Source organism: Gobius niger (assembly GCF_951799975.1).
Source record: "Gobius niger genome assembly, chromosome: 16".
Classification (NCBI taxonomy): Eukaryota; Metazoa; Chordata; class Actinopteri; order Gobiiformes; family Gobiidae; genus Gobius; species Gobius niger.
In genome coordinates, this window is record NC_136867.1 from 23828334 (window position 1) to 23971863 (window position 143530).

Genomic DNA, 143530 nt, shown 5'->3' on the forward strand with positions numbered 1-143530 from the left:
GATTTTTTTTCCATCATTTTTTTGTTGGGCATTCAACTCATTTTTGTAACTTTTTTGTCATTTTTTGTCACATTTTTGTCATTTTTTTTGTCACATTTTGTCACATTTTTCGTCAATTTTTTTTTTCTTTTTTTTGCTACATTTTGGTAATTTTTTTTGTCACATTTTTCTAATTTTTTGTCAATTTTTTATCACATTTTTGTCAATTTTCCGTCACTTTTTTGTCAATGTTTTCTCACTTTTTTGTCACATTTCCGTCCTTGTTTTCGTCTCAGTTTTGTTGCTATTTTCACAGCTTTTTTCCAGAAGCTTTTGGATTGGGGTAAAGCCAAACTGGAGAAAATGTGCTCGGTTCAGGTGGGAGTTAAGGGGTTAACCTCTGAAGAACGTTTGTGAGCCAAAGCATTAGAGCGTCCAGTAGAGGGCAGTAAGTAATGAACGCTCTCTCGCTGGCTGCCAGAAACATCCCAGAAGAAAAGAAGCTTTGTTTACAGTTAGCCAAAGGTGAAACTTTATGCTACACGCTGGCCCGCGATCTCTTTTTATCACCTATTTGAACTTTCTTCAGGTTAGTGCTCTGTAAAACAGGTTTAGTTTCGTCCAGACCACTGTTTGTTCCGCTTTTGTCGTTTTACTTATAATTGCTAGCTAGCACATACGCTAAGTTTTGAAATAGAACATAGCGGCATTCTTTAGCAGAGGTGGGTAGAGTAGCTAAAATATTTACTCCAGTAAGAGTCAAAAAAATACTTGGAGAAATGTTACCTGAGTAGAAAATACAAATATTACTTCGACTTGAAGCTTTTGTAACTTTAAAATGTACTTACAGTGGCACAAGTAGCATTAGCACAGTTTTTACTCAAGTAAAAAAGTTCGGGAAATTTCACAGTTACCATGGAGATCCGCCATCTTTGCAGCTGTTAGCATACATTTCCATTGACTAACATTAGCTGAAAACAGTATACAAAGTGGAGAAAATAGCCGCGGAACAACTCTGTTAGCTGCTGAGTTACTGCTGGTTAATACATCTGTGGTGTTCAAGTGTTTTAATATGAACAATAACCAATGATCTCCATTAGTTTGCAATTGCTGCTAATCCCATAATGCTTAGCGATATGACATCACATTCCCGAACTCTTACTCAAGTAGAAGTACAAGTTGCTGAATGATAAATCTACTCTTAAGTACAGTTTTTTCCGAACGTTGCTCAATTTCTTGTACTCGAGTAAATGTAACTGAGTCTTTGCTCTTTAAAAATGACCTGTTTCCACTGTTGGTTGTACCTACGTCTGACCACAAGATGAGACACGTGTGTTGCCCAAAGACGCAACCACAGATGTGGCTCTTTGCACTGTTTTAGTTTCAGCTTAGGTATTCAAATTAAAAATGAAGTCTTCACAATATTATTATGAAAAAGAAACCACAGAAGCAGTCCTGCAACTTTAAAGATGGGGGGCTTTTCAGAACTGGGATCCAACAAACATCTTTTTGGTTTGCGGGTGAATGCTTTACCACTGAACCAATGCCAACCAAATCTGCTTTAGTCACTCATCAACACATCACCTTTCATGTGTGTCTTTGGGCAAGATCCCCCTGGCCTTTGTGTGACTGTGCATACAATTGTTTCATTTTTATTTACTTGTTGTCTTTATCACACAGGTTTATTATGGAAAAGAAGGGGACTCAAGGTTTCATCAGAAAAACACTCAGCTGTTTTTGTGGCGAGAAATTTCACGATAGATTTCAACTACAAGTTCATCAGCGTGTTCACAGAGGATGTAAATATTACAAATGTAAATACTGTGGCAAGGGCTTTGCCAACTTGAGCAATTTCAGAGCTCACGAGAACAGACACACCGGAGTGAGACAGTTCAAGTGTGACCGATGTGAGAGAAGTTTTACAACGAATGCAGACCTGACAAAACATGAACGAAGTCACACTGGAGAAAAACCGTACGGTTGTCCCGAATGCGGGATGAGGTTCAGCAGATCAAGCAACTTTTGTCGTCACACAAAAAGAATGCATGGACTGGAGAAAGTGAAACCTTTTAAGTGTGACAAATGTGGCAAAGGTTTTACAACAAATTCAATTCTTTCGGGTCATAAATGCATTCAAACCAGTGGAAATGTTTGTGAGTCCTGTGGAAAAGATTTTGTTTGTCCTGCAACCCTCAAAATACACATGAGGATCCACACTGGAGAAAAACCATACAGCTGTGATATATGCGGGAGGAAGTTTATTTCTTCAAATACCTTAAATCGTCATGTAAGAGGCACGCACGAACTTGAGAAACTGAGACCGTTCAAATGTGACCAATGTGGGAAAAGGTTTGAAACAAATGCACTCCATTCGGTCCATAAATGCAAGAAAAAGCCGCATGTTTGTGAGTCCTGTGGAAAAGGTTTTCTTCGTCCAGCAGCCCTCAAATATCACACAAGGATCCACACTGGAGAAAAACCATACAGCTGTGACGTGTGTGGAAAAAAGTTTAATCATATAAGCTGCTTAAAGGTCCATGTAAGAAGAATGCACAAGGCAGCGAAACCAAATGACGTCGAGGAGAAACAATTCATCTGTAAAGACTGTGGGACGGTGATGAAATTCGGCTGCACAACTTTAAATAATGTTTTCAGTGTTACAAACCTCTCGGATGTGAAATGCTTCATGAAAAATCACACTGTAACATTGCAATGACCATCATTTACATGTATCTGATAGACAACATCAACAGCTTTTTTTGTATTTTTGTAAAAAATAAAAATATAATTTCAATATCAAGCAGATCTGTGGTTTGTTTTCAAAGCAAAAATTTCACTTTGACCATGATTTTCTTTAGATTGTACATAATTGTGCGGGTCCAGCATGCTCCTCTACAAATCAACGGTGCTGCAGTGGAGAAGAGGGTGACCAGCACTAAGTTCCTGGGTGTGATATCACAGAGAAGCTCTCCTGGACCATACACACTACATCACTGGTCAAGAAAAGTAATCAGCGTCTCTACTTTCTCTGCCAGTTGAGAAGAGCCAGAGACCCAGCTTCCGTTATGTGCAACTTCTACAGAGGAACTATAGAGAGCATCCTGACCATCTCCATCACTGTGTGGCACAGTCCAGCACTGCCTCCTGCCGAAGGAGGCTCCAGCGCATCGTGAGAGCAGCGGAGAAGATCTGCGGAGCCCCTCTCCCCTCTATTAAGGACATGTACTCCACCCGTCTCACCCGCAAAGTTCAGGGAGGAGACTGCGGAGTCCACGGGCCAGTTCCAGTCGACTGAAGAAGTTTCATACACGAGGCCATCAGGAAGCTGAACTCCCTGCCTTCCCTGCCTTTTTTAAGCAGCAAAACATAATTTCTAATGTGAAACCTCCTTCTTTCCATCCTTTTTTGGATCCCCCCTTGTCTCTTTCGAGGCCTTCATCTAGACCCCTCCTTCAACTTCAACCTTGCTCCACCTCTGAGTCCATAATTAGGGGAGCAACAAACCATTGTTCTGCTACCTCTCTACTACCATGCATAATAGTAGAACCTCCCAACCTTCCAAGTGAAGCAATATTGAAGCATGTATTCTTCCCATTAACCATTGGCCCTGGTCTTCAATTGTCATTTTATCCTTAACCATCTTTTGTTGTTGTTGTATTTTCCTCCTTGTTTTTGTTGCTATTTTCTCACTTTCTTCAAGAAGCTTTTAGATTTGGGTAAAAAATGTGCTCGGCTAAGGTGGGTTTTAAGAGGTTTTAATTTGGGTGGGGAAAAGGGGTTTCCTCCTCCCAGTCCTGAAGGGGGCAGTATCTTTTGGCCCCCCACTTTAGCAAAGGTGAACCAGATCTTCTCCCCTCCTGACCGTCGCTGTCCGTGCCTTTGTCCTCGGACGGTAAGTTTTCGAAAAGTTTGTCAAAGTTTCAAATTAATCGCTATTTACATCAGCTGCTATATCGTGCATGACGTAAAAGACGTAACATACGCGGCCAAACCGAAGCCAACGTGATGCACGTGCCGGGTTAATGGTTATACTGGCTTTTTGAATGGTTGGCCCCTCGCAAGTTACAACCAAACACTTCTTTCTTTTGGTCCCTGGCAAAGTACTTCGTTAATGCTTCATATCTTCCAAAGTTATGATTTACTTATTTGAAAGCGTAAATAGACAAATAGACATTAAAAAGGATTAGATTTATGCTTCTTTCTTGCATAATCCGGGCTAAGCTAGCAGCACTAGCTAGCACTTGTTGACATTCCTCTCCCTGATGGTTCAGACCATTTTCCAGATGATTTGACCTTTTGACGACATTTTCCAAAAGTAATAATTATTATTGTTAATTAAAAGCTAATTTATTTAAGGTTGTTTAATTAGAGTGTTGGACTCAGTGCAATGTAAATAAATAAAGAATAAATATAGTACGATAAGATAATCCTTTATTGATCTCACAACGGAGAGATCAATAAAGGAGATATTCACTCAGGGTAGGCAAAATAGACAGGAAATGTGCAGCTAAAGCAGTTAAATAAATAGTAAAAAAAAAAAAAAAGGGGGTATCGTGTGTACATAAATATAGTACATAAAAATGTGCTCTAAATGTGGAAAATATACTGATTTACACCAGTGTTGGGGCAACGCTTTACAAAAGTAGTGAGTCACAAAAATATATCACTTTTTAAAACTAACTAAGGAATATAACATATCACTTTCTCAAAATACGGGACTATTTTAGTCATTAAATTTCATGTAACTTGAGTTACAAGTGCAAAACTCCAGCCAAATATAATGCAGCATCCCAGATGAAGTTGGTGTATAAGATCAGCCATTGTTTGTTGTTAATGTCGTCAAAACAAAACAGAGAATGGGAAAAGTGAAGGAAAAAGGAAATCTGACTGCACTTTTGCTTGGTGGCATTATTACTATATTCAGTGGATATTTTGCCAAAAGTAACTCAAAAGTAACTCAAAGTAGTGTAACTCATATTTTCGAAACAGTACAAACATATTACATTTTTAGAGCTGTAATCACTGATATAGAATATGTAAAATGTTTTAGTAACTTGCCCAACACTGATTGACACAAAGTGACGTGAGTTGGTGGATTTACAAATGTACAATAAAACAGCAGAAGTTAGGGATGCACAATATATTGTATATATATATATTGTATATGTTTGCACATATCCTGTCTGTTTTGCACAACCTGAGTGACCTTTTTGAATGCCGATTGTAGCAAGTGAATTTCTCCGTTGTGAGATCAATAAAGGATTATCTTATCTTAATGTATTGCGATATTAGTGATGCAATATCCGTATCGCAAAAAGCCACAATATATCGCAAAAGTCTTCTGTCTGACTGAGATTCACTTTTTTTTTGTAAACTCAGCTTTAAAAAAAGAAAGAAAAAAGAATGGAACTTATGAATGTGCAAAAATTCTGTTGTATCGTAATGATGTGCAGCCCTGATAGAAGATATAGAAGACACAGATATGTCCAGGCAGGGTGAATACAGTCAGTGCCAGTGACTCTTGCAGAAAAGAAGAATGGCCGTGAAGTTATACTAGCCTATATCTCAATTTAAAGACGATGAATAATATGGATACAATTTTGTTTCTTTACCTTCTTCCTGCCAGTGCTACAAACGTTGAATGGTTAAAATGATCTGAAAACACTGTTAGGCCAAGAGAAAATTATATATATTCCCATTGGCGCTTGTCTGTTTTATGAAAATTAACTCTTGATTCATTTTATACAGAGATTACCCATCATTTTGGGACTATGGAGGAGGACGATGCTGCCCACACTCCCACATCTACACAACCAAACCGCCTGCGCAAAGGAAAAGAAGCCTACCCGTGCAAAGTCTGCGGGGAAACTTTCACTCGCGCCTGGTCGTTGGTGCAGCACCTTTGGAAACACACTGGAGAAAGGCCGTTCAAATGTCGCTATTGTGGCTCTGGCTTCAACGCTTTGACAAGTTTGCGACATCACCAGCGCGTGAAACACAAAGTCAAAGCTGTAAAACTAGAAGAACAAAAACTGATCCCTAACACGGATGATGAGAACCGATTTAAGTGCGACATTTGTGGCAGTAGTTACAAAACGAGACACATTTTGCTGAGACATCGACGCCGTCAACACAAAGGAATACTTATCGCTAATGTTGAGGAGGAACCATTGAAAAGTGACCAGTGTGGGAAAAGTGACAAGGCTGACGAAGATCAACTCATGAAACACAAAGAGGAAGAAGAGGAGATTGCTGTTGTGATGAAAGAAACTCCCCAAGAGCTTCTCGCTAACACTGAGGAGCAACCATTCCAATGCGACCAAAGTGATGACAGTTTATCAACTAATTCGAGTTTTCAAAAACAAAAGAGCTGGGCAATAACAGGGATCGGCCTTAACATAGAATGTAAAGTGTGTGGGGAGAGGTTCCCTAATAACACTAGGCTGTTAGTTCACCAGCGCCTCCATGAAGGAAAAACAATCCAGAAGTGCACACAGTGTGATGCCGAGTTCATATGGGAAAGTCAATTAAGAATACACAAGAGGATGCACACGGGAGAGCGGCCTTTCAAATGTGACGACTGCGGGAAGGGGTTCGCAACGATAGGGAGAGCGAATGTACACAAGCGAACATGTCAGGAAAACTCTGTTCTTTTTATGTGTGCCCATTGTGGATGTACGTTTACAACTCGGAGGGAGCTCACAATTCATCAAGTTCAGAGCCTGCATATCGGAAAGGACAATCCTCTAAAAAAGCGTGAAAGAACGAGGGACACAGGAAGGGATTATGATGATCAAGTTGTAGAGGCACCTTCAGGAACTGTCAGGAAGAGGATAAAGCAAGAGCATGAAGGAAAAATTATACACAAGTGTAGATACTGTGGAAAAGAAGAACTCAGTCATAGTAGTCTCTTAGTGCACGAGCGAGTACACACCGGAGAAAGGCCGTTCCGCTGTGCTTACTGTGACTTAGCTTCTGCCAGTCTGTCAAATTTGCGTCATCATCAGATCAAACAACACCCAGGTAAAAAACTAGCTTCCTTAAAACGAGATCATTATTCTGTTGCTTTCCAGACCCCTGATTTAAAACCCCCCACAAAAAAACCCCAAACTCTTCACAAAGTTGTTAATAAATTGTTCAAATGCGAGTATTGTGAAAAGGCTTTTAGGAGTAGGAGTCATCTCCAAGAGCACACGTATGTCCACACAGGAAAGCCGTTTTACTGTGATATTTGTGGACAAGGCTTTGTCAGAGCGAGCCAACTTGAGCGACACCAGGATGTCTGTGGAGTCTCCGTGTTCAGATGTCGCCCCTGCCGCAGGACACTGGACAGTCTGGACGACCTACTGGAACACAAGCTGCGGCACCACGGTCATGACCAGGCACTGAACGAATCTGATGGCGGCAAGAGTGCAGACAGACATCGCAAACATGGCTGTGAGCAGTGTGGGCGGAGCTTTTCGGATGCAAGCGGCTTAGCTATCCACAAGTGCGACGATCAGAGCACAGGAAAGACCTTGACCTGTAAAGACTGTGGGACTGTAGTACAAGTCGGCGGTACAACTTTGTCGAACGTTTTCACAGTGACCGACCTCTCCAATGTGAAATGCTTCAGGAAAAATCACACACTGTTTTGACTTGGGGAAAAATTGTTGTTTTTTTGCAAATTAGAATGAGATTTGTGATTAGTTTTAAAATCAATATCCAGTTCATGGTGCTCATTTTACACTTGTCCAAGAGCATATTTACATTTGTGTGAAGACTGAAAAGTTAACTGCTGACGTATTGTAAGACACTTCACAGGATTGTAGAGGGTTAGCAGGTGTGGCACATAATAAGATCCTATACTAGACAGTTTGTTTGTTTTATACTATGTGCTACTACTGACAGTTACTCCTATGCAAATACCGTTGCCAAGGATAACAAATTGTACTATGTTCTGATGGTATTCTTGTTCTTGAATGGTGTTTTTCCACATCCACACCTCAAAATGTTGGACCTGATCAGCTTTGTTAAAGGTGCACTCTGCAACTTTTTATGTGGAAAAAAAAGTTGATATTTATGCATATTTGACCTTGTAGTGGCCAAGTGGCTGTATGCGTGGTCAGCATTGCGCCTTTACTTTCGCTCATAATGGTCTCTATGATGCTCCAGGATCAGTTGTTTTGTAGGTTTTCACCGCTGATAACAAAACAATGAATCCTGGAGTGTCCTGGAGACCACTGTGATGGAAAGTAAAGGCGCCACGCTGACCACTCATTCAGCCACTCGGTCACTACAAGGGCAAATACGCACAAATATAAACTTTTTTTCTCTTGCATAAAAAGTTGCATAATGCACCTTTAAGTTGAAGCCATGTGAACTGCCCTATGATATCCCTATGACATGTTTGTTGTAGATTGCTGAAAAATGTTAAGTTTTTGTTATGGACATATGGTATTTTGTGGTTAAAAAATAGTTTTATTTTGCTGAAACTAAATTCTGTCAAGAACTAGGTTAAATTTATGTATTTATTCTGTTTACATATTTGAAACGAATCGTATTACATAAAGGATTTTGGAATATCAAATATCAACGAAACCTGTGAGACCTGTAGTCTTAGACCTGTAGTTGTGTAGATAATGTATAGATTGAATTTGTGTTTCTATTTCCCTGGTGAAAGCCTTTTATGTTTATAGACCCATTTGGCCAAAATGTTACCTCTTAACTTCCGCCTGAACCGAGAGGATCTTTTTCCTCACGTCATCAGATTTTTTTTTCCATCATTTTTTTGTTGGGCATTCAACTCATTTTTGTAACTTTTTTTGTCATTATTTTGCCATTTTTTTGTCACATTTCCATCATCGTTTTCGTCTCAGTTTTGTTGCTATTTTCACAGCTTTTTTTCCTGAAGCTTTTGGACTGGGGTCGAGCCAAACTGGAGAAAATGTGCTCAGTTCAGGTGGGAGTTAAGGGGTTAATTATGCAATGTTCGATATTGTTTGCATAACGGCTCATCTAGTTTCTATATTAAATATGTAATAAAACTTCTGTGAAAGTGTCCGCTATCATTGTATAAAGATGCCTAAAAACGATAATTTCTTCATCCCTTTTCTAGACATGCTTCAAATTCATATTGGAGCTTTTAAAGGTGGATTATAAAAAGTAGAAGGACGCCCTCTATTGGACATAATGAAAGGTTCTTGCCTGATGCTTACACATACAGCACTGCAATTTATTGGAAAGAAAGAAAACAATTTATATAATAGACAAATACAAATGGCTTATGCAGAGAGTAATGTGTTTAGAAAATGTACTGTCACCGTTACATAAAAGTACTTTCTGGGCTTTTGGAAAAGACTACAAAAATACTTCTCAGTTTCACCACAAGAGGACGTCATTGCAACATTGTAGAGAACTATTTCTTCTTTTACTTTTGGAGAAGTTAAGATTATGGATAATGTAGATTTTAATGTAAATCTAACCTTTTTACCCACCATACATTTCACTTTTCACATTGTCTTTGTTCTACATTTAAGGTGTTTTTATTGTGATTTAGAAATAGTTTAGTCCAGTTTAGGTGTGTTTTAGATTAGTTTTAGGATTCGATCCTCATAAATACCTGGTGCTACTTGTGAAGGCAGCAAATTTATAAGGGAAGGACATTTTTTTCTGAGATTGCAATGATGAATTGGGGTGAAAATGCCACACCAAAAAAAAAAAAAAAAAAGGAAAGGAAAAAAGTTAAGAACCAATGATTCCGACATGTGGGAAAGGGGACAAAATCATATATACAAAACAGAGACAGTTCACAGTTCAACTTTGTCCGATAAAACTGACAAAACAAGAGATAAGAAAATCCCTTATGTGACCACACAATGTAGATCAACAAAGAATAATATGACCCTGTAATCTCCAAAAAGTAAAATAAATGTATAATAATGTTAAAAACACTATAAAAACCTCCCAGTCCGAGGGGACGAAACTACAGAAGGGGGTTGTGTCCCGTCAGTGCCTCTGTTGTTTACGCCCATGCGCCTGACAGACAGCGCAGAGGGAGACACCGAGTGGAACATCTCTCCGACTTTACCCCAAAAACACCGCTGCTGCTGCCCCTCTTTTCCTGACCCCCGGACCTGTCTCTCTTTGGGATTTACGGGATCTACCTAAGCATCCGATCGCCTTGGTGAAAATGACTAAATGTGAAGCTAACGGCGCCAGAGAAAGTGTGCCTTGTTTGGATCTAAACGGGTCGTGTGCCACAACATAAAACTCACCAAGGCCAGAGCGAGCCTGGGGTTAGCATTAGCTCGTTAGTTAGCTCGTTAGCTAGCCTCACAGTCTGGGGATCTTACAGGTGTTTGGCAGAAAATAGCCAAACTTAGCTTATACGTGTGGGTGTTTGTTAAGAGTCTGACTCAAATGCCGTGACTTTACCTTGAAGTTAATGTGCCTGTTACACGCGTTTGCCAAGAATCTTGTATAAACGTAGCAACATTGTTATTAGCCATTAGCGCTGCTCCTAGCATCAAATTAGCCTGTTTACAGCAGGCTAGCCGCATTAGCCGAGGAGCTAGCGCAGTAACTTTAACGCTACATGTGCTTATTTACCAATGTAGCTTGGATTTGCGGGGACTGACACAACATAAAAATAGCCACCGGGCTTTAGGATCATTATAATTGCCGCAAAGTGTCTGGATTTTCCGCGGCGCTTGTCCTGGACTGACCCACCCACAGGACTCTCAACCCGGGGCCGATGCTGACAGTTCAGCCTGGAGCACGGCAACGCCAGGAGCCGCTACAGCGATGCAGCCCCAGCAGATCTACGACTTTTCCAGTGACGAGAACAGTCACAAATGGAGAGGCCTCTTCGTGCAAGCCTTACGAAAGGTAATGCAAGGTTTTGAGACGTTGTACAAAATGTTTTTTCACCTCATGCATTCCCACGCTACAGCCAGCAGAGGCGTCTGGCGACACTGAGGGGCCCGGCTAATGAACTTGGGCTAAACTACATGTTTTATCCCAATCTACTGTCTTATAGTAAATACAGGAGCACTATATTTTACTCCCACGTTCAGTGTGCAAGCGTGGAGATGCAGAGTGCAGGTGACGGCCCCATATCTACAATGGATCTCCTGTACGACTGAGAGCTTTCACAAACATGTGTAGATGCTTGTCTGTTAACATTAGTCACATATCAACAGTGTGGGCTTTAACCTAAAAATAACGTATTAGTCATTGGTGGGATTTTCCAATCAAGCTGAGAAGTTTGACAACATCCCACAGTCTTGTCCAAAAATAAGAATCATTTGCATAATGTGACAGTGACACCTCAATTACCATCACCAGCAGCAGCAGAACTACAGGCTGGAGCATCCGCAGATAGTAGTTGCTTTATTATGATTTATCAATTTAAGTAGACAACCTTATTGAGCTTCGATATTGTGGAGTATATCACCCAGAGAACTTAATTTAGCAAATCTGTAAGGAAAAGGAGCACTTTTTTCTACTAACTTGCCTGAGTGAAAGCGTATACACTTCAACATAAGGACTTTAAAGGGGGGAAAAAATGCATTTCAACAATAACTATAACTGTCACTACTGGTCATTGTGTTATGAAATGTTTTCTGCATAACTTGACAGTGCTTGTTAAGTATTGCATTTGCACAGAAATGCGCATAATTAACTTCTGCTTTTCTCTGGTGTGAGGTGAAACTAACCACTCTGTCATTCTGTTTTCCCCCATCAGCCTGCGCGTCTAAATCTCTCATCTGCAACAACTAACTTCAGTTCCTTAAAGCTCCTGTTTGGTCTTCCTTTAGCCTCATGTAACCTGGCAGCCCTAATCTCAGCATCCTTCTACCCATTAGGGCTGCGTGATATGGCCTAAAATCTGTCACGACATAAAAAAGAATGATCACAATAACGATATAATTGACAATGGAAAAAGGACTTCAAAATTCCAGCCTTACGCCTATTTGGAAGATTAATGCAAAGATATGTCATTCTTTTTATTAGCGCTATACTAATTTCCTTGCAAATATGAACTACTCAAGCAATTTATATCCTTCATTTCATTTTACTTTTTAAACACCTTAAAAAATTATATAATGATATATGATTCGATACGGCCCACCTCTACTACCCATATCCCTCCTCTGTACATTTTTGTGTCTTACTTAGAAACGGCCCTTTCCTTTCGTGAGAACAAATGGACTCATCACTTCTTTTGAAACGCTGCTAATTCTGTCATAATATTCCAAGAAATTCTTATGCAGATTTTACCAGAAAGATCACTTTCGACTTGTCCGGACACGCTGAAGTAGTGGCAGATTTTGACTAATGAAAATAATGCAAGTGAGTGAGAGAGAGAGTGGTCTCTTTTTCACACTGCCGTGAGCAAAACCGAGCTCTGCTCCAGTACTGCAGACTCAGCATGTTTTTAACATTTGACATTTTGTCATAGTTTTTATGTAGAAGTAAACAGGTGGTGATGTGGTTCTATTAATATGTAGTTTAAATACTATTTACATTGCCCAAATAAACTATATGTTTTTGGAGCAAGCAAGACATGTACTAGTATCACCAAAAGTATTACTTGCAGTAGTAGTGATCAGGGCTGAACAATATTGAAAAAAAACTGCAAAACTGCGAAATGCAATACAGGTGTGCAATATTGCGCATTAAACATAAGTATCCATTCAGTTTAAACACTGATTGTTGTAATTTATCAGTAATTTGTTTTTCAGCAAGAAAGTCAAAATAAAGCTACAGAATCAGGGCCCAAACATGGAAAAAAATGGAACTGAACATTTGCACATTTATGAATTCCATGCCTTTTTTTGTTTGTCGCCCTCAGGCAGATGGAAGACTGTAGTAATTTTGCGGCTTCTTTCGATATTATGGATGTTATTATTTCACTGAATGCCATATATTCTATTCATATTCTTCAGCCCTACTAGTAATGTGGTTAAGCATGATTTTCTTCCCCGATTTTGCTCTCATTTTTAATTGCGGTGCCGTTGAATCTTTCCGTGCTGTGACGAGTTGAAGACAGTCACAGCAACTCTTGTCTCATAGTGTGAAGGAGTGTGAACTAGACTCGCGTATTGAATCGTGTGATGTGGACGACAGAAAGACACGAGTAAACTCAGTTGCAGTGAATCCAAAAATGTATCATTTTTAAAGGAACTATACAGAGTTTAAAAATGTTTAAGTATTTTCCTCCCCCTACATGTTCCAGTCATGTCCTAATGTGTAGAATGAGCTCAGACCTGTTCACCACAACTGCCTCTAAAATCCTGCACTGTCTCTCAAAAGGTTGTCACTTAGGGTCTGAAGTGTCGTCATGCACAAGTTTAATATAGAAAGTGCAGTTACACGTATGACCTGAGGTGGCAGTAGTGAGTATAAAATGGCCAACTTTCATCTAGCCCCTTTAAAGCCGATTTTGGTGAAACAGTGACAGCAAATGGCAGCAGCCAATAACAGAGCAGAATACACCCAGAAAATAGCTTGCTTTTCATTTTGCCATTATAACAGCTTCACAAACAACAAAGTAGGGGCCACAGTGAGCCTGATCACGGCTAGAAGCAGGTCCAGCTAGTTTTCAACTGCAAACAGACTTTAGCGGCACTCGCTGTGTTCGAACCTCTCTGTGTCTGACCATCTCCTTTTCTTATTAACCCCCTGGAAATGCGTCCTGGTTCTTCGCTTCGAGAGGACAAGATCAGGAAGACTTGTACCTGCGCTACTGTGTTGGGCTGTGATCACATGACACATTTCATTAATGTTGACAATGTTGACCCCCGCCCCAGTTTTTGCAAAATCTCTTTAAGGGATATTTCAGGATTTTTGACACAGGGCCTTATTTCCTAGTTATCCAGAGTGTGGTTGATTTCTGGAGATTTATTTATTTATTTATTCATGCAGTCCTTATGTTTGAGGAGTTTAGTGGCGCTAGGCTAGTGCTAGGCTAGCGCATGTCTATGGTATCTACTAGCCTGCATGAAAAACCTCTTCAAAATCATGGGGTCGTCCTCCAAACGTTGCCATATCTGATCTGAGGAAAGCTCCTTTATGAATTCCACGTGTAGTAATGCCGTAAACGAACTACTGTAGATCCGGTAACCGAGCAGATCACTCCGCTGCTGCGTAGCTACAACCAGGAAGCTGATGCTGCTCAAATATAAGTTATTTTAAATACAAAATAGTTATAGGTAAAAAATTATTCAGTCAACACAGACATTTATATGGGTAGTCTGGTGTTATAAGTGATTTGCCTCAGGTGCACTGTGCTTGGGTCAGACTGTTTTTAATGCAGGCTACTAGTTACCATAGACATGCACTAGCCTAGCACCATTAAACTCTTTTAAAATAAGGACTGCATTAATACAAAAAATGTATATATCTCCAGAAATCAACAATATTCTAGACACCTAGGAAATGAGGCCCTATGTCCACAACCCTGAAATATCCCTTTAAGCCTGAATCAATGTGGACATTTAGCTTCTTCAGTTCATCCACTCAACCTTACGGGTGAATCAGGTGAAACTTGTGGCAGGTGTCGCTCTGTGCTTGGAGTCCCATCATCTCGGCTTGTTAACGCTGAGAAACATATGACGCAGTCCGGTTTGTTTTGGTCGCACAGCTGTTCACGCGGCTCGTCATCAGAAAGTCATCGTTTCAGAGGCCGAGCCGTGAAAGAGCGCGCCTCCTCCAAAACCGTTTAGCTTTTATAGTGGATGATTAAGCCTCCTGAAGTGGGTATTCTCCTGCTACAGCTCTGTGGAAGCGCTGATCTTCTCAAGCACAGCATTTAAACTCTACTTTTCGAGGCGCACGGAGCATTTTAATATCATGAAATTGGGATAAGTTTGACTCGCATGCAATGAAAACTCGATTTCGGGAAAACTTAATTACGCCGTCACAATTTGCACGCTCATGTGGCTTGTTGAGATTTGTTAAAAATAACTTATAGGGAATCCCCGCAGACCACAGGATTTACCCAGAGAGGTCATGACTTCTGTTTTAGTGCTTCTTTAGACTCATTTGGTTTGAATTTTGAAATAGGGGCTGCAACAATTACTGATTTAACATAAAATATTGAAATAAGGCAGCAAATTATGGGATGATGTTTGCCTTTTTTTATAGAGCTGTTGAAACTGTTATTGTGAAACAGAAAACGGAAATAAGAAATATATGAAAACAAAGTTGCTGTGATGCTTTTGGGAAACCGTATTAAAACTAAACAATTGAATTTGAATGAGCTCATGATTTGTGATTAAATCTAGGGCTGATTGCATTTATCTGTGGGTGCTTTTTAATTGAAATTTATAGCCTATAGCTTTTATAGCCTCTTGCAGCAAATGGTGCTTCTTGTTTGGAGTTTGGACGTTGGAGGAATAAAATCTACAGTATCTACTATAGGGCCTCATTTCCTAGTTATCCAGAGTGTTGCTGATTTCTGAAGATATTTTTTTTTGTAATTCATGCAGTTCTTATATTTGAAGAGTTTCGTGGTGCTAGGCTAGTGCAAGGCTAGCGCATTTCTACGGTATCAGCTAGCCTGCATTAAAAAACAGTCTGACATGCTCCACAGTGCACCTGAGGCAAATCCATAGACTGTATATATAATGGACAGCTTCTGCTCACTCCGCCCTGTTTACCATAATGACTACGTTCGAGGGGGAAATCATGGCGGATGAAGCATGTTCCTAAAAAGGACATAAGGGCGAGATCTTCACTGTAGACTCGGCCCTTGCGTGACGTGTAGCTCGCGCTGCTCCAATGCTAACAGTCCGAGCCTCATTAAGTACAAGATTTCTAAAATTCTTTTTACGAAAACCAGCCTGGTCTCTTTAATTATAACTAACCCAGCATTATCACAGGAGGAATATCTAGCTCTACATAGTTCCAAAAAAATTGGGACCAGGCTTTAAAGTTGTTTAGAACGTGTCTAAAGTCCAGTGCTTTTTAATGGGGGACTAGCGGCCATTTGGAGGTACAACAGCAATGACGGAGCAATGGCGGCCCCTAGTGTTGTGGCCAAAAAGCGTGTCAGTAGAATAATTTTAACCATTTTGCATTTAAAAGAACTTGTATTTGAGCAGCATCAGCTTCGTGGTTGTATAAGCTACGCAGCGGCGGAGTGATCTGCTAGAAAATAGTCCCTCAAAATGCGATCATTCATGTGAAGCAAGGTCAGTTTTATTCCAAAAATTATTCTATCGACACAGACATTTATATGGTTAGTCTGGTGTTATAAGTGATTTGCCTCAGGTGCTCTGTGGAGCGGGTCAGACTGTTTTTAATGCAGGCTAGCTGATACCATAGAAATGCACTAGCCTTGCACTAGCCTAGCGCCACAAAACTCTTCAAATATAAGAACTGCATGAATTACAAATAAATATCTCCAGAAATCAGCAACACTCTGGATAACTAGGAAATGAGGCCTTATCTCAAAAACCCTGAAATATCCCTTTAAGAGGAATTGCAGATTGTAGTAGCTGTTGTGCTTAAGTTTCAACATATCACTATAGAAACACATCATGTATTTCTTCCTTCCTTCTTGCTTCGAGAGCTGCCTCGTCGCCCTGTTCCAGTCGGAGTTCACCGGGTTTCTGATCCACACGCCGTGGCCAAAATGTAAAGCTTAGGGACACGTCTCGAGTTACTGTCTGTGTCTGCTGACCTTTTTATACCGAGGACCAGGCGCCGCACGATTTGAGCAGAAAATGTTTATTGCAAATTTACTGAAGTGTAAATGTCTGACCTCAGTGGATAAAACCAGTACAAAGAATCGCATTGGGGTTTTGTTTTCATTGAGATCTAAACTACAGGGTCAGACGGTTTTACTTAATGAGAATTCAAAACCGGGATGTTCTTTGCTAGGGATGGGTTCTGTTAAGTTTGGTATTGGAAAAAAAAAGGTTTAGGTACTACTGGTATTGAAAAAATAAAAGTATCGAAAGCTGGTACTGAAAGAAACTGTACAATCTTCATATTTAAGTTTTGATGCTGTTGGTCCTCAAAATTTTAGAGAAAATCATTGGAAAATTGGGAAAATTGGGAAAATGTTATGAAAAAAACAACAAACAAACAAACACATAGACAAAGCAGAGAAAAACCGGGAACATTTTGTAGTTAAAGGAAGTTTCTTGGTTGTTTCTAACAAATGCTACAAATGCAAAAGAAATGGAAGAATAAATTAACATTATTTATCTGTTTCATGGTTCTATATGACACATATTTTAGTATAGGTATTGGTATCAATACTTTTTCTGATACCTATACTGAAATGTTTGTTATTTAGAACCAGAAAAAAGAACAATAATGTGTGGAAATTTACAATATCGGGTTTATCTTCAATGTCGAGATTTGGGTGAAAAATGGGGAATAATTTGGGGGAAAATTGTGCAAAAAAAAATGAGCAAAAATGGGGGGAATAATTGGGAATAAATTGGAGGAATAACTGTGAATAAAATGGGGGAAAATAGGGGGAATAATTGGAAATAAATTGGGAAAAATAGTGGGAATAATTGGGAAGAATTTGGGGGGAAAATAGGGGGAATAATCAGGAACAAATTTGGGGAAAATGGGAGGAAATAGAGAAAATATAAATAATAAAAAAATAAGGAAGATATTGGGAAAAGGAGTGAAAATTGGGACAAAAATAAGAAAACATTGTGTATAACAATTGGGGAAACATTGGGCGGGAAAAAAATGGCAAAAATAGGGTGAAAAAAAAACATTTATTTGAGCTGAAACGATAAAGTCAGTTCCTTTTAATTCTGTCCCTGGACCAACAGCATCAAAACTTGAATCTAAAGATATTCGATTTACTTTTTTTGGTACCTGATTTCTATGTAGTACTTTAATTTTTTCGATACAGGTAATACCTAAACTTTTATTTCCAAAAACCTTACTGGTATCGTTGAACAGTACCCAGCTCTATTGTTTACTGAGGAGGAATTGCCACCTATAGCTCCATGATTAATCGCAAACTGGTTCCGAAAACAGGAAAAAGTAGTTCATTTTCCACAATCGTGCAGCCTTGAAAGATTCGATTACACTTCATCTCGCAGCCCTCAGGTCCGAGTACCCCCGGTTGGGAAGCAGTGGAGACATCATGCCCCCCTCGGCCTCTCTTTGTTGCGTCTGTATTGTCTGCTGCTGCTGCTGTGGATCCCCAGACTGTTGCTCTAATGGGATGATGTCATGGCATGAATCATTACAGTGACACAGGGGTTCGATGACGAGAGCCGCCCCCCTCCCCTTCCCCCAAACCACAATCACGATGTAAATACACACGTAACACCCAGACGCACCTGTAATATGAGAGACGAGCCGCCGCCAAAAGGACTGGACTGTCTGTGTTTTGTGGCGAATATGAGGGACTGGTTTAATCATAATTTAATCAATTAGAGGGAAAATCTGATATGAAATTAGGACTGGGCAGCTAATTGAGCATCTTATCAAAATCTCAACTCTGGTCAATCTCAGTTATTGTTATGGGGCTTTGTAATTGTCAGTTTTACGGCCAGTTCTGCCGCACTTTTTGTTTGGAGTCTGGAGGATTACACGCAGGCAGATTTATGTGAGTTAAGTGATACTAAAGTGGAAAGCATTCGGGTTTTTGTTTAATGTTAAGGTCTGCCTTTTTGTTAGTGTTAGCAAACTATTAGAGAAAGCTTTATTGTTGTTAGTACAAAAAATAAAAAAAGATCTATATTAGAGCTGGGAAATATCGACAAAAATGAATATCTCAATGTTTTTGGGGACTTTCTCGATAACGATGTTGAAGCGATGTTTTGGAAAACCATCAGAAATGTACAAAAATGTGCTGCAAATATTGTTTACATCGCTTGGTCTTAAAAAAGATAGTTGTCCAGATCAGACGAGAAAAGGGCAGAAAAAAACATTCTGTAACCCCATATTTTATTTTTTTCCCCTGTTTGTTTCCCCAATCTTTTCCCCATTACTGCCCAGATTGTGTCCTTTCCCCGTCCCCCCTCCCTACAACAACAAATTTACAAACCTTCCAAACAGCAATTTCGATATTATCTTGTAGACTTGTTGTTGGGGAAATGTATTATTCTGTGTTAATATTTTTATGACTTTGTCTGTTGACATCAGTCCGCCCAGGGACTACAGGTGGAAATTATCACCAGTGCTACAGCCTGGTACAATGCATCTCTCCCTTTTGAGGTTAATGTATATTGTACACCCTCCCTGTTCAAATAAATAAATAAAATAAAATAAACTAACTAAACCAGCCATTCTGCGACATGGCGGCTCGGTAGCACAGTGGATAGCGCTCTTGCTTCCCAACTCGAAGGTCCTGGGTTCAATTCCCACCTAGACGGGGCCTTTCTGTGTGGTTTGCATGTTCAGTCTCCCCCAGGGGAAACTGAAGCTATAAACGTAGCTCACCACCACACTGAGCATGGAGTGAATGTACAATTCTCTCATGTTAAAGCACTTTGTGAAAATGTCTGTAAAAGGCGTCGTGGCCCCACCTTATATAACGTTATTGTATCGATATCGAGATATGAACATTCAAGATATTGATATCGAAAAAGAAAAGATATCAACGATATAGATTTTCATCAATGAAACCGCACTCTTTTGCATTTTGTTGTTTTTTTTTTTTCAGAAAAAGTCGTATTCGCATTGTATCGATATCGAGATATCTGGCATATCGAGATATGAAATTTTGTCCATATCATTCAGCCCTAATGACTGTGCTAAATGACGATTTTAAGTGGTAAAATTGACCAAATAATATATGATGCATGTTTTTAGATGTTTTCAGGTTACTTTTTTTTGCAGACTAGCATTAGGGCTTCCCTGTCGTCCCTCTGATCCATTCACTGTTGTAGACGATATATTGCCCACCTCTAATCTGTATCAGAAATGACTATATATGCAAAGCCCTACAATCCTCTCAATGAAAAAGGTTAAATGAGGGAAAAATGTCTGCATGACCAAAAAAAAAGTTGCCACAAAATAAAGATCACACGCTCCAATATCTGATTTGTTGCGCCTTTGGCTTTGATTATCACAGCACGCAATGTCAAAAGATCCAGTGTTTTCCTGTCCATTCTTCATGATCTTGTATTGCTGATGGGAGAGTGTGACCACTGTGCACAGCCTTCTCCATCACACCCCTAAGATTCTCAACGGGGTTCAGATCTGGACTCTGGCGACAAATCCATCTCCTGCTCCCTGAACCGCTCTTTCACAATGTGAGCCCGAAGAAACCTTTTATCGGCAGAGACGTTGTTGATCACATCTTTTGCACCGAACGAAGCAAACTGTGAGTTTCCACTGCTGTCAGTTTAATGACGCTGCAGATCTGAGTTAATAACATCTTATTTTGGTTTGAGCCGTGTTCACTTTTCCACTCCAGTGAGCACATTTTTCTCAGCGCGAGAATGAGCAGAGTGGAGGATTTCTGTCATACCACTTAGATATGTTAGCCCGTCCTAAACATCCCTCTGCGTTATTTTTGTTTTGCGACATTATCAACATGCGTGTTTCGGTCGGCGTCTGTGTTTGATGTGTCGTCCATCACACGTCGGGGTCGGGTTACACTTGTTCAGTAAATACTCTGAGTCATACAGGACACATCAGGAACATGCTACAAACATATCCTTCTGCTGTCAGGGCTTCAGTGGACGGGGCTTTGCATGTTTACTTAGTATGTGACCCAACAGAGTTAAAAATGAGAAATGGAGCACGTTTTAAACAATTAGGAGGAAACGTGGCGCAGTCTTTTGCCATTGCCATGAGATTGAACCCACATGTTGTATAGCAGAGCAGGAACATGCCACAAAAGCTGCTGTTTTAGGCGCCGTTTACACTGCGATATTCTCCACAAAAGCAAAGCAGAAGCGTCTTCTCTCAATCTGCTTTTATATGAAAACGAGGTGTCAACAAAACCTATGAAACTGCAGTGCACGCCTTTGTCGAGGCATATAAGGAGTACCCAGAGGAAGATGGGTTATCTGGATGTTGTGGCTTTTTAAGGAAACACTGTAAATAATTTGTAATGACTTATTTTACTTAGAAATCTCCAGACTAAATATACACTACTGCTCAAAAGTTTGGGGTTACTGTCCTTGTTTTTTAAAGTAAAGCACATTTTCTTTCTAATGAGGATAACATTAAATTAATCAAAAATACAGTCTAGACATTGTTAATGTTGTTGCTGGAAACGGGTGATTTTTAATGGAATACCTACTAGGGATGCACTGATACCGATACCACATGCTTGTACTGATACTCGTACTCATTCATGAGGTCCCGATACCACTTGACGTGCGGCCGGAGCTCCACCTCTGCGCTGAGGAGAGAAAATAGCAACAAACTGGAGAATTCTTTAGTGGAAATACAATTTTCCACATAGAGCTGACTTTATTACAGACTACACCCCCTAAATCAGAGTCTGTGCTGGATTTAACCAGAGCTAAATGCTGCAGCGTGGAGTCTGCAGTGTTTACAAGATACAGGCTAATGTTGCTATTGTTGCTATCTAGCCGCTAACTCGCGGCTAGTTAGCAACTGTTAGCGACTGCCACCTCAGGTCTTTTGCGTAGCTGCAGCTTCTATTTTAAACTTGTGCATGACGGCACTTCGGACCCAAAGTAACAACATTTTTAGTGACAGTGCAGGATTTTATAGGCAGTTGTGGTGAATAGATCTGAGCTCATTTGCGGCACGGTAGCACAGCGGTTAGCGCTTGTGCTTCACAGCTAGAAGGTCCGGGTTCGATTCCCACCTGGACGGGGCCTTTCTGTGTAGAGTTTGCATGTTCTCCCCGTGTCTGCGTAGGTTTTCTCCGGGTACTCCGGTTTCCCTTACCACTAAAAACATGTACAATAGGCCAGGATGAATGTGAGTGTGTTTGTGAGTGCGCATGGAGGACGACGGATGGAAATAAGCCCAAGGCTACAATCCGGTGTGGCTTGTTTACATGCATGAGTATGTTCATTAACATGCACTGTCCCGGCCAAATAAACCAATAAACCATTCTATACATTAGGACATGGCTGGAACATGTAGGGGGTGAACATACTTAGTTTTAACATTTTTAAACTCTGTATAGTCCCTTTAACTATGCATGACCAAAATTAGGCTGAAGTTTAAATTTACAATGCCTAATCTGTATATAACACTGTAGAGATGGCACATAAAAGACACTGTTGTTTTAGCGCCAATTATGTTAATGCATGAATGAACACAATTACGAGCTGCAACCCAAATAAAATTCAACTAATAATCAAAACAATTAGGAATTTGACCAATTTTAGAATACTGGTCTACAGAATAGTCATCATGAAATACTTTTACCATAATGATTTTTGCACAAAATCTCCGACCATTCTTTTCATGCTTGGTAAATGGTTAATGGACTCAACTTACATAGCGCTTTTCTACCTTCATCAGGCCTAAAGCACTTTATAGTAAGAACCAGTCACTCATTCACTCTCTCATTCATATACACCAATGTACGCAGACACTGGAGGCAAGGAGGGTGAAGTGTCTTGCCCAAGGATACAGCGACAGTGTGCATAGGCGGGAGCTTGGATTCGAACCCACGACCTTGTTCTTACTTCTGCTCATTCTTCGAACTTTGCATTGTTATATTTTTAGCTTCTCACTCGCATTTCATTCCCAGACGTACAAGTTTTTTGTCACTTGATCAAATTCACGTAAAGGGCGGGATCTGCTGTTCACGCCGCTCACGCTGCTCCCGCCACAGCCTGACGCTCCTTCGACTTCTCATAAAGGGAGTTTTCTCAGCTGGAGGAGTTTCTTCTCTCAGTTACATAATCACAGCTCTCACCTCCTCTGTCAGCTCAGCGGTGTGAGTTTCAGCCTGGAGTTTCTAAGTACTGCTAGTGGTGCGTATTACTCGAGATGAAATAACAATAACCAGCCAGGAAAAAGTAGTTTTGCTGCCTGTTTGCAGCTAAAACAAACCTGGAGTCACATTTTGTTTCATTCCTGCATATTCAGTCTCTTCACACACTGATGTCATGAGTAGGTGCTCCTTGGTCTTAACGACGGCTTTGCCAGGCTTGTTTCGATTGTTTCACAACTCAAATTGCCTCCTAGCCTGGCTAACACCAGACTAAAATCACAAGTGATATTTAGTCTGGGGACCACCAATGCATTTTCTCGTAGGAGAGGTGTGGTTTACGATCGTCCATACTCGTTTATTGGGCGATACGAAAAAAAAAAAAAAGTCTATCTTTCTGGCGTCTGCACGTAGCCATAGCCAATCGTATCATCGCATGAGATGACGTATGACGTACCCGCTGTAAACTTTTGAGATAAACTCTTTAGAACACGGCCTAAAGCTTGATCGAAAAATACCATCGTGTCTGCTGCTGTCATGTTGGATCCGTAAATAAACTTTTTTTTTTTTTATCCGTAAATAAACTACAAGCTTCCGTGCGTCATCGTCTTGCCGTCCCTCCTCGCTCTGTGATTGGTTCCCAAATCCACCGGAAAATTTGGGCCATGGTCCCCAGGCTGTTGTGCAGTTAGAAATAATTCGAGCGCACACAGCAGCCTGGTGTTAGCCAGGTTAATTGCCTCCACTATATGAACGATTTCTCACCAATACTTGATATATCTGGTTTTTTTCTGTTTTTCATTCTTTTATCAGTTTTAACAGTTTTAAAAATGGGTACAATTCAGATGTGCCATCATGAGCACACTGTTGTATTCACATTTCAAAGACCAATTTTCCCATCAATTTAAAAATATTCTATCTAGATCTATCTTAGAACTTTTAAAACAGGCGACAGAATCCCTTTTTAGCCTGGGTTTCCATTGTCTATGATTATTGTATTGTATATTTCTCATATGTGCGAGAATATTTCTCAAAATCATCTCATCAAAATATTGCCTACTTCTGCTTTTCCAAATAAGGATACGTCTGTGTTGAAAGCTCCTGACCTAATGGAGGCCTTCACTGAGTGGCACTAATGGGTGGCACTAATTAGGACTTGATTAAGGACTGGTGCAGGGATTTAAGTTGCAAGCGTTTGTTTAGGAGAGAGTCCTGATAGGTTTACCAGTACTGGTTTTAGCCGTAGAATCTGGCATCTGTAAGTGTGAATAAATGTATTAGCTAGGGCTGAAACGACTAATCGATTAATCGACGACTAATCGATTATTGAAAGAGTCGACAACTATTTTAGTAATTGATTAATCGTTTTCTGGCTCACACAGACTAAAATGGAGCAAAAATGACAACAACAAAAAAGTATTTTTGATGAAAACCTACTTTGATTTCATATTTAGGGTCTGTAGTGGTTTGTACAATGTAAATTTCATGAATAGAACCTGCATAAAACATTTCCCTTTAGTTTACTCCATCAACACTTCCTTAAACAGCGCGACTTAAAGCCACACCGCGTAGAATTTTACCCCAAAAAATAAAATTGAAATACAAGCTTTTATTTTATGACAGATCTTTCCAGCGTTGAAAAATACCTCAAACAAACATGTAATTTTGCTGGAAGCGGCTCAGCTCTCCTAAGACAGGACATAACTTTACTGGGAGTGGGTACGTCTCCAGCTCGTTTCCATGGAGATTTCAACTAAAGGCAGCAGAATTTGAGATTTAAACAGGTTAGGTTGCCATCCAAACCCAGTCATTGATTTCTCACTGCAGTAATAGCATCCTGTGTCGAGCTGCTCATTAGGAACATGTTTTGTACTGATGGCAACAATATAGTCCAAAATGTTACGCAGTGTACCTTTAAGCTATAATGTGATAAAAAATGGAAAAAATAAAATTTTACTACACGATTCACAGCCAAGCGATTAATCAATTAATCGTAAAAATAATCAATAGATTAATCGGTTACAAAATAATCGTTAGTTGCAGCCCTAGTATTAGCATCACAACTGTTCACGGTACAATCAGTACTTGATTTGTAAATGCTTACATCTTATCTAGAGGCTTATAAGAAAAGTGTATAATATTTAGAAAGATTCTGGCATACTAGGACGGCACGGTATTGGAACAAAAAACTAGTAATTAATATCATTATTGCAATATTGCACAAACTGTAAGGATTTTTTTTCAGCTACCAACACAAAATCAGGACAAAAACAAAGCTAAAATTGAACTTATCAGGAAAAAATGATCACTTAAACAGATTTTTTGCACATTTATAAGTTACAAGCACTTTTTTTGTTTCAGGCTGAGTTTCTAAAAATGTGTCAGTCAGACTGTAGTGGTTTTGTGATCTATTGTGGCTTCTTGCTAAACAGATATTCCATCACCTAATATTGCCATATATTGTTTTGAAATATTGCGCAGACCTATGACATACACTAGCTTTTTTAAGTTAAGATAATCTTGTATCTTTTCCCTACTACATTTAGTCTCCCCCATAGTCTAAAAATAAAATGCAGAATTAATAGGTATGCCAAAATTATCATAGACATTGGGGGTGGGCGATATAGCAAAAATAGTATACTGTAATAAATAAAATGACTATTTCGATTTTATCACAATTCTTTTTTTAGAATGACAAAAACAACTTAAATTAGATGCTGAAGAAGGATTAGATAAATATTATGAAATGCTAAAAATAGAAGGACCCAACATAGACCCTTGAGGCACGCCACAACGAAGAGGTGACTAAGATAAGAAGCAGGGCCAACGTTAACTAACAAAGTCTTTTTAAATATGAATCCCCATTAGCAGTGCCTTTTAGTCCCATAAAAGTGTGCGGCTTAGGTTTCCTTCACTGACAGTCGCAGGTAAAGAGCCGACTGTGCAGAAGTGCTTTAGATCGTGATAAAATGACCTCACGAGAAAAACAGATCGTCAGCCCCAGATATTGTAAGATGGTCTATTATTGTCATATCGCCCAGTCCTAATAAACATAAAAAATTATACCCCTTATTGGCATTTGTCATGATGGGTCTGATCTATAGCAGCAGTTTAAAGGGGCTAAATGCAAGTTGGCCATTGTATGCTCACTACTGCCACTTCAGGTCATACGTGTAACTGCAGGTAATATTTTAAGCTCGTGCATGACGGCACTTCGGACCCGAATTAACACCTTTTTGAGTGACAGTGCAGGATTTTAGAGGCAGTTGTGGTGAACAGGTCTGAGCTCATTCTACATTAGGACATGGCTGGAACATGTAGGGGGAGGAAAATACTTAGTTTTAACATTCATTTTTAAACTCCGTATAGTCCCTTTTTAATAATGAAATTAAGGGCAATAATTACGATAATTATCAATCAGGATCACTGGGGCAATAGTTTAACCTCTTACCACCCGCCAAAACCAAATGCATTCTCTCCTCTTTACCATTGTCTTCCCTTATGTGTTTTTGTCACTTTTTTATGGCACTTTTGTCATTTTTTTGCTGGATTTTTGTCTTTTTTTTGCTGGATTTTTGTCATTTTTTGGCTGGATTATTGTCTTTTTTTGCTGGATTTTTGTCTTTTTTTGCTGGATTATTGTCTTTTTTTGCTGGATTTTTGTCTTTTTTTTGCTGAATTTTTGTCCTTTTTTTGCTGGTCATTTTTGTCAATTTACATCCTCATTTTCTTCTCGTTTTTCGTCGCTATTTTGAAGAAGCTTTTAGATTGGGAGAATTTGGAGGAGAAAACATGTTCAGGTGGGAGTTAAGAGTTTAACATGGGTTTTATGAGACACATTGCTATGACTATTACCACTTATGCTGCAGCTAGTACCACTATCCGGTCACGGGCCCTAAAATACACGGAGAGTGCAGTAACTCCTAAGAAATAGTTGTAGGTGACATTATTAAACAGGTCCAGTATTTGTGAATGGGAAAGCCCCGTGGTTTCAGTGAGCAGTGACTCACGACTCCGCGTCCTGTGGAATCTCGTTGAAGTTTTTTCTTTCTTTTTGCGGTCCACAGGATGTTTCTCTAATCCACTTCTGCTTTGATATTTTTTTATATCTTTATTTCCGAGTACAGTTGAAGTTCGGTAAAGTCTTGTGAGTGTGAGGCATCCTGCAGCGGTGACGTGTGACACCGCAAAAAAAAAAAAAAAATCCAGATACTTTGCACTTAGTTGATTGGTTTAGTTGGATGGAAAAGGTGGTTCTGCACACTGACGGTTTGTCCTTGGGCAAGACACTTCACCCACTTTTTTCCCCCCAAGAATGCGGTGTGTGTGAGCGAGTGGTTGGAGACGCCGCTAGCGCAGATTGGCACCGCATCTAAATGCCAGAGTTGTGTTGCTGTTCAGTCAGAGCTAAAGAATGCATGACACTTTCACTGCATTCTCTCTCCACATTCCTGCATCCTGCCACTGTTTGGTCTCTCTCTCTTTCTTCAGATCACCGCCCACCAGCTCGTTTTCTGCTTTTATTGTAGCTTAGTCAGAATTTGCCGCCTCAAATCTAAATCCTGGGTGAGGTAGCACTTACAGAGATGTCGGATATCAGCCCAAATTTGGAAAAATGATCAGTATCTCTCCTGGACACACCACATTGTTGAGGATTCTTCCCAAATCAGTGGTTTTAGGTCGATGGATGTCAAACTGCGGTACATGAGCTTCTTCAGATGTTACTCGGGGTCATTAAATGAGACGTTCTAGACATGGGTTACCCTCAGTTTTAAAGGAACAGGCCACCGTTTTAACATGCTGAGATATGTTCTTACCTGACGAGTTGAGACGTACCTGTAGGGCCGCGCAATTAATCGAAATTCAATTACGATTTCGATTATTACACTAGACCAGTGGTTCCCAAAGTGGGGTCCGGGGCTCCCTGGTGGGCCTCAGAGCCACTACGAGGGGCCCCCAAAGCTTGTCTGCAAAATAAGCACAATGAAAAAAGTTCATTTTGAAAGGAAAAAATACATTTATCTGGACTAATGCACCAGTTTAAACCAGTATTTAGCCTACTGCCATAGCTAGATGTTTCTTTTAATGTTATTTTTAGCTGTAAAATTAGAACAAATTCCTTTGAATGGAGTAAATTATTATGATTTGGGGGCGGCCCGAGAGATTTTTTGATCAGCATGGGGGCAGCGATGTCCCGGACTTTGGGAATGGCTGCACTAGACGATCACAAAATTAGCATAATTGAGAAAAAAACTATTATTAAGGGTGCCCTGCTGCTTGTCCATCCAAAGAGCAAAAAGTCCATCAGCTGAAATACCAGCACAGCGTGATAGAACTGTTATAATAATATCGTACTAATATTTTTTATTCCTAACTCTTGAGATAATGCCACTGTTAAGTGTGATGAAAGGAGAGCAGCTGTTAAGAAGCCTCGATATCCTTTGCCCGGGCATTGGTTTTGTTTTGTAGAAGAGTCTAAAACTCTTCTTCAGGAGCCGATCTCAACGGAGCTCGAAGCAAACTCTAATTATTTCATGCCGCTGTGATGATTGTTTCTGTTCCCTTCGCATTTCACGTGCTAAAGGCTCATGCTTTGGTCACACAGCGCTAATGTTTGGAGCCTGTTTGGAGCTATAGGAATACATTGGAGGAGGCCAAATGCTAACAATATCTTTGGTCGTTTTGCGTAGCTGAGGGCAAGATCACGGTGGTGAACAAGAACATATCTCAGTATGTAAAAATGGTGGCCTGTTCCTTAAACACAAGATAGCCTGGGTTTGTCTTGATCTTGATCTTGGTCTGGTGGTACTTGTAGGGTCAAATACACTACCTGACAAAGAAGTCACCACTGAAGCAAAGGTCACATGCTCTAATATTTGGTCGAACTGCCTTTAGCTTTGATTGCAGAACATTTGCTGTAGTTTTGTTTCAAAAAGCTTCTGCAATGTCCAAAGATCCAGCCTTGTATTAGTTTCTTCCACCAAGACCTTGTATTGATGATGGGAGAGAGTGACCACAGCACAAAGCCTTCTCCAGCACATCCTAGGATTCTCAATGGGGTTAAGATCTGGACTCTGTGGAGGCCAATCCATGTGTGAAAATGATGTAGATAGACTAAACCTGGTCATTCAGGATGTTTAGGTGTTGATTACCCTAGACCTGACGCACTGCAGCAGCCCCAGATCAGAACAGTTGGTTAAATCCAGGTGGTGTGACTTTTTTTTTTTTGGTCAGGCAGTGTATTAAATGGGGTCACAGGTCTTTTTACAGATAGGGTAGGTGATATAGCAAAAAAAAGGTTAAAAAAATTATTTCATCCAATCACCCAGCTTTAGTTCCTCACCAAACAGCAGCAGGACAATGATGAAAAATCTCTATCTTGTCTAAAATAGGATGTGAACATAATTAGAGCTGTAAATGATGCTTGAACTTGAACTTTGAAATCACTTATCATATCGGTTCATATACAGTGTCTGTTATTCTGGGCTCTACTCTAATACAGCTCATCAGTTTCCAGGGTCACGTCGACATATTCGACTAAATCCCTCGCCCAGACGGTGCTTTGTTACCTTGTTGTTTTGCAAAATTAATGTGAATGGATTTTTCCAGGTCAGACACGGTTGTTTGGGTTGGTTTATTGCCTCTCTGTTACAGCGTCGAGCCCCTTGACATGTTCCAGGTGTTGCATTGTGGGTCGTTGTAATCTTTTCCTTCCATTAGTGACGTCCGACCCAAATCAGGGGATTCCACTGTGATGTCACTCTCTCCTGTTTCCTGTTTCCCGCTCTCTCTTTCAGACGCGCTCACACCACATGCCATTGTAATACTGTGGTGATTAACACAAATGGGGGCAGGTGAAACGCTCTGCCGTCGCCCACTGCTCCTGACGGGTCGACCCAGCGGCATTATGGGATGTGCAGAAGACAATAATGTTTCCTACTCCCTAAAGCTGGCTCCTGCCTTTATCTGATTTGAAAACTAGTAGTATTGTTTTGTTTAGAGATGCACCGACCCAACTTTTTTGCTTCTGATTCTGATTCCCGGGGGTTTGAGTATCTGCCGATATCCGATATTAACCGATACCAAGAGACTTTCTTAAAATTAGTTACTGTGAATGAAAAAATAGTCCTCTTCTCTCCAGTGTGAGATCAATAAAGTCTCATTTTCTCTTGCAAACAAATGTTGATCAATTATAGGCTATCTGTTAATAAACTATGATGGAAAAAATATTTACCAAAAATAACTCGACTACATTAAAGGGACGATACGGAGTTTAAAATTTTTAAAATAATGTATTTTCCTCTCCCTACATGTTCCAGCCATGTCCTAATGTGTAGAATGAGCTCAGACCTGTTCACCACAACTGCCTCTTAAACCCAGCACTCAAATAGTTGTTATTTCGGGTCTGAAGTGCCGTCATGCACGAGCTTAATATAGAACCTACAGTTACACGTATGACCTGAGGTGGCAGAAGTGAGTGTAAAATGACCAACTTGCATCTAGTCCCTTTAAACATAAGAACGGCTAATTAAGTTGCATTAATATGAACAGCATTTCATAAACTAAAATACAAACACTGATTTTATTTAGGCTGCTTAGGCAATCAAATCATAGTTTCTGTCCCAGTCTTGATTAGTTTACGTTAGCTTTAGCATGTTGCTCTAGCTTTAGCATGTTGCTCTAGCTTTAACGTGCTGTTGCTGACCACGGCATTTTGAGTGTCGATCAAAAATACGTTTGCAGAGGATAAAACTAACTCAGCGATTGAATTCTCCAGGTTCTGACATACAACATGCCCATATTCACTTAGATTTAGTCGGTGAAAGTTGTGTTTTTAAAGCGGTGAGAGCCAAAACTGGTATCGGTTCAATATTGGAGATCTGCTATCTTTGCAGCATACATTTCCATTGGCTAACATTAGCTAAAAACAGTTTAAAACGTGGAGAAAATAACAACTCCGTTAGCTGCTGAGTTACAGCTGGTAAATACATATAACTCACTGTGGTGTCCATGTGTTTTAATGTGAACAATAACTCCAGTATTTCAACTTTTAAAATCTCCATTAGTTTACAATTGCTGCTAATCCCATTATGCTTAGCGATATGACATCACATTCCCGAACTCTATTGTAACGGTGCATTCCTAGTTTAGTTTCACTGATAATCTGTGTTGCCTGGTATGGTGTAATAATGTCTAGTGTCTTGTTTTGAGTCTAATCTGTCCGTTTTGTGTTTGTGTGTCGCAGGTGCAGAAGCAGGTGCACCCGAACCTCCAGGCGAAGGAGGACGCGCTGCAGCACATCGAGGAGCTGATCCTGCAGCTGCTCAACATGCTGTGTGTGGCCCAGCCGCGCTCCGTACAGGACGTGGAGGTGAGACGGGACGGGAGCTGTGGTTTTTTAAATGTGTGTCTGTGTAGGCCTGTCATGATCATTACCATATCGACTTCCAATAAATTACAGAAAGATTTGATATTTTTAGGCTCAATAATGATCGTTCCTTACTCTTTATCCTATATTTGTAAATGAATAAATCAGTGTTTCAATTAGTTTTCATGTTAATTGCAACTTGTGTGTCGTAAATTACTTTTGAAATGAGGTATTACTGAGATTTCCATCTTTTAAGTTGGTTTCAGTGGCATCATGTGGTCTTCAATATTATCGTTTATCACAATATTTTCCTGCCTCAGTATATCAAACTTCACATTTTGTAATCGTGACAGGCTTAGGCCATGGATTGAAAGTTACCTTGAGATTTGAATACTCTTAAAGTCCTAAAAATTCTTTGGTTTAAGTCATGTGTCATTATTGCCTTGTAGAACTTTTACTTGTTAACACCAGAATGATGCGGGGAAAACTGAGATATGCTGAACACAAAAACATAAATATACAATACATTTTAGTAATGATTATTCAGTTGCTTATTTTTATTTTTTGTTTATTAAGCTTATTATTGTTGAGAAGGTTTTCACTGCTGACGGACCCTCCCGCCAGAAAACCAACAAAACAAGTGATCCTGGAGCAGTGTTCATTTCGTCAACTATAATATTTAGTCTTAATTTTAGTCAGTGATTTTTCTGCTGACTAAAATTGGAGTAAAACTGAATTAAAAGTTTATGAGACTAAAACTGTGTCTAAAATGTCCAGATATTTTAGTCGACTAAAATACAACTAGATAAAAATGAAAAGAAGAGACTAAAATCATCCAAACTTCTAATGACCGTCTGGAAGAGGCTCATATCATGTAAATTCACTGCCAAATTAACAGGTCTGTGCTTTGTTCATGTGGGATCAGCTCCATGAAGCAGAGGACCTTGATTTAAAAATGATTGTAATGAATATTATAAATGCAAAGTCGACTAAATTTGTCCTAAAGGGACTCTACAGAGTTTAAAAATGTTCCAGCCATGTCCTGATGTGTAGAATGAGCCCAGACCTGTTCACCACAACTGCCTCTAAAATCCTGCACTGTCAAAAAGTTGTTACTTCGGGTCTGAAGTGCCGTCATGCACGAGCTTAATATAGAAGCTGCAGTTACACGTATGACCTGAGATGGCGTAGTGAGTAAAAAATGGCAAACTTGCATCTAGCCCTAATTTTATGGATGGATGGATCACTACATGGTCAAATACGCACAAATATCAACTTTTTCACATAAAAAATTGCATAATGCACCTTTAAATTTTTTTTTTTCTTTGTAAAATAAATTCATAATCATTCTGTGTCTAATTATAAATTTTCTTATGATCTTATCAGGAACGGGTGCAGAAAACCTTCCCTCACCCGATCGATAAGTGGGCGATCGCAGACGCTCAGTCGGCCATCGAGAAACGCAAACGGAGGAACCCACTGCTGCTGCCCGTCGACAAGATACACCCGCTGCTAAAGGTAAAGATCTGCTGTACTCTTTCTCTGGGTTTGGTTAGGGAATACATGGTTTTAGATTTACCGGTAGCTACATTAGAGTAAGATAATGTGTGCTTCAATCCACTTAAATTCTTTGAAACCGTGTCATTTTGGTGAAGTTGTCGGGGAGTGTCTGTAATTCTATACAGTTGTGCTTAGCTTGGTCTCCCTCCCCAGTAATTGAATTGGCTTGAGATAATCTGGGGATAGTTTGGACAAGAAATTACCTTCAACTCTAGACTCCAATTTATGACCTCCTGCTGTCACGCACAAGTGAATGCAGTGGAAACCCTGATCTCTACATTTTTGGCTTTATACATTCAGAACAGGTATGAAGAATTGTACTTCCTTTCGTGTTTTCTGCAGGAGGTGCTGGGCTACAGAGTGGATTACCATGTCTCTCTGTACATCGTGGCGGTACTCGAGTACATATCTGCAGACATCCTGAAGCTCGCCGGGAACTACGTGGGAAACATCCGGCACTACGAGATCAGCCAGCAGGACATCAAGGTGTCCATGTGCGCCGACAAGGTGAGGCGAGGCTCCTGCGATGGTCATACTACAATCATACAAAAGAACACATCTCTAAAGCTCTCTTTCAATGAGAGCATAACGGAAATGCCCACTTGTGAGTAGCTGGATTAGGTGGTGGCGCCCCCTGGTAGTTTCATCATGTCATTTTTAAAGCAGAACTAAGTCACTTTTGCCCCTAGAGGCCATAAGCGCTACTGCAGGTGTCGTAGCGTTTTTTATACTCATTAATTGCCCGTGAGAGTAAATATTATGCTGACAGAAAAGACAAAAGGAGTGACAGATATTTTTTCCCTCAAACTTGGCTGTAAATACTGCTAAAGTGGTGCTAGCCCACAGTTAGCGTTGCCCGTTAGCCTGTTAGCTTTATCTTTGTGATACTATTAGTGTGTATTGGGGCTGCCGGGTCAGAGCAGGGAAAGCTGCAAGTGTGGTTTTCTGGCCAGAGACACCAGAGGAGATGAAAGACCCCCCCCAATCATCTCATTAACACTTGTATTACCCCCAGAGCGACTACGAAAAGGATTTATTAAGGTAAACAAGTTACTTAGTTCTGCTTTAAAGCCAATCCAGGCCGCTATGAAACTGACCAACGTGAGGTGCTGTGGGGGTATGCTCATGGCGGTCAATGCAGAGCAAGAAACTACATCCTAATAAATAATTTCAGCCCTCTGCACCATTTTACTGCTTATGTTCCGAGACTGTACACGGTTGTTGCTGATAAGCTAGCTTTTAGCTCACATTTAGCTCAACATTAAAGCCCCTATTCACCTTATTCCGGAAGTTCCCGTGGGCACCGCCAGGAACTGTGCCCGCCCCTTTTCTCCTATCTGTTAGCATGGGGCTGGAGAAGTCCACATAAAATCAGTTAATACACGTAAACAAAGCCGTTTTTCGGCCGCGCTGAGAAACGGTGCAGTGTTGACTTGGCCATTTTACACAAATCAATCTACTAAACATCAGATTTGAGCGGAGAATATTTTCCCTCGTCCTCCGTTAAAATGAACGGGCTTCGCGCTCGATCGGAAGTGTCTGTACAACGGAAGAGCCGAGACAACGCAAAAAGGTGCAAAAGTGGGCGGGGCGGAATAAGATGAATACCGAGCAATGAAAGAGGAAGCCACGGAATGAAATTGTTTATTGTGGTCCAACTTATTTGTAGCATATTAATTCTTCAAAAGGACAAGTTTACAGGCATGTTTCACAACGTACAGGGTCACTTTTTATGGTCACTTAAAGGGGCTAGATGCAAGTCATTTTATACTCACTACTGCCACCTCAGGTCTTACGCGTAACTGCAGCATCTATATTAAGCACTTCGGACCTGAATTAACACCTTTTTGACTGACAGTGCAGGATTTTAGAGGCAGTTGTGGTGAACAGGTCTGAGCTAATTCTACAACTTAGGGCATGGCTGGAACATGTAGGGGGAGGAAAATACATAATTTTAACATTTTTAAACTCTGTAGTCCCTTTAAACAGAAAATCTAGCCTGAAAGTTCCTGAAATGCAAATGCAATAATTAGATGCACAATGTTTTTTCACCACTAATGCCTGAGTTTACAATATACTTAAGGAGGACAAAACTAATTTCACTCCATTACTAGCACAAAGAAAAATTAGATATAGCCCCTTTAACTTTGACATTCTCACAGAACATTGCCAACACCGGTTAGCACTTGGTTTAATATGGTATTTGCTTGAGTTAAACCTCCCTCATTTGATCATCTCTCTGCCCCAAACTGCCCCAGTAAACAAACCGCTCCAGACGCCAGGACAAAAGGGGGCCGGGGTTTGGATGTGGAAACACCGGAAAAATGCTCCTGTGGAAACAAACCTATTCTCAACTAAGTGCGTCCCTTCTTCTCCGTAGGTGCTGATGGACATGTTTGACCAGGAGGAGGACATAGGGCTGATGTCCCAGTGCCCGGAGGAGCCCTCGTCGTCGGGGGAGCTAACGTACGACGACCTGGTGCGGCTGGAGATCGCAGAGGAGCGCCAGTACCTCCGAGAACTGGACCTCATCATCAAAGTGTTCAGGCACCACTTCCTGTCCAACCCCAAGATCTTCTCGCCTCAGGTAGCAGTTCATTTTCTCCATTTACTGACTTTCTCTTGTGACTTAGCAATGTAGGAACGGAGTGGAAAGCTGACTTGACATGGCTGGCTGTAGTTTTTTTTTTTTGTTGCATTTTTCGCGGTTGGGTAATTTGTGGTGCGATCCGGGTGAGGAGGATAAACCTTCACGAGCCTCGGAGGAATGACAAACGTGTAATTATGTTGAGACACAAGGCATCCTCGGCCAAAATAACTGCGATTATGTCTGTCGAAACGCCGCTCAAATTACCGCCAAGAAACCTATATTGCCAAATAATGACAGAAAGTTGCACTTAAGCTATTGACACTCGACTATTTTGGGTCGCACGTCCTTTTGCCTGAGTCTGACTAATGATTTCCTCTGGGCTATTTTCGGCTCGTTGCTATTTCTGGGACGCTTTATCTAAATGGGACATTGGGGGGTTGGTTGCAAAAGCTTATTGTAAACATGTTATTGTGACCTGTGTTCATAGCTATCATTTTAAGTTTCATGCCTTTCATTTACATCGCTGAATGACAAAGATGGCGGAAGAAAATATATGGAACAGTTGGGATTGTTTTCTTGCTTAACAAAATAAGTTCTCCAGTGATTTCTAATTGTATTCCAACTATAACTCTTGCAACAGACTGTGGCAGCACTGGTCCCTCTTATTTGATACATCTATTGATTATACATATTTCCGTTATTAAAGAGCAACTAAAGCCCACACCACCTTTTCTGCTGATAAACTGTATATCTGATGAGTATTATCTGCTAATTTTGTGTCATTCTAGTGTAAACGAGTATATAAAACCGTGTGTGTACTGCCCTCACATGGTTAGAAAGTAAATGGAATTTTCTTTTGGTTGAAAGTCTCTGTAAAAGAACTCCACGTCATCAAATATCTTCCATTGTTTCATCCAATCTCCAAAACTTGGTGCCGTTTCTGCCAAAGAAATGTCTGTAAACCTGACGATTTATAAAGATTTATAAAGATTGACTGAAGTAGAGATTGTGATTTCGATTGCATTTGGATTAATTGCCCAGCCCTAGTTTGCAGCCTCAGTTTTAGTGGCATCACAGTATGCAATATTTCAATGGAAAGAATCTCTATTTGCGCCCTATTGAAACTCTAATGGCGCTGCAGGAGGCACTAGTTTAAAGGTGTTAGAGGAAAACCAATAGTGTATGAAAGGATAGGTGAAAAATAGGCAGGTGTCTGGATGTTTCATGCATGAAGTTTATTTGACATCAGTGTGGGACGAAGACGGGATCGATCCATCAATCATTTATTTTTATTTTTATAAAGCACGTTTCATACAACATGTAATACAAAGTGCTTTACAAATTAAAATCACCCCAAATATATAGTAAATGACAATGAACACACACACGAAAAGGGATAAATGTTGTATAATAGTGTATATATATATATACAGTATAATAACATTTTTCCAATAAATGAATAATGATAAGCTGTGATTTGGTCAAAGCCCCAACTTGGCTTCATTAATAACACTTGTATTGCACTTTACAAGCCTGTGTCACAAGTTCCTCAAAGTACTACATAGTACTCATTAATCATTCACTCCAAACTCGGGGGTGGTTAGCTGTTATTGAAGCCACAGCCGCCCCGGGGCAGACTGTCCATTTACCACATGGCTATATAATGCATTGTTCATATCCTGAGCTCTTATTATGTCAGTGCCCTCTGCTGGACACGTGTGGAACTCTTTCCTTTTTTCAAATTTAATGCCCCCTAGTGGCTAGAATGAGCATTCTAGAAATGGGCTAGAGGCTTCCTTTTTTCTTCTTCTTATTTTTTTTAATACATACTCTGAAATTTATGGTCTACGGAGCAGGGGCCGGATTAAATCATCTCGCGGGCCGGATCAGTATAGTGCCTGAGAGCCAAAGTGATGGCAATAGGACAAAGATGGTCCGAGCATGACCGAATATGAGAAATAGCTTATTTTATTCTCTAACAGTAAAACTACAAAAAACATTTTGAAGCAGTAATGTGTAGTACAGCTCAGTATCAGAAACAACACGGCCCCGTCTCTGCCGGTGTTGACTATGCGCTCCTATGTTGTCCCAGGACGTGGAGGTGATCTTCAGTAACATCCTGGACATCCACGAGCTTACGGTGAAGCTGCTGGGTCTGATCGAGGACGCGGTGGAGATGACGGCAGACGGCAGCCCTCATCCTCTGGTCGGGAGCTGCTTCGAAGATCTCGCAGAGGTACGGCAAAATGTACACACTAGACACTGGAAAGAAGAAAGGCCGTTTTTGAAAACAATCTCCTCCACAGTTTTACGGATTTATCAGTGTTTTGTGAATAAAGTCATGTATTTTATATCTGAGACAAGATGGGATTGCTCATATAACTTGTCCCACTCTTTGTTCCAGGAGCAGGCATTTGACCCGTACGAGACCCTCTCCCAGGACATCCTCAACAAAGATTTCCACGAGCACTTCAACAACCTCATGTCCCGTCCCACCGTCGGACTCTACTTCCAGGTAACGTGATCAAAAGCGGCGATTTCAACTCTAAAATAGTTAATTTCCTTTGAGAATGAGCCGTTCGCGAATGCCAATGTTGAGTCGTTTGTGCGTTGAACAAACAAACAGCGTTGTTCCTGTGAGCTTTTGAAGAAACGGCCGGGTTCCTCCTGATTTGGCGCGGCCCCGCTCCTCAGTCCGTCCCGTGTCCAGTTTATTCATTGCCGAAGCATTGTTTTATTTGGACATTCCTCATAAGAATAGTATTGAAGTAGCTCGACGGGGAGCAGCCTTTTGAAGAGCGAATATTTGCTGGTGTTTTCTCAGGCTCCAGATCAAGTTGTTGGGAGGCTGTTGGGAGCAAGGCGGGACGTTTCACATCGCCGTGAACGATTCATAGATCAATATGAAGTTATGTCGGTGGATTAAGTCTAGTGTTAATAGATGTATGGAAATGAAGCTCAACAATTCAATGCACTAGGTTAGTCCAGGAAGTAAAAATTCTGTTCATTTTTCTGGATTTTTGACATAGGGTCTCATTTCCTAGTTAGAGTGTTGTTTATATCTGGAGATTTTTTTGTTTTGATTCATGCAGTTCTTATATTTGAAGAGTTCAGTGGTGCTAGGCTAGTGCTAGGCTAGCGCATGTCTATGGTAACTAGTAGCCTGCATTAAAAACCTTTTCAATATCATGGGGTTGTCCTCCAAATGTTGCCATATCTGATTTGTAGAAAGCTTCTTTGTGAATTCCACATGTAGTAATGCCGGCTGCAGGTAAACAAGCTACTGTAGATCCGGTAACCAAGCAGATCACTCCGCTGCTGCGTAGCTTGCAACCAGGAAGCTGATGCTGCTCAAATATAAGTTCTTTTAAATGCAAAATGGTTATATTTAAAAAATTACTCAGTCAACACAGACACTTATATGGATAGTCAGGTGTTATAAATTATTTGCCTCAGTTGCACTGTGGGTCAGACTGTTTTTAATGCAGGCTACTAGTTACCATAGACATGCACTAGCCTAGCACCACTAAACTCTTCAAATATAAGAACTGCATGAATTAAAACGACAAAAAATCTCCAGAAATCAACAACACTCTGGATAACTAGGAAATGAGTCCCTATGTCAAAAATCCTGAAATATCCCTTTAAGATATTTGTTATCCTAAATAGTTAGTTGTGTTGAGTTTACATGCTCTGTCTGTGTCTGAATGGGTTTCCTACGTCAATCTAGCGCAGCTAAATGCACCTTATCAAAGTTCAGACCTGCTCTTAATAGATTTTACCGAGAGAATAAATAATGTAAATAATATGAGGCTGCACAATTCTACTTCTTCTTGTCAGTTGTCGCTTTGCGGTGCCGCGGTCTCCACGACCTGGCGCCAAATGTCTCGCTCTTGTGCTGCTCCAACTGCTTCAGTGAGGCTCATTTTGGTGAACACCTTTATGCCCTTTTTAGCCTCGATGTTCGGGGCTTTATTCATCCTTATTCCCATTTCCAAGAAAGATGGTTTTCCCAAGCACTTGGACTTTGACCGAAGAAGAACCTTAATTTTTTTCCCCTCATTAATCTTTCTGCTGACTCAAAATCCACATTGAGGAGATGCTAAAATGTAGACTTTTAATTGGTTTATACTTACTAATTGATATTCACATGGGCCACATCATCTACAACTGGGACAGAGACTGAGTAAAAACTGGGGCAATGGTTTTGGAGAAATCTAGCAGGACATGGGACAAAGGACTCAAAACTGGGACTGTCCCGGGTAAACTGGGACATCTGGTCACCCTACTGTATGTTGCAATAGGAAAGACAGTGGTGCGCTGCCATCCTGTCTCCACTGCACAATCAAGTGTAAATTAAAAACAAATCATCTTTTGTATCGCCCCGTCCCTGGGTGGATGCTGTAACACCCAAACACACATTAGCCGGAGTAATCACCGCTCGGCTCTCAGCTTTGTTTATGTGCCACAGTAATCTAATGAACTCCTCCTCACACAGACTCCTCACGGCTCCTCTGTCCGGAGCGCACGAGGACGTCTACACACCGCACGGTTTAAGAGGAGACACTACAGACAAAACTATTTTTTAAAATGTTCAGATTCTGGGCCAATTTGTTCTGTTAACATTAAAACTTTCACCTGGAAAAACACAAAATACCTCATCTTCACAATAACATGTATAATTATTGGACTGGCTCAATTTTTCTCCATAGATTTATATGGAAAAATTTTATATCATATCATATAGAGATTTTTTCAGATCTAAATCCTAGCCTAGTTTTAGATAAAAAACAAACAAGCAACAAAACAAGGCGACGTTTAGATTTTTATTTTCACAAATTAAAACCTGGCACCATTCATTATTGAGCTTTTTCCGCTGAATATATGTGGGATAAAAGGCCTTATTTTTAAATGAAAACAACAGGGGTGAAACAAGCTATTGATTAATTGTCAACTAATCGATCATTGAAGTAGCTGACAACTATTTTCGATTGATTGTTTTTGTATTTCTGGTAACACAGACTAAAATAGACCAAAAATGACATGAACATTTGGTATTTTTGGTGAAGAACAACAGTTTTTAAAAGGGTATGTATGTAGTGTTTGTAAATTTTATTAATATGTGTCTCATCCAACAGAGCAGAATTAGCATGAAGAGCCTCCTACAAACATTCACTTTAAAGGAACAGGCCACAGTTCTTCCATGCTGTGATATGTTCTTACCTGAGCTTAGACGAGTTGATGTGCACCTGTCTGGTCTTTGTTTGGAGCTATAGGAATATACTGGGAGAGGCCAAAGACCAGACAGGTACACATCAACTCGTCTAAGCTCAGGTAAGAACATATCTCAGTATGGAAGAACTGTGGCCTGTTCCTTTAAGTTTACTCCATCAAAAACTCTCAAGTGGCATCTGTTCAGCTAAAAAGTTTGGAAGCCTCTGTAGATTAATCAAACTGCAACTATGGCCAAAATAATCCATAGTTGCCACCATAGGAAACATAAAATTACCCAAATCTTGCAATACATTTTGTTCTTATATTCATGTCAGTAACTTTCAGCAAAAGTTTCAAATTGACATCTCTAAATAAAAAAATAACCCCAGGGACCCAGAGCATTGGTCCATTCCAAAACCCTGTGTTATTGCATTATCTACAATAAACACGCCAATATTGCAATAAAAGGCACATTTGTACAGGACCCTCAAAATTTCAGTGTCTCCGTCCCAGACTGTCGCCCAAAGTATAATCCAATAAACGGCTGAAAAGGTCATTCGTTTGTTTTGACCCCCATAACCACCATCTCGCCATTTTTCTGTTTTTGTGCTGTGCCCCCCAGGACGCTGACGCAACAACAAAACATGATCTAAACTTAGGTCATCGTTCAGCCTTTGTCCATCACTTCCCCCCCCCCTCTCTGTGGTCTCCCTCTGTCCCACAAGACCCTCTCGCCTACTTCGATAGGTCTGGCTGTGATTAGGGCTGCGAAATATATCGTTTCTGCACTTTCCCATAAAGCAAGATCATTGAGGTCTCCATCTGACTGAGATTTATTTGCGAAAGCTCCGTTTTACCCGTGGTTTTCCTAATTTTGTTCCATTTGAGCCTCATTCTGATATTGTATCTCTCCAAGTCCTTTTCACACAGTTTGATTAAAAATGTCCTTCTCTTTCATTCTGTGCAGCCGTAGCTCTGATCTCGCTCTGATCTCTCTTTAGTCCAGGTTTAGTCTTGATGTTGTTTTGTTTAGTCCTGTTTTTGAGTCCGTAATGAGCGGCTGAAGCCTGAGCGCTCTCCGTATCGATTCAGCCTCGTGCATCCAGGGAATAGAAGATTTAAACCATGACTGGGCCCTATCCGGTTTCCCCCTCCGCACAGTGGTCTAGCCTTTGTCTGCCCACATTTAGACCTGCAACCTCTAAAAATGGGTTTCCTTTTGGCTCACAAGGTTAAAGCTATACTCGGTAACATTTCACCCGATCGATTTGAATAAAATACAAGCAGTTTTTTTCATTGCAAGTGCTTCGAAAACGTGCCTTTTCTGTGTGTGTGACTGTGCTGAAACCTGACTCGTAAACTTCGCCGTCTGCTCTCGTGACGATGTGACACATAAACGGGAATGCTCGGCAGCGTGGCGTTATGTATCCTGTCCACTCAGTAATTTGTCTGTCTGTTTTTTGTGTTGCAGTCTGTGGCTGAAGGATTCAAAGAGGCGGTTCAGTACGTCCTCCCTCAGCTCATGATGGTCCCCGTTTACCACTGCATGCACTACTTCGAACTTCTGCAGGTACGGCTGCGTCGTTTATCTCCACAAGGGAAGTGAGTGATGCTTGATCACATGGGAAATGGCATTGGAAGACAATAAAGTAGCAATAAAGTCAATATGAGAAAGATATTTGTGATTTAAAGGGACTAGATGCAAGTTGATCATTTTATTCTCACTACTGCCACCTCAGGTCTTAGGTGTAACTGCACCTTCTATATTAAGCTTGTGCATGATGGCACTTTGGACCCGAATTAAACACTTTTTGAGTGAGGGATTTTAGAGGCAGTTGTGGTGAACAGGTCCTTCTACACATTAGGATATGGCTGGAACATGTAGGGGGAGGAAAATACTAAATACTAAATACAAGCATTTATTTTATGACACATTGAAAAATACCTCATAAAAAAAAAAAATAGCATTTTCTGTGTCGAGCTGATCATTGGGAGCATGTTTTGTGTTGATGGCAACAGTGTAGTCCAAAATGTTACGCAGTGTGCCTTTAATGAAAGTGCATCAACATAAACAAAATGGCAAAGGCAAACCCTTTCTCTAACTGTATAGTCACTGTGCAACAAAGATTGTTAAACATTATACTATATTTGGATTGAGCAAATAAAAAAACAAAAAATCCCGATGTGAGCTCTGTTCTTCTTAGCACATTTGTACAGCAGGACCTTCTTCCTCTGGGCAGAGCTAAATAATATATATAAAAATGAAAATAAAACAAAAAAAAAATTGCTTTTAAAATATATATATATTAATTGATTTGACCTACCAACTAGATTTTTAAATCAAATCGATTTTTTTTCTCAGTACTAATTTAAGGGCTTGAAGTCTAGTAAAAAGACTAGCAAAAAAAAGTCATTGTTTTCCTTTCTTTGTTCGAAAAGCCAGCCTTTGTAGTATAATTGTTTAGTTTGTCATTTGGAAGTCGGCACTTTTTGGGGGTAATTTAAATACATTCTTGAAGATATCTTAATAAATCTTTTTGAAGATATTTAACCCCTTAACCTTCGCATTTTCTCCAGTTCGGCTTTAGCTGAATCTTTAAAGCTTAATGACCGTAGAATTTACAGTGAGACACGTCATTTGAAAGCTAAGGCCTCCAAAACTGATGTTTAACTCTTTTGTCGCATGGCTTTTTCAATTGTTTTTATTTTCCTTTTTTTTTAATCCTGTTTTGGTCATTTTTGTGTCGCTTTTTTTACTGTGTTGTTGTTACTTTTCCAGCACGTTTTTGTGGCTCTTTTGTTGCGTTTTTGACTTTTCTTTTTTTTTTTAAGAAGCTTTTAGATTTGGGTGCTCGGTTCAGGTGGGGGTGAAGAGGTTTAACACATCACCTTTTGATATGTGCAATACAACACAGACTCAAATATAAAGTGGAGTATATTATAATAACATGTTTCAACGACCGTTTTCCCGCAGCAACTCCAGGAGCGCAGTGAGGACGAGGACGACCGCGAGTGTCTAAAGCAGGCGATCACGGCTCTGATTAACCTTCAGTGCAGCGTGGACCGGATCTACGCCAAACACCAGCCACGGCGCAAACCGGGGTCTGTATATAAACAAAAAACCTCTGTGGCACTGACTCCTACAGTATGTGACCACAGCAGAGCAGAAGTGGCATGAGGGGGTAAAAGTAAAACTGGTTTGAACCACATCCTGGGCAAAAACACACCACTATTCCCCCAAAATTCCAAAACAACTAGATAGATCTAGTTCTTCCTGATCTTTCTCCATCTTTAATCTATTCCATGCTACTTGGTGATGCTGCAGGGTTTCTTAGCTTAAGAATTTCTTTCAATATTAAATAACAAAAGCGGTGGGCACTGGGCAGACTAAAGCTCAGGGCAAAATGCTTTTCTGACATTTCAGGCTGGATGTAAGGCTTAACATTTTTGCTTGAAAGTAAAACAGCCAAAACGAGAAGTGCAGTTTACGCCATTGACAAACAAACTCATCTGAAATAAGCTGCAGTGCATTGAAGCAAGTCAGACACCCTGAACCAAGTCAAAAGTCAAACCTGACTTAATCTTATCTCGTCAAAAAAGTTAAAGTGCATATGAGTCGTTTTAGTGCTTTTGAAAAACGACTTATTCAGCTGAATAACATCTGCTTTAAGTTAGTTATCTTTTTTATTTCAGTGAAGAAGCAATGTTAATGAGGACATTTTGGGCAGAAAAGTTATTTATATTTGAATGTTTAAGCTGCTGACAGGCAGTGACATAGAGGTAAATTTCCATAGATGCAGACGAGGGGGAAAATAGAATCTTTAGAGAAACACAATTTTCCACTCTTTTTAGCCATTTTCTGGTGGAATATGAACTTATTGATCACACATAAATAAATTCAAGTGTAAATCTGTCCCATATGGATATTTTCTCACAGCAGGTTGTTCAGTGGATGTGAAAAAATGGCAGCGCTAGCTTGCCATTAGCATTAGCCCGATGCTAACATGAAGAATTATAAGAATATTGTGTTAGCATTCTTAGTAGTTTATGTATTTTGGGGCTGTTGAACCACTTTGCTCCTCTACATGTCTTTGTATCTTCATTTAGTAGAAAACTATATGCATAATTCAGCATTTGTTAAAGTAGTTTTTAAATGAATAGAGAAAGTTTAGATTTTTCTCAATTGTTTTCCCCCTTAATTGTTCAAACATGACCATATATGGGCGATTCCAGTGATGCCGTCTGTCTAACAGTTTGACTCATTTCCCATTGACATAACATTGTCGGCACAGCAACAATTTAAAATTGTTTGCCCCCATCTATGATATATATATCTATCTATCTATGTCACATCCTGTCAGTCTCCAATAAGGAAGGCAATCTATAAATACTAAAGAAAACTGGGTACATGTGTCGAATGTGTCATACCGCATGCACTTTAAGATTAATATGTTGAATTTGAGTTGGAACTTTATTTTCTGATATATATATTTTTTTTATGGTAATGCATCAAATATTCTGTCCATACCTCTATAAACATACTGGTTTTGTCTAGTCATTTGAATTATCTCCAAAGTAAAGCTGACGTTATCCTCTCTCCTCTGTCAGGGAGCCCATGTATCGCCTGTACAGTCGGCAGGTGCGCAGCAAACAACTGGCCATCAAACGCATGAATGAGATCCAGAAGAGCATCGACGGCTGGGAGGGCAAAGACATCGGGCAGTGCTGCAGCGAGTTCATCCTGGAGGGGGCGCTGATCCGCGCCGGCGCCAAGCACGACCGCCACAACTTCCTGTTCGACGGACTAATGATCAGCTGCAAGGCCAATCAGAGCTCGAGGCTGCCCGGCTCAGGCAGCGGCGCCGAATACCGACTTAAGGAGAAGTTTGTGTTACGAAAAATCCGTATCGTGGACCGCGAGGACACGTCGGAGCTAAAACACGCCTTTGAACTGGTGGGCAAAGACGAGAACTGTTGCGTTTTCTGCGCGCGGACGGCGGAGGAGAAAGCGGCGTGGATGGCGGCGCTGGTGACGTTGCAGTATCGCTCGACTCTGGACCGGATGCTGGACACGGTTCTGCAGCACGAGGAGCAGGCGCACCCGCTCCGGCTGCCCTCTCCGGAGGTCTACATGTTCGCCGTGCAGGACAGTGAGGAGAACATTGTGTTTGAGGATAAAGTCCAGAGTAAAACGGGGATTCCCATCATCAAAGCAGGGACTGTGGTCAAACTAATCGAGAGGCTCACCTACCACATGTACGCAGGTAAGGACAACGACTCAGAGCCGCATCTGAAGGGTCTGGGCTCTACAGGTCACTGTTGTTTTAATCGTTCTTTTATTGATCAGTCTTTTAACCTGTGAGTTTATTTTCTCCAGTTCAGCATTACCCAAATCGAAAACCTTGACTGGAGCTTATAGCCTCAAGGCCAGTGTAACACATCATTTTAAAGCTACAAAACTTATCTAAATGGATCTTTTTCCCCGTTTTTTTCTCGCATTGTTGCCACGTTTTTCCTTTTTCTAATCATCGCTCTTCTGTCATTTTATTGTTGCATTTTTGTTACTTTTGTGTAGGGTTGGGCGATAAATCGAATTAATTCAGTTCATTCATACTTTTAAAAACAGGCGATGTGGAAAATGGCTAAATCGTAAAATCGCGTCCGCCGCTCCATGTCCGCCTGACGAGAGCCGTGCCGTCGATTTAGCAGCATTTCAGATGCTCCGTAGGGACCGTTCTCGAAAATGACACCGGTGGAACCAGCCAGCGACTTTCTAGTGATCTCTGCAGCCTTACAAAGGCCACGCATTGTGTTTTCGCTGTGCTCGATGGAGTTTTTATCTGCTAAAGCAAAGTTTGCCCGGTCTGCTTCTCATGCTCTGAGCTGCTGCTGCTGCAGCATTAACTCCGCCCCTTTCCCCTTAAGTCTCCATGGAGACGGCTGTCAATCACAGTTGAGCTCGAGGATGATAAAACTAAAGGCTTAAGAAGTTTCACTTCAAAGTAAAAGAATATTAAAAACAGAAATAACATTTTTATGGGCCTTATTGTTGGCTATATTATGAATCTTAACATTAATGAGCAGAACTCTGAGCAGTTTCCTTCATATGAAAGATCAGAAGACGTTTTTAAGTTTATTTCCAATAAAATCGATTAAAATTGTAGTCGTCCAAACTGAGTTTTTTGTGGCTTTTTTGTTGTGTTTCCATCACATTTACGTTGCTCTTTTGTTGCATTTTTGGCACTTCATCGTTTTCGGCTTGTTTTTGTCAGTGTTTTGACACTTTTTTCAAGAAGCTTTTAGATTTGGGTAAAGCTGAACTGGACAAATGTGGTCGGTTCAGGTGTGGGTTAAGACGTTGATGAATGCTTGAATCAACGTAACCCAGAAAAGAAATACTGTACTTAGATATTATAACCTCAGATCCTCTTTTCTGTTTTTTTTTTTTTTTTTACCAAATCCTTGAAGGTAGAAACTCCTTCCACACTCGGCCTCACATTACAGCACCCATCGATCGCCTTTCCTGACCTTGCAAAACATCTTTATCACATAAACGATAACTTCATACCTTTATTTTGATTGTCTGTTATGATTGGCTGAAGGTAGGTCCCAATACCATAGTCATTGAAAACCACTGATGTAGTCTTTTATGCTTATAATTGTATCATTATCAGCTTAACATGCAGTGCTTTGTCTCAATTATTTCTTCTGTTTTAGACCCAAACTTCGTCAGGACGTTCCTCACCACGTACCGGTCGTTCTGTAAACCACAGGAGCTGCTCGCACTTCTAATAGACAGGTACAGTGCTCCTACTTGGGTCTTAATGTCAGTTTTTTATTATTAAGTAGCTGATGAACTCTTTAAAGCTTTACGTTTGCACATATAGCTAAAAACTTCAGGAGCTCTTTTCTCTCTCTGTGTGTGTTTTCATCAAGTTCATCTGTTCTCTCGGCAGGATTGAGATCCCGGAGCCGGAGCCCACGGAAGAGGACCGGCAGGCGCTGTGGAACGGGGACCAGCCCATGGCCGCCGAGCTGCAGCGGTTCAGGAAGGAGTACGTCCAGCCGGTCCAGCTCAGGTACAGAATAAACACAAGGATATTATTTTATTGAATCATTTGGTGCTGCAATTTGAAAGGTCCTTATTGGCAAAATCGCAAAGGCTCTCCATTTTATTAGTTAAGCTGTTTGTATTTTATGTTTTTCCTCATATATTTACACTTCTGGACTTCTGTTTGTGTGCGAAGTTTGGCTTTTAGAACCAGTTTCAAATCTATTTGCAATAACAGTCAGATAATAGGGGTGGGAACTTCTGGATACCTCACGATACGATACATGGCTCACGATAGGGCTGCTCGATTATTGAAAAAATAATAATCACGATTATTTTTGTCATAATTGAAATCACGATTATTCAAACGATTATTTGTTGCCTTTAAAAAAATCCATCAAAAAAGTGACAAAAATCCAGCAAAAAAATTGCAAAAATCCATCAAAAAAGTGACAAAAATCCATCAAAAAAGTGACAAAAATCCATCAAAAAAGTGACAAAAATCCAGCAAAAAAAATGACAAAAATCCATCAAAAAAGTGACAAAAATCCAGCAAAAAAGTGACAAAAATCCATCAAAAAAATAACAAAAATCCAGCAAAAAAATTACAAAAATCCAGCAAAAAAATTAAAAAAATCCAGCAAAAAAAGACAAAAATCCAGCAAAAAAATGACAAAAATCCAGCAAAAAAATTACAAAAATCCAGCAAAAAAATGGCAAAAATCCAGCAAAAAAGTGTCAAAAATCCAGCAAAAAAAATTACAAAAATCCAGCAAAAAAGTGACAAAAATCCATCAAAAAAATGACAAAAATCCAGCAAAAAAAGGGCAAAAAAACATCCAAAAAAGGACAAAAATCCAGCAAAAAAAGACAAAAATCCAGCAGAAAAAAAGACAAAAATCCATCAAAAAAAAGGCAAAAATCCAAAAATTAAAAATTAGGAAAAAAAAATTGGAAAAAAAAAAATTATAATCGATTTTTTGCGATTATGCTAATTTTGTAATCGTTTACTGTTGTAATCGAAATCGTAATCGAATTTCGATTAATTGCACAGCCCTAGCTCACGATAACGATAATCTTACAATACACCGATACTGCAATAATTGATATATTGCACAAACCTAACCTATGATACATCACCTAACCTAACACATAACCTTCTTTTTTTTAAACATTCTACATATTATTCATCGTTTACATTTGTTTTCATGTGATTCTACCCTTTTGTCTCAAATAAGTGAGTTACTGAAAATGGGTCTATTGATCTTTCAGTGACTTAATTTAAATAAACAATATCACCGTCCTATTTCAAAAGGAATAAATCAACCCCAAATTATTCTTATTTATAATTATAACAAATATAAGTAATTTGTGTGACAATTGTAGTGCTGCCCCCTGCAGTTCTGACTGAATCCTTGATCAGTTTTTGGCCTCTATTGCCTGTGAAAACATGTGGAGCACTTTTACCTCATTGATATGCATGACATCATCAAAAGTATATCTATATGCATGAAAGTAGATTTCAGATTTAAAAAGTATCGGTATCGTCCTGCAAAATATCGTGATATATCACAAAATCGATATATTGTCACACCTGTATCTGAAAATGCATGTATAAAAAATAGTTATTATTCGTGCCTCTCCCTAAATCGATGGAAAGTCTTGTGTGGTCTCTCTTTGAAGTCTTTGTTTATTTTCAAATCAAAGCGGAGCCTTTTTAGTCGAGTGTCCTCTTAAACGTCGCGACAGAATAAAACGTTGAAGCATTATCATTTAGTTTCAATCAAATCCTGGCACGTATCGCCGTTAAACAAGCTATTTTTAAATCTGCAGCCCCTTGTTTCCGAGAACGACTTGGTCTTTAGAGCTGCGTCTCCTCGTTTGTATTGAGTTGAGTTGTGTCTTGCTTTTGGCAGAGTCCTGAATGTTTTCCGACAGTGGGTAGAACATCACTTTTACGATTTCGAGAACGATCCGGAGCTGAGGAGCCGACTGGAGGAGTACATCACCAGCAAAATACAACTCAGAGGTCAGTGGCACGCAGACACTTCAGAGCCATTTTAAAGAAGAGCTAAGTAACTTGTTTACCTTAATAAATCCTTTTCGTAGTCCCTCTGGGGGTAATACAAGTGTTAATGGGATGATTGGGGGGTCTTTCATCTCCCTGCACCGGGTTGTAGGCGCAATACACACTGATAGAATCACAAAAAAGAAGCTAACAGGCTAACGGGCAAAGCTAACTGCGGGCTAGCGCCACTTAATCAGTATTTACAGCCAAGTTTGAGTGAAGAAAATGATCTCCATTGTGTAATAGGATGTACAATATCCCTGTCCCTTTGTCTTTTCTGTCAGCGTAGTATTTACTCTCACAGACAATTAATGAGTAAAAAACGCAACATGCTACGACACCTGCAGTGGCGCTTATGGCCTCTAGGGGCATGAGTTACTTAGTTTAGTTACTTACTTTAGTTTTATGTCCTGGTTTTTAAACCGGCTTTGTCCTGAACGAGACCTTTTGGTGTCTGAGTAATTCAGGTTCAGCCCCGACTTTAGCCTTTAAGAATAGTTTTATAGATTTTGAGATTGTTTTCTTCACGCTCTTCCATTGAGTAATAAGATCCCAACTCACTGGAAGTTCTTACACAAAGAGTCAACAAAAGTGAACAGGGCTGAGGTGAACACCATAATGTTTCCTTGTCAATAACATGCTAGTAGTGTTTCTCTTCATTCAACAGTTTTGAGTGATCTTGTTTGCTTTGGTCGTTTCTTCTTCTGCTGCTGAAGTGCATGATCTTCCTGGGTTATATTGCATCAGGAAGACGAGAAGACATTTTATTCATATCGAACCTATCGCAAATATAATCACACCGAGCTTTACAGTCAACAAGTGAATCAAAAACAACTAAATCTTATATTAATAGAAGCGATTGCAAGCCTTGTCAACAAAATGCTCGTCTGAAGTGCAGCTGTTTTTTTTAGAAGAATCATCTAAGTCGACTTTAAAGCTACTCTACTTTCTGGACCGCCATGGTTGCATTCCCACATTGCATCGCTAGATGCGCCATCGTCGCAAACGATGAGCGAACTTTATACGGCAGAAGGAGACTCGCGCCGCATCTCCCTCAGCTCGCAGCACACCTGCCCCTCACCATGTAAACACATGGAGAGATCGCACTTGTTTGTTTGAAGCAGCAGAAGCCGCAACAGTTACCGGCGAACACAGTCAGAGTTTCATTATGAGAGAAGTTTACAAAAGATTGTGAACTGATAAACATCTGACCGACCTGCTCTGACGCAGCTGAAATCCTCAGGAAATGTCTGTTTGTTTGATATTTCAACATCTACAGGGAGCCGTCAGGTATTTTTTCTCCACATGATGACAGCCGCAACGGGAGGTGATTTTTTTTTTTTTTCACTGTACTTGGGGCAGTGAGTCGTTCAAGGATTGGGGGAAAGAAAGTTCTGCACTGTAAACTTAATTCTAAATAGAAGTATTGTGTTCTAAATGCCATGGGGGATCAGGGGTCACTACTGACACCTACTGACAAAACAAATTCACAAAGACACAAAGCTTTTAAAGGAAATGTTTCTTCTGGTCGAATCTGTCTTTTTGAACGAAAGAATAAAGATATTCCCATTGCTACCTGCAGAGGGCGCTCCAGGCAAACTCCTCACCACCCTGCCCGCTGCGTCTTTAGAGTTACTTTCTTATCCTTAGATAGACGTTATTTCCTATTATATAACAGGAATTTAAAGCTATAATATCCAAAAGAATGTATTGAAAGAGACTAGTTGCAAGTTGGTCATTTTATGCACACTACTGCCACCTCAGGTCTGATGCGTAACTGCAGCTTCTATATTAAGCTTGTGCGACTCAACACCTCTGCCTTAGTCTTGATTTAGTTTTGGATTAGAGCTGCTTCAGACTTGCCAAAAGTTGATTCTATATCTTTTTTTAATCCTCCTTTTGTCCCAGTTTCGACCTGGGCCACACGTCTATGTAATCTTCCCTCAGCACCTGATTTTGTAAAGATACAAACCCATTCTTCTAACGTGTTGCCTTTCTGTTTGTTCACAGGGAAGTCGATGAGGAAGTGGGTGGAGTCCATCAATAAGATCATAAAGAGGAAGCTCCAGACGCAGACGAACGGAGTCAGTCACAACATCACGTTCGAGAGTCCGCCCCCTCCCATCGAGTGGCACCTCTGCAGAGCGGGACAAACCGAGACCTTCGACCTGCTCACCCTGCACCCCATCGAGATCGCGCGGCAGCTCACCCTGCTCGAGTCTGAGCTCTACAGGTGAGGGGAGGAACTGCAGCCTTTCACATTACTGTAGAACTACTGTATGTGACATCTTACGAAAATCCAGCTGTTTGGGCTGCACAATATATTGCCACAAGGAGCCACAATGAGAGTTACAAATGTATTTAAATCTTATGAATGCAATATGCCAAGATTCTTTCCCTTTGTGGCATTCAATTATAGAGGTAAAATGGCATTAAAAAGCATTACATTTGACTTGCTGTAGAAACCCTGACTAAAGGAATCTATTTGGTTGTTTCAGCTCAAATAAATGATCCAAATTTAATAGAAATATATTGTATGGAATCAATATTACCAGCATTATTGTTCTGTTTCATGGTTCTTCTAGATGATGAATATTTTACGATATAGTAAGTTACACAATTTTGTTAAGTTGCACAATTTCATCAATTGTACAATGACAAATAAAGCACCTACTTATTATATTAAACTATATATTTACCTTAAAATGTGTAAAAAGAAAACCGTCATGTGTAGAGATGCACCGATCCAGCTTTTTTGCTACCGATACTCTGGTTTGAGCATCTGCCGATATATTTACCGATACCAAGAGACTTTCTTAAGTGTCTTTCTCTGAGTGAAAACATTTATTGTCTCTTCTCCATTGTAAGATCAATAAGTCATATTTTTTTGGAAAGTTAAAGATCAATTATCAGTTATATCTATTGATAAACTCTTGGATATACATTTAACAAGGATGATTTTTCTGCTCTAAATATCCTTGGGTATATGACAGGCTTTTGTTTACATTAATATAAACAACTCACATGAAGTGATCTGATCATTACACATATGTCAGATCAGTTATTTCTTTAACTAAAATACAAACACTTGGCTTCAGCAGTGGTTACTTTATTTTATTAGGCTATTTTAGGTATTTCTATGTTAGGTCCTGTCCCAGCCTTGACCAGTTTTCGTTGGCATTAGCGTTAGCTCCTGCTACCTTTAGCTATGCTATTGCTAGCCGCAGAATTTTGCGAAGGTTCATAGTAGCTCAGCGATTTAATTCTCCAGGTTCTTTACAAAGACATACATCATGCCCATATTCACGAAGATTTAGTCGGTAAAAGTTGTGTTTTTAGAGCGCTGAGAGCCAAAACTGGTATCGGTTCAGTATCGGATATTTGTAGCTGATACCCGATATCATATTTTTTCCAGTGTCGGCTCCGATATCCAATACCAGTATCGGATCGGTGCATCCCTAGTCATGCGTCCAAAGTTTATAAGCCAAATGCCATCTGACATTTGTTGAAGTGTTGAGATTGAAAGGTGCGTTAACACAAAATGTAACAAAGTTTTGTGTAACTGTTACTGGAAAACAAAGGAGTGTGATTTAAAAAATGCCTCCAAACGCAAGAATTGAATAATAGATGATGGATAATAGATAGAATAAGTATTACTTGGTGTTGCAGCACAAAGTATTGCGATCTGATATTTTGTCCCAGCCCTAATTTTAGTACAAGTATCGATAAATCGTTCTAGTATCGGTATCGTAAACCAAGATATAACTGTACAACTACATATGAGAAGCTGAATATCTGAATGAAAAAAGGGCTGGTTGTGGTTGTTAAATCCTCTGCGGTCTCCTCAGAGCGGTGCGTCCCTCGGAGCTCGTCGGCAGCGTCTGGACCAAAGAGGACAAAGAGAAGAACTCGCCGAACCTGCTGCGAATGATCCGCCACACCACCAACCTCACGCTCTGGTTCGAAAAGTGAGTCCCCCTCTCTTTCCTTCTCTCGGCTTTAAACACGCCGTTTTTCTGACCCGCCGCTGCTCTGACGCAGGTGCATCGTGGAGATGATGAACCTGGAGGAGCGCGTGGCCGTGATGATCCGCATCATCGAGATTCTGCAGGTTTTCCAGGAGCTCAACAACTTCAACGGAGTCCTGGAGGTCGTCAGCGCCATCAACTCCGTGCCCGTCTACAGGCTCGACCACACTTTCGAGGTGAGAGACTCGAGGCACAGAGAGTCAGTCCCTCCAGGGTTTTGAAGTAGGGCTGAACGATATGGACAAAAATTTTAAATCTCGATATTCATGCCAGATATCTCCATATCGATGCGATATAACTATGAGTTAGTGGAAAACCAAGCATTTTTCAGAAAAATAGACTTAATAATAAAGAGAGTTTTATTGATGAAAATCTATATCGTTTATGTCTTGCTTTTTTCGATTTTAATGTTTTGAATGTTCATATCTTGATATCAATATAATGATATATCATTCCTTGTTAGATATTAATATCGTGAATGTTCATATCTCGTTATCGATACGATAACGATATATCTTTCAGCCCTATTTTGAAGGACGTTTGTGATTGTTTCAGGCGAAAACGTGCAAATTTGATGGAAAAGGGGCTAGATGCAAGTTGGTCATTTTATACTCACTACTGCCACCTCAGGTCTTACGCGTAACTGCAGCTTCTATTTTAAGCTCGTGCATGACGGCACTTCAGACCTGAATTAACACCTTTTTGAGTGACAGTGCAGGATTTTAGAGGCAGTTGTGGTGAACAGGTCTGGGCTCATTCTACACATTAGGACATGGCTGGAACATGTAGGGGGAGGAAAATACTTACTTTTAACATTTTAAATTTCATATCGTCCCTTTAACATACCAGACACCTATGTAGTTCGTTTATGCTTCATGTCGCTAACCATCAATGTGTTACGTTAGCAAACCGTACACCTATTCAGCCTGTTGTTTTTTCCCCCAAAATATGGTATTTGTCGCTAGTAAATTGGAGAGATCCCGGAAATAGCCACTACGTCGCTTCACAAAGCCGGCTTTCCCTGGCACATTCATCCACAAATATTATATACTTATTAGCTTTTTCGAAAACTAAACAAGATCCAAAATCCCCTCTGAAACAATCTTTGTTACGGATACGTCACCAAAAATCAGGGTCTATACATTATTTAGATTTCGTCCCTGAAAGTATCTGCAATTGCAATGTTATATGAAAAGATAAGATGACAGAGAACTTGCAATGCATTTTTTTCATCAGTAATATTCAGCAAAGGTTTCAAATTGATATCTCTAAATTGGAGTTTTTTCCCCTATTCACCTACAGTATCTCGGTCCAGTGAACTTTTATACCATTATTATATACATACTTGTGGCTGTAATCATTCTAAATGTTAAAACTGTATTTCATTTGAACAGGCGATCCCTGAGAGGAAGAAGAAAGTGCTGGAGGAGGCCGTGGAGCTGAGCCAGGACCATTTTAAGAAATATTTGGCGAAACTCAAGTCAATAAACCCGCCCTGTGTGCCTTTCTTTGGTAAGATCTGCTCCCTAAAGTATTTCACTCAAGGCAGCATCAGTACTTTAATCGAAAACGCTTTCACTTTTGTCTTGTTCAAATTACTTAGAAGCCTGTTCAGTTTTCTGTCATCACTGCTCGTGTTTTCGTCATGTTGTGCCTGTATTTACAAGCCGCGTTTCAAAGGAGTTTTATGAGTGTTGCCCAAAACATACCTGATCTTTACTCAACAGTGTCAGAGCCGGAGTCGCTTTGTTTGTGTGTATTCTAAAGTTTCCATAGAGGAGACTCGAGGACAGCATGTTCTCGTTTCTAGGAGCCATTTTCCACTCACAAAATAAACTTCTGCTCATAATTAGTCAAAAATCTTGAATAAACTTGCATATTAAATCATGTATGCATCAGTGTTTTGTAGGGAGTCGACAACGCTGCCATTATTCTGACTTGTATGTGTGTGTTTTTTCAGGTATCTATTTAACGAACATCCTAAAGACGGAGGAGGGGAACCCGGACCATCTCAAACGCCACGGAAAAGAGCTCATCAACTTCAGCAAGCGGCGGAAAGTGGCCGAGATCACGGGGGAGATCCAGCAGTACCAGAACCAGCCCTACTGCCTCAAGGGGGAGCAGGACATCAGGGTGAGCAGGCCTCTATCCAGTTATTATAACACCTGTCTTGTTTTTCTTGTGAATAACATCTTTAAATGCAATATTGTGGTGATTTTGTTTCTTCCAGAGGTTCTTTGAAAACTTGAATCCGATGGGGAACAGGAGCGAGAAGGAGTTTGCGGATTATCTCTTCAACATGTCGCTGGAGATCGAGCCGCGAAACTGCAGGCAGCCTCCGCGATTCGTAAGTGCCTCTGCCAAGACCAAAGACCAATGACTTTATTGTCATGTAAATAACAGCAAAATTGCATCACAACACTACTTAGTATATTGGAGCAAAAAGTGCATAAATGGGGCAGAATGTCCTGCCATAAATACCCACTGTGTGAACATCAGCACAATAATAAGTATAGTATCCAGTAGTCCTGGGACGATCCACTTTTGTCACAATCCGATAATATCACGATAATCACAAGCTGATCTGATTTATGATAAGTAATAAGTTTACCTTAAAATGTGTTAAAACTCATGTCTAAAGTAATGAACCAAATGGCATTTTACAGTTACTAAAGTGTTAAGATTGAAAAATACAGTAACACAAAAAGTAACAAAGTGCTGTGTAACTGTTACTGGAAAACAGTGCGAGTGTGTGATAAAAATGCCTGAAAACACAAGTATTTAAAGTATTGCGATACTTGATAACGTATCGATACTTGGTATTGCAGCACAAAGTATTGCGATCCAAGTCTGATCCGATATTTTGTCCCAGCCCCGAGTATCCAGTGCAGGCTCAAAGAGTGAGAAATACACATTCACCAGACTTCATTCTTTATTAGGATCCCCATCAGCTTCCACAAAGTGGTTTCTAGTCTTCTTGGAATCCTGGTCTAATATAAAATTACATTTACAAAACGGATAAAATTATAATTTGGAAAATGGTAAAAACTTGCTTTCGGCTTAAAATGTAGTGTATTTTTAGTGCTTCTAATATTTAAGCCAAGCAAGTTCCAAGCTTTTGCTCCTCTGAACAGAACAGTTCTGTTCATTGAGTTACTATTGAGTTTGAAAACAACCAAAGAATTTGTCGTGTCTTTTCTAGTCACATAATTGTGACAAAACCCTCTGATTTAGACTTTTTTTAAACAAAGAACTGGGCTCCATCAGAACTTTGTGCATGAACATGAGTAATTTTGCCTCAACCGTTCACCAGGACAATTTTTTGTGCATCCCATGGACATTTGTTTGAAAAGGAGGCAAAGCAACTTTATTTATACCGCGGATTTCGTACACAAATCAACTCAATGTGAATGAAAAAGGACCGTGGTGCACAACTCCAGCTACTCTGTTCTGAGCAATTTGAAGTTTCTGAAGATGCTCTTTTGTAGCGTTGGACATTGGATAGACTTGCTCTGATCATTTTGTTGCCTCTAGTCTTTTTCACTTGGTCCTTCTAGGAGATTAACAAGTTTACTAACCCGACTTCATGCAGCTAATTGATTGATTGCTACAGTGAAAGTGACAAGTGTCTCAGAAAAGGTTGTTTTCATATATTATGTGGCATAAAAAAACATTGTGTTAAAGCTTTAAAAAGGCAACCAAAAACATGCAGTTTGACCTGCTGCTTTATATATATGTAAATCTTTATACAACAATATAAGTACAAGTAAAATAAAAGATTAATAAGTAAGTAACTAAAAAACATTTACAAAGCTTATAATTGAATAGTAATTTATTTGTTGTCACCTTTCAAGACAATTATACCTTGTATCAAAGCAACTTAATTTGATGAATTTGATCTTTTCCCTTTTCAACTCAAACTGCTCAAATAAATGTTGTAGCTTTATTTTCATATTTCTTTAATGTGTCGACTCCAGCCCAGAAAGACGGTGTACTCCCTGAAGTCCCCGGGGATCAGGCCCGTGCGCACCTCCACCTCGGGCACTCTCAAAGGCCACCCCGTCCCGCTGGAGAGGGAGCCCCCGCACAAGATCACCTTCCGGAGCATCGCGGAGACGGAGACGGAACCCTCCACCTCGGCCTCGGTGCCCACCAGCCCCAACACGCCCACGCCGCCCCAGTCCGCCTCCTCCGACCTCAGCAACGTCTTCATGGAGCACGACCTCAGCAGCTCGTACGGAGGTGAGGAGGCGAAAACAGAAGACCTTAACAAGCATCCTGGGACGAGTTCTTTGTATAATCGTGATATAATGATATAAAGTGGCTGTAGGGCTGATTGAAAGAGTTAGGAAATTAACCTCTTAACCGCTGGAGTGCATTTCCTCCACTTCGGTTTTACCCAAATCTAAAAGCTTCTTGACTGGTGCTCATTTAAAAGCTAAGACCTATAAAACGGTTACTTTTTTATGTGTGTGTTTTGGGCACTTTTTTTAGTCAAATTTTTGTCATTTTTTTTGTGTGTGCATTTTCTCCAGTCCAGCTTTACCCAAATCTAAAAGGTTACAGCCTATAGGCCACATTCAAAAGCTATGACCTATAAATCTCATCTAAATGGATCTTTTCCCCCGTGTTTGACATTTTTTCCCCCACATTTTCATCACATTTTGGACAGTTTTTCATCACTTTTTTGTCACTTTTTTGTTACTCTTTTGTGGCTTTTTTGTCACTTTTTGAATCTCATTTTCATCTTCATTTTCGTCTTCTTTTTGTGGCATTTTCATCACTTTTTTGTAATTTTTTTTCACTTTTTTTACATTTATTTGTCAATTTTTTACAATTTTTCCGTCACTTTTTCATAATTTTTTGTCACTTTTTCGTCTTTTTTTATTTTTTTATTTACATTTTTTGTCACTTTTTTGCCAATTTTTTGTCACTGTTGTGAGATTTTTGTCCTATTTTTGTCACATTTTCAACACTTTCATTTTCTTATCACTTTTCTCATTTTCTCATCACTTTTTTGTCACTTTTTTGTCACATTTCTGTTACTCTTCTGTTGCGTTTTGTCCCTTTTCTATTCCTCTTTTTGTGGCTTTTTCATCACATTTTTGTCGCTCTTGTTACTGTTTTGACACTTTTTTTCAAGGAGCTTTTAGATTTGGGTAAAGCCAAACTGGAGAAAATGTGCTGGGTTCAGGTGGAGATTAAGAGGTTTAATATATTTTTAGTTTTCTAATAATTGGCTTGTTATGTTTCTTGTTTATGTTTTGTATTCATGTTTAATGGTTTAGTTTTTGGATGTTAATGTTTCCCGTCTCTCTCTCCTCCAGCCGGCAGTAACTCTATTTTCGCTCCGGTTCTTCTGCCGCCATCCAGTAAGTCCCAAGGTCTGCGGACGCTCTCCCTTCTTCCTCTGTGTCAGTGATGTGTTGATTGTGTCGATCGCTGACCGGTTTTGTTTCTGTTCGATTCAGAGTTTCAGTCGGTGTCGTGTGGCAGCCTGCATCAGCTCGGGGAGGAGCCGCTGAAGCCGCCGCCTCTGCCGCCGAGGAGGAAGGACGCGCTGTCAGAAGCCAAGGTCAGAGAGAGGCTTCACTGGGGTTTATGGGGAAATACTGCGCCCTCTGCAATACTGGCGCTTTTTGAAGATATCATGAGAAAGAGAGTCTGCCATTTTGGATCTTAAGTGGAATATGCACTGCCTGACAAAAAAACAAGTGGCCTCCGTGATCTGACCGACTGTTCTGAGGTCGCTGCAGTTGCTCTTGTCTAGGCTCAGAAACACTATGTGCCCAAAAAAGGAGATCAGTTGACGACCAGAACATCCTGAAGATAAGATGAGATAATCTAATCCTATATTGATCCCACAATGGAGAAATTCCCTTGTTACATTCGGCACAGTCAGGGTGTACAAAATAGACAAGAAATGTGCATTAGAGGTATCTTATGTACATTGAGTAAAAGCAAAAATCTTTAGGGGCAGAAATATAAACAATAAGGAAATAAAGAATAAATAAAAATATAATAAAAATTAGAACAGACTATAAAGAGTAGAATATCAAGGTCGGCATCGGCAGTGCAAAGTCTACAGTCCGAGTGCAGGTTGTCAGTAAGTGCCGCTGCAAAAAGATTTGCACATAGTTTTGCAAATGTGACTGAATGGTCAGGCAGTGTATTTAAATAAATTTTACAATTTACAATTATCACCATAAACAGACAAAATACAACTTTTAACAAAACGCACTCTACCCCCTGCCTAAACCACTTTACATACACAATTAGTCTTTCATTTTTTAAAGATTTAAAGTCATGCAAAATCTAGAGGTCGACCGATGGGTTTTTCTAAGGCCGATGCCGGGTTGCTGTTAGCATTAGCATACTGCCGTTAGCATTAGCATACTGCCGTTAGCATTAGCATGCTGTTGCTAGTTGTGCCATTTTGCGCTGGGATAAACATTTTTAGTCAGTTAGAACTAACTCGGTGATTAAATTCTCCAGGTTCTGTGCTTCAAAATGACATGCAGCCTGTTCATTTGTGATTTTTCTTTTTTGTTCTGTACAGCTGGTCTGTCAGAGGGTTTTAAAGGACGTATATAACGTTTTAAACATAATTTAAACTGAGGTTGATGAGCCGTGGTTTGAGCTCAGGTCTGTTCTTAACATGTTGTCAATGTTTAGATCTGTCTGATATTGGGCAATATTGGGCCGGAGGTGAGGGACAGGAGGGTGTTAGCCAAGCTCACCTCCATCATGGACAACACCTCCCACCCACTGCACAGGACTGTAGAAGAGCTGAGCAGCTCTCTCAGTGGCAGACTGAGACACCCTCAGTGCAGGACGGAGCGCTACCGCAAAGCCTTCATCCCCACTGCTGTCAGACTGTACAATAAGACTGTGAAGTAACGCCGACTGTAACAAGTTCTCCTTTGTGAGATCAATAAAGGTTTATCTTATCTTATCTTATCTTATCTTATCTTATGGACCAAAAGTCATATCCTGATATATTTTGGTTGAATATCAATATACGATATATATCCCTATATTTTTTCCGCAAAGTGAGAGCTGTGAAATTAAATGTTAAATCAAAGTCAAAGCCCTGACTTCACTCATAACGGGAAATCTCTATCACTTTTGGTCCCGGAGATATCGGCTAATATCGGTGGTAGATCAGCCGATAGCCGATATTGTAAAATCCCCAAATACTGAGCGGCCAATATATCGGTCAACTTCTAGTTTAAACCATGTTTTAACGTTTATGTGCTTAACCGAGCAAGGAAAAAGCTTAGATCCGTGTTGTAGGTCTTAGCTTTCAAATGCACTTGGTCGAGGTGGGGGCTAAGAGGTTAAACTCTTTATCTCATCGTTTTGGTCTTCATCTCTTCCTCTTCTTTCTGTCGTCTGCAGATGGGCTCCGGTTCGGACAACCCTCCTGCCATCCCGCCGCGGCTGCCCCCTCCTCTGCCCCGCACCCAGCCGCGCACTCCCTACAACGGCCCCCTCCCGGTGGACGGCCCCTTACCGAGCCCCCCTCCGCCCCCGCCCCGCGACCCCATGCCCGACACCCCTCCCCCGGTGCCCCAGCGCCCGCCGGAAATCTTCATCAACTACCCGCTCAACCTGCAGCCCTCGCCGGTCGGACGCTACCACTGGGATTTCGGGAACAGCTCGCCGAGTTCGCCCAACACCCCGCCCAGCACGCCGTCGCCGCGCGTCCCCCGCCGCACCTGCCCGCTCAGCGCCAGCCAGAACAGCCTGTGCCCGCTGCCCATGTCCGCGCCGCCCGTCCCGCCGCGGCACAACTCCAGCCCGCAGCTGCCCAAACTACCGCCAAAGACTTACAAACGCGAGCTGCTACCCCCGCCCCTGCAAGGCCTGTCGCTGTTGGAGAACGCGGAGAGCAGCCAATAGGGACGCGGCAAAACCAGGAAGTGGGCGTGGCTTGAAATGAGCTGGACCGAACTTGGAGTAATAGATCGAGTAATGTCCTAGTAGTTCATGTCCGAAACTTTAAGATCTCGTACTATATTGTATAAGCTCAGATATCAATTACACTAAATTATCTAAAGCTTCGTCAAACAAACTCATCATGAAATATAACTACTTAAACTACTTGGCAACGAATAAGTGAAGTATGTGAAGAAGTGTTAACTCATTTTTCATTAAAGGGATACTTCAGGATTTTTGACATAGGGCCTAATTTCCTAGTTATCCAGAGTGTTGATTTCTGGAGATTTTTTTTATTTTTTATTCATGCAGTCCTTATATTTGAAGACTTTAGCGGCGCTAGGCTAGTGCTAGGCTAGTGCATGTCTATGGTAACTAGTAGCCAGCATTAAAAACCTCTTCAAAATCATGGGGTCGTCCTCCAAACGTTGCCATATCTGATTGTGTAGTAATGCCGGTAAACAGGTAAACAAACTACTGTAGATCCGGTAAGCTAGCAGATCACTCCAACCAGGAAGCTGATCGATGACATCATCTGGAGGCAGGAAGTGATCAAGAGAAATAAGATTAAACTAAAACTAGAGATTTAAAATACTAAAAAATGTGGTCCTGTTGTGGCTCAAGGTGCAAGAACAACAAAGACATTTGAGACGATAAAATAAGGTTTATCTGATATTTCCAACGACAGTTAGACATCTGTTTATCGTTACTAACAGCTGCAATGGAAATAGATGGGAATCTAGCTTCCCGCCTCCAGCTAAGCCCTAAATGTTTACAAACAATTAAAGGTTATAGTTCTTTTTAAATGCAAAATGGTTATATTTAAAGAATTATTCAGTCAACACATACATTTATATGGGTAGTCTGGTGGTGTAAGTGATTTGCCTGTACTGTGCTTGTGTCAGACTGTTTTTAATGCAGGCTACTAGTTACCATAGACATGCATTAGCCTAGCACTAGCCTAGAACCATTAAACTCATCAAATATAAGGACTGCATTAATATAAAAAATACATATATCTCCAGAAATCAACACTCTGGATAACTAGGAAATGAGGCCCTATGTCAAAAATCCTGAAATATCCCTTTAAGGCTAAATAAGGTGTCGTTATTATAAAGTGTTACCAAGTCTAAAATTCTTCTTGAACCTCTTGTAGAACCAAAGCAAACTAAAGCAACAATAATGATCCGAAAGACTAAAAAGTGATCATTTTCCCTACTTTTTCAGTCCGTACATGCTGAAAGAAACCTGTTACATGCACTTTAAATGTGGTTCATAAACTACTAGTTACATTGCCGTTCATTACGCCAAGTTTCAACGCTTTTAGCCAGGACTCCTCCGCTCCCACGCGAACTCCCACCGATTATGTATGTGTAAATTTCAAACTTTCAGGCTACTGATCATGTGGTGGAAACGAAAAACAAAAAACAAAATGGACGCTTCTTCACTGGCCCCCCCCCGAACCTGCTTCAGTCTCCCTCCCCGTCATTCGCTGTGCCTCTCAGGGGATCAGTAGCTCCCGCCTTTTCTTCACGAACCCGCTGTGCCAACGAGAATGAGACGCACCACCGGAGTGCCGGCCAATCGCCATCGAGCGTCCAGGAGGAACTAACCAACCAGGAGGCGACGGAGGAAGCAAGATGGCGGCTCGTTCGAAGCACTCGCTAAAGACGCAATGATTGGTTTTAAGAGTCGGGGAAGTGGTAGGAATGTCGGTGGATGTAGATGGAAGTGTTTTGAAGATTGGAGGAGGAAACGGGAGCGTTGGGGCGAGACTGGATAAAATCGACTACAATTTATGGTTTCTTCTTTTCAAGAGGCAGATTCTTAACTAATTCTCTCTCCAACAAAATGTCTCCACTAGAGTTTGTTGCATCATGAGTAGAGGTGGGCAATATATCGACTTCAAGATTATACTTTACAATATCGAGTTTATCTGCAATTTCAGGAAATGGCGGGGAAATTAAAAAAACAGGGAGATATAGCGGGAGGAATTGGGAAAAGAAATAGGCGGAAACATTGGGGGGGAAAAACTGTTGGAAAATTTGAAAAATATAAGTAAAAAATAGACAGAGACATTGGGAGAAAAATGGGGGACATTTGGAGAAAAAAAAGGAAATGGGGGAAACATTGGCGAAAAAATAGGGGGAAATTTGGGGGGTAAAAAATGGGAAAATTCAGGGAAATATTGGGAGAAAAACATGAGGAAAATTTGGCGAAAATAAAAAATAGGCGGAAACAATGGGAAAAATTCAGGAAAACATTTGGGGGGAAAATAAGGGGGTAATTTGAAAAAGAAAAAAAAAAACATTACGGAAACATTGGGAAAAATTCAGGGAAACATAGGGGGAAAATATGGGTAACATTTGGAAAAATTGTAAAAAAAAAAAAAAATTGAAATGGCCGAAACATTGGGAAGGATTTAGGAAAACATTGGGGGGAAAATAAGGGGAAACTTTGGAAAATAAATAAATAAAAATGGAAAATAGTCTTAAAATTAGGGGGGAAAAAATAAAAAATAAGGGGAAATATTGGGGGACAATTGGGGGTTGGAACAGGGAAATTTGAAAAAAAAATGTTGGAAAAAAAACCCAAAAAATTAGGAAGCTTGTCTGACGGTTTGCAGAAATCTTGCTTTATCATTGTCGAGAAAGTCCCCCAAAATATTGAGACTTTTTAGTCCATGTCGCCCAGCTCTACACATTGAAATATAACATAGTGGGGCAGACAGGAGAGTGTAGAAAGTTGCAGATTAAACCAGATTAAACCAGATTAAACCAGGCCAAACCGAGTGTCTCCAATCGCCCCACACTCCTGTGAAATCCTCCAAACCTCCTCCTCCGTCCGTCACCATCGACATTTCCCCGACTCTTCTCGCAAACCCTTGTTCAAAATCCCATCGTTTCTGGATCGGACTCAAATGACTAACATGAATGTGTTTTCGGGGGCTGAAAAAAAAAAAGGGGGGGGGGACGGACATCGGACCTTCTCTGCGTAGCCTCAACTTGTGTCAATCGCTTTGTTTTCGTGGGGCATTGACGACCGTGTTTTTTTTTTGTCTCGCGATTCGCACGAGGGGAACTTTTCGAACAAGAGAGAAGACGACGTGTGCGAAGTCGCGAGAGAGATTCCATTGACAAAAACTATTGCCAAAGTCTTATTTTATGCAGGGGGAGAAGGGATATACTTTTGTTTTTTTGTTTTTTTTGTTTTTTACAATGTACTGAGGCAACACTGAATCCCCCTGTTATGTACTTTACTCTATCTTTCACTGTGATTGTCAAATATTATGGTCCGCTAAATAATAACGTTGCCTTTAAAAAAGAAACTCGACAAGGGGAAAACTCAGCCGGGAGGACTTTGCACATTTGAAATAACGAAAAAAAAAAAAAAAAAGAACCTTTAGCGAAACTATTCCACGAGAAGAAATGTCCCGCCGTGACTCGAAACGGCACGGGGAAAGAAAAGGAGACGTTTGAACTTCGGAAAAAGCTGATGTCTTAACAGAACCGTGTGGATCGCCATAACCAGGGAAGAAAGTGCGCGGCGGCCATCTTGGGAAGGTCAAAATCTGGAAATCCGGGCGTTAACTTTCGCCGCCTGCAGCTTGTTTTTTTGTTTTTTCTTCTTGTGACTCATCAAGGCCTTTTCGATAAATGCCATAGGATTTTGTTGACGACTTTACTAACAAATGAATGCCTTATTTTTTTAAACATGTCTGAAGAATGGTGCCGAGATCTGTTCGAAATGTTTTGCTGCGGCCGCGAAACGATTAAGGCGAGACACTGCACGGTTTGGTTTTTTCTTTCAATTTCTAGGTTTTGGTCAGTTTTTCGCCTGGAAACAGAGAAACGGTCAAAGAAATGTGCACAGTAAGCAGTTTTATTATTATTTCAGAGAATCTACTTTCCACATTACATTCAAAAGGGAAGTCGTAACTTTTCTCAGAATGCATTTTTCTTCCCACAAGAAGCTCAAAGATAGATTGACGTTTCGTTTCCTCATGAAGATTTATTGATGACTAATTTCTAGCTTGATTTATTGAGCTTTTAAGTACAAACAAAGAGTCAATAATAACTAGCTAAAGTCAAAGTATAAAAAAAAGTCTATTATTTCCAACGGCAAGGAATGTGGAAGAAATGGGGGTAAAAAAAAAAGAAAAAATTGAGAAAAAAACAGGAAAATTTGGGACAGATCTAGGGGGGAATTGAAATAAAATTGGGGAAAAGTAAAATTAAAAAAAATGGGGTAACATTGGGAAAATTGGACGGAAGATTTGGGGAAAGTTTTGAAAAAAATTAGAAATACAGGGAACTTTGAGGGGGAAATAGGAGGACAAAATACAGGGCAAAATTGGGGGAAATTTGGCAAAAAATCAATAAATAGGAGGAAAATTGAGGGGGAAAAATATGGAGACATTTTGAAAAAATTGGAAAAATACAGGGGAAAATTGGGCAAAATTTGAAAAAAAAAAAAAAAAAAATGGGTGGAAACATTGGGGAAAATGTGGGAAAATTGTGGGAAAAAAACTAAAAATACAGTGAAAAACTGGGGTGAAGTAGGAAGGAAAAAAAGGGAAATTTGGCAAAAAACTAAATAAATTGTAGGAAAATTTGGGAAAAATACAGGGACACGTGGGGAAAATTGGGCAAAATTTGAAAAACGAAAAAAAAAAAAATGGAGGGAAACATTGGGGGAGAAAAAAAATGTGGAAAGAGTTTTTTTCTGTTCAGGACAATAGTCTCTTAAAGCGACAAAGCAATGTAAATTATAATGTTTGCAGCATTTTCTTTGTATTTCTGATGTTTTGCAGAAATATTACTTCATCCCTGTTGTCGAGAGAGTCCCCAAAAAGATACACATTATTGTCAATATCTCCCAGCCCTATTTGTGACTAATGCCCGGAACAGTTTCAAGTTGATATCCGTGAGTTTAACCTGTTTTTCCATCCACCTGCAGTGTCTCACCTTTTCCAACTTTCATTTTGTTTTCCTAGTGGCCTAAAAAGTACGAACAAAACGCCTGGACACGCAATCTGAATGTAGCTCAACCAACGTCAAACCGATAACTGATTCGTGCGCTGCATCCGACGCAGCTGAGGCCTTTTATTGTTATTGGGAAACACTCCGAGAACGACCTGCGCTGTGCAAACAAACCCCCCCCTCGTCAATTATTATGAATCGGGAATTACTTTAAGCTAGATATTAAACGGGAAGCTTGTGTTTAGCGATACTTACGTCAGTATATAGCACTTTATCGTCTAACGAGGCAACACTTTATGATAAAGTCACACTATTGAGTATTTGTAAAGCATTGCTAAACCCTAAAAGGGACTGTACCCATTTTGGCCCTTTGCAGTATTACTGTGTTGACTGACAATTGTGAAATAAAATAAAAAGAGAGACCACTGCCATCAGTTTGATTTACATTATGAACTATTTTCAGTGATCATTAAGTGATGCGCTGTTAGCAGGTTTTTCCCCCCTTAAAGGGACGTGAAAAATGCATCCAGAAAGTTTAAATTAAGCCGGGACCGTGACTAGCAAGTTAAACTTAACTAGTATCGTCTGTCACGGTTTGAAAAGAGCAAAAAAATAAAGTACAGGGCCTTTAATTCGTCATTTACAAACCATTTAAAAAGCGTTCCCAATCATTTCGAAGCACTTGCACAGATACAGACGGCATCTCTGTCTCTCCCCATATATGGTCATGTTTGAAAACAGTTTTGAGAAAAATCTAAACTTTCTCTAATTATTCAGAAACTACTTTAACAAACGCTGGATTATGAATATAGCTTTCTACTAAATAAAGATACAAAGACATGGAGAGGAGCAAAGTGGTTCAACATTCCATAAATACATTAAAAAAATGGAGAATGCTAACATGATGCTACATGTTAGCATCGTGCTAACGCTAGCTAGCGCCTGCTACGACTGCAGTTTTTTCACTTCTACAGAACAATCTGCTGTGAGAAAACATCCATATGGACCCGATTTACACTTGACTTTACACACACACACTTTTTGTATGTGATAAATAAGTTCATATTCCACCAGAAAATGGCTAAAAAAAATAAGATGCCATCTGTATCTGTTGGTGCTGTATGTGTTGCCATAGTAACGGATTAGCCCTCAAGTTCTCAAAAAAATTATTCTGTAACTAATTTGGACATTTCAAAACCACAAGGCCTAGTTTGTGATCAAATCAGGACTAAACCGGGTCTAAAAGTGGATCTAAAGTGGACTAAATAATGTCTGAATTAGGAGTAAACCATGTCTAAACCAGATTAAACTATTCACTTTAAAGCATAAATGAAATGTCCTCCATTTTAAATTGATAAAATGTCAAACTGCAGATGACCCTTGGTACCGGTTACTCTCCTTCTGTTCATAAATGATTAACAAATGTGATGTAAAAGATTTTATAAAGGATAAAGTACTTACAAATGCTTCGATAGTATGTAGTGGTTGTTATTAAGTGTTACCCAGCGTAGAAAAACAACAAGATTTATTGAGACCGGTTACTATTTGGTTGGTGGCGGCACAAGCCAGAAAGGTCCCGGGTTCGATTCCCAAACAGTGTTCCCCCGTCGTGTCTGGGTGTATAGCCTCGCGGTGCTCCCAAAACACAGACAATAAGCTAATCCTTCTCCGAGTTTACGTACCTGTACACGCCCCCCGATGGACGGGGCAAACGCAGGGCACGTTTAACCCGTTTTAAATCGACACAATCTTGGCACTTTTCTGTATCGTACACTTTCTTTTCCCATTTTTCTTGTACTTTTGGCACTTTTTCTTTCTTGGAATCTGTTTGTTTCTAGCTGGGTTTCCGCACAGTGTGTTGACTTTCCAAGATGGCGGCACTTTTTTTTTTTCTTTTTTTTTGCGACGCAGATCCGGTCGGGACGAATCCGGCAGTGCTGGAAGCTCGTAAATGGACTGCTTCTTTTTCTTTTTTTTCTTTTTTTTTTTTTCTTTCTGGGACATTTTGCATTTCAACACTTCTTCAGCACTGGATGGACGTCGCCAAATTCGCCACCAAACAGAACCTGGCTCCCTCTAGTGGCTGCTCCTAGTACTACACCACAAACGACGAACTTCTCAGTATTTTTTTCTTTTTTTTTTTTTTTCCTTTTTCTTCTTCTTCAGCTTGAAACGTCTCGGACACAGACTGAAAATTAATCCATACTGCATCGGATGTGCCTTTTAATTTTGTTTTGTACTTTACCGAATAAGCGAATGGTGTCTAAAATGCTAAAAAAAAATAAAGTTGCCTATGTGATGTTGAGAACAAACACACTATGATGAACTGTACATTGTTGTGGATACTGTGTATATAAACCATGTATACACTAACTAAATAATTTGTATTTGTAAAAAACGGCCTTTTTCTTTATTCTCTCTTGTGTCTTACTCTTAGTGTGATTTAATGGACCTCTTAACCCCCACCTGAACCGAGCACATTTTCTCCAGTTTGGCTTTACCCAAAACTAGAAGCTTCTTGAAAAGACCTCATATTAGCGACAAAAAAACACAACAAAACAACTTCTTCTACTTCTCCTTCTGTTCCACTACTACTTCTACTTCTTCTACATCTTCTACTTCTTCTTTTCTTCTACTTCTTCTCCTTCTCTACTACTACTTCTCCTTCTCTTCTTTACTGCTCCTTTTCTACTTTTTCTTCTCTTCTTTTTCTTCTCCTTTTCTTCTACTTCTCCTCTACTTCTCCTTCTCTACTTCTACTTCTCTACTACTACTACTCCTTCTCTTCTACTTTTTCTTCTCTTTACTGCTCCTTCTCTTCTACTTTTTCTTCTCTTTACTGCTCCTTCTCTTCTACTTTTTCTTCTTCTCTTCTCTTCCTTCTCCTTTTCTTCTACTACTTCTCCTTCTCTTCTACTTCTCTTCTTTACTGCTTCTCTTCTACTTCTTCTCCTTCTCTACTTCTACTTCTTCTCTTCTACTTCTCTTCTTTACTGCTCCTTCTCTTCTACTTTTTCTTCTTCTCTTTTTCTTCTCTTCTACTTCTCCTTCTCTACTTCTCTTCTACTTCTACTTCTCCTTCTCTTCTCCTCTTCTTCTTCTCCTCTTCTACTTCTTCTCTTCTACTTGTCTTCTTTACTGCTCCTTAGCTTCTACTTTTTCTTCTCCTTCTCTTCTTCTTCTCTTCTTCTTCTCTTCTACTCCTTCTCTTCTTCTCCTTCTCTTCTTCTCCTTCTCTTCTACTTCTTCTACTTCTTCTCCTCCTTTTCTTCCTCTTCTTCTACTTCTAAGAAAGCGGCATTAACAACACGGCAACAACGCAAGGGAAAAGATCCATTTATCAGTTTTGTGGGTCTTAGCTTTCAGATGAGGTGTTGCACTGGCCAATAGGCTGTAACCTTTTAGATTTGGGTAAAGCTGAACTGGAGAAAACGTGCTCGGTTAAGGCGCGGGTAAGAGGTTCAAAATGAGGTGGTGCGGCTGAAGATTCCATGGCGGTAACTATGGTAACTGTCACAGCACATATGAACTAAGGTCTGATTATTTCCTCATAAAGGCGCCCAAAAGGTCTCGGGTTCGTTTCTCAAGTTTAAGGAGTAGAAAATAAGTAAAAGTAACAGCTTTCTGTGGATTGACATTTTTATATTACTTACTATGTACATGTTACATATGTCGTAATTGTGTTCATGCATTTATGACATTGTCCATGAGCAAAAGTTACAAATGGCGTCGGCTTTTTTAAATAAAAGAGTCTCAGTCTTAAATTAAATCCTCTTCACTGGTGGAAAGTCGTGGCTCGATTTGACGGGACGACTTTAAAAAAATGCCAGTCAGTTCTTCTTTCTTTTGTAAGTAAAGGATTAAAAGTGTAGATTCACACAGTGCTGCAGGGTCCCTCGCTGTCGCTGTCCTCCCAGAATGCACCTGTGTTCACGTCAGTGTTCGCCCCGGAGTGCGCTCCTCTCTGCTGCAGCAGGCTCTGTCTGAGGACAAAATGAAGGTATAAAGGACAGAGAGAGTTACTCAACAGACTCCGGCTCCATCTGAGAGTGAGAGAGTTGTTACTCGATAAAATTAAAATAATAACCTAACTAAAGGAGGGGTGGATTCTAGTGAGATTAGCATAGAGGCAACTAAAGCTACCACTTCTTTAAAGGGGCATTTTAAACTCACTACTGCCACCTCAGGTCATACGTGTAACTGCAGCTTCTATATTAAGCTTGTGCATGACGGCACTTTGGACCCGAAGTAACAACTTTTTGAGCGACAGTGCAGGATCTGGGCTCTTTCTACACATTAGGACATTGTTGCAACATGTAGGGGGAGGAATATACATAGTTTTAACATTTTTAAACTCTGTATAGTCCCTTTAAGTCACTATGATTGCTTAAATTCCTGTCACTAACTCAGACCTTTGCAGAAGCAGGGTCTGGATTCAAGCGTAGAGCTACAAAAAACATTGAATTACATCCATCCATCCATTTTCTTCCACTTTTCTGTTTCCGGGTCATAAATCACGTTGCATCAGCCCCTATGGCTCCTCCTGTAGGTGGTGGGTCCACAGAAGGACGGCCTCACGATTAAACGGGCCTGTTGGTCTCTCATAAGGAGCTTCTGAACCGCTCTTTGTCTGACCCGTCAACCAGGACCTGTTTGCCATGGGAGACCCTACCAGGGGCACGAAGCCCCCGACAACAGAGCTCCAGGATCATTCGGGCGCTAAAAAACGTCCATACATAAATACAGTGGGGTGTGAATGTTGAATCATCCCGGAACAAAATTTATTTTAATGTGAACCATAAAGCAAGGGAAAGATGTAATGAAAAAGCATGATGATAAAACATTTTTCCTTTTCTATTGTGTAAAAATGTAACATGTGGCTTATTGCCTTTTCATTTTCTTGTTTATTTCATTCATTTAAAAGCAGCATTTAACACATAATTTACAGTATAAATGAAAAGGAGCATCATCTTTCATCTTCCGGTTCGTGGTTCATGTCAATAGAACTTGTGATCTGTAGTTTTAACGTGTCCGGAGTTGGTCGGGATGTCGATGTTACCTGAGGTTTTCCCGGTGAGTGTTGAAGAGCTGGAAGCTGGATCTCGGAGCCTGGATCGGGACGAAGCCCTGTCTGCCGTCTCTCTCTGGAGCCGAGTCCAGCTGAAGAGGAGAGTTGAGTTAAGAACAGTCTGATTTTTTTTTTTGTGTCACTTTTTGATGCATTTTTTTCTCACTTTTTCATTTATTTATTTTTGTCAATTTTTCAATTATTTATTTTGTCAGTTTTTCCTAAAAAAAGTGTCAATTTTTCATGTATTTTTTGTCACTTTTTCATTTATTGTTTTGTCACTTTTTCATTTATTTTTTGTCACTTTTTCATAACTTTTTTGTCATTTTTTCATAATTTTTTTCTCACTTTTTCATTGATTTTTTTGTCACTTTTTCATTTATTTATTTTTGTCACTTTTTCATTGATTTTTTGTCAATTTTTCATTAATTTTTTTGTCACTTTTTCATTTATTTTTTGTCACTTTTTCATTTATTTTTTGTCACTTTTTCATTTATTTTTTGTCACTTTTTCATTGATTTTTTGTCACTTTTTCATTTATTCTTTTGTCACTTTTTCATTGATTTTTTGTCACTTTTTCATTTATTCTTTGTCACTTCTGATCAAGGGTCTTGAGTCTGGTCATTGGAGACACTGACTTGTACCTGTCTGGTCGGGTCGTCCCATATGGGTCTGAACGCGCTCTTCGGATGCAGAGGCGGCGACCCCCTCATGACGGTCACCAGCCGCCTGTTGGTCTCCTCCGCTCCGCCCCTCACGCCCTCGTCCGAGCTCCTGACGGGAGGGTGAGGCGTCAGTCTGGGGATCTGCCATCGCAAACAAACCTGAGGAAGAACAGACGGTTGATCAGGGTTTGCACAGGCAGCACTGAGTCAGTTCCTCCCACACACCGTCCGCTCCCGTGGCTTCAGCAGCACCGGCACGTGGCTGTCCTCCTCCTCCTCCTCCTCCTCTTCGGGGCTGTCCCGCCTCAGCGTCCCGTCGGGGCTGCAGGACGTCACCGAGGAGTAGTCGAAGGTGTCGTCGTCCGTGTCCCCGTCGCGCAGCTCCGCCGTGGGGCCCACCGTGGCGTGGCTGTGGGTGTAGGTGCCCTGGCCCGAGTCGCTGGTCTCGCCCCAGCACTGGGACGGGTCGTGGGGGGCGAGCAGGTGCAGGGAGCAGTGGGGGCACGGATCGTGGGGCTGTTGTGGTTTCGGGATTGCGGATTTGCGGCGGATGGGGCTGCAGGACAGGCACTCCACGCGCAGAGAGGGGCACGGGGCGCGGCCGCTGGGTAAAGCCGGGTCGTCTCTGGAAATGAGAGAGGAAATTTTTTCCTTTTTCATTTTTTTGTCACTTTCATTTTTTTGTCACTTTCATTTTTTCCCCTATTTTCATTTTTTTGTCACTTATTTTTTTCATTTTTTTCACTTTTTTTTTTCTTTTTTTTTTTTAGTTTTTTCCCATTTTTTGTATTTTCTCATTTTTTCCCCTTTTTTCATTTTTTTCTTTTCACTTTTTTCATTTTTTTCACTTTTTTTCCCCCCTTTTTTTTTACTTGTTTCCTATTTTTTTGTATTTTCTCATTTTTTCCCCTTTTTTCATTTTTTTCTTTTCCCTTTTTTCTTTTTTTTTTAACTTATTTTATTTATTTATTTTAACTTTTTTTCACTATTTTTTTAATTTTCTCATTTTTTCATTTTTTTTCCCTTTTAAATTTATTTCATTTCTTTCACTTTTTCTTTTTTTTCCACTTTTTCTTTTTTGTCACTTTTCTTTTATTTATGTGTCAATTTTTCCTAGATTTTTTTCTCACTTTTTTGTTGCATTTTTGTCGTTGTTTTGTTCACTTTTTTCAAGAAGCTTTTAGATTTGGGTAAAGCCAAACTGGAGAAAATGTGGTTGGATCAGGTGAGGGTTAAAACGTTAAACTGCAAGAAAAAAAAAAGCAGATATAGTGCCTTTAGTCCTGTTTCTTTGGCAGAGAATTTAAAGTCCTTGAAATTCAGATGCTTTTAATCCCTTTTTTTTTAAACGTCATAGTTTTAACCTCATTAATTACTTTGAATTTAACATCAGCCTATTTTTAGTCAGAAAAACTATTACTTACTACTTAATTTATGACAAACATTTTTTAACTAACACTGGTATTTGGGTTGTAAGAGGTTTAGTCCACACTGGTCACCTCTTTGCTCCAGACTTGTTCGTCTCTATGCTCTGGTGTCCGCAGTTCCCAGACGGTCCAGCAGAGGGCGGTGCCTCCGAGCATCCGCTGTGAGGGAAAATCATACTGTTCATAAACTAATCACTATTTCCTACAACTTCATACAGAATAGAGCCATATCTTAGAAGTTGAAGGTGTTCACAGATCTCTGACCTCGTCCCGCCCCCCTCCTGCTCCTCCCACCGGACGTCCCGCTCCAGGATTTGGTGACACTGGTTCAGGAGGGACCTCAGCGCCCGCTCCGACCCCAGGAGGAGGCTGCAGTCCGGGTGCTCCTTACCGGTCCACTGCAGCAAGCTCTGGACGAGACACAAACACAAAATAACAATGCATTTATGATCTCTAAGCGTTTCAAACAGAGGAATGATGGGAAATGCGGTTTTGGATCATATTGTTTGTATATTGAGAAATCTCTGGGTCAAAAAGTTAAAAAATATATACATTTAATGCAAGTTGGAATTAATGTAATGCTTTTTTAATGACACTGACACTGAGCACCTCTGAATTTCATCCTCCAACAATTGTCCCCTAAAAACTTTCTACATGAATGAATTGAAGCCGGTCTGACCTGGATGTGGCTGAGGTATCCGTGAATCCTGGAAACCGGAGCCAACAGCAAAGACAGAAGCTTCATCTCCTCTCGCTCCAGATCACCGCTCTGAAGAAGAAGAAGAAGAAGAAGAAGAAGAGAAGGAGAGAAGGAGAAGAAGAGAAGAAGTAGAAGAAGAAGAAAAAGTAGAAGAAGAGGAGAAGAAAAAGTAGAAGAGGAGAAGAAGGAGAAGAAGGAGAAGGAGGAGAAGCAGAAGAAGAAGAAGAAGTAGAAAAAGTAGAAGAGGAGAAGGAAGAGAAGGGGAAGTGGGAGAAGAAGAAGAAGAAGAAGAAGAAGAAGAAGTAGAGAAGGATCAAAAGTAGAAGAAGAGGAGAAGAAAAGTAGAAGAGAAGTAGAAGAAGAGAGGGAGAAGATGTAGAGAAGAAGTAGAAGAAGAGAAGAAGAAGTAGAAGAAGAAGAAGAGAAGAAGTAGAAAAAGTAGAAGTAGAAAAAGTAGAAGAGGAGGAGAAAAAGTAGAAGAGAAGTAGAAGAAGAGGAGGAGAAGAAGTAGAAGAAGAAGAGAAGAAGTCGAAAAAGTAGAAGAAGAGGAGAAGGGGGAGAAGAAGAAGAGAATCCTCTGTTCATTTCCGTCACAAAACAACAGGTCTGACATCAGGACAAAGCGTCACCTGTGGTTTGTGGCTCTGCTTCGTCCTGTTGATGCGGCCGAACTCCAGCGACAGGAACGAGGCCAGCGTCGTGGTGTAGCCCAGGTACATGTCCGAAAATGACGTCTGGAAAAGAGAGTTCTGAGTGGGAAAACTATGAGCACTGCAAGCATTTCTGTGAAAGTGACCCTGCAAGTTGTGAAAAGCGCCTTTAAACTCGTCACTATGAAGAATTGGGACGCTACGAATATGTTAGGAAAGTTAGGAATGGACGACAGCCAACATTGTAATTTAGTGGCTCTTTCATCAGGGCCTTTAAGTTTATATTAAAAACATTTAATCTTCATCTGTCACATGAGGCTTTGGTGTAGTCAAATGTTTTACTCCAGTATTAAGTTTTTAAAGGCACACTGTGTAACATTTTGGACTATGTCTGTTGCTGGCAAAACAAAACATGCTCCTAATGACCAGCTCAACACAGAAAATGCTATAACTGCAGTGGGTAATAAAAGAATGGATCAGGATGAGGATCTAAACTGTTTAAATCTCAAATCCGACTGACTTTAGTCACATCTCCATGGAGACGAGCTGGAGACGTCCCCACTCCCGGTAAAGCTAGTCAAAAGCACAGGTTTGTTTGTTTGAAATAAAAGAAAAAACAATACATAAAAAAGCATTGGCAAACGTTTCACCGGTGCTGTACATCTACTCAAGTAAATGAACAATAATTTTGCGTTTTTTGGATGCTGATTGGATTGATACAGACGGCATCTCTGGAATCGCCCATATATGGTCATTTTTGAAAACAGTTAAGGGGGAAAACAATTTTGAAAAGATGTATATTTTCTCTAATTATTCAAAAACTACTGTAACAAACGCTGAATTATGAATATAGTTTCTACTAAATAATGATTCAAAGACATGGGGAGGAGCAAAGTGGTTCAACATCCCATAAATACATGAATAACGGAGAATGCTAACTTGATGCTACATGTTAGCATCGGGCTAGTGCTAACGGTTAGCTAGCACTTGCTACAACTGCCGTTTTTTCACTTCTACTGAACAATCTGCTGTGAGAAAATATCCATATGGGCCCGATTTACACTTGACTTTATTTATGTGTGATAAATAAGTTCATATTTCACCAGAAAATGGCTAAAAAGAGTGGAAAATTGTGTTTCTCTAAAGATTCTATTTTCCCCCTCGGCGAAGCCACGTCCCCTTCTATGACGAGATGCCGTCTGTATCTATTGTTGAACGTGAAGGAGGAACAGCTCCTTCACGTTCATCTTTTCTTATTTGCTTTTGACATTGTGTTAGATGGTTTTAGATGTTTATTGCTTGTACTTGGCTTTTAAAGTTTACAAATAAAGTCCATGATTGTGAACCTGGTGGTAGAAATGCAGATGTTCACATGTGGATTGACTTCAGTGGGTCTTTTACTTTCTCGATTTATAAAAGATTTGTTACATTTTGAAAAGCGTGGGACTGTATTTGCAGCTCCTTCCCCTTCTCCTTTTCCCTGATGGATTTGTTATGATATAATCCCAATCAAAAAGAACATGTAGTCCTCTTTGTGTGCTATATTTTTTCACTATATTTTATCTATTGTGTTCCTTGAAAACAAAACAAACGTTAAGAGAATTTACGTCGTTGTGTCCGATGAGCTGCACCAGGATGTCCCCGATCAGAGACTTCCAGTGTTCGGCCGAGAGTCGCTCCTGAAGAGTGTTTCTGAAGAGCAGCTGCTTCTGAAGGAGCTGCTCCACGAACTGCACGTACGTCTGACTGTGACAACAATGTGTTAAAATCATCACTTAATGAATAATACAGCCATAATAAACCCTCTCCAGGACTCACTACGGCTGCTGGTGCAGGTGATGGTCCGGGGGGCTCCTGTATCTGTCGTAGAGCTGGTTCAGAGTCGACACATATTCCCATTCAGAGTGGAGCAGCTGCATCGCCACCTGGTGACGAGCGTCTGAAAGTGCAGGAGGACTTTGAAATAAACTCTTTTCCTCAGCGACTTCTTTCAAAAGTGGTTTGTCTTAACTTTATCCATTTCAGTAAGAGATTAGTGTTCATTCTGACAACATAGACCTGGGAAATTAAAGCGATAGTCTGTAAGATGTGAAAGTAAACAATCAAATACCGCCCTCTTTAACCTGAAAGTGAAGAGAGCAGGAACAGAATATTGAAAAGTAAACGATCAAGCTCCTCCCCCTCCTCCTGATTGGACCTGACAGGCTGGTTCACAGGAAAAGCTTGTCTCATTGGTCAGTGTGAGAGGATACTAGACTCTGATTAGTTGCTGAAGTCCGGGAAGGAGGGACTTTACAAAAAAAACGTATTTATGTATATTATTAATTACTAGGTGTTCATTTGTGCACATAAAATTTGTAAAACATTTAACTTCCAGACTTGCGATCAAAATCATCAAAATCGCAATCTCAATAATCGTCCGGTTTACAGATGTTTGGAAACTCAAAGTTTTGTAGTTTGGACGAGATGATGGAAGATTCTAGTTTTAGTCGACTGAGATCAACTTGGTGAAGTTTGTATTAATAATATTTACAATAATCAGATTTAATTAAGGTCTTCTGCTTCATGGAGCTTCTCCACATCAGTGTTAATTTTAACAACATATTTAAATTTAGTCTTAGTGTTTTGACGAAAATGTAATTCGATTTTAGTCTAGTTTTAGTCGACTAAAATTGCAAGTAAATTTAGTCGACTAAATTTAAGACGAATTTAGTCGACTTTGCATTTATAATATTCATTATAATCATATTTAATCTTGTTCCTCTGCTTCATGGAGCTGCTACACATAAATAAAGCTCAGAGCTGCTCCTTTGGCAGTGAATTTACATGATCTGAGGCTCTTTCAGACGCTCAATAGAAGTTTGGATGATTTTAGTCTCTCCTTTTCATTTTTATTTAGTCTTATTTTAGTCGACTAAAATATCTGGACATTTTAGTCATAGTTTTAGTCTCATAACAAACTTTTAATTTAGTTTTAGTCCAATTTTAGTCGTCAAAAATAACACTTTGACTAAAATTAAGACTAAATGTTTTAGTCGACGAAATTAACACTGCTCCACATGAACAAATAATGTATTTTCCTCCCCCTACATGTTCCAGCAATGTCATAAAGTGTAGAATGAGACCTGTTCACCACAACTGCCTCTAAATTCCTGCACTGTCACTCAAAAAGGTGTTACTTTTGGTCTGAAGTGCCGTCATGCACGAGCTTAATATAGAAGGTGCAGTTACACGTATGACCTGAGGTGGCAGTAGTGAGTATAAAATGGCTAACTTCCATCTCAAAGCTCTTTCAAATTGTCAGAGGACGTTTTGGATGATTTCCGTCTCTTCTTTTAACCTCTTAACTTCACACGTTCTCCAGTACGGTATGTCCCAAAACCTCTTAAAAAAAGCTTAAAATTAGTGACACAAGAGCAACAAAAACATGCCAGAAAAGCAACAATAACACAACAAAAAAGTGACAGAAAATGTGACAAACGACAAACACGTAAAAAACAACAACAACGAAATCGCGCCAAAAAAGAGACAAAAAAGAGACAGAAACACTTCAAATATGTGAGAAGAAAAGTAACGATTTGTCTTTGCTTTCAAATGAGGCGTCAAACTGACCCTCCAGTCGAGAAGCTTTTAGATTTGGGTGAAGCCGAACTGGAGAAAATGCACTCAGTTCAGGTGCGGAGTAAGTGAGTAATAAGACGGTAGCCATAAAAATATCTGGACATTTTAGTCACAGTTTTAATCTCATAAAAAAACTTTTACTTTAACACTTAACAATAACTCAGACCGTTTTTAGACCTAGTGATATTTGTATTGAACATTGTACAAACCAGACTATGTTACATTAGAGCCTGCACAAACTTACTGTCCATTCTAGCAATGATTTAAGAGAAGTAAATGAGCCTTAAGTTCTTTCTCGGGTTATAATACTCGTCATCAATCCAATAATCACTGAAAAGTTTTTTGGTTTGAAAGTCCTGTTCTTGTCGTACTTAGAGCCTTGAACATTTGAGAATCGCTCTGTTTCTGTATGAGAGAGTTTCGCTCTGACCTGTTCCTTCGCTGAGTCCGGCCTTCAGTCCCTGCAGGAAACAGTGCAGCAGCAGCTTCCCCCTGGAGCCCGAACACTGACACCGGGTCCTCGCTGAGTCCGAGTCCGGGGCCGAGTCTGGGGCTGGACTAGGGTCAGGACTGGGGTCAGGACTTGGATCTGGAGGAGCAGCACTAACGGGACACAGAGGAGATGGTGCAACTTTTCTGTTCATACAAAAGGTGCACATTATAATATAAATCAATAAATACTGTTGATACAAAAACATGACATGAAGCGGCTGCGCTCAGTGGGAATGTTGCAATTTGGAAACACGTATCGTCTATTATTTTATTTTCAACTCTATTTACATTGTGTGATTCTTATTGAAGACATTAAGCTATGGATGAAAACGTGGGATTATTTGGGAAAGAAAAAGGGTGAAATAACACAGAATATGTTTTTAAATTCCCTTTATTCCTGGCATTTTCTCTTTAACCTTCATAAGGTCGTCTCCTGAAAGGGTTTGACAATCTGTGAAGTCAAAACCATTTCTGGTGTCGACATTGTGAAGCTCATTGAGAAAATATCAAACTATTACAAAGCAGTAATTATTTGTTAAAACATAATTCTGTATGAGTTCATTCATAAATGAACACCTTCAGTGAGAATCTACAATGGAAATAGTCTTGAAATAAAAGAAAAAGCAAAACTTTTGGCCTGTGCTGTATTTCATTTGTCCAAATATCCATTGTCCCTGAGAGCGGTTCCCAAAGTGGGGACTGAAAGACATTATGTTTGTTAAGAGTGACGTCACACACAATAATTAACTACTTCCAGGTCCAGGCTCCATTTACAAACACAACAAAACTTTATCTGAATCTCCTGCTAAATAACAACAGATAAAAGGCCAAAACTATTTTAAACCTAATTCGAACAATACAACTCACCATTTCTCCAGGTAAAATGAATATATTTTTATATTTAAAATAAACTATCAGATGTTTAGAAAGAGCCTTGTAGTCGGCTCTACAGCAGGTTAAAATCAGCAAAATCCCAATATTATAAAAACAGTTAAAGCTCCGTTGGACCTGTAAGCAGAGCGATGACGTCATCACTTAAACGTATTTTTTGAAGTTTAGCTGCTTGGTACAAGCACCAAAAACCTTTAAGGTGGGGAGTCCTGAACTGAGGCGGGAAGTACTTCATTACTTTAACTCAAGCACATGTTTGAAGTAACTGTACTTTTGCAAGTAGTTTTTTCATACAATACTTTTTACTTCTACTTCAGTGATATTGAGTAAAACACAATAGTAACTTGTGCCACTGACAAATCTCCCACAACAGATGTATGTTTTTTTGTTTTTTTTTTACATGATTTCATGTTTTGTTCCTCTTTATATCACTACTGAAACATGAATCAGACTTTTACGCTCAAATATTTCTCAGCACTCACAGAATATTTTGGCTACTTTACTCACCTGCTGGTCCTGAATAACTCGCAAGAAAAGTTTGTACAAATCCAGTTCAGACATAATTTTGTCAAATTGAGTTTGGACACTTTTTAGACTTAGGTTTAGTCCTGAATTGTTCTTGAACTCGGCCTGCTGAAACTTAGAAGGTAAAATATTTATAAAGAGGAAGTTTAAGAACCACTGCTTTAGGAAACATAAATATATTTGTCTGTAAACTCAGTGTTTTCATGTTTATAGCCAGATTTTAGTTGGTTATTTTCTGTCTTGTACTGTACTTATAGTTGATCATCTTCTTGCGTACCTTTCTTTGAGCTTAGTGTTTGTGGCGTTTGTGGAGCTGGTCCTGGTTTCAGGCTGTGGTCTCGGTCTGGTCGTGTACAACTGTAGGATCTGAATTCTCATCTCAGTCAACTCCTCCTGAAAAAAGCAAACACTGCAGTTACTTCATTTGCACACTATCCTCTGCTAACAAGAGCATTTCCTGCATTCTTTGGGTTTTATTGTGTGTGAAGCACTGGTAACACTATAGTTATATACATGTTAAAGAACCAGATCTAAGGTCCTGTGTCGATGGTTCTGACCCGTAGCGCGTCGACCAGCGTCTCCAGCCGGTGCGCCCTCTTGTGGCAGCTGCGGCGACTCTCCTCCAGCTCCTCTCTGAGGTACGAGTCCGAGCTCTGGATCTGACTCAGCTCCCACAGTGCACTGCTGAAGCCCGCCTTCAGCTCCACCACCATCGACTGCAGCTACAGAGCGGGACACAGGATTATAAACTCTCTTAGACATTGTCACTAAGAAATGTCTGTGTCAAGAAGGTAATATAGGCAGTTCTAGCACCATGGACAGCAACACGAGACGCCTACAGTTCCACAAGACTCTACAGTTACTAATGAAAGGAAAATATTGGTTATTATTCAATTTGATGAGCCATTGGATTGAGCGGCCGTTTTCTTCCTTGTCAGAAGAAGAAATGAAATCACCACTTCCTACAAACTTCAGTGTTGTATATGATCTAACAAGAGGTGTCAGGACTATTTTTTAAAGGAACTGACTGTATTTTCAGTATTTTTATTAGAGCGCTCAATTTATCATTACTTGTATGACCTGCTGTCTTACTTTAGTTTATTTACTTGAAACACGGAGAGTGCACGATATACATTACTAATCCTGATTTTTTGAAAAAATAACAAACAATGAAAGAGAAATGTGGTCAAAACTCATTGCTAGCTTTCCTCACATATTTGTATCATCCTAATTCCCCACATGGACGAGTTGATTCGCACATTGACTCAGGGTCACTGTCACGGAAGTGCTAGAAAACTAAGCTTAAACTTCATGAAACTGATACAAGTGCTTTATAATTAGATTGTCTGAGTTTGCAATAACGAGAAAAAGACAGAAGTGATTGTTTTTAACAACAGCAAATCTGCAAATGACCCGCATGACGCTCTTGGCTCTCTGGCTCCTCATCTTCGAGCCTCTGCCAGAAACCTTGGGGTAATTTTTGACAACACCTTCAAATTTGACAAACAAATTAATTCTGTGATAAAAGCCAGCTTCTTCCAGCTTAGAATTCTAAGTAAAGTGAAAGTTTATCTTCCGCACAGCGATTTTGAGCGAGTTATTCATATGTTTATATCGTCGCGTCTTGACTATTGTAACTCGCTCTATTGTGGGCTGGACAAATCCTCACTCAACCGCCTACAACAAGTCCAGAACGCTGCTGCACGCTTACTGACAGGGACGAGGAGGCGGGAACATATCACTCCTGTGCTGGCCTCCCTCCACTGGCTGCCCGTCAGCTATAGAATTGACTTTAAGATCTTGATGCTTGTGTTTAAATGTCTTCATGGATCTGCTCCTGAGTATCTCTGTGAGCTTTTGTCTGTTTATGCCCCAGTCAGATCAGTAAGGTCTGCGAACCAGCTGTCTTTGAACGTGCCCAGATCCCAGTGTGGCTGCTCCAAAACTCTGGAACAGTCTCCCCCTAAATGTCAGAGCTGCTCCAACCATAGAAACCTTTAAGACTGCCCTTAAAACATATCTGTTTGCGTTGGCGTTCAATTCAAGTTGAGCTGTATTATAACTCTACTGTGTGTGCTTGTCTTGTTGTTTTGTACTGTCATTTATATATCGTGTATAATAACCTGTATGTGAAGCACTTTGGGCACCTAGTGTTGTTGTAAACGTGCTATACAAATAAAGTTGACATTGACATTGCAATATACTAAAGGAGGAGTCAGGTGTAGTGCAGGAGAGACGCATTATGTACAAGTGAGAATTTCCACCTGTCGTCCCTGTTGTTTAGGTCAGGGGTTCCCAAAGTGGGGGTCTCTCAAGTGGTTGGTCTGGTGATTTTGAGGGTCGTAGCCTAAAAGGTTTGGGAACCCCTGGTTTAGGTAACATGAATACAGGAGTGTGTTTGGTCAAAACTTATGATTAATTTACAATAAATCCATGATTAATGCATTAATTGATTTAGTGTTAACCGTAAGTTAAAGGAACAGGCCACCGTCTTTACATAATGAGATTTTTTTATTGCATTGAAAAGTATATGAATATACAGAGTACAGAGCAAGCCAGGGGGTGATGGAATTGTACAATATGTATAGTTTTTAGAGCCTTTTTGTTATCAGAACCTTCCAAAATCTTAATATATGAGAAAGTATCACTAAAAAAATGTGTAAAGTTGGGTTAGAATACTTACATTTGTGAATATAAAATTTGGACAAAAGGATAAGTAAATTAATAACAAAATAGACGTCTTCATTCTTTTGCTTTCTGAAGAATCAAAAAATAACGTTTTCCCATTTTAATGTAAAGTCCTTGTGTAGATGTTCAATTATAAAACTACATAAGTCCTTCCAGAATGTCTTGGGGTAAGAACATGTCCAAAAAAAAAAATGTTGTCTTGTCTCTGGATGATCTCCACAAAAAGAGCAGTTCACACCAATGTCCCTTTTACATAATGAGATATGTTCTTACCTGAGCCTAGACGAGTTGATGCGTACCTGGTCTGGTCTTTGTGCGTGTGCTCAGTCACGCAAAACGACCAAAGATGTTGTTAGCATTTTTTGGCCTCTCCCAGCATATTCCCATAGCTCCAAACGGGGATAAAGTTAGAAGCGACCAAGCTCTTTCACGGGCACAAAGACCAGACAGGTACGTATTAGGGCTGCAACTAACGATTATTTTGGTAATCGATTAAGCTACCGATTATTTTTACGATTAATCAGTTAATCGCTTGGCTGTGAAAGATGCATGGAAATTGTATTCTTTCCATTTTTTAATCACTTAAAGCTAAAGTGACGCCGCTTGAGGACATGTTGATGGAGTAAACTTAAAGTAAATGTTTGTACAAGGCTATTTGTGCTAATTCTGCTTTCTGATTGGACGAGACAAAGACAGATATTTATGAAATTTACAATGTACAAAACACTGCAGACCCTCACTTTAAAAACAAAGTAGGTTTTCATCTAAAATACATAATTTTCATGTCTTTTTTGCTCTACTTTAGTCTGTGGTTACTAGAAAACGATTAAGCGATTACTGAAATAGTTGACAACTATTTTAGTAATCGATTAGTTGTCGATTAATCCATTAGTTGTTTCAGCCCTAGTACGTATCAACTCGTCTAAACTCAGGTAAGAACATCTCAGTAGGGAAAAACGATGGCCTGTTCCTTTAAAGCTTTAACTTTGACATCCCAAATTTTGAGAGACTATGACAGGTATTTGATTTCTGATGTGGGTAATAATATTCCACAAAATCATGGCAAGGGCCAGAGGGTCAATACGGGAGGGGCTGGATTTGGGCCTTGACCCTTGCATTGCATCCTCCTACAGTAAGTACTAGACGTGATGCCTTACTGGTGCAGACTGTCATTGGGTCCTTGAGCAAGACACTTCACCCAACTCGCCCGGCATAGTATGTGCCATGTAGTTTTAGTTCTTTATGTCTTATATTATGCTCTGTCTCTTTAAGGACAGTAAATGAAGGAACAGGGAGTTTTACCTTTGAGATTTCACCGACGAGCTCCGTCTCCTGGGGCTTCATGACCTGCTCGAAACACAGACACAAACAACTGCAGTTTACAAACAACCTTACAGACCTGAAAGAATAATCTTATATATATAGTATTAAAGCTAGGAGAGTTTCCTTAAGAGTTGATTTAAAGGTTTGAATAAATTACTGCGGTAATATCCAAACAATGTAGTATTGCTGTGGCAGTTTCTCAGATTTCAGAGACGATAATAAAGACAAAAGACACAAAGAACTAGTGACTGTGCTGAAATGTGAAGCCTTTGCGAAGTTATTGTGCAAATATAATTGACAAAGATTACTCGTCTGGACCCAAACCTTTCTGCGAAAAGCAATGAAGCTGTGAATGCTGCAAGATCTACACTTATTATGACAATGAGGATCAGAAATGCTAAACACCTAGTCTGTTTTTTTGCTTTAAAGCCTACATCCCTCTCCGAAAGCACACATTAGTGTCTTGTAGTGTGTCATGGTTGTTGGTTGTACGTACTCTGATGGCCGTGGTCAGTGGTCCCTCTGTGACGGAAGTAAAACTGAAGCCAAAACCACAGGAAGTCCAGGTCTGGTCCAAGATCCTCCTCCAAAGTCTGCAACACAAGGGCACCAGGTTTACAGAGACACACGGGAAGAGTACTATAGTATTACAAGCAACTACAACTATTACTTCTACTGTTACAGCTACTGTACCAGTACTCACAACAAAGACTTCTTCGGCAACTATTTTGCTGTGTCAATAATATTTGCTCAAGATATAAAGTACATTTGAGAAATTCGTGCAAAAATGACTGTATTGTAAATGTACCATGTGCAAAATACAATTAAGATACATACAGTCATGTAACTTTTTTATGTAATTTATTTTCATGATATTATACGGTTTTCATCACTTAGCTATTTTTTGCGAAATAAAATAAAGCTGTTAATAGTGAAAATGATCAGCTGCTCACGGGGAAACTAGCTAATGTAGAGGAAGAGTCACTCACCCGAATCAAATCCCTTTATTCCTTTCACTTTTTTGTGTTGAAAAGTGTAAAGTCCATCCCGCGATCTGAAAAACACAATACATTTTCAATTGAGATGATAAAATCCTCTGCGTCTTGCTCCTCGTGTGTGGCGCTCTCTGCGTGAAGTGCACGAGCCGCACTCCACAGTCTGCTCCGTCCATCTCCGACCATCTGACCATTTTTATCATTTATTTATTTTTAACAAAATTCAGATATTTACAGATTTTCCTACTTCTTAAAAATACGGTACAATCATTTGAAAAAATAAAAAATACGAAGAATTTTATAATTTTATTTATTACGTACGTCTTTCTCATTCGGCGTTTTGCGTGTGGGCGGGACCAAACACATTGCTGCACTGTGATTGGCTGCTGCGTTCACTGAGTTTTCAAATGTAGCCGCAGCTGACGGAGCTGTCAAAACAGTCTGAGCAACACAAGGGTGAGAGCGAAACAATTTCATTCATTATTATAACAACTCGCGTATCTAATTGCACACCCATCGGACTATTAATACCGATAAAGATGAAACTGTGTGGCGCGTTGATTACTTTTCTCCTCATTGATTCGTTTTCGCTCGGCTGCATCGTTAGCATGTTAGCTGTTAGCCGAGCTCGGGGGTTGCGATTGCGATCGTTTGCGAGCCGTTCAAACTTATTCTGGTGATATTTCAGGTTAAAACTATGGGATGTATAGTGAATCTGACTTTGCCTTTCTTGGAATGCAAAAGTATTGACATATATTTATTCTATTGAATGCTAAAGCGTGTGCAAACTAATGTTTAAAGACCATAACGGAGCCCCTCCCACCACCACGCTTCAATATTTATGGTACAGCAGTGTAGTTGAACTGCCTAACTTCTTTCTTTTTTGTAAGAGAAGTTAACCTTTGCTGTAGTGTTAAAGTAAATGTTTAAAATCATATTTCTGTTTTATTGTAGTCATGTCCTCTTCCATATTTATGTGTATTTTCAGTGGGAGCCATGAGAACAAATGAATTTGATTCTTCGTCTGACGAAGACGACATTAAAGAGGAAGAACTCACGCCTTTCCACATTTCCTGGTGAGAGCAAATCTTAGACTTTATTGTCCCGGGGGGAGATTCTTTTTCACGTACACAGTGTTTGTTAGATTGGTGAGTTTTGGTTTGGTTCTTGAGAGTTGCCCAGTGGTGGAAAGTAACAGAGTATTATAGTACAAAGTATAGTATAGTACTTTTACTTTACTTAAGTACATGTTATGATGAATACTTTTACTTCACTACATTTTAGTGACCTCTTTACAATGAACTGGTTTAGTCCCAGTTTAGACTTGGTTTAGTGGTTTACTCCTTTAGACCTTGCTTAGACCAGGCTTAGACCAGGTTTAGTTCCTGTTTTTGACCTGAATTTGTGGTTTACTCGTTTATACCCGGTTTTATTTAAATGATTAAAAAGAAAAATCCTGCACATTTAACTCTTAAATACTGTTATTTTTTTACTTTTAAAGTACATTTTATAATCCATACTTTTATACTTTTGTTTACGTAAATTTTATTAGATACTTTTACTTAAGTACATTTTTGGTCCTGTATCTGCACTTTTACTTAAGTAAGAATATTGAGTACTTCTTCCACCACTGCAGTTACCAGATTAACTAAGCATCTGGAACAGTACCTTATTCAGGTTGAATAATGCATTGGGGTCTGTAGTTTGTGTTTCATATTAGAGCTGCTGACAAAAATGTATTGATTTTGTAATTTTTGTTTTTAAATAAAGTTTTTTTTAAAATATATATATATATATATATATGACTGTTGAGCTGTTTTTTGTGGGTTGTTACAATGTATCTGAGCAGTGACTTCTCAACCTATCATCCCCTTATTAAAATATTACAATTAAAAGCACCATTTAACCTCTTAAACCCCGCCTTAACCGAGCACATTTCTCCAGGCTTTACCCAAATCTTAAAGCTTCTTGACTGGAGCTTACGCCCTATATATCCTCACGTTGTTGCTGTGCTGTTGTCACTTTTTTGTCATATTTTTATTTTTTATTCTTATGTCTTGTTTTTCGCGCTATTTTGGTGCTTTTACCAAGAAGCTTTTAGATCTGGGTGAAGCCAAACTGAAGGAAATGTGCTTGGTTAATGTGGGGGTTAAAAGGTTAAATAACTATAATAGAACTGTTGTATCTGTGGTCTAAAATGTTTTTTTGATTTTTGTCTCCCCACACAGGCTTCCTCTGTCGGTAGTCGGCAGCTCACAGTTTCTGGGGATTTGTGCACTTCCTGGTTTGTGATTTTGCTATTACAATACTATATTATAGCAGCAGTATTGGCAGCTTATTCCTCTGTTCTTTGCTGCAGGTTGTAAATACAAAGACATCCGCAGAAGTTTACAGAGAGATGTTGGTAAGATGAATCTCCACTTGGGTCCTGTTTCCCTTCTGCTCTAACCTCAGCATTCTTCTACCTGTCCACATTGTACATATTGTTCTTCCCCTCAGAGGAGCTGCAGTCCCAGGGCGTCCAGAGCGTGTTTGTGTTCTGCACCAGAGGCGAGCTGAACAAGTACCGCGTCCCGTCTCTGCTGGAGGCCTACAGACAGTGCGGCTTCGCGGTGCATCACATGCCCTTTTTGGACGGAGACGCCCCGGAGCTCGAGCACTGCTGCCGGATACTGGAGCAGCTGCAGCACAACCTGGACAACAACAGGAGGACCGTCATACAGTGAGTCCAAACACAAACCCAGAACTGTCACGGTGATGGAAGCAACAATTAGCAGCTAGTTCACGATTCATATAAAAGCGTTACTGTTGTTCCAAGATGATCAACATTTTCATTAATGGATTAAATGGTTGCTTTATCAAACGATTATCCATTAACCTCTTAACCCCCACCATAACCGAGCACATTTTTTCCAGTTCAGCTTTACTCAAATCTAAAATATATACAGCCCTCATCTGAAAGCCAAGACCTACAAAACTGAAATAAGATTTGCTGCCATTTTTTTGTCATATTTCTGTTGCATTTTCATCACGTTTTTATTTTGTTGCTTTTTTGAAACCGTTTTGTTAGTTTTTCTTCACCTTTTTAGCGCCTGTTTGGTTGATGCTTTTTTTTCGCTGTGTTGTCATCCTCATTTACGCCTCGTTTTTGGTGCTTTTTTGGCTATTTTTTCAAGAAGCTGCTCGAAACTGGAAGAAACTGAACTGGATAAAATGTGCTCGGTTAAAGGAATAGGCCACCGTTTTTACATACTGAGATATGTTCTTACCTCCTCTCCTCTATAGCTCCAAACGAGGTGAAGAAAGAAGCTACCAAGCTCTTCCACGTTTTCCCTATTTAAACACGGTTACATGAAGTGTTACACTATAAAGTATATTTACACAAAATTAAACAATGTGGATTTTCTAAGCGGATAAAAAGGGGAACTATATTGTACGGTGTAATAATACCATACAGGAGTACTTCGGAGTCCGCACAGTAAAGTGAAGATGTTACTGCGCGGATGGCACTTCACGTGACAGAGCAGTTTTTATACTTGACAGAATCCTTGACTATAGTTTGCAAAGGGTAGAATAATGTTTTTATTTGTATTTTCAGCTGTTATGGAGGACTGGGACGTTCTGGATTAAGTGAGTAGATTCAAGTTACTATGTTTTGTAAATATGCCATTTTATACTCACTACTGCCACCTCAGGTCATACGTGTAACTGCAGCTTCTATATTAAAGAGGGGGTATATTATGCTTTTTTCAATTACATAGCACCAGTCTATAGCACACTACAATGATGACGAAACCTTCTGTTGGTTTAAATGCAGTAAATTAGAATAACTGCCTTGTATGAAATTGCTCTCTCAAAATGGCTGTAGGGAATGTCTTGAAATAGGCCTCTGTCTCTTTAAGAACCTCTGACCCTTTCCGACACGCCCCCTCCACACTCTGTCTGTGGCATCAGTGGGGAGGGGGTTCTGCTGAGGAGCAGTGGTTGGTTACTCGGCTGGTGACGAAAGCTCGGAGGCGTCTCCAGGAGGTGGGGGCGTTCCTAGGAGGACTCAGGCAAACCTATCCCTAAAATGGCCGCCATCAGAGTTTTTACAGATGACTCAAAAATACGTGAATGTGCCAAGGCAACACTTCAGGCATGTTTTTAATGAGGGAGTGACATAATAACATGATGTAAAGCTTGAAAAAGTCGATTTTGCATAATACCCCCCCTTTAAGCTCGTTTATGACGGCACTTTGGACCCGAAGTAACAACTTTGAGTGACAGTGCAGGATTTTAGAGGCAGTTGTGGTGAACAGGTCTGAGCTCATTCTACACATTAGGACATGGCTGGAACATGTATGTGGAGGAAAATACATAATTTTAACATTTTAAAACTCTGTATTAAGTCTTCAAAGGCCATCTCGCATATTAATATTCCAAATCCTTTCTCGTCTTTTCTTGCCTCCAGTCGCGGCCTGTTTGCTGCTGCAGCTCTCTCTGACCATGACCCCAAACAAAGCCATAGAGATCCTGAGGGAGCACAGAGGAGGAGGCGCCATCCAGACGGTCAAAGTGAGTCCAACGCACAAGGAAGAATATTGAAAACTGAGTTACAAAGCATTGGTCTCTCTCTTTTCCCCTGCAGCAATACAATTTCCTTCACGACTTCCGGGACAAGTTCACGTTGTACCAGGAGACCAGAGAAGTGCCGGCAGAGAGATGCGTGTCCCGGTGACTTCTGCCTTTCCCAAAACATAAATATCTTTTAAAAGCTCATCAGTTTTTCTGGTTGTTTGAGTGTGAGAACAGTAGACCATGGTATTCTGTGGCGACTGCACTTTAAGAGAATACTTTAATATATGATTATGTGAACAAATTAAAGGGGAATAAAGTGTGTTTTGTGCCTGACTTTCTGTATAAGGTTTTCAACTTTGTCATGAATAATAAAGATTCCTGCAAGTTCAGCTTCAATTTTACCCAAATGTTTCCCTCAGTATAAATGCATCGTATGGGTTATTTTCAGAGGTATTTCACTTCATTACTTCAGTAAAAGTACAGACACTACTGGTCACATATTACTCAAATTGAAGTAAACGATCCTGTCAAATGATTACAGTATTTGCAGTAGAAAAATACTCACAGTTGGTAGAGTGGGTCGTCTCATGATCGGAAAGTCGGGGGTTTTGAATCCCAGCTCCTGAAGGTGCCCACTGTTGTGTCCTTGGGCAAGACACTTCACCCTCCTTGCCTCCAGTGTCTGTATACATTGGTGTATGAGAGAGTGAATGGGATTGATTCCTTGCTGTAAAGTGCCTTGGTCCTAATGAAGGTAGAAAAGTGCTCAAAGTGCCTAATGAACAACATTGAAATTCAAGCATTTATTTTCATCATTGAAAAACATGGATATATAACATGTATGTAGACATGTATGATTCTACCTTTTTAAAGGGTAGAATCATACAGATGTGAGTCCCCTTCAGATCTGGCATTTCTCTTTATTTTTCAAACTTTTTATTATATTCACAGTGTCTAATAGGAGGGTTCAATACAAATGTGACTCTCTAAGCATTTTAAAGTGTGGATACTTGTGGATGAGGTTAGGATTTGTCTCGACTTCCTGTGTTTCAAAGGTGGAAGTGTGTCAAAAATGGCCTGCACAATATATCAACATAATATTAACGCAACAATAAAGAAACTAATATACATCACAAAATCGCAGAGGGACAACTGAAAAACAAGCAAAGGTCTAGACTGAATCATAATTTTGTTCTATTTCTGGTTTGTTTTAGCATTTTATAAAGACCTTATTGACACAATTTGATAGAAAACTAAACTTTTGTGAGTACAATTAATGCAACTTGCAGTGGTGAAATGGTCTTTTCTACCTTCATCAGGCCCAAAGAGCTTTACAGTAAGGAACCAGTCACAGTGTGCCTAAATAAGTGTTAGGAAATAACTTTTTGCTGCAAATTCAGGGACAAAACGTCCTTGTGGAATTTAACTGTTGATCTGAACAGCACCACCTACTGTTCATAAAGTATGCCTTACCAGGGAGACCGCGGGGCATTACAAAGCATTAAAAGTGAAATGAATGAATATGCCAGAATTAAGGCCATAAAGGTCAGTATTAAATCAGATTCAAACTGGCATTAAAACACACAATCTTGTACTTCTTTCTTTGTGAGGACACTCATAGACATAATGCCCTCCATCAGATCAGGCCAGGACGCTCGAAACGTCACCTAGCACGCTTTTCAGATTTTGTGGGATGTCATGTCTTCCCTCTCTACATTACCTCTAACCCTAACCTTAATCCTAACCCTAATCTAAACCCAATTCTTACAAAATGTCCTCACTCTGTTGGTTAAAAACTCAAACTGGTCCTCACATGTTGTAAGTACAAGTGTACACACACACACACACACACACATACTTCTATTTTAGTGAGGACAGGCATAGACATAATGTATTACCCAGACCCTAACCTTATCCTAACCCTAATCTAAACCCAATTCTAACCCTTAAACCACATCTTGACAGTCCTTCAAGTGAGGACCACCCAAAATGTCCTCACTTTACAAAAATGTTCTCACTCTGTTGGTTAAAAACTCAAACTAGTCCTCACAATGTCATAAGTACAAGAACACACCCTCACACACTTTTTCCTGAGAGACAGAACCCACAACAATGACATTGCTCAATTATTTTTACTGTATTTGTCAAAAAATATTTTAGTTGCAGGTCTGATTGAAATGTAACTTTTTTTCTCCCTCAAATTTCCCGCTGTGTTCAATTTAGTTTTGAATATAAAAAAAGAGATTTGTGGCATTAATAGTGTAGTTTCTAGGCATTAAGAATAATTAAATTTGACTTGCTGCCACCTGTAAACCCTGATCACAAAGCATTTAAAATGAACGAAACACCAAAATCACTTTTTACTTTGAAGAAATGTAGTGGAGTAGAAGAAAGTGTATTTATCTTTCAAATGTGGAGTAAAAGCAGAAACTTCTCAACTCAAATACTTAAGTACAGATACTGGAAAATTCAACTTTATATATAGATGATAGATGATAGAGGGAAGGGGATAGATGATAGATGATAGATCATCTTACCAAGTACTTGGGCACAGTACTTGGTCATTTCGTTCTCAAAGTGCTTCCCCATCAAAAGAAACTAATTTACAGTTTGTCATTTAACTCTGGTCTAATTGTATTAATCCGAACAGAAACAAGCTCTTAAAACAGTGGGAGATTTTTATTCAGATTCAAATAAAAAGTAGTTTGAGTGACACGAGATCCGAAACATAAAAATGTACTTCTTCCCTGATGATTTGGGGAAAATGGCAATAAGTTACTATTCCAAAAGGTTTCTCCAAATGGATCTAAAAATGCACAGATGTGGTTCTAAGACAAGACTGCGAGGAGTGCTTGCTTGATATTCCCAACGCCAAAAAAAAAAATCAAAAATCAAACATCGAATAAATAAAGTGGAATATTTGGTGGAAAATCAAAACGCACAAGACATGATTTCACAAAGGTACAGTCAACAGTATGGCACCACAGTTTGCTACTACAAAAAGAGCCTTCAACATAATATTTAGCTATATTACTGTTGATTCTACCTTTTTAAAGGGCTACAAAAAGGGCACACATCTATGGTTTTCTATGCACACAGATGGGGATAAAATATTGCCATTATTGTCTGGGATGAAGAAATAAACGTTACAAAAGTTAATGTAGTCATGAAACACGTCTTTGACAACCAGGATGATTGTCCCTGTGCAACTTCTCAGCGATAAAACCCATTCTTTTTGAACATAAACATGTGAGGCCCCTTCAGATCTGGCATTTCTCTTTATTTTTCAAACTTTATATTATATTCACAGTGTTTAATAGGAGGGTTCAATACAAATGTGACTCTAAGCATTTTAAAGTGTGGATACTTTTGAAGATGAGGTTAGGATTTGTCTCGACTTCCTCTGCTTCCAAAGTGTGTCAAAAATGGCCTGCACAATGTATCATAATCATCATAATATTAACGCAATAATTAAGAGACTAATATATATCACACAATCACAGAGGGACTCAACTGAAAAACAAGCAAAGGTCAAGATTTAATCATAATTTTGTTCTATTTCTGGTTTGTTTTAGAATTTTATAAAATACCTTTTTGACACAATTTGATAGAAAACAAAACCATTTGGTGCGTACAATTGCAGTGGTGAAATGGTCTGGAATTTAAAATATGGCAATATCGTTAAAAGGTGCACTAAGAAAATCTTAATATTTGTGCATATTTGAGATTTGAGTGACTCAGTGGATGTATGAGTGCAACATGGCACCTGTGTTTCCCTCACAGTGGCCATTATGATGATGCTCCAAGATCAATTGTTTCTTGGGGTTTGTACTTGCCCGGTTTTACCAGACCCTAGTACTCATTTTGTTTCGTACAAGGGTCTGGAGCTTCACAATTGAGCTCCGTTGTCAGGTGGGAGGGGTGAACTCCTTTGAAATGATTGGATCTGATTTTCGCTAGTGTTTGGTCAAAGCTCTATCATAGCTCTATCATAACTCCATCATAACTCCATCATAACTCCATCATAACTCCATCATAACTCCATCATAGCTCTATCATAGCTCCATCATAGCTCCATAACAGCTCTATCATAGCTCCATAACAGCTCTATCATAGCTCCATCATAGCTCTATCATAGCTCCATCATAGCTCTATCATAGCTCCATCATAGCTCTATCATAGCTCTATCATAACTCCATCATAGCTCCATCATAGCTCCATCATAGCTCCATCATAGCTCTATCATAGCTCTATCATAGCTCCATCATAGCTCCATCATAGCTCCATCATAGCTCTATCATAGCTCTATCATAACTCCATCATAGCTCTATCATAGCTCTATCACAGCTCTATCATAGCTCTATCATAGCTCTATCACAGCTCTATCATAGCTCTATCATAGCTCTATCACAGCTCTATCATAGCTCTATCATAGCTCTATCACAGCTCTATCATAGCTCTATCATAGCTCTATCATAGCTCTATCATAGCTCCATCATAGCTCCATCATAGCTCCATCATAGCTCCATCATAGCTCCATCATAACTCTATCATAGCTCTATCATAGCTCTATCACAGCTCTATCATAGCTCTATCATAGCTCTATCACAGCTCTATCATAGCTCTATCATAGCTCTATCACAGCTCTATCATAGCTCTATCATAGCTCTATCACAGCTCTATCATAGCTCTATCATAGCTCTATCATAGCTCTATCATAGCTCTATCATAGCTCCATCATAGCTCCATCATAGCTCTATCATAGCTCTATCATAGCTCCATCATAGCTCTATCACAGCTCTATCATAGCTCTATCATAGCTCTATCACAGCTCTATCATAGCTCTTGTTAGCATTCCTTGCGCATTCCAAGGCTTCAATTTTAATTTCTGGATATTTGGGAGCCGAGCCAGAACGGATTGAAGAGCTTCCTTTACTTTCGTATGCGGCGCCATTGCCAAACTACAACCAGCAAATGCTTGATGTCGCCTACAAGCCCCGCCTCCCCCGCTCGCTGAATGGTAGGTTGAAATTCAATTGCATCGCAGCCACTGAAATCAGACCCAGACGTACATGTAGGGAAATTATAACTGACCGGAGTTTACGGACGGCTAAGGCCAGGCTAGGTTTGTACTAGCCTGGCTATAGGAGAGGTGTGGAATGTCTATCATATGCATCTGCCAATCGTATCAATTGTTAACTTTTTTTTTTATTATCCATAAACAAACTACAAGCTCCCATTGTCGAATAGCTCCTCGTTCTGTGATTGGTCCCCAAATCCATGCCATGATTTCGGCCATGGTTCCCAGGCTGCTGCATGGGTTTTCCCAGGCTAGGCTTGTACCAGGAACGGGCCAGAAACCGCAAAACAAATGATTGTGGAGCATCATAGAGGCCACTGAGAGGGAAAGCAAAGGTGCCATGGTGCACTCATACAGCCAGAGTCACTAAAAGGCCAAATGTGCAAAATATTATGATTTTTTTTGTACATAGTGCACCTTCAATGCAATTTTCAAGATGGCGAATACTGAAACTTTTCCGCATATTGTTGAAAACAGGACCTCAAAGACAAAAAGTTGTACAAACAGTGAAGCTGTGTGGCCACTGGAGTTCAGCCGAATCAACTATTAATCAGACGAGTTATAAAGATTTATCTGAACGATACAGGATTGTTCGAGTGGAAATTTAAACGATTTGGTCGACCTCAAAGATGAAGGAGCATTTGCTTTGAGGAGCTGCTTTGGAAACAAAAGGAGCCTCCAGGTTTTTAGAAATCAAGGATAGTAATTGTTGAAATGCAAAATCTGAAGGGGCCAAACTCCATCTATTAGTTAAAAAAAAAACGAGCGGAGTGATCCACAGAAAACAGCCCCGAGTCTGTGAGTAATTCGCCAAAGTCACCGCAGCACAAACTGCACGCCCCCGAAGAAGTCCTATCCTAAATCTGTAAACACTCAGAGCATGTGGAACCAAAACAATTTTATTCATCGTTGAACACCCCAAGCATAAAAAAATCACCACAGCATTTAAAATAAGAAAAATCCATCCTCAGTCCTCCTGTAAAGTTTACCTAGAGTGTTATGAGCGGTGGTGGAGTTTGTTAAGAGTTCGCTTGTTTTAAAATGGCGTCTGCCTCTCGTTGGTAGTTGTTCCCAGCAGTGTCCAGAGTCCGGCGCCGGCTTCGTTTGGAAAGTCGAGCGGCCGGTCCTTTTACTGAAACATGCAGGAGTTTGTCCTTCAGCAGCGTCCCCTTTAAGAGCTCACCAGCACATAGATCATTCTGTTTTAGAGAGAGAGGCGTTAGAAGGGAAAACGTTAGTGCTATACTACACTGTAACATAAAAGGCCAACAACATTAAATGGCTGTCAGTTCTTTTGTTGTACTAGTTATTATTATACATCGCAGACTTGTAATAGTACGTGATAAATGATAATTACTATGTATGGTACTGCAGCCCTGTGTCCTGTATTTTTGATGATGAAGTAGAGATTGCGATTTGATTAATTGCCAAGCCCTACTTTAAATAGTTGTTAAAGGGACTATACAGTTTAAAAATATTAAAATTATGTATTTTCCTCCCCCTACATGTTCCAGTCATGTCCTAATGTGTAGAATGAGCCCAGACCTGTTCACCACAACTGCCTCTAAAATCCTGCACTGTCACTCAGAAAGTTGTTACTTCGGGTGCGAAGTGCCGTCATGCACGAGCTTAATATAGAAGGTGCAGTTACACGTATGACCTGAGGTGGCAGCAGTGAGTATAACATGGCCAACTTGCATCTAGCTCCTTTAACACGTAAATGTGTAGCGTATATGCAATTCTTACACTGGTTTCCTATCCTATATATTTCCTATTGTTTTTTAAATAATCAGTCTAATTGTTACATTGCTTTAGATTGTTTTAAGTATATTAATTATATATAAGTATATTAATTATATTAATTATTTAACTGCTTCGACAACTCAATTTCTCAGTTTGTCCAAGTCTAAGCTTAAAAAATTAAAATTTCAATGTTTTTTGCGACAATAAAATCCCCAAACAGATTAAAGTTTTCTATTAACAAAATAAGTCCAAGTTAAAGTATATTCCAAACTCCTTGGCCATATATGGTTGAATTTCTTTTGCAATTTTTACTTAAAAACTTCATGTGAAAAGAGAAGGTGGATATCTGTGTGTATTTAACCTTGTAGTGCCCCAGCGGCTGTATGAGCGGTCAGCATGGCGCCTTTACTTTCCATCACGGTGGTCTCTACAACGCTCCAGGATCAATTGTTTGGAAGGTTTTCTTGTGAGAAGGTCCGTCAGCCGTGAAAACCTTCCAAACAATTGTTCCTGGAGCGTTGTTGACCCCTCATACAGCTGCAGGGTCACTACAAAGTCAAATGCACACAAATATCTCTTTTTTTTTTCACACAAAAAGTTGCATAATGCACCTTTAAAACATCTCTTGCATCACCTAATATCTCATCCTGAAGTTTTTGTCCAAACTCAGTCAGCTTCTTCCAGAGCAATAGGTTATATTTTGAACAAAAAGTTGAACATAAAAGGAATGTCCAAGTGGAAAGTGTTTTCCTCACCCGTAGAGATAGTAGAAGAAGGAGAGGAGGTAGAATGCGAGTTTGCACCAGCCTTCTTTCTGACAGTAGGCCAGGATGTCGGCGTTCATGATGGTGGTGGGGTCATAGAGGCCCGGACTGCTCATCACCGGACGACTCATATACCTGCGGACGAGAGGGAGGTTCAAACATTTTGGAACGATTCAAAGTTCACGTGCATCGTTCAGCAATAGTGCAAGAGGTCATTTACTAAAATAATACTTGGAAGATAAACATTACAGTATAGAACATTTTACAAAGACTACATAAACATACATTTGGCTCGTCTTTTGAGGGACCAGACGTGACCGTTTTTAAAGCAGTACTAAGTAACTCTTGCCCCTAGAGGCCATAAGCGCAACTGCAGGTGTCGTAGCAAGTTGTGATTTTTTAACTTATTAATTGTCCGTGAGAGTAAATACTACGCTGACAGAAAAGGCGAAGGTGGCGCTAACCCGCAATCATCCCATTAATACTTGTATTACCCCGAGAGGGACAACGAAAAGGATTTATTATTAAGGTAAAAAAGTTACCTAGTTCTGCTTTAAAAGGTAGAAATGTATTGCTTTTTGTAATATTTATGCCTAAATACAATTTTTTTTTGCCACAAAAGCTCTATGTATTTTAATCCTAAAGATCTGTAACCAATTTGGATATGTGTATTAAGAGAAGAGAACAGAAAAGAGAAGAGATGGAGAAAGAGAAGAGAAGAGAAGGAGAAGAAGAGAAAAGAAAAAGGGAAGAGAAGAGGAGAAGAGAAGAGAAGAGAAGAAGAGAAAAGAAAAAAAAAGAGAGGAGGAGGAGGAGAAGGAGAAAAGAAAAAAGAAGAGAAGAGGAGAAGAGGAGGGTAAGGAGGAGGAGAAAAGAGGAGGAGAAGGAGAGAAGAGAAGGAGGAGAAGGAGGAAAGAGGAGAAGGCGAGAAGAGAAGGAGGAGAAGGAGGAAAGAAAAGAAAAAATAAGAGAAGAGAAGGGGAAGGAGAAGGGGAAGGAGAAGAGAAGGGGAAGGAGAAGAGAAGAGAAGAGAAGGGGAAGGAGAAGAGAAGGGGAAGGAGAAGAGAAGAGAAGGGGAAGGAGAAGAGAAGAGAAGGGGAAGGAGAAGAGAAGGGGAAGGAGAAGAGAAGAGAAGGGGAAGGAGAAGAGAAGATGAAGGAGAAGAGAAGAGGAAGGAGAAGAGAAGGGGAAGGAGAAGAGAAGAGAAGGGGAAGGAGAAGAGAAGGGGAAGGAGAAGAGAAGAGAAGGGGAAGGAGAAGAGAAGAGAAGGGGAAGGAGAAGAGAAGGGGAAGGAGAAGAGAAGAGAAGGGGAAGGAGAAGAGAAGAGAAGGGGAAGGAGAAGAGAAGAGAAGGGGAAGGAGAAGAGAAGGGGAAGGAGAAGAGAAGAGAAGGGGAAGGAGAAGAGGAGATGAAGGAGAAGAGAAGAGGAAGGAGAAGAGAAGGGGAAGGAGAAGAGAAGAGAAGGGGAAGGAGAAGAGAAGGGGAAGGAGAAGAGAAGAGAAGGGGAAGGAGAAGAGAAGAGAAGGGGAAGGAGAAGAGAAGGGGAAGGAGAAGAGAAGAGAAGGGGAAGGAGAAGAGAAGAGAAGGGGAAGGAGAAGAGAAGAGAAGGGGAAGGAGAAGAGAAGAGAAGGGGAAGGAGAAGAGAAGGGGAAGGAGAAGAGAAGAGAAGGGGAAGGAGAAGAGAAGGGGAAGGAGAAGAGAAGAGAATGGGAAGGAGAGGAGAAGGGGAAGGAGAAGAGAAGAGAAGGGGAAGGAGAAGAGAAGAGAAGAGAAGAGAAGGGGAAGGAGAAGAGAAGAGAAGGGGAAGGAGAAGAGAAGAGAAGGGGAAGGAGAAGAGAAGAGAAGGGGAAGGAGAAGGAGAAGAGAAGAGAAGGGGAAGGAGAAGGAGAAGAGAAGGGTAAGGAGAAGAGAAGAGAATGGGAAGGAGAAGAGAAGGGGAAGGAGAAGAGAAGAGAGGGGGAAGGAGAAGAGAAGAGAAGGAGAGGAGACGAGACTCAAGAAACAGGGGGTGCAAATAAATTAAAGCCAACAGGCATCTTTTAAGCAAAAATATATGTAAAACAAAGACTATTAACAGGAAACCTCAGCAGCTGAATGTGATTTGGACCATAAAGTTTTCGCAATTATGTTGAGCAGTCCCTGTGTTTTCAAAGAAATGTAGATGTAATTCCTGCTGGAAATAAATGCTTTCCAATCAGGCTCTAATTTAGGAACAACTAATTTAATAACTTCATAGGGAAAGGCAGGTTTACTTGTAGAGCACAGTTCGTACATAAAGCTTGTTAGATCATCATGACTGACGGTGGCGCGTTACAAACTGCATCGACATCAGAAGCACTTTTCACTTTAAACAAACAAACACATTGAGCAGACTAACCTCCAGACGTGGTAGGCCAGCAGGGGCAGGTTGAGGCAGAGGGTGAGCCACTCGGCCGCACAGAAAAACATCACACAGAAGAAGAAGTGGATCAGGTACTCGGGCAGCACCAACTGTGAGACAGAGAGGCCATACGTTTCAGCAATAAGAAGCGAATCAAGCACAAAGGCCGGCTGGTTTTAGCATTACTGACCGGAGCCGACAGAAAAATAATGAAGGACATGGAAAAGTACAAATTTGGAAACAGTCGACAGGTAAAAATGGTTTCTGCGTTGACAAGAGAGAACGATAGCTTCAGTAATTATACATTTAAAAGGTAAACCACATCAGCTGGAGGTGACTTCAGCAGCTTTGACATATAGAAATATAATACAGGCTTTAACTAAAAACAATTGAGGATTTTTAGGCAATAAAACAGTGCGGGATAATGCAAACGGGGTGAAAATGTAACCATGTTTTGAATGATGTCAGCGTTAAAGCACAACTTGAGAAGACTTCGAATTAAAGTAGCCGAGATTAATTGGCCTTAAAGCTGCATTAAGCAACTTTGTATGTGAAAAAATGTTTTATATTTGTGTTTATTTGACCTTGTGGTGACCCAGCGGCTGTACGAGTGGTCAGCCTGGTGTCTTCGCTTTTCCATCACAGTGGTCTCAACTCTACAACGCTACAGGTTCACTTGTTTTGTAGGTTTGCTGGTGAGAATTAAAAACCTTCCAAACAATTGATCCTGGAGCGTCCTTGAGACCACTGTGATGGAAAGTAAAGGTGACCTGCTAAGATCATACAACCGCTGAGTCACTCCTGTGTGTTAAATACCACCAAATATCTTTTTGTTTTTGTTTTTTGCACATAAAAAGTTGCATAGTGCAGCTTTAATGTGTTAAGAAACTACGCTCAGCATTTCCCTGATAACTATGATTAATGAATAAAGCTGTTTTTTTGTGGTCACAGCAGCTTGCCAAGGTGACCCTCAGGTTCACAGGAGAACTAAAATAGACGACACAAAAAAAACTACTTCGTCATGCTGCCACAGCTCGCAGTATAGATACAGACGGCATCTCCGGATTCGCCCATATATGGTCATGTTTGAAAACAGTTAAGGGGGAAAACAATTTGGAGAAAGATCTTAATTTTCTCTAATTATTCAAAAACTACTTTAACAAATGCTGAATTATGAATATAGTTTTCTACAGTGTTAATTTCGTCGACTAAAATATTTAGTCTTAATTTTAGTCAAAGTGATATTTTTTCCGACTAAAATTGGACTAAAACTAAATTAAAAGTTTTTCATGAGACTAAAACTATGACTAAAATGTCCAGATATTTTAGTCGACTAAAATAAGACTAAATAAAAATGAAAAGGGGAGACTAAAATCATCCAAACTTCTCTTGACCGTCTGAAAAAGCCTCAGATCATTTAAATTCTCTGCCAAAGGATCAGCTCTGAGCTTTGTTCATGTGGAGCAGCTCCATGAAGCAGAGGAACAAGACTAAATATGATTATAATGAATATTATATACGCAAAGTCGACTAAATTAGTCTTAAATTTAGTCGACTAAATTGACATGCATTAGTCGACTAAAACTAGACTAAAATTGAAAAGGTTTTTTTGACTAAATCTCTACTAAAATTAAATTACATTTTAGTCAAAAGACTAAAACTAAAATAAAATATGTTGTCAAAATTAACACTGGTTTTCTACTAACTAAAGATACAAAGACATGGGGAGCAAAGTGGTTCAACAGCCTTTAAATACATAAATAACGGAGATCGTGTTAACGCTAGCTAGCGCCAGCTACGACTGCAGTTTTTTCGCTTCTACTGAACAATCTGCTGCGAATAAACTTTCATATGGAGCCGGTTTAGACTTGACTTTCTTTGTATGTGATAAATACGTTTTTATTTCACCAGAAAATGGCTAAAAAGTGTGAAAACTGTTTCCCAGAAGATTCGATTTTCCCCCTCGGCGAAGCCACGCCCCCTTCTATGACGAGATGCCGTCTGTATCTATCATTATGCCATCAGTCCATAAGTCGCCACAATCATTTGCACTTTTACTTTGTACGGCTGGGCAATAAGTCGGATTAATCTGTGAAAATCATGGCAAAACTGCAAAACTGTTAACTCATGGTCACTCTCATAATGTCCACTTAATAGCTTTTAGCACTTTACAAGCAATTATTGTTTGTGCTAATGTCAGTGTCGAGGCTTGAATGAGAAGGCCTGTAATGAGTAGTAATTATGTTGGGAGGTTTCTTTGTTTGGAATTTTGAAAAGTAAGGTAGATTAATTCCTCCCAAACCCCCCAATATGGCTCATCTAAATCCACAAAGCTATGATGTACACATTGATATACATGTATAAAAACATTGGCAACATGCAAAAAGAAAGACGATTTTTTTCCACCCCGTTTCATTCATTCATTCATGCAACTTTAACTATTCACTCATTCTGAGATATCGTCACGGCTTTACATTATCTTCTAATACAAACAGGCTGCAGCAGGGGACCATGCTGTGGCAGTAAAGCAGCAGATTTTCTTTTTAACAGGAGAGGCAGATGGGAGCACCGGGAGGAAGCCATGCATCAGAGGAGAGAGAGGGCAAACATCCATGAGCCCAGAAACGTGAGGTGTTCAGGGACACTGGGGAAAATCCTGCACTGTGCTGCCAAATACAAAACAACTCGAGGCGGTATCAGGCGGTAAGTAAGCATAGCCTCCTATTTGTTCCCATGTCAAATGTTCTCCTTTTTATTGTTAAAGAATAGAGGTTGTACCTTTCTGTATCATGGAAAATGAATGGAATTTACCACAGATCTAAATGTTGATGAGTGTGGTTTGAGTCTGCATCTAAAATGACCAACCTTCTAAATGTATTGAAATGTACAGTGAGCTTTTGACTGCCTTTGTTCCTCCCACTAGAGAAATCAGGGGGCCAATCACAATGCAGAAAATTATGCTGATTTGGGGAGAGTTCGGCGCCATCTGTTGGAGCCACAGGTGAGCGGACGAGAGCCAACTGTGAGCTCATTTACAGTAAACACTCACTAATTATTAAACGTACGGGGTGCAGTAGGAATAAATGTTAATAGGTAATAGGTATAGCATTTATTAACCTCTTAACCCCCGCCTGGACCGAGCACATTATCTCCAGTTTGGCTTTACCCAAATCTAAAAGCTTCTTGGAAAAAGCATCAAAATGGCAGGATGGAATCGCAACAAACAAGTGAGATAAAAGCAACAATACTGCAGTAAAAAAGCGACAAGCAAAACTAAAGGGTGATGAAAAAGCAACCAAAAAGGCGGCAGAAATGTGAAGAAAAAGGGATGAACATATGAGAAAAAAAAGTGTTAAAAAAGCAATGAAAATTAAACAAAAAAGCCACAAGAGCTACCGAAAAGATGATGAAAAAGCAACAAAAACATAACACACAAAAAGTATAAAAACAAGATTTAAAAAAAGAGATAAAAAGCAGGACTAAAGAGTGATGGAAAAAGCAACAAAAAAGCCATAAAAGAGCGACAAGAAGGTGACAAAATTGTGATGAAAAACTGATGAATACATGACAAAAAAAGCACTGAAAATGCAACAAAAAAGCAACAAGAGCCACCAAAAAGACAATGAAAAAAAGGCAAAAACACGAGACACAAAAACTACGAAAACACGATTAAAAAAAAGGGAGACAAAGCAGGCCTAAAGAGTGATGAAAAAGCAACAAAAAAGCCATAAAAGAGCGACAAAAATGCTTCATAATTGGCGCAACAAAAAGGTCAGTTTTATTGGTCCTAGCTTTCAAATGAAGCACACTGGCTTATAGACTGTAAGCTCATGTAGAGAGGATTTGGGTAAAGCCAACCTGGAGAAAATACGCTTGATTAAGGGTAAGGGTTTGAGAGTTCTCATAAAGGTGGTGTGTATTAGGATTACATAAAATAGAGAAACAAACTGCAGTATATGTGTAGCCATTTTTTTGGTGACAAAATACAAATAGATCCAATATCTCTCCTGGCTTTTACCACATAAACAATAAAAGATCTAAAAGGCCAAGTCAAACTTAAAAAGTGAATCTTCTAGTTTGTTAATATATTGCGAATTGTTTTGGTAGCTCTATGCAAACAAAGGGAAGGTTGTAATAATCATGCAAGTTTTGAGCATTTGCAAGTCTTTTCAGTTAACAGCTAAACACCAGGTTAAGGTTATTCTACTGCATAATTACACTTGAAATAAAACAATGAAGCATTTAACTATCAGGAAAAAAAAACCTATGTCAATGAGACAACCCACGTTTTAGGTTGAATGGCTCATCTGCTACAGTGAACAGATAAAGGTAAAGTACAACACAGTGGGTTGTATATAAGTAGACTTAAACTTAATACAACATGGTGCAGGTGTAAGTAAGTCGTAGTAAAAAGAACACACAGGTGGTTAACTAATCCTGTCAGGACCTCCGGGTTAACCCTTTAAAAGATTAGTTAACTGTAAAGACATTTGCAAACACTGCTTCGTGCAAAATGACAAAAACTGCAGACTGATTGAACTGAGCGGGCATTTTAAAGATTGGTACAAACCTTTATAGCAATTTTGACTCTTTTAATCTTTTTGACCCTTTCAACTGTCTTTTGGCCGATAAAGTGTAAAAAAAAAAAGCAGATCAGGGAAGAACAAAACAAAAAGGAGTTAGAGAGTTTGACAGCTGACAACCGGCAATCAAAAACAGGCAGGTTATTTAGCAAAACAGTGCAGAGAAATGATCGAAAAGTATGCGGAATAAGAAGAAACCAAGTTAAGAGCAAAATCTGCATGCTGTCTGTGGGTCAAGGGGAGAAGGGTGGATATACGTGTACACTTACCGGATTTAAAGTGTTACACTGATCTATAGGATTCTTGTAATCTGTCTTCAGCTCATCGAATGCAATAATCTGGAAAAAGGACACCATGACAAAAGTGAAAAATCATTGTGAATGTCAAACCTGCAATGTACATGTACAAAAAATGTGTCAATACATACGACCATTACATAAACAATGATCCTCAATACATTATTTATTTTACAACTGTTACTCAGAAAAAGAAGATTATGTGGGATGAGACCATGAGACACTGACAGATAAAGAGTTGAGAAATTTTGAATTAAAGAGACACCAAATCTTATGGGGGCAGAGAAACAAAACATGTGTTTTTCTTTTGTAATCATTCACTTATTTTTGTGATGTTACATTTGCATTCACGTTGTATTCTTTATCATAAACTCCCTGCGTTATTCTTATGTACACATGGCACCGCACAGTATTTATTAACTTTAATAAATGAACCACTTTTGCACAATGAAGCCAAGAGGCGCTTGAGAGGAAGCGACTGCTGCTGACAGCGGCGTTAGCAATTAGCATCCTGAGCTAACTAGCCGCTAACCGTTAGCTACACAACAATCCCATTGACAGGTCAAACGTTAAAAGACGAGCGCCTGGTATTACGTTACAAACGTTTAACACCCTGAATATAAACGTTTAATCGTGACTGTTTATTCCGTTTTTTTTGACAAAACACCAAATATTTTAATTATTGTCGTTTAGCTTGTGTTGCTAACAGTAGGGTGTGTGCCATTCATTGAACAGTTGCTACGTAAGTTGCTAAGTAAGTATACGCATTCGTACAGTTAATCATAACGGCGCGCGCACGGCCTGTTTGACTGTGATTCCGCTTATCTCCCCGTCCAATTTCATGGTTTTCCCAAATCTGGCAACCTTTCTAGCACTTTCTGTCCATAATGAGGTGTCCATTTTACTTACATGCCAAATAGCGAAGAAGATAAGCGCCGCCGTGAGCAGCAAAGCGAGCATATAACAAAAGGCCGCGAACGTGAACGCCATCTTTCCCCCGGTTGTCGGTTTGTTTCAGCTGCTGGCGGGGATGATGCAGGCACAAGCGCTGCTGATTTGAGAGATTTGTCGCTAATGTCTTCTTCCTTCAGCTCCAAAGGGTCCTCCCTGTGGTTTTACTGCCATCTTCTGGAAGCATTTTGCCGTCACAATGCACCACTTTGTCAAACTCTGCCCTGCGTGTGTTTTTTCTGTAGTTTTCACATCTTAATCCCCACCTGCACCGAGCACATTTTCTCCAGGTTGGCTTTACCCAAATCTTAACCTCTTAACCCCCATCTGCACCGAGCACATTTTCTCCAGTTCAGCGTTACCCAAATCTAAAAGCTTGACAGGCCAGAGTGACACCTCTTTTGAAAGCTAAGACCCACACAACTAATCTAGAAGGATCTTTTCCCCTGTATTGTTGTCAAATTTTTTGTCACATTTTCCTCACTTTTTGTGTCACATTTTCATCACAATTGTCACATTTTTCCGTCACTTTTTCGTAACATTTTTGTCATTTTCGTCACATATTTTATAGCAAGCAACAAAAAAGGCAACAAAAATGTGATGAAAACATGACAAAAAAGCACTAAAAAAACACAATGAAAAAGCAACCCAAAAAAAAAGACACAAAAACTACGAAAACACTGCTATAAGAGACAAAAAGCACGGCAAAAGAGTGATGAAAAAGCAACAAAAAAGCCATAAAAGAGCAACAAAAAGGTGTCAAAAACTACGAAGACACGACAAAAATGTGGCAACAAAAAAGTTACGATGAGTTTTGTTGGTCTTACAAATTATGTGTAACACTGGCCTATAGACTTTTTTTTTTTTTACTTTTTCACCCTCATTTTTGTCTTGTTTTTATCACTATTTTGATACTTTTTTTCAAAGTCAAACTGGAGAAAATGTGCTTGTTTCAGGTGAGGGTTAAGAGGTTAAAGCTTCTTGAAAAAACTAGTGACATAATAGCGACAAACATGAGATGAAAACGCAACAAAAAAGTGACAAAAATGCAACCAAAGAATAACAGTGACAAAAAAGCTATGAAAATAAATGTCAAAAAAAGTGACTAGAACGCAAACAAAATGCAGGGAAAACAATCCATTTAAATTAGTTTTGTAGGTCTCAGCTTTCAAATGAGGCGTTACACTAGTCTATACATGCGTTTCCAATGACATCACACATAGTTACAGCCGCCATTTTGAATACAAAGTAGCAGTACTAACATGTAATAATATCTCTACTCAGTCTGAGTCAGTGTTCAAGCTTCTCAAGACATTAGCATGCTACTGGTTAGCAACTGTTAACACGATAAACACACGTGTGGCTCACATCTATGAACACTGAGGAAATACTACAGTAACAGTTCTGACCTCTGGCACATGTTGTATCCAAAGCTAGAGATGTTTGGAGTTTGGTTCAGGGCTTTCGCTTGGAGAGGTCAGAGCTTAGCTGTTGAAGCTACATGCTAACCGCTAGCATGCTTACATCATGAGCAGCTTATATACTGACTCATTGTTTCTTCACATAAACGTGTCTCTGGGGCCGTATTTTTGCTGTTTTCTTCTTGAGCAATGATTATGAGTAAATAAAAATGCTGTAGTACTGCAAAATTCTCCTTCGGTATTCAAAATGGCCGCCATAACAACAAAAGTCACATGATTGAAAGGCATGTACAGGCTGTAAGCTTTAAGATTAGGGTAAAGCCAAACAGGAGAAAATGTGTCCTTGGGCAAAACACTTAACCTACTGTAAATGTAAATGGAAAAAATCAAACTAGAGTGCAATTTAACACCACTGCCTTTTATTTGGACAACAGACACTTTATAAAGTATGGAAAGTACAAATAGGTTCCACTGATGCCAAATGACAGATCGATGTTTCATATTATTAAAAAGAAGTGAAACAAACACTATTATTACCGCATAAGACGCACAAAAGCGGAACGACAGGTACGTGCTGGCAAAGTTGAATAAAATGCCACAAAGGATTAAACAGCCAAACAGTAAGAGGAATAGCTTTTAGATCCACAGGACAAGAACCAAAATATGGCTCTAAAAATCAACATTGCTTTTACAGAAGCAGCTTGGAAAATCCCTTTAGCCATTTAATCATACTGAGGTGTGCTATAGACAAGACAGTGAACACAGTTGCTTCAATCAGTCTAAAGAGCAGCCATTTTTTTTTTCCAACAGTCTTCTTACAATCTTAAGGTGGCCAGCACAGCAAAACATTAATCATGCATTACCCTCAATTCCAAGTCGTAGTAGTAGTAATAGACATTTATTGTACAAAGTTGTTGCTCCCATCTGTTTTTCCGAGGTCCAAACATAACAAAAACTACTCTTGACAATCCATTTAACTCCATTCTTTTGCAGTGATTGATATTGGTGTGATTGTGCGCACATGACTGTAAACCGGTTTGATGCAGACATGTAGCTATTTATTATGAGAACGATATTGTGCTTGTTATGATGAATTGCAATCGGACATTGACAAAGCATTGGAAAATAATACAAAAAACGAAGAAGTTAGCCCCCTAAACAAAGCCATTTTCCCATTTTCAATTTGGCCACATTACTTTTGATTTGACGATACAGCAGATCAAAAAAGGCGTGCATTTTCAGTGGTTTTTAGGGACATTGTAAAGTCTCCAAAGAGAAGATATAGCACAACATTCATAAACACTAACGACATTAAAAAGCTATAATGCTCGAAGTTAGCTAATAATCTCTCAAAATAGACACAGGAATTCACAAGTTGAGACCAGAAGAAGGTAAAAATCCCTGTTGGAAAGATGAGGTTTTGCTGGAATGTTTTTTTTCTGAGGAGTTTGAAGTTGAAACAAAAACATTCAAATAAACGTGAATCTACTGTGTGTCTTTAAAACAAAGATTAAGAGATCTCTGAGGGAGATACAGAGGAGGGAAAATCTAGGGCAGTTTCAGCACCTGGAGGGAAACGGATCAAATTTAACCCAAGAGCAGTACTGGAATTAAAACGTCTCCTTTTGTCCTTCGTTTAGGTAGTTCAGGGGCTGTATTTGACTACAACAAAAGTCTTTTTAAATTTTCTCTAGTCTGAATAGTAAAGGTTTTCAAATCGAAGTTGGTGTTGATGCAAGACTCATCCAAGAGGCTTCCAGTTCCAGTAAACTCACAGTTAGACATTAGCCCGATCTTAAACTGAATTTTGTTTTACTGAAGTGGAACAGACCAGATACAATTCTGAACAACCTAGGAGAGATGACAACCTTTTGAAAACCAATGCTATACGCTGGAAAACTCCTGTATGACTGCGAGCTCGCACAAACCTACAGTCCGAATATTGAGGAAAGTCCATTCTCACAATTCTCACAATTATGTTTGGAGGAAAGCAGGTTTGAATTTAGTTTTTTAGCTCCAATTAGGTCTGGCTTTTCGAATTGTCTTTTTTTCAGGCTTTTTTTTTAACATTGTGAAACTCTTCATTCCTAGTTTTGCTTGATTTGCATTTAAAGGAATATTTTGAACATGGTTTGAAGGTTTTAGTTTGTTTTGTTAGTCTGCTCTCAAATCTCAGACTTGCTCGTTGGAGGTAGATTTAAGTTAACACAGGCTGTTCCAAACTACAAAATTCATCTACTTATTTTTGGACCCTATATTCACTACTTAAATCAGGGGTGTCAAACTTACGGCCATCATCTTGCGGAGAGGCAGAGTATGTAAAAAACAAAACAAAAGTATGTCTCTAGCTCCTTCTTGTGCAAGAAATAACCAGAATGCTCATTCTAGCCACTAGGGGGCATTAAATTTGAAAAAAGGAAAGAGTTCCAAACGTGTCCAGCAGAGGGCAGTGACATAATAAGAGCTCAGGATATGAACAACACATTATATAGCCACGTGGTAAATGGACAGTCTGCCCCAGGGCGGCTGTGGCTTCAGTGACAGCTACCACCACTGAGTGTGGAATGAATGAATAATGACTACTATGTAGTACTTTGAAGAACTTGTGACACAGGCTTGTAAAGTGCAATACAAGTGTAAGATGTTGTTATTAATGAAGCTACAGTCAAGCTGGGGCTTTGACCAAACCACAGCTTATTATTATTCATTTATTGGGAAAGTTTTCTCTATTATATGCGGCCTGCGACCCAAAATGAGTTTGACACCCCTGACTTAAATCAATAACTTAAGATTCTCCCACTAAAAGATGCACAACACACCTTGATTACCTTTCATTTAAATGCCCATTTCCATCAGGAGATACATAACATGATCTTAAATGTCTATCAAAAAAAAGTAAATATTTCTAAATTTGCATTTCGTATTCGAACAAAACGTGTATTTCTTTAAAAAGGTGTAAACTACGAAAGAATGTAAAGATTTGAAGACGCTAAAAAGAGTGGAGAGGAGCGGCGTCCCCACTTCACTGAGAGAAAGAGAGAGGAGTGTTAGTTTCGTCACGTACTGGCACAAATGGAGATCGCATCAGACAAAAACAAACCTGCATCGGATAGTTTTTTTAAATTATTTTAGGCCCCAAATGGTGAAGTTTGAGCTGTGATTCGAGATACACAGTCTGCAAATGCAAAACGTATGTTTGCTTCAGTCGGAAAGTAGACGCCATGATGGGCAAGAGATTACCCTCATTAAAAGTCCCATTAATATTTGCACCCTTGTTAAAATCTATGGTGATGTAGGTAGCTTTGTCTTGTAGTTTTGGAAGAATTCTGACCCCAAAATCCAAATTAAAGAGTGTAGTTGCCTTCTACATGCATCAAAAGACACCACTTTGATGTAACTAAGCAAGTAGCTAAGAGCATCCATGTGTGAAAATGATTTCTCACGCTTCCTGAACAGCTCTTTCACAAACTGAGCTCGAGAGAACCTTGAGAAAACAATCCTTTAATAGGGAGGCTCCTACCTATTTGCTAATTCTGTGCATTTGCTAAAGATGCAAACATTAGTGGAGGGGTACAAGACGCTCCTTCTACAAATCCATACTTTTCAATGAAAATGTGGCTTAAAATTCACCACAGAGGCCTAAAACTGAGCACTAAAGGTACAGTAACACGATTGAGAGCAGGTCTGACGGAGAGAGGAGGAAACATTGACTCTGCTCCCGTCCAATGGAGGACTCCGACTTCGCGAAAAGAAGGAAGGGTTTAACGGAAGAATCTCAGTTTGTCCCGGAGCCACTCCTCCGTCAGGTCCTCTGTGTTCCTGATCTCAAACACCTGAAAACACAACAAGAGAAAAACAGGATTGTATGAAAACTAGGGGTGGCACTTTAACGCGTTAATTTTTTTTAACGCAATTAATCGTATTTCCCCCGCAAGCTGGAACCTTTCTAATTGCATGCATCTGGTACACCCGTATATCTGACGCACATCCGCCCACAAAAGCAATGGACAGAGATGCTTCACTCGGCCCGTTGGGGACTCAGTTTAGTTTTAAAAAACATCCTGATGGGACGATAGACGCTGTACTGCTGTGAGCAGGTTGTGCAAAAAAGTGTTCCTTCCACCGTAGGTACTCAAGTCTATAATACCATCTCAATGCAAAACCTGTTGGGGCAAACACAGACGTCCTCTATGCTAATGTTAGCGTTAGCCTCAAACACAGAGACGTCCTCGATGCTAATGTTCGCGTTAGCCTCAAACACAGAGACGTCCTCGATGCTAATGTTAGCGTTAGCCTCAAACATAGAGACTTCCTCGATGCTAATGTTAACGTTAGCCATAAACAAATGCTCCAGCCACGCCCACTCTGAGCCACAACAACCCTAACCCTCGTCAGCATAAGAAATGGCACTTTGATTTATGTTTACAGCAATTGTTAAACACTTAAAGGAGCTGTTTTATGGCCCTTTTGCTTCATTTATTTTTTAAATGTGGCATTATTATTACTGTTTATTATACGGCTCTTCACAACGTAAGTAGAACGCTCCGTTGATTTGAATGGGATTTCCCAACGTTCTACCGGTCATTATTTTCTGATAAAGTACCTCTGAAAAAAATAATGACCGCTGCCAATGGCACCGGAGTTCGTGCTTTCATATCACTCCGCGCGTACGTAGTAGCGACACTATCTGTCCCCGTCACTGCGAGAGAAGTTGGGGGAATTGCTTGTGAAGTTAGCGTGAGTCTGACTTTCAACTTACCCACAGATTCACCGCCATTCCTCCAACTGCGCCTTCAACTAAGTAGCTAGGCTAGCTACTAGCCTTGCTGCTTAGCAAAACGTTGCCGAGCAACGCGCAAACTTTTGGGAACTATTTGTTGCGGAAGTCTTTAAATAAACCTTTCGACCTTCATAAAAGTGTACAAAGTTTATGTTGTGTGTGTTCAGTTGGCAAATGGCCGTATAATAAGCGGGATAATGTATAGAATGCTGGTCATTATCGGGAAAATAAGTACCTTCAGGGCGAATAATGACCAGCGTTGTATACATTATCCCTTACTTAATGAACTCTACAAGTTGAAGTTACACGAGTGATCAGAGTTCTTAATACACTTGAAAGCTAAATAGCTAAAGCTTTGCCTCTGTTACTTGAATAACTATACAGATTAACAATAATACATACATTTGTTGTTGAACTCATGTTTCTATCTAATTATTGAACATTTAGTCACAGTCACAGTGACGTCGCAGTCTTGTCAAATCATTATTTTAACCTCTTAACCCCCTCCTGAACCGACCACGTCTGTCAAATGAGACGTCACTCTGGGCTATAGGCTGTGACCTTTTAGATTTGGGTAAAGCTGAACTGGAGAAAATGCACTTGGTTAAGGCTTAAGAGGTGAATCACAGTCCACAAACCTTGGTGAGTTCGCCTTTTTTCACTAGTTGATTTTTGCTTCCCGCGTACATCATCTGCTGCTCAGGTTTGCATCCTACAACACATACAGCAATTTAGTTCCCAGAAACTAAATAACTTTTTAAAAATGAATATCCTCACTCACCGACTGGACTGGAGAAGATGAAGCAGAGCGGGTAGGACACGCGATTGTCGTCATGAACATACTTATAACTGTAGACGATAAATGTTTGCTGTGCTAAGGAAATGGTCTGCTGGTTGTTTTAAAAATTCTGGAAATAGCCCAGATTTTTTCTCTCATATAAAGATGCCTACATTTCTGAATCAATTATAATATTGAAATAATATACAGAAAGGAAATCCTTGTACATGCATTTAAATGCATGTCCAAATGTTATTTGGACATGCATTTATATTGGACAGATAAAAATCATAAAGGATATCTTGGCTGTCTCTCTGGCAGCTCATCTTGCAGTTCCTCTGGAGATATACCCTAAAAAAGAAACAATGTTAAGGTTACAAATAGTGATCAAAATTAACTTAAATGTGCCCAATGCATCGAAAGAGAAGTTTGAGGAGAAGCTAATCCATACCTCGTATTCCTCCTCAAGAACAACCTTTTGGCTGTCTTTGTCAATTTTCACTGAAAGAGTAAAAAAAAAACAAGTTTGTCAGTCTATTTTATGTTTGGCAACAAATGTTTCAAATCAAGGTCATTTTTAGGAACTGAACCTAGGCCTGTGACAGTAATTACTTCAAAACTTCTTATTCTTCTCTTCTACCTGTCACACAACATTGGAGGAGTTCAAGTATCTCGGGGTTGCGTTGAGTTGTGTTGACTGTTGTGGTGAAGAGGGAGCCGAGTCGGGACAAAGCTCTCGATTTACCGATCAAGCTACGTTCCCACCCTCACCTATGGTCATGAGATTTGGGTAATGACCGAAAGGACGAGATCGTGGATACAAGCGGCCGAAATGAGCTTCCTTCTCAGGGTGGCTGGGCGCTCCCTTCGAGATCGGGTGAGGAGCTCAGTTACCTGGAAGGAGCTCGGAGTGGAGTCGCTGCTCCTTCATGTTGAAAGGAGCAGCTGAGGTGGCTCGGGCATCTGTTTCGGTGCCTCCTGCTCGCCTCCCTCGGGAGGTGTTCCAGGCATGTCCTAGTGGGACATGGCCTCATGGAAGACCCAGGACACGCTGGTGGGACTATGTCTCTGAGCTGGCCTGGTGTCGCCTCGGGGTCCCCCCAGAACAGCTGGAGGAGGTGTGTGTGGATCGGGAAGTCTGGGCATCTCTGCTGAGACTGCTGCCCCCACGACCCGGATAAAGCAGAAGAAAATGGATGGATGGACAACATTGGAGCCTCCATTGTTAATACACCGATTCAGAAAATGTCAAAACTTGTGGTCCACTTTTCCAAGCATGTTGACCGGTGTATTGGCAATTTTGGTTTGTAAATTACTCCGTAAGGTCTGTGAATGATCGTTATAAGCCAGGGATTTGAGATATCCCACAGGAAATAATCACAGGAGCTAAATCAGGCAAGCGCGCAGGCCAGTTTACGTCCCCTCACTTGGAGATCAATCGCCCGGGGAAGGCTTATCAAAAAAAAAAACAATATTATGCCACTGAAACAAATAAGGGCACAAACCAAATCTAATTTATATTCATAATACTTGTATTGTATTATGTTTCCTGTTTATTGCACCTTGGTTAAGCACAGTTAGAGCAAAGATTTTCTGTTCTATTGTGAACTTTTGGTTTCTGTCAAATTTTTTTTTTCTTTTTCCTGCCTCAAAATATCAAACTTCAAAACGGCCTAATTGCTTTCTTGCTGTGAGGCGGGGAAGAAGAGTGTCACAACTCTGTGTCGTGATTTGCTGTGGTTTTTGGTTTGTGTTATCGTTAACAGGATTAAACCAGTACTTACTGATTATGGCCGCGTTCGTGGTCTCTTTCCGGAAACGGAATTTCTCAAGCTTTTCCAGCAAGTCCTTGTCCACATCGCAGACCACCAGTGTTTCGCTCTGAAGAGAAACCACAGACGTACATAAAGTAAAAACCTGCTTCAGCATGTTTTAGAGGCAAAGCACACACCATTTATTATTAACAGTCCGTTCTATTCATGCAGAACGAAGGAACATGCATTAGATATTAGAACAACCAAGTCAGCAAGTGCAAATTTACATCCATTAACTCACAATGGAAGCTGCAGAGTCATGACTAATGCATTAACTATAAGAGCAACATGCCTCGGTTCCTCCATTAGATTACTGTACATTAAAAATACAATGCTGTGAGTCCCAACAAGTGTCCCATACAAGGTGTACAATAGTAGTAGTGCAGTTGTTTTTAGTGTACACAAGTGATTTTTAGTGCCACCTTGTAAAATATTTGGGTTTTGAAGTACCACTAGGACTAGACGAAGCCGACATAAACCCAGGCTGCAACCCTAAACTGGGATCACCAGATGAATAAACTTTGGTTCAGGGGTAGGTTTGCTTGGTGGAGGGCAGATTTTCTTCATCATCGAAAGACCAAGGGCCAGACCCTCCGATTGCAGGACGAAGTAAAGCATTACTTTTGACAAATGCCAGTGTGGTACATCATATGTGCGTGTTCTGCAAAGACATTTTAATGGAATTGACAGTATTTTCCCACATTTCTAGAGTGCTTTAACAGGCATTTGATCTCTGATTTGTGTAATAATATTCCTCAAAGTCAACTTGAGGACAAGAGGTTCTGCGCTGGATTTGGCACCCGGGCCTGACGTTGCCTACCCCTGCCCTAGTTTGTACCACAACTAGGACCTTTCCTGTATCATAGTTTGAGAACCCCCTCCTCTGGTCAAGCTTATAGCCCACATGTGTCAACGTCAAGGCTGATTTAATGTGGCCCTTTGAAGAGCATGAATTCCTGAGCATGTAAAAAGGAGTTCTCCATCCCATTCCTGTGCAGAGTTATGGATTTTTAATGCAGTACTAAGTAACTTTTGCCCCAAGAGGCCATAAGCGCAACTGCAGGTGTCATAACAAGTTGCAATTTTTTTTACTTATTCATTGTCTTGGAGAGTAAATGCTACGCTGACAGAAAAGGCGAAGGGAGAGAGGGATATTGTACATCCAATTACACAATGGATAATCATTTTTTTCACTCACACTTGGCTGTAAATACTGTTTAAGTGGCGCTAGCCCGCAGTTAGCTTTGGACGTTAGCCTGTTAGCTTCTTCTTCTTGGTGATTCTATTAGTGTGTATTGGTGGCTCCGGTCCGGTGGCAGTCAAGTTGCAATTGTGGTTTTCTGGACAGAGACACCAGGAGGAAATGAAAGACCCCCAGTCATCCCATTAACACTTGTATTACCCCCAGAGGGACAACGAAAAGGATTTATTAAGGTAAACACGTTACTTAGTACTATTTCAATGTCATCAAAACAAGACACAAGCGAACGGGGAAAGCAAAGGAAAAGGGAATTGTGAACTGCACTTTTGCTCAATAGCTTTATTACTATTCTCAGTTTATAATATTTTGACAAAGGTTATCAGAAGTCACTGAAAGTAGTGCAACTCAGCTAAATATTATATTACATTTTAAAGGGGGGGTATTATGCAAAATCGACTTTTTCAAGCTTTACATCATGTTATTATGTCATTCCCACAGTAAAAACATGCCTGAAGTGTTGCCTTGGCACATTCACGTATTTTTGAGTAATCTGTAAAAACTCTGATGGCGGCCATTTTAGGGATAGGTTTGCCTGAGTCCTCCTAGGAACGCCCCCACCTCCTGGAGACGCCTCCGAGCTTTCGTCACCAGCCGAGTAACCAACCACTGCTCCTCAGCAGAAGCCCCTCCCCACTGATGCCACAGACAGCGTGTGGAGGGGGCGTGTCGGAAAGGCTCAGAGGTTCTTAAAGAGACAGAGGCCTATTTCAAGACATTCACTACAGCCATTTTGAGAGAGCAATTTTATACAAGGCAGTTATTCTAATTTACTGCATTTACAGACCAACAGAAGGTTTCGTCATCATTGTAGTGCGATATAGACTGGTGCTATGTGATTGGAAAAAAAGCAGAATACCCCCTCTTTAAAATGGTGACTACTATTATAGAATATATCACAATTTTGAAGTTTCTCAACACTGGTGACTTTTTTGTTTACAAAGGAAGCAGTGCTGACCTGGTAATGTAAACACAACTAACCGGTTAAAAAGCTTTACAATTAGACACACAGCTCAACAAGAGATTTCTTCTTCCAAAAATGTCTGCTTTCCCAATATACCGAAAGACAAAACAATGTAATTCCACCGCACTAAAGCCTATAATTATGCAGATGTAAGTGATGGTTGTTCAACCCTAATCAGTAAACAGGAGCTAAATATAACAGATAGAAGAGGGATTTGTAGTGTGTGCTGTGCATCTCTGATTTGGCATATTTCTACAGCCACAATATCCGACCTTCAATAGGATTTTATTGTCCTGATCCACTCATCTGTTACATAACTTATCATCACAAAGGCGTAATTTGGAGCGCTACCCGTCTCTATTATGTGCGCACAGCAGATGGCTAGAGGGAGGCAGTTTTTTTTCTTTTCCTTTTCTGCAATACCCTCAAAAAGATCAAGATTAGGATGTGCCAATTTGAAAGACTCAGAAAAAACAGGAAGTGCGGGTAGCTGAAGACCAAAGAAGCAACGAGATATGCCACAAGTTGTTTTATTGCAGCCGTGCACAAAGCATCCGAGGCAGCAGACCGAGAGCGCAAAGCAGACAGCGATCGTACGCGTCCAGAAATGTCCCAAAAAGAAAGAGAAGAAAAGTGAGAAAGAAAGTCTTCTGCTCCACGCACTACGAAGCTGTCAAGACACGCATCGAAATACCAAGACAGGAAGAGTCTATGTTCATTGTGAAAGAGCTAGCGCGAGACAGGACCGTGTGAAGTTGGCGTGAGTGCGCAGCAGCAAGACCGGAAGTGGATGAAAACTGTGCCATATATTCACTTGCTTGGGTAAAAAAAAAAAAAGAATCGACCTGCATGATACTATAATGCAGGGGTAGGCAAGTTTGCATCATCATTGCCAAAACACCCAAGGGCCGAACCTCAACATTGTAGCCTAAAGTAAAGAACTATTTCCTGCAAATGCCAACGTTTTACATCAGTGGTTCCCAAGTGGCAGGGCTTTGGGACCCACCATTACCCTCGGATGACAAGCCGAGGACCCAAATAAAACAAAATATTGTCATATATCGTTAAAAAAAAAAGAAGCATTTTCCACACGTTTTTGTTGAACAAGAAGTAGATATCCCAATAAGACTGAAATTATGATCAAAACAGCCCAATAACATTCATTCCCGTCCCACCATAAGAGAATCACTGTTTAACATTTATGACCAAGTGTGATGTTCTGACAGGACATTTTTTAAAATACTGACACTATTTCTCGCATTTTTGAGTACTTTAATAGGTATTTGAGCTCTTATCTGCACAATAATATTTCACATAATCATCTTTGGGGGCCAGAGGTTCTGTGCGGGAGGGCCGGATTTGGCCCCCGGGCCTGACGTTGCCTGCCCCTGCTATAATATGAGTAACTCAAGCCATTAAAGTAACTGTCAAATAACAGATCAAGATTGTGAAAAAGAAAACATATACAACCAAATACTTTTTGAGTGGTAGCCTACATTTTCTTTCAGAACATTTTTTGAATATAAGTTAAATTGAATGCTTTTAAATGCCCAAATGTTATATCTTAATGCCATAGACAAAGAAAATATAGGGCAACTTTTGACCAAAACTAATGTGTTGAATTTCAACCAAAAAATGTTTATGCCCATCATTTTTATATTTTTGTTGTACATATGTAAAAAACTGTTGAGCAAAGTCATCATTTTACAAGAATGTTTGATTAAATGCAAGTTTTACTACAATGTAATATTTGATTTTGGCATATTTCAAGAAATCACGATTTTTAATGCGACAAACCTTGAAACCCTGAAAAATAAATTATGATACAATAAAATGTTCAATATAGCCTGGCGAGCTGACATACGAATGCATTCAAAAATAGATAAAATAAAAAATAAAAACTAATAAAACTGATTTTTTTTTATGATTGATGCAGACTTAAGTGTTATGCAATGACATACTTTAATAATGACACACACTAAACAATTTATAAAACAATAAATGCGTATAAATCAATATAACTGTCAAAGAAGCGCTTTTATTTTGAAGCCTCCACCGGAAGTGCGTCTTAGCTATCGCTGCTAACGTCGCGTAACTGACAGAGGGAGGCTAGGCTAAGTGGCTAACAACAGACAATTTCAGACTTTTTCTTCCCCGTAACAACTAAGCAAACTTTAAAATCTAACTAAACCTTCTCCGATTAAAGCAACAGCCAAATCCAGCCAGTGTAACGCCCCGAATATGTGAATATCTCACCATTTTTGCAGAGTAGTTTCCTGAAGCTGCAGCTGCGGTAGACGGACGCTTTCTGTGTTGATTTTTTCAACTTCTGATCATCTTGTGACTGAGCTCTGGCCAATCCCACTCAGCGGCTCTAAAGCTCGCCTCCCCTCGGTCTAAAAAGTCACTCATCATCAGTTTATGTTTGAAAATGCCCTAAAATAGACATTATGCTGTGTATCCACTGAATTAAAGAAATGGGCAAGTCAGCATTATAAGGCCATTGTTTTGGGGTAGAAAAAATGGAGTCCTAAATTCTTATATATTTTTTTCTCTACATGAGTTGCGTATGACTAATATTATTTTGTTATAGGACTTTAGCAGAGGTGGGTGGAGAAGCCAAAATATTTACTCAAGTAAGAATTACATTACTTAAAAATATTTTTACTCAAGTCATAAAGTACTTGGAGAAAATGTTGCTTGATTACTGCATGCACTGAGCTTTACTTGAGCGTAAAAGTCTGATTAACTTTTCAGTTGTGACATAAATTATGAGAAACAAAACTTGCAATACTGTGAAAATCCTAATATTTCCATAGAGAATAAAGAAAAATAGAAAAGAAAATACCAGATATATGAAAAATAAATATATATTTCTGAAGAAAAAGGGGCACAAAACACAAACTACATCAATATTATTAACTCGACATGTTTTCTAATTGACTCAAAGTGGCTCAAGTAGCTTTTTATTTACTCACGTAAGAGTAAAGATACTTTATTACAATATTACTCAAGTAGAAGTAAAACTACTCAATGATATAACTACTCTAATTAGTGCAGTTTCTTCACATTATCTCAAGTGTTAGGTACACTTGAGTAAATGTGACCTACTCCCCGCCTCTGATCTAGCACAGAGGTTCTAAAGTGAGTGTCTCATTTTAAGTCTCTTTATTTATGTTTTAATAATGTATTTAAATTACGTGTTCTCTGATTTAGACATGGGTTACACATTCTACACATTCTACACATAGGTCTATTTTAGACACGTTGTGAGCCCAATTTAGTCCTGATTTTATCGAGGCTTGGTGCCATTTGTCGGGTCAAATATGTTACGCTTTGACTGAGACCAACTTTTTATTATGAAATAATAAACCAACATAACATTAGATCAGTCTGTTACTATTGCAAAACTTTTTTTTTTTTAAACATTTATTACATAATCTCGTGGAGACAAAAACAGCACAAAAAAAACAGGCAAGGCAAGTAAAATAAAATAAGAGTAAAATAAAATAAGGCATTGTTCTCAGATAAATAAAAAGGTGTTACAGGATCAAAAACATTTCAGCAGCATTGCAAATTGCTTCCATCTTTTTACAAAATTCAAGGAGCACAAAAACATACAAAATTCATTTTTAAAACAGCTAACATTTGGCAGCTGTTTTTTCCATTTATTTTTGTGAATGTGGTATTTACCCATAATGACTATAAGGTTAATTAAAAGTGAAATGTCCCTTGTCAGTTTGGGTAAAACATTTTTTTTTTTTGTATCCATTTGTTTTATTTCCCCCTCAGAGCAGAACTTTTACAAACCCCGCCCACCGAGTGACGTCACACTTCCGGTCCGTCAGTTGTAGTTTTTTGTGGGCGTCGCTTCAGGGCTAGCTTCTGTAGTCCTGCTCCTCAGTTCATGAAATTAGCCGCTAACAGGCTTCCTTTCGGATAAAATCACCACTGCTGCAACTTCGCTCGGCCCTCGCCACAAGCCAGGTACGAAAATAAGCCCGGGTTTCCTCAATATTTACATTTCACGATAGCCAAAACATGCTAACAATCTGGAACAGTCACAGTTAGCGGCTACTACTTAGCTTGTGGTATGCAGCCAGGTGTTTGCACAGTTAACTAATATTTGAGTAAGCAGAGCATTATCTACGAACCGTGACGCTTTTGTTGCTTGTCTGTCACGTAATTTCTTCCTAGATACGCAGTAACTGAACGCTCTTTTGCCTGACCATTGGCCGAGAATGGAAAGATTTACTCACACCTACCTACTCAGAGCTCCCAGTATTTTGACAGCTTGTGTTATGACAACTGCATAAACTTTCTTTTCTCTTTCTGTTTGTAGATCATGTCAGACTTTTCGGTAAGTAAACGCTATAATCTTTCAAGGAATATAATGCTGAATTTCTGTCGATTGGTTGTTTTATATATGAGCACGAGCAGTTCTTTGGGATAGAATTGTTGAAAAGGGCAGACAGTGTTTCCTTATTTCTCTGTAAATTATTACGCTCTCTGGTTAATCTGTACCTGTTTGATGCTGCGATGTTGGACAGTGTGGACAGTAGGCAGCTTTAGTGTAATGTAGATTTATCATGAAATGTATTTGGGTTATTACAACTCATGTAAACCAGGTACTTTCTGAAAAGATCTAGAAACTCATTTTTGTGGTGTCATGATGATAACCTCTTTAACACTGGCAGTGAGTTTATAGGCCTGTAATTTGTGAAGTGACTTGAAGGCAGAACCACAAATATCACCAAATGTAAAATCTCGTACTGTATAATATTCTGACCACAAGAGTGAGAGGAAGCTTCAGGAGGTAGAAGCAAAACGTCCTCACTTGAGCCACCCCAGTCCCGTCTCTACAATGTTTAAGTCTATTTTGTTCATGAATATTTCTTGTGCTTGTCCATTTCGACAGTCAGCTAAATGTTAAGCAAGAAATACAAAGATTTCACATCTTACAGTCTTAGATCAGTTCCTCTTGCTTGTTTTGAGACTGTTCTTATTGAGTTTTTATTGTGTGTGAGTAATTATAGTAATTACATTTTCTTTTTGGTTCATGTGTGCGTCATAAGTAGGTTTCCGCTGTACGATATATCAGCACATTATTGTTGGTGCAATATTGACATAACATTCAACTTGCTTGAAGCCACATTGTATCGCAGATCAATGAGGTCGACCATCTTCCGTGATCTTTCCATGATTTTACCCATTTTCACCGACACTGACACTGATTTAGTGTAATTTTTGTCTCGTTTTTATTAGGTGTGGGAACCTTTGGGTATCTCACGATTCGATACGATACGCGATACATGGCTTACGATAACAATGATCTCACGATACACCGATACTGCGATAATCGATGTATTGCACAAAAATAACCTACGATACATCACGATAAAAACAAAAAAAACATTTGACTTTTAAGCTTTATTATAGCATTTTGGCAAGGCTAATCTGCATTTCTGTCCATGTGCTTTTTTAACTCTTTCTGTGTGAATAATGATCTCTGAGGTCTATAGATCTGTCAGTGGCATCACTTCATTTACATTTAAATAAACTAGAAACCATAATAATAATAATATATTTGTGTGCTCCAAGTGCTTACTGAATTGTTGATCTTTATTGGCTTCTATTGACCGTGAAAACAGTTGAGCACTGCTGCCTCATTGATATGTACGGCGTTGCTCATTAATATGCATGACATCATCAAAAGTATCGATATCGGAATATATAAAGTATCGGTTTTGTATCGTCCAGCAAAATATTGCGATATATCAGAAAATCGATATATTGTCCCACTCCTAGTTTTTACACAATATGACAAAGAATCTAAAGTAGTGAATGGATACTTTAACATTGTATAACATATGAATAAGACATTTCTAAGAATATACATTTACAGTTGGATCAGCAGCAGAATCAGCAGTTCCCTATTTTTCGCTGTTTCTACACCTCGTTATTGATTTGCTGTCCCGCTGATTCAAAGTGGTTCTGTCAGTCATTCTTACTCTCTCCTGTAGTTGGCCGACGCTTTAGGAGAGGACTCTTCGAAAGCGGCCAAAAAGATCGGGAACACGAACCCCTCGGCTCCGCCCTCAAACCCCGGCTGGCCTGGTTCTGCCCCCGGCGCCCCCTCACAGCCCTCTGGTCCTCCGGGGCAGTACTCGGGGCCCTACTCTGGTCCGGGGGCACCGTCAGGCCCCTACGCCGGCCAGCCCTCTGCACCTGGTGGATTCCCTCCTCCTCCTGGGCCCGGGGCACCAGGGCAGTACCCCCCCGGGGCTCCCGGACAGTTCCCCTCCAGCCCAGGGGCACCGGGGCAGTTTCCCCCGCACTACCCGCCTGAGGGGGTCCCAGGACAGCTGCCTGGAGGCCCTGTGCCCTACCCCTCAGGACCCTTCCCCTCAGGACCAGGAGCACCCACTGGACCCTACCCCAATGTGCCTTTCCCTGGAGCGCAGCCAGGAGGTAAGGGATCGAGAATGATGATAATAAAATGATGATAATTAGTATCTTATAAATACTTACTACAAGCACAAATTAATATAAAGCGTTACCAATACTAGTAAACAAATTCTGAGCTCTGTAAAATACTGCGCTTATTCTTCCTCCACAGTAAAGACTAAGTGAAGGCATCAAAGACATTATTAGAGTTTTTATTGTTTGCTGAACCTCCAAAGTTGCCATTAAAGGAACTGGCCACCGTTTTTACATACTGAGATATGTTCTTGCCTGAGCTTAGACAAGTTGATGCGTACCTGTGGAAGAGCTTGGTCGCTTCTAATGTCGCCCCCCTTTGGAGCTATAGGAATATACTGGGAGAGGCCAAATGCTAACAACATCTTTGGTCTTTTTGCGTGACTGAGGGCACACAGTTTTTCCATACTGAGATATGTTCTTACCTGAGCTTAGACAACTTCATTACGTACCTGTCTGGTCTTTGTGCCCGTGGAAGAGTGTGGTAGGTTCCAACTTCACCCCCGTTTGGAGCCATAGGAATACATTGGGAGAGGCCAAATGCTAACAACATCTTTGGTCGCACAAAGACCAGACAGGTACACATCAACTCGTCTAAGCTCAGGCAAGAACATATCTCAGTATGGGAAAATAGTGGCCTGCTCCTTTAAGAACGTGTGTCACTTTTTCATAGCTTATGTTGCTTTTTTGACATTTTTCGTGACCTTTTCATCGCTTTTTTTTGTCATTTTATTGATACGCTTTTGTGCCGTTTTATCACTTTGTCATTGCTATTTTCATCACATTTTTCATCGCATTTTTGTCACTATTTTGCCGCTTTTATGTCACTTTTTCATAGCTTTTTTTGTCTCTTTTCTTTCGCTGTTTTGATGCTTTTTTCAAGAAGCTTTTAGATTTGGGTTAAGCCGAACTGGAGAAAACGTGCTCGGTTCAGGTGAGGGTTAAGAGGTTAAGACTAAACTATAAGGGCATGTATGAGGCACATTATTCATAATTGATCAATAAGATGGATATGATAATAATAATGAACACATTCCCTTCTGTTTGCTCTCAGCTCCCGGTGCGTTTCCCCCCGGTCCAGGTGGCTTCCCTTCGTTCCCCACTGCTGGAGGCTTTCCCCCGCTCCCCACCGGCTCGTGGGGGCCCCCTGCTGGTGGCGGCTTCCCTCCAGCTCCTTCCCCGTTCGGCCCTGGTCCCGCGGGTCCATACGGAGGTCCCATGGTGAGTCTAAACACCGTTATTACATGTGCATAGGGGGCTTTGCTTAACGCTGCTGGTCTGTGACTCTGGTGTTTTTGGATGGAGATGGAGTGGCTTGCTTTTTCTAAGGGAGAAGTTTGGTGGAGAACGATATCTTTAAGTTTCAGATAAAGTAAACCTACCTTTTGTTCTTTTTAATTGTTTTTGGTGTGATGTGTTTGGTTTTAAAAAGGCGTCAAGTGTTTTTTTTTCTCTGTCTTTAGCCTTTTCCGCTGCATGGCTGAAACTGGAGCAGATGGATATAATAATAATCTTTCCCTTTTGTGACTTTTTAACTGTGAGATCGTGGGAATCACATTGATGCAAAAGAGAGTTTAAGGCGAGACACCGAGGAGAAAACATACATTGTCACGCAGTCGTTAATGTTGAGATTTTAGCTATTTTTCTTTAGCTTTTATCTTAGTTTTAATGCCAGAGTATACAGACACAACTTACTTATATCTGGAGGCTTTGTCTGTTAGCGAGCTGGAGATTTCCCAGAAATGACTAGGACCAGCCGGTTTCCCACACGCATTCACAAATATTGACATATTTGGTGTCCACGTATAGATGACGCTATAATCCAAAAATGGAATCTTTCTTCTACAGTGCTTTATTATCCCTGTAGGGTAAGGAGCAGTGGGCGGACAGGAAGAGGCCATTGTTTTTCCATACTGAGATATGTTCTTACCTGAGCTTAGACGAGTTGATACGTACCTGTCTGGTCTGTGTTCATGCCCGTGGAAGAGATTGGTCGCTTCTAACTTCACCCCCGTTTGGAGCTATAGGAATACACTGGGAGAGGCCAAATGCTAACAACATCTTTGGTTGTTTTACGTGACTGAGGGCACACACAAACAACAGGTACACATCAACTCGTTTAAGCTCAGGTAAGAACATATCTCAGTGTGTAAAATGGTGGCCTGTTCCTTTTTAATGGCTAATTCAATCAAGTAAACTCAAACTAAGACCCAAAGTCCCCTCTGAAAATAATCTGTGGAGCTAATATTTAAACAAAACACAAAACCATTATTTCTAATTAGTCACTGAAAATATAGGCGATTTGGGCCATTTTCGTACATAAAAGGCCTTATTTTTATATGAAAATGTAAAATGCCTTGCAATACAAGTTTTTAATCCATTTTATTTGAATTAAACTTTAAAAAGTCTCCTGATCTTTCATGTGAAGAAAACTGCTCATTGTCCTACTCATTAATATTGTATAATGAAGCTACAATGAGGCCCATAAAGATAACATAACCCTTTATTTAAAAATTGTTATTATACATGAATGAATTGAATTAATTCGCCCAATTTATCGCCCAGCCCTATTCAAATGTATACTTTATTTTTAATTTTTTCGTCATTCATCTCAGTTGCCACCTTAAAGCACTGGTGATTTAAAGGTCACGCTTTTGGAGGATGTTTACAGACAAGAATTATTTACTAAAAATATTATACATCCTACTTTTATCTCTGTATCTGTATTCATTTTTGGTGCATATACTTAACAAAATGCCACTGATTGAAATTGATACAGACATTTTGTGACAGACTAGCAACTTCTTCAGCAACTTGAGGAGGATAATTAACTTTATGTCAGTCTCTCTCTCCCCTGTACGGTCAGTATGGTTCCCAAGTTCTCACTCCCCCTCACTCTAACCTCCTTCCCCTGTCACTCTCTTCCCTCCAGGCTCCGCTCTGCTGGGAACCAAATATTCATTCAAAAACCCCGGTGAAAACTCCAGAGCTCCACATTAATGACTTCTCTTGTTTTCCAGCCCAGATTCTACCCGCCTCGATACTGAAAACACACGGACAGCAACACCAGCACTTCCAGAAACGTCACTCGTGCCATAATATTGGAATATACAGTAGTTTACATGTTCACACAGTGTTTCAGATGAATAAAGTGCAATACAGTAGTTTTCACAAAGAATACATGCTTCACTAAAGTATTGTTTGCTGTAACTGATCTTTACATAGATAGTTTTCATGCCCAAAGTTTGATAGATTTACTCAATTCTTCCAAAATTCCCAAATCTTTCGATAAAAGGGACACAATTAAAAGACACAATTAACCATATAGATTTTTTTTTTACTCTAGGATGTTATATTACCTAAAAATCTTTAACTTCTTAACCCCCACCTGAACAAAGCACATTTTCTACAAATCTAAAAGGTTCCTGAAAAAAGTGTCAATACACAGGTGCTCGTCATATAATTATAAAATCATTAAAAAGCCTCTCCTAGTTTGCAAAATGAAGGCGAGCGGGAACAGAATTTTCAAAAGTTAACGATGAAGCTCCTCCCCCTCCCTCCTGATTGGACCCGACAGGCCGGTTCACAGGAAAAGCTCGTCTCATTGGTCGACGTGGTGTCCCGGGGATTGTGATTAAGGAGGGAGGGGTGTTAGAAAAAAACATTATAATCTAATTGTACTTATGCTACCTGAAATTTCAGACCCAGGCGGTCAAGTAGACACAATCTATTACATTTGTAAAACATTTAAACTTACAGACTGTCACTTTAATGTGTGATGAAAACGCAACAGAAAAGTGACAAAAGAGCAATGGCAAAAAAGTGAAGCAAAGAAAAGTTTAGATGAGTTTTGTAGGCCTTAGCTTTCAAATGTGGCGTTACACTGGCCTATAGGCTGTGATCTCATGGATTTGGGTAAAGCTGAACTGGAGAAAATGTACTCGGTTAAAAGGCCTAGATGCAAGTTGGTCATTTTATGCTCACTACTGCCACCTCAGGTCATGCGTGTAACTGCACCTTCTATATTAAGCTCATGCATAACATTTTTAAACTCCTTATAGTCCCTTTAAGAGTTCAGCTTTACCCATATCTAAAAGCTCACAGCCTATAGGCCAGTGTACAGCCTCATTTGAAAGCTAAGACCTACAAAACTCATTGTAACAGATCTTTTTCCCTCGCGTTGTTGCCGCGTCGTCACTTTTTTTTACTGTTTATTGATTTTTTGTTGCATTTTTGTCCCTTTTGTCACTTCATCACTATTCTGTAACTCTTTCAGATTTGTTTGTTTAGATTTGGGTAAAATGTGCTCTGTTCAGGTCGGGGTTAAGAGATTAAAGATCAACCAAGATTCCAACACACTATATTCTTGACTATGATGAGCCTGCTTTACTGACTTAAAATGAAGATGTTTTTTTCTTCCATATAATCCTCTCTTGCTTCACTGAAAATCACTGTATTTATATTAATCATGTTGCGATTACTTTCCGTTTTGTGCAACTGGACTTTTGACCCTTCTTTCCAAGTGTCGGATAAGATTATTAGTCATTGGGCGTAACAGGGAAACCCAGGGCGGGGTCAGAAACTCCAGTAATGTTCAACTAACAAAGAAAATGTGCTTTTTGCTTATTTTGTGATGCAATAAATAAATGAATGTTGTAACCGAGCTTCGATCTGTGCATGTTTGTGTGAAGCAATGACTAATGTGTTCCCCGTGGATTTGGTCCTATGGTAATTAACAGCAGTTTCTATATTATGTAAACAGATTATGTTTCCAGATGAAATGATGATAATAATGTTGTTGTTATTTTAGATGGTGCCTTTTGACCTCCCGCTCCACGCCGGAATAATGCCCAGGCTTGTAATCACAATCGTGGGCGAACCTGTGCCCGGTGGAGACAGGTGGGAAATTTAATTAGTAAAAGTAGATCTCACTTTTTCTCTCACTTAAAGGGACTATACAGGGTTTAAAAATGTTAAAATTAAGTATTTTCCTCCCCCTACATGTTCCAGCCATGTCCTAATGTGTAGAGTGAGCTCAGACCTGTTCACCACAACTGCCTCTAAAATCCTGCGCTGTCACTTAAAAAGTTGTTACTTCGGGTCTGAAGTGCCGTCATGCACGAGCTTAAAGGGGGGGTATTATGCAAAATCGACTTTTTCAAGCTTTACATCATGTTATTATGTCATTCCCTCATTAAAAACATGGCTGAAGTGTTGCCTTGGCACATTCATGTATTTTTGAGTAATCTGTAAAAACTCTGATAGCAGCCATTTTAGGGATAGCTTTGCCTGAGTCCACCTAGGAACGCCCCCACCTCCTGGAGACGCCTCCGAGCTTTGGTCACCAGCCGAGTAACCAACCACTGCTCCACAGCAGAACCCCCTCCCCACTGATGCCACAGACAGCGTGTGGAGGGGGCGTGTCGGAAAGGGTCAGAGGTTCTTAAAGAGACAGAGGCCTATTTCAAGACATTCACTACAGCCATTTTGAGAGAGCAATTTTATGCAAGGCAGTTATTTTAATTTACTGTATTTACAGACCAACAGAAGGTTTCGTCATTATTGTAGTGTGCTATAGACTGGTGCTATGTGATTGAAAAAAGCATAATACCCCCTCTTTAGTATAGAAGGTGCAGTTACACGTATGGCCTGAGGTGGCAGTAGTGAGTATAAATTGGCCAACTTGCATCTCGCCCCTTTAAGGGCCGGAACAAAATTGGGAGAAGTGTCTTTTTTGAACATTGAACGACCTGTTTATAATTCCATGTATTAAACAAGGCCAAAATTTAATTCATATAGAATATACGCTGCCTGAACAAAAACAAAATTGCCGCCTGGATTTAACTATTCAGGTCTAAGCTCTTTCAAATATTGTTCCCCAAAACCTGATTAAGCCCAGGGTGCTTTCTTTTTTGAGTCCTCCCCAATCCAACATTCTTGATTATTCATGTGACGCTTGTGAGAGATTTTTGAGCGTTTGTGGGTTTGTGTAACTGCAGCTTCTGTATTAAGCTCGTGCATGACGGCACTTGGGACCCGAAGTAACAACTTTTTGAGTGACAGTGCAGGATTTTAGAGGCAGTTGTGGTGAACAGGTCTGGGCTCATTCTACACAATAGGACATGGCTGGAACATGTAGGAGGAGGATTAGTATAGTCCCTTTAAGCTTTAATGCATGCTCAAGACATTAGCATGCTACCGGTTAGCCTTTAGCTTCAACAGTTCAGCTCTGACCTCTCCAAGAGAAAGCCCTGAACCACACTCCAAACCTTGGATACAACATGTGACAGAGGTCAGAGGTCAGAGCTGAGCTGTGACTGTAGTATTTCCTCAATGTTCATATGTGAGCCACACGTGTGTTTATTGTGTTGAAGCCATTGAGTTGATTGACAGTTGCTAACCGGTAGCATGCTAACGTCTTGAGCAGCTAAAGCACTGACTCAGACTGAGACTCTGTTGACATGACAAACTGTAAAAATCACAGAGAAAGGTTTTTCTGTTTCTTCTTTGATGTGTGAATTTAGTCTGAGGAATGAAGCAGATCTTTAGTAAATCCTGCAGTAGCTCGACACACAGAGCTGCTACATCTTTGCCACATTTGCTACTTATATCACATAAACGTGCGTCTCTGGTGCCGTGTTTTTACTGTTATCTTCTTCAGCAATGATTACGAGAACATAAAAATGCTACTGTCAATCAGTCGTCTTTCATTTTCATCCTGAGTAGAGATATTGTTACATGTTGTAGTACTGCATAATTCTACTTTGGTGTTCAAAATGGCTGCCAGAACTATGCGTGATGTCATTGGAAACGCATGTATAATCAAGAAGACAAATGACACATAGTTATTTTGTACTATACCAGTGAATACAATCAGCAATATTAACGCCACAACCATTCTGCTGATCCCAAGACAAGGAAAGAAAACACTTTAATCATCTCTTCAATAATGACAAATACCCATCACTGCCAATAACAACTTCATTTGTCATTTGTTCCTTATTGTTATGAATTAAATGCTTTTAATGGACACAATATTAATGATCGTGTTTTGTGTTATTAACAACTATAGTATATGATTTATTAATATTGTAATTATTTCATATTTCATGGGATATTTTTTGGGTAAACCTTTCCCTTTGTGTGGTTGATGTTCTTCAGGTTCCAGGTGGACTTCATCAAAGGCCCTGACGTGGTTTTCCATTTGAACCCTCGCTTCAGCGAACACACCATCGTCAGGAACTCGAACCTGGGCGGGTTCTGGGGCCCCGAGGAGAGAGAGGGGCCCTTCCCTTTTATGCCGGGACAGAGATTTGAGGTAATAAATAATGTAGTATAAAACTTTGTCATTAAGGATAGTTATTTAAATAGAGATCCGAGATTGTTTTTTAGATTTCATTTTTTTTTTTTATACATGAAACGTTTTTTCCTCTTATTTATGCCGATAATCTACAGCAAAAGTTTCACATTGATTTCTCTAAATGTTAATGTTTTTCTTATTCATCTGCATTGTTGTTGTTCTTTCACTTTGCTATAATCTTGCTATAATCCAGAAAGTTCAAGCTTCGATCTCAGCTTTGACCCGTGTAAAATCGTCGTATCATCTATAGGCCGGTCACAATAATTACTTGTCGTTTGATAAATGAAAGATAAACAACAACTTTTGGGCTCAATATTAATCGTCTGTACATCCATCATATTCCTCTGTAAAGCTTTAATTTTCAAGTAAATCAAGTAGAAAATTTGTTTCCACTTCTGTGTCATTTGAAATGAAAAAATGAAGAACAGGGGGGAATTGAGAAAAAAGTGGAAAAAGTTGGGTTACATTGGGGGGAAAAATTTGGGAGAAAAAACTGAGCATTTGTGGCGAAATTGAGAAAAAAAACACGTGGAAAACATCGGAAGAAAATGGGAAAACAAGTGGAAAATTTGGGGGGAATTTGAGGAAAAAAACTGGGAGCATTTGTGGTGAAATTGAGAAAAAATATCGGAAAAAAATTGGGGGGAAAATGGGAAAAGAAGTGGAAAAATTGGGAGGAATTTAGGAAAAAAAATTGGTGTATTTGTGGAAAAATTGAGAAAAAAAACACTTAGAAAACATTGGGGAAAAATGGGGGGGAAATGAAAGAAAAAAAAGGGAAAACAAGTGGAAAAATTGAGGGGAATTTGGGATTTTTTTTTTTAGAAAATTTGAAGAAGAAAAAAAAAAATGGCAAAACAATTACAATTTTGGGAAAATTGGGAAAAAAACACATTAAATAAATTTGAATTTAGGGAACATTTTTTGAAAAGATGTGGAAAATTTAGGAAAATTGTTTTTTTCTGCTCTTTTGTAGTTAAAGGAATTTTCTAGGTTGTTTCACCTCAAACAAATGATACAAATGCAAAAGAAATTAAATGCAAGGAAAAGGAATGAATTAACATTATTCATCTGTTTTATGGTTCTATGACAAATATTTTAGTTGAGGTATCAGAAAAAGTCGTTCAGGTATCAGTATAGAGTTCGGGAATGTGACGTCATATCGCTAAGCATTATGGGATGAGCAGCAATTGGACGGTTCGCCCTGTCGGTGCTTATTTTACCGATAATGACCAGCGTTCTATACATTATCCCTTACTTAACGGACGCCCTCCAGCCAATCAGAATGGAGTATTCGCCCAGACCATGGTATGACTTTGTGATAATGTGTCGTCTCTCCCTCAGCTGAAGATCCTGGTGGACGAGGACATGTTCAAAGTGGCGGTGGACGGGAACCACCTGCTGGAGTACGAGCACAGAGCGGGCGGCCTGGAGGAGGTGACGCTGCTGAGGATCACGGGAGACGTGGTCCTGGAGAGCGTCGCCCCCAATATGATCTGAACCCCACTGTTAACGCTTGGATTTAAACTCGTGACAAACGAACAGGGCTCCTCGCGCGTCAGATGCGCTGAGGGATTTACAGGCCATGACAGACATTTGAAATTACTGAAGGACTTGACAACTTTTAGAACGATTCGATCATGTATTTTCAAAAACACGGCGTCTTATCGCGTTCATTTGAGTAATAAAAGATCCTGATTTCAGAGAGGTTTCTGTTTTTCCGAGTAAAGTAAATTCTGAAGCTTAAATCGTCGACTGGACTTCAATACGATGAAAACAAATAAGAGCCTTCACAAACTGTTTTTATGACTTTGTTTTTTATATGCTACTTTACTTACAGACAGACAATCGCAGAGAGATTTATTCAACTCAGTAGTGCTTAGGTCCCTCTCCGCCCCAAATACTCCCTTTATACAGCACCGAAAAAGTTTGGAAACACTTTTATTTACATTGTAGATTCTCACGGAACAAACACAAATGGAATTAAATCAATTATGTCAAAGTTAAAGCTTTAAAGTTATATTTCAGGATTTTTGACATAGGGCCTCATTTCCTAGTTATCCAGAGTGATTTCTGGAGATTTTTTTTTGTATTTATTTAATTTTAATTCATGCAGTCCTTATATTTGAAGAGTTCAGTGGTGCTAGGCTAGTGCTAGGCTAGTGCATGTCTATGGTAACTAGTAGCCTGCATTAAAAACAGTCTGATCCGAGCACAGTGCACCTGAGGCCAGACTACCGATGACTACCAACAATGTTAAAGGGATATTTCAGGATTTTTGACATAGGACCTCATTTCCTAGTTATCCAGAGTGTTGTATTTGTATTTATTGTTTTATTCAGGAAGTCCTTATATTAATGGTGCTAGGCTAGTGCATGTCTATGGTAACTTGTAGCCTGCATTAAAAACAGTTTGACCCAAGCACAGTGCACCTGAGGCAAATCACTTATAACACCAGACTACCCATATAAATGTCTGTGTTGACTGAATAATTTTACAAAGATAACCATTTTGCATTTAAAAGAGCTTACATTTGAGCAGCATCAGCTTCCTGGTTGTAGCTACGCAGCGGCGGAGTGATCTGCTCGGTTACCAGATCTACAGTAGTTTGTTTACCTGCGGCCGCATTACTACACGTGGAATTCACAAAGGAGCTTTCTACAAATCAGATATGGCAACGTTGGGAGGACGACCCCGTGATTTAGAAGAGGTTTTTAATGCAGGCTACTAGTTACCATAGACATGCACTAGCCTAGCACTAGCCTAGCGCCAGTAAACTCTTCAAATATAATGACTGCATGAATAAAAAATGAAAATCTCCACAAATCAAGAACACTCTGGATAACTAGGAAATGAGACCCTATGTGAATAATCCTGAAGTATATTATCTTTAACTCATGTGCAAACCGGACTCCAACCTTTTTACAATCAACATACTCTTATGTAACAAAAGCGACCAGAGCCGTGGGAAGATATTTTAGTTTAAGTTTTAGTAAAAATTTACCCCAAAATGCTTTTTCTGTGCATATTTCCTATTTATCAATGTAGTTGTCAAACTTTCCCCCAGGAGGTGCTGCAGTACCCTCAGCACCCTCAGCACCCTGGGTTCCCACGGCCTTGAAAGCGACAGAAAGCTAATAATGCATCAAAGAGACTCGTCTAATTATGCTATTTCAACGAAAAAGGGTGGAGAGAAGTGTGACTCTATTTAAATGTAAATAGAGTTGGAAATAAAGAAAAGCCAATACATAAGAAGTGTTTCCAAACTTTTGACCGGTGCTGTATTTCTGTAGATTCAGTAATGACATGACAAGAGCTCATTCAGTCTTGAATGAATGAATGAATGAAGAATGGACATAAGAGACTGTGAAGGGGCAGGATAATCGATAAATCATTACTTCTATTCACAAGTGCAACTGTCTCAGGCCTGTCACCAAAATTTCAGCAGAATCTCCCAATGTTTGAAGGGTAAATATGGCCTAACTGCATTTATTATGTGGATATAAGCACTTTCTAAGCCTTATGTCTGTCTGCCAGTGTCAAGTTACAAATGAAGTCATAAAAACTGAACTTATTTTGCCCCAAAAAACTTATATTATTCAAATGATTGTGATAAGTCGCCGTACAAAAATACACTCAAATTCAAACCGAAAAACCCACTGACTGCATGTTTCGGCGGATTACAAGATATTTTCAATAGACAATAGCAACAAGCCACCGATATAGGCACCAGGCGCAAGTAGTTCGATAAAACTTTCCGTCGCAGCACCTTTGTTAGTCCTACTTTCAGTGTGAAAATCGACTCTAGTTTTGTTCCTTTCCTGAATGGTTTTGCCGCTATAACTCGTATAACCCCATGTTTATCTTGTAGGTTCATTCCTGTTCAAGACCACGAATGAAATAAGTTTTAGTTCAGGTTAGACATTCGCATTAGCCACTATATCTTCATCGCGATGCATAAGGAGTTCAAAAATAATCTTTAAAACAGCTTCTAAAGGATGAACTTATTTCTTTGCTTGGCTCATGTTGGAAGTTCTTAATGAAACGTCATAATTTTAGCCAAAGTCATATTTTTTAGGGACAGAAATGACACTAAAACTAAATTAGAAGATGTTAATGATGATGACTAGGGCTGGGCGATAAATCCAATTAATTCAATGGGGCATTTGTCCTAGATTATTGCCTTCTTATTTCAAGTACAAATCAAACAATTTTTCTAAGATAAGATGGCATTTTTTCCAGTGTGGTCTTATCTCATTGGCAATTTAACTTTCTTATTTCAAGCGAGATTTACCTTAGAGCTGGTCTGAAATGTCCTCAAACAAGCAACGAAAAAAAAAACGAAAAGTGCCGCTCAAAACAAGATACATTTTGTCAATTCAAGTCATTTAAGCCAATGCTTGATATTTACTTTTGCAGTGCACTTTCCTCCGGTCTGCTCCTGTGCCTTTCTCTCACTCTGCTCTGAGTGGACCATTTAACTCCGCCCCTTTCCCTTGAGTCTCCATGGAGACGGCTGTCAATCACAGCAGAGGCAAGAAGACGATAAAACTAAAACAATTTTGAAAACTCCATGGCTTATTAAGAGGTTTTACTTTTGAGAGCAGACGAGGAACATCTTAAACAGAAATACCAATTTTTAAATAAAGGGTTATGTTTTCTTAATGGGCCTCATTGTAGCTGCATAAGGGGGATTTCGACACGACCAGACCAGTTCAGTTTACTTGAGACCTGTAAATTTAGGGTAAAGTGGTCTAGGTCGTTATGCCTTTTACACTGCACAGCAATAGGAACAAATCGTATGCAAATGTTTTCCTAAACTTATTTATAAAATAGACTTTAATATAGCCTGACCATCTCTGATAGGCCCCAAGTTCAATCCATACAGGAGTGAAAGTAAAGATCAGCTGTGGCATGTGCGTGTAAGTTAACTTTCACTTTTAGACAGAATTTTGCTTTTCCCTGGATCATTAAGTATGTTTTAACCATGGGAATATATACAAATATATAATTTTATTGAATGTCTCCACATCAAAATCAGGCATGTAGGCTATGAATTGTAGGGCCAAAATTGCCTATATTCTCTGTGAACAAGTCATGATAGAGCCTGGTTTACATTTGTGAAGAGAAAGCTGACTTTGAATATGCAAGCGGACTATTCAGAGTGGTGACAAGCCCCCTCCCCTTTCCTCCCAAACCGGTCCAGACCCCATGGCTAAAGTGGTCCAGGACTGGAGCAGTTTGGACCCCCCTTTGGGAGCAGAGCGGTTCACTTTTAGCTGTCGAAACACCTTCAAACCGCTCCGGTCTGTTCCAGTTCGGTCCTGTCGAAAAACCCTTATTATGAAATATCAATGATGGAGACTCTGAGCAGTTTTCTTCAAAGATCAGGCGACTTTTTAAAGTTTATTTCAAATAAAAAAATCGAGATCTTATATTTTGGCCATATCGCCCAGCCCTAATGATCACTAGAACTATCGACTAAAAAAAAAAAACGTTTTAATCGACAGTTTTCCTCTGTCACTATTTTGTCATTTCTTTTTTTCAAGAAGCTTTTAGATTTGGGTAAAGCCAAGTTGGAGAAAATGTGCTCAGTTCTGGTGTGGGTGAAGAATCATTTATCTCATATAAGACGGTCCTTTTTCCAGTGTTTGAAATTTAATTGACTAAATGAACATGAAACTCTCTAAAGACTGACTTGGGACAGTCCACCTCACCCTTAGAGACGATTCTCTCAGTAATGTAGTGAAATATACAGTATATAAAATCCCCCGTGATCCCCTTTCATAGACTAATGTATGTGTACGATGCTTAGATGAATGAATATATACAGAGCGTAGTTTGAACACAGTGATACTAACGTCCCTAAACCATTGACGATGCCTGGAAAGCATGTTAGTTCGAAGCGTTAATCGAATAGAGCCTGTTTCCCTCTAAAGCCGGGGACACGCGACTCGTTTCAAATCTTCAGTGTGTGGTTTCCCATCATGTCTTCGTGCATTTTTCACAATTGTTTAAACTCCTCCAGTGTGTCCCGGGCTCTAGCCACCGCTGTACAATACAATGCATTCTTTTCTGATTTGAAATTTCAGCGTAAAGCAATCTTCTTCAGTGCAAAAACCACTCACAATCACCTTTATTTTAGATCGTAGTAACTAAGGTTTGAAATAACTTGACTAATTTAGGTTGTTTTTTTTTACCAATATTACAAGTTTGACGTGTGCGATGTGACCCAAATACAGAACCCGGCAAAATTTGGAAACTCTTTTTATGTTTTTTTCTTTCACTTCAAGACCATTTACATTGTACTGCAGATTCTCACTGAAGGCATTAATTATGAATGAACACCTCCTTTGTTTCCTACATAATTATTCCATGTGTTCTTTCATTCTTTCATAGTTTAATGTCTTCAGTGAGAATCACACAATGGAAATAGTGTTGGAAATAAAGAAAAGCTAAAACATAAAGGCGTTTGCAAACTTCTGACCGGTACTGTATGTTTTGATTTTTTTAAATGGAGCACTATATTGCTCCCACACCAAAACCCGCTCTTGTTTCTGAAGTACTATTCCTATTCCTTTTTCCCATAGATTTTTGTAAAGCCCTTTTGGACACTGATGTTTCACGCATTGTAACTTGAAATAGTTTCCAGAGATTTTTTTTGCTGATTTGTGTATAAAGGTGTCATTAGTGCAGCCACAGAAATAAAAAGTAGACGTGGGGTTCGATCCTAACCATAGATGTGAGACAGAAGAGATGAGTGGTGTTCCATTCAGCCCCAATCATAGTAATGATCCCGTGTGGTCTGTGAAAATAACATGGCTGCTCAGGCTCCTCCTACAAAGTCTGTTCCTTAAAAAAGCAAAAAGGCGGGAAGCTCCAGAGCTTGTCAATCATAGACTTAGGCTTCCACTTTTTATATATAATATACAAATATTATTATTTATAGTATTAAAAATATGCTACATAGCGCAGCGTCATCACATGGGTCATTGTTAGAAAAAATTAAACACTTTGCAGCCTGGCTTTTAAGCAGTATAAACGAGGTCCGAAGCTGTTTCCTAAGTGTCTTTTGGAGTCGCCCCTGGCCACTAGGGGGTAGTATTGCAGCAATGTCAGCTCCCCAAGAAGACATAGAAAAGGGCTTTCCTCACCTATGGAACGTATGCCGACAGTTAGCAAGCCGGCTAGCAAAAATATTTTTCCTAGGATAGTTGGTAAACAGTGGACATTCATCATCCAATCAGAGACTTATTAAGATTAGGCTCAGCCCACTATCCTTAAGGTTAGTGGCCGGTTGATTGGTTGATTTATGTGTGATGTTTCACTCTCATGACTTGTGGTTGATGTACCAACTATCCTAGGAAAAATATACACGCAGCCGGCTAGTCCATAGTCCGTTAGCCTGTTCAAAGTATTTTTTGCTAGCCGTCAGCATTAGCCATCGAACACATGAGCAATGAGCAAATTGAACAAGATTGCTCTAAATTAATAATAATACTACTCTGCAATGTGAGGATTAACTACTGACTATTTCACATTTTTTTCTTAAAGGGGCAAGTTAGCCATTTTTTACTCACTACTGCCACCTCAGGTCATACGTGTAACTACACCTTCTATATTAAGTGAGTGCATGACGGCACTTCGGACCCAAAGCAAGAACTTTTTGACAGTGCAGGATTTTAGAGACAGTTGTGGTGAACAGGTCTGGGCTCATTCTACACATTAGGATATGGTTGGAACATTTAGGGGGAGGAAAATACAGAATTTTACCATTTTTAAACCCCATATAGTCCCTTTAAATGAAAGAAAACACCAAATACATCCCAAAAAAAGGAAAACTTCTATAACATTTTCATTTATAAATGCATGTTCATAGCTGATCAGCCTCCATCATCCTTTTTTATTGCATATTTAAATTTTTCTCCAAAAATCGATGGGAAAAATCAAGGTTAAATGTACTTCCAGAAGCAGAGTGGGTTTCGCGGTTGCGCGGGCGTCGATGAGCTCAACCGTCTCCGATATTTTGTTTACATTAATATGAATAATAAGCCTTATAGAAAACGCATGCGTGATGTGCTGGGAACTCCCCCTTTTACGATGCTGGTGTGAAATAGATTTGTAACTAAAACCAATGATGTTTGATAATTGTACATAATGCTATAATAGAGACTGACGAACCTTTTTCAGTGTTGTGAAGTGACTGGAGCTGTTGCTTAGTGGGATTTTGAAGTTGTGATGGACAATACTGACCTCTTGTGGCGGTAGAGGTGATGTGGCTGGGCAGTATTTTGAAATGTGTGCCTGAATAAAAAGGCAATGAACAAATACAAGTTTTACTGTGCTTTTTTTTAGTGTTTACTTTGACAGTCGAAGTGGTTGGAGGTTCATTCCTGGCTCTGTCCAAGGAATGTTTGGGTTTGAGGGAAAGACAAGAGGCCATTGTTGCAGATTGGCAGCCATGTTTAGGTCAATGAGTCTCAGGGAAAATTGGATTAAAGCAGCAATTCAGTTCATGCCTGAACACGACACAGGACTGACCCAGGAATTTAAAACTTTTATCCTCTTTAGATAATTAAGAGAATATAAGACAGTGAACTGATCTGTTACAGGAGTATTATCAGTTCCTAAAGGGAAGGAAACTGGATGGATGGAAACTTTAAAGGGGAGCAGTCCTTGACTTTGGGCCACCTAGACTTCAGGCAAGAACAATTTATTCTACAACTAGAGAATAAACAATATACCCCTGACTATTGAGTACCTTTATGGTCTAGCACCAAAGTATAGTACTGGTCAAAAGTTTGGAAACACTTTTTATGAATCGGCTTTTCTTTATTTTCAACACTATTTACATTGTGTGATTTTCATTGAAGACCTTAAAATATGAACACATAGTGAAAGGCGACTATTTTGAAGAATTTATGTCAACTTTTTTTTTGTTTAAAACATTCTATAAGTGAGAATCAGTGAGAATCTCCAATGTAAATACTAGGGCTGGGACGATCCACTTTTGTCACGATACGTATTACAATACTCAGGGCCCGATCCGATACATGTCACGATACTCAGGGCCCGATCCGATACGTATTGCGATACAATATGTCATTATGCCTTGTAATATGTTTACCTTAAAATTTGTAAAAAGAAAACATGTGTCTAAAGTTTATGAACACAATGCTATTTGACAGTTTTTGAAGTGTTAAGATCGAAAAGTGCATTAACATAAAATGTAACAAAGTGCTGTTACTGCAAAACAAAGGAGCACAGGATAAAAATACCTCCAAACACAAGTATTGAAAGTATTGCGATACTTGATAAAGTATCTTTTGACTCATGTTCGAACCATATAAACTGCTGATCCCAGAGTCGGGACTAAACTCGATGAGGTTTTGTTTCAGTTTCCAGAAGATGTGAGACAGGCCTCGACTTTGAAATGTTCAAATCCGGGCTGAATAGAGTTCTATTGAGCTGCATAAGAGGCTGAAAGTATCTCATCTGCACTCTCCACTTTTAGTTTCACTTTATATCATTATTTATTCATTTATTCATGTCTTGTCTTCTCACAATAGAATGTAGTCTGATAAACTCGCTCTAATCGAAGCAACCTCCTCCACTGACCACCAGATAGAGCTATTTTACAACGTACATTTGCAAGTTTGACATAGACTATCACTATAACCCAATTCTATTGTTTTGTTTTTTATGGAATCAAACACGTGGTTAAATGGAACAACTTATTTTTGTTCTAATTGGGGCAAATATCATGTTTTTTAATCAATTGACTCTGCTCCTCCACGTCGAAAGGAGCCAGCTGAGGTGGCTCGGGCATCTGTTTCGGATGCCTCCTGGTCGCCTCCCGCGGGAGGTGTTCCAGGCATGTCCTAGTGGGACAAGGCCTCGTGGAAGGCCCAGGACACGGTGGTGGGACTATGTCTCCGAGCTGGCCTGGTGTCGCCTCGGGGTCCCCCCAGAACAGCTGGAGGAGGTGTTTGTGGACCGGGAAGTCTGGGCATCTCTGCTGGGACTGCTGCCCCCGTGACCCGGCCCCGGATAAAGCAGAAGAAAATGGATGGATGGATGGATGACTCTGTGTATAACTTCCAATCATAACAACGTTGCCCAAAAAGTGACTTCCTGTTCCATCCAGCACGCCAAAATAAAAGCACCATCTTATTCATTAGTTCAACTTCCTTTCTAACTATTAACAGACAAAACACTTAATTATATCCTTGTGATGTTGCAGTACCTGCTGAACTAATCAATGAGGCGAGCTGTGTGCTTTTATTTTGGCGTGATGGATCAAAACAGGAAGTCACTTGCAATTAATATTGCAGCTACTCCCCAAAAGTCAGATAATCAGCAAAGAGATTTTTCTATGTCATTTCTTATTAGTAAAGTCTAAATAAGATCTCTCTGTGATGAACATTGTGTCTAATATATAATATATATAAATACATGCAATTTTGGCCATGAAATCATGTCATTTACAGCAAAGGTTTCTAACATATCTTTAAATGTTCGGTCATTATTTTTTACCTTCCTGTTCACCTGCAGAGTCTTAAGTGTAATTTAATCAAGAACTCATTGTCGTTGCCAGAGCTAATTGCCCCAACCATATTTAATGATGGAAAAAGTGACTAATTTGTACAACATGCTAATCTTATTTCCAGAAACCGTAGGAAAGCTTCTCCTTCAGGCCTCACAGAGTCAAACGTAGGCCTTGGATTTAGTGTCTGGCTCCTGTTCACATGTTTATTGCAGCTTGTAGACTTTTATTGTGATAATTAGGCCCTGATACGGTGATTATTGCACCGGAGGGTCTTAATCCTGTAAACCCACCCGGAACAGTCGCCCGCACACGGCAGGGGGTCATTCCAGTAAACAGACATTTATTTATTTGTTTGTTTGGTCGGGACATGTTAATGAACACATCTGTTTGTCTTCCAGTCAAACTCTCAAACATCATTCATCCTGGCCTATTGTACATGTTTTTAGTGGTAGGGGAAACCGGAGTACACAGGCGAGAACATGCAAACTCCACACAGAAAGGCCCCGTCCAGGTGGGAATCCAACCCGGGACCTTCTTGCTGTGAAGCACGAGCACTAACCGCTGTGCCACCGTGCCGCCCAAATGGCAAACAGTTACCACACTCAAAAAAAGGGAGACACTAGGTGAAATTATAGTCTTTTATTTGTATTTCTTTAGAGTGTCCTGTGTCTGAGGCTCTTGACAACACACTGCTTTATTTCTTCTTCTTCTCCTCCTTCTCTTCTTCTTCTCCTTCTCTCCTTCTCTTCTTCTCCTCCTTCTCTTCCTCTTCTTCTCCACCTTCTCGTCTTCTTCTTCTCCTTCTCTTCTTCTCCTCCTCTTCTTCTCCACCTTCTCGTCTTCTTCTTCTCCTTCTCTCCTTCTCTTCTTCTCCTCCTTCTCTTCCTCTTCTTCTCCACCTTCTCTTCTTCTTCTTCTCCTTCTCTCCATCTCTTCTTCTCCCCCTTCTCTTCTTCTTCTTCTTCTCTACCTTCTCCTCCTTTGCCTTCTTCTCATACTTCTTTGCCCCTTCTTCTCTCCTCCTTCTCTTCCTCTTCTTCTCCACCTTCTCTTCTTCTCCTCCTTTGCCTTCTTCTCATACTTCTTTGCCCCTTCTTTTCTTCTCCTTATCTACTTCTTTTCCTCCTTCTCTTCTTCTCTCCTCCTTCACCTTCTCCTCCTCTTCTTCTCCACCTTCTCTTCTTCTTCTCTTCTTCTTCTACTTCTCTTTCTCTTCACCCCTTCTCTTCTTCTACTTCGCCTTCTGCTCCTCCTTCTCTTCTCCTCCTACTACTTCTTCTCCTTCTTGTTCTTACTCGAAGGTAGGTTGAAAAGTAGCAACGGCACAAAGTTATTGAAAAAGATTTTATTTTCCAGAACGAGGGATGAACATGTGGAATAGAAGCTAAAAGAATATCTGAACGTACGATACAACTATTAAGTTAAAGATTTATAGATAAAATGTATGTAAGGCGTAATGAAGAAAAAATAGTTATTAACTATGATTGTTAATAAATTGTTAAATGTGGAAAGATTTTTAAAAAAATGTGTGTATTGTGTATTATAAAGAAAAGGTAAATATGCAGTAAAGTCATCTATGAATACTTTAAATCATCTTGTAATCAAAGCTAAAGGCATCAAAATAATAGAACGTGTGACCTTTTTTTGTACATTGAAGCGCAATATAAAACAAATCTTTAAACATCTTTCTAAAGCACATTGAGACTTTTCTCTGTATCGTCATGAACAAAGTCTTTAATAAAACCACAGCTCATAATTAAAAACGTGTTTATTGATACAGTCCACGTGAACATAAGGCATTAAAATGGTATTAAAACAACTTCCATTGACTTTTGTCCAGATTTCTTTGTAGTTTATGACACAGGAGCGCGACCTGAAGCAGGAGAGAAGCCATGTGTTAGATTTGGTTATGACGTCATGTTTGATATGATATTATACAGGCAAATAAAGGAGTCGGGAAGTACCTGGTTGCTAATTATATTTGTGGCTTTCAGCTCCACCGCGGCCAAACCCTGAAAGAGACAATGAAAATGTTCAAATTAAGGAACATATAACCTCTCACGCTAACCTCTTCACCTCCACCACTGAAGCAGACAG

At 39.8% G+C, this 143530-nt stretch overlaps 7 protein-coding genes and 1 long non-coding RNA gene across 13 annotated transcripts in view; 4 read left to right on the plus strand and 4 right to left on the minus strand.

Annotated features, from left to right (window-relative positions):
• Positions 1-479: 479 nt before the first annotated feature.
• Positions 480-2458, plus strand: LOC306975843. The gene is made up of 3 exons (XR_013793723.1): positions 480-568; positions 1660-2128; positions 2375-2458. It is a non-coding gene; the product is annotated as an uncharacterized lncRNA (long non-coding RNA).
• Positions 2459-10000: 7542 nt separating this feature from the next.
• On the plus strand, positions 10001-61754 carry sos2 (son of sevenless homolog 2). 3 transcript variants are annotated; one of them, XM_079573369.1, is made up of 23 exons: positions 10001-10848; positions 31071-31196; positions 32580-32711; positions 33096-33260; positions 35134-35340; positions 37436-37579; positions 37748-37858; positions 42029-42127; positions 43532-43659; positions 45166-45821; positions 47275-47356; positions 47514-47636; positions 49525-49637; positions 51687-51909; positions 53525-53644; positions 53718-53880; positions 55099-55216; positions 55665-55837; positions 55935-56051; positions 57682-57946; positions 59032-59088; positions 59176-59279; positions 61106-61754. In XM_079573369.1, the coding sequence occupies exons 1-23, from the start codon at positions 10765-10767 to the stop codon at positions 61607-61609; spliced, it is 4014 nt and encodes a 1337-aa protein (XP_079429495.1). In that variant the 5' UTR covers positions 10001-10764; the 3' UTR covers positions 61610-61754. The 3 variants fall into 3 exon arrangements, with proteins under 3 accessions (XP_079429495.1, XP_079429496.1, XP_079429497.1); XM_079573370.1 differs by having other exon boundaries at positions 59032-59076; XM_079573371.1 differs by lacking the exon at positions 61106-61754 and adding an exon at positions 59350-59423 and having other exon boundaries at positions 59176-59301.
• An 8698-nt stretch (positions 61755-70452) lies between these two features.
• On the minus strand, positions 70453-85832 carry LOC306975748 (uncharacterized protein). Of its 2 annotated transcripts, none has more exons than XM_079573472.1 (16): positions 85667-85832; positions 85174-85270; positions 84657-84701; positions 81224-81388; positions 80944-81059; positions 79189-79361; positions 76956-77076; positions 76745-76883; positions 75117-75221; positions 74467-74556; positions 74052-74197; positions 73860-73946; positions 72586-72985; positions 72340-72519; positions 71687-71787; positions 70453-70610 (listed from the first exon to the last, which is right to left on the minus strand). In XM_079573472.1, exons 3-16 carry the CDS (start codon positions 84696-84698, stop codon positions 70502-70504), a joined length of 1974 nt encoding a protein of 657 aa, XP_079429598.1. In that variant the 5' UTR covers positions 84699-84701; positions 85174-85270; positions 85667-85832; the 3' UTR covers positions 70453-70501. The 2 variants fall into 2 exon arrangements, with proteins under 2 accessions (XP_079429598.1, XP_079429599.1); XM_079573473.1 differs by having other exon boundaries at positions 85170-85270.
• A 211-nt stretch (positions 85833-86043) lies between these two features.
• On the plus strand, positions 86044-90591 carry cdkn3 (cyclin dependent kinase inhibitor 3; the record flags this gene model as incomplete). Of its 2 annotated transcripts, XM_079573578.1 has the most annotated exons (8): positions 86044-86128; positions 86661-86748; positions 87901-87956; positions 88032-88076; positions 88172-88394; positions 89271-89302; positions 90126-90229; positions 90303-90588. In XM_079573578.1, 7 exons carry the CDS (start codon positions 86669-86671, stop codon positions 90390-90392), a joined length of 630 nt encoding a protein of 209 aa, XP_079429704.1. In that variant the 3' UTR covers positions 90393-90588. The 2 variants fall into 2 exon arrangements, with proteins under 2 accessions (XP_079429704.1, XP_079429705.1); XM_079573579.1 differs by lacking the exon at positions 86044-86128 and having other exon boundaries at positions 86669-86748; positions 90303-90591.
• A 5249-nt stretch (positions 90592-95840) lies between these two features.
• Positions 95841-106260, minus strand: cnih1 (cornichon family member 1). 2 transcript variants are annotated; one of them, XM_079573600.1, is made up of 6 exons: positions 105988-106260; positions 105052-105120; positions 104770-104817; positions 100197-100309; positions 97811-97954; positions 95841-96511 (listed from the first exon to the last, which is right to left on the minus strand). In XM_079573600.1, exons 1-6 carry the CDS (start codon positions 106066-106068, stop codon positions 96484-96486), a joined length of 483 nt encoding a protein of 160 aa, XP_079429726.1. In that variant the 5' UTR covers positions 106069-106260; the 3' UTR covers positions 95841-96483. The 2 variants fall into 2 exon arrangements, with proteins under 2 accessions (XP_079429726.1, XP_079429727.1); XM_079573601.1 differs by lacking the exon at positions 104770-104817 and having other exon boundaries at positions 95842-96511; positions 105988-106253.
• Positions 106261-110575: 4315 nt separating this feature from the next.
• gmfb (glia maturation factor, beta) lies at positions 110576-119404 on the minus strand. The gene is made up of 7 exons (XM_079573603.1): positions 119301-119404; positions 114793-114889; positions 113460-113509; positions 113308-113359; positions 113012-113092; positions 112869-112942; positions 110576-111283 (listed from the first exon to the last, which is right to left on the minus strand). Exons 1-7 carry the CDS (start codon positions 119301-119303, stop codon positions 111212-111214), a joined length of 429 nt encoding a protein of 142 aa, XP_079429729.1. The 5' UTR covers positions 119304-119404; the 3' UTR covers positions 110576-111211.
• Positions 119405-120881: 1477 nt separating this feature from the next.
• On the plus strand, positions 120882-132716 carry lgals3a (lectin, galactoside binding soluble 3a). The gene is made up of 7 exons (XM_079573559.1): positions 120882-121031; positions 121387-121404; positions 123068-123515; positions 124579-124745; positions 128335-128423; positions 130686-130842; positions 132229-132716. Exons 2-7 carry the CDS (start codon positions 121390-121392, stop codon positions 132382-132384), a joined length of 1032 nt encoding a protein of 343 aa, XP_079429685.1. The 5' UTR covers positions 120882-121031; positions 121387-121389; the 3' UTR covers positions 132385-132716.
• A 10467-nt stretch (positions 132717-143183) lies between these two features.
• The window catches only part of crip1 (cysteine-rich protein 1), a 14506-nt gene continuing 14159 nt past the window's right edge, over positions 143184-143530 (minus strand). The window contains exons 4-5 of the mRNA XM_079573608.1: positions 143398-143445; positions 143184-143306 (exon numbers count right to left, since the gene is read on the minus strand). Coding sequence (XP_079429734.1) covers positions 143405-143445 — 41 coding nt within the window. The 3' untranslated portion in view covers positions 143184-143306; positions 143398-143404. The remainder of the gene's footprint in view (positions 143307-143397; positions 143446-143530) is intronic.

Coding starts and splice junctions, on each gene's coding strand:
- sos2 (XM_079573369.1), top strand. CDS start 10,765: ATGCAGCCCCAGCAGATCTACGACTTTTCCAGTGACGAGAACAGTCAC. Junction 47,357..47,513: donor CTCGCACTTCTAATAGACAG/GTACAGTGCTCC, acceptor TTCTCTCGGCAG/GATTGAGATCCCGGAGCCGG. Junction 51,910..53,524: donor CTCGAGTCTGAGCTCTACAG/GTGAGGGGAGGA, acceptor CGGTCTCCTCAG/AGCGGTGCGTCCCTCGGAGC.
- LOC306975748 (XM_079573472.1), bottom strand. CDS start 84,698: ATGAAGCCCCAGGAGACGGAGCTCGTCGGTGAAATCTCAAAG. Junction 72,986..73,859: donor AACAAGTCTGGAGCAAAGAG/GTGACCAGTGTG, acceptor TCTCATTTCCAG/AGACGACCCGGCTTTACCCA. Junction 70,611..71,686: donor ACTCACCGGGAAAACCTCAG/GTAACATCGACA, acceptor TTTTGTCCTCAG/ACAGAGCCTGCTGCAGCAGA.
- cnih1 (XM_079573600.1), bottom strand. CDS start 106,068: ATGGCGTTCACGTTCGCGGCCTTTTGTTATATGCTCGCTTTGCTGCTC. Junction 100,310..104,769: donor GAGTCAAAATTGCTATAAAG/GTTTGTACCAAT, acceptor TCTGTCTCACAG/TTGGTGCTGCCCGAGTACCT. Junction 96,512..97,810: donor TTCTTCTACTATCTCTACGG/GTGAGGAAAACA, acceptor TCTCTAAAACAG/AATGATCTATGTGCTGGTGA.
- gmfb (XM_079573603.1), bottom strand. Junction 113,510..114,792: donor CACGAACGCGGCCATAATCA/GTAAGTACTGGT, acceptor TTACTCTTTCAG/TGAAAATTGACAAAGACAGC. Junction 111,284..112,868: donor AAAAAGGCGAACTCACCAAG/GTTTGTGGACTG, acceptor TTGTGTTTTCAG/GTGTTTGAGATCAGGAACAC.
- lgals3a (XM_079573559.1), top strand. Junction 124,746..128,334: donor GTCCATACGGAGGTCCCATG/GTGAGTCTAAAC, acceptor TTGTTATTTTAG/ATGGTGCCTTTTGACCTCCC. Junction 128,424..130,685: donor CCTGTGCCCGGTGGAGACAG/GTGGGAAATTTA, acceptor GATGTTCTTCAG/GTTCCAGGTGGACTTCATCA.